General features: G+C 43.8%; 2 protein-coding genes across 3 annotated transcripts in view; both read right to left on the bottom strand.

Moving 5' to 3' along the window:
* The window catches only part of LOC143808105 (nuclear cap-binding protein subunit 2-like), an 8,127-nt gene extending 5,805 nt beyond the window's left edge, over positions 1-2,322 (bottom strand). The window contains exon 1 of one of the 2 annotated variants that reach the window (XM_077290406.1): positions 104-2,322. In XM_077290406.1, the coding sequence (XP_077146521.1) occupies positions 104-583 (480 nt within the window). In that variant the 5' untranslated portion in view covers positions 584-2,322. Of the gene's footprint in view, positions 38-103 lie in introns of those variants that run through there. The other variant, XM_077290407.1, reaches the window with a different exon arrangement.
* Positions 2,323-46,920: 44,598 nt separating this feature from the next.
* PIGZ (phosphatidylinositol glycan anchor biosynthesis class Z (Gwada blood group)) lies at positions 46,921-143,117 on the bottom strand. The gene is made up of 4 exons (XM_077290402.1): positions 142,909-143,117; positions 142,636-142,794; positions 82,447-82,566; positions 46,921-63,062 (listed from the first exon to the last, which is right to left on the bottom strand). Exons 3-4 carry the CDS (start codon positions 82,562-82,564, stop codon positions 61,495-61,497), a joined length of 1,686 nt encoding a protein of 561 aa, XP_077146517.1. The 5' UTR covers positions 82,565-82,566; positions 142,636-142,794; positions 142,909-143,117; the 3' UTR covers positions 46,921-61,494.
* Between the last annotated feature and the right edge of the window lie 1,062 nt (positions 143,118-144,179).

Below are 144,179 nucleotides of genomic sequence, written 5' to 3'. Positions count from 1 at the left end.
CCGTAAAGAAGCATTTCCGGGTGTTAGGCTGAACAACCGCCGCCATATTTGATGAGGGCGCACAGCTGATCGCGTGCTGACGAGGACATAGGTGAGTACGGACCGTGCTGTCATGGCGGCCGCGAACTGTGTGAGGAAGTAACCAGCTCTGTCTCTGTGCCTCAGGAGGTGTGGGCGGCGCCGTCCCGGCAGAGATGGTGCTCAGGAGGCTTCTGTTCTCCTTACTCAACAACCCCCAGCTGATAGAGAAACTCTCCGAGTCCCGGCCGATCCGCAGAGCCGCGCAGATCACCGCGTTCGCTGTCACAAAGGCGCAGCTGACCGGGAAGGACGCAGCACAGCGCATGCTCCGCTCCCACACGGTGCAGCAGCTGAAGCAGGAAGCGTCCGCGTCTCCCCGGGACCTGGGGGAAATGGGGCGCAAGATGGGGAGGATCCGGGACACGTTTGTGAGCGAGCTGAAGACTGGCATGGCGGAAGCTAAGGGGCGAATGAAGAAGCCAAGCGGCAAGTGATGCTGTGCGGAGACTGGTGGCCTGTGCTGGCCGTGCCCCCCCACTAATGGTGCCCCACATAGCCCCATACAGTCTGGTGCCCCCTTGTGGCTGAGCAGCGGGTCACAGCCTCCTGTACCGGGGTCTCCTGCAGGAATGAGAATCTACTGAATTGTACAGAAAAATAAAATTTTCTGCCGTTTTATATATTTGCTGCTATTTGCTACCAGGGAAAACCACAACGTGTTTATGATGAAGGTTTACAGGACGATCGGCCCAGACTGTGCCGTGTGGATGTCTGCTGTTGGACCTAGGCGCCTCGGCCCACCCTAATGTTACCTGGAAATACTTTGTCATTTAAGTCCTGTAGGATGAAATAATGTTTCTTATGTAATGGGAAGAACCGCACCTATTCTGTTTACCTTTTGATGTAGCAATTTGGGAATTATCTTACAGCACATATTTTACTGAATGTTTTTCATGGTGGGCATTGGAGCTTGGGGGGGGGGGGGGGTATTGCAAATCAAGTTATTTTTTTGTCTCATTAGAGGACATGATGCTGGAATCATTTGCTGCCTGGAAATACCGTTCTCACTGCCGCCAGTAGAGGCTTTCTAACTAGTGATGAGCGAATATACTTGTTACTGGAGATTTCCCGAGCATGCTCGGGGGTCTTCCGAGTATTTTTTAGTGCTCTGAGATTTAGTTTTTCTTGCCGTAGCTGATTGATTTACATGTGGGGGTTGCCTGGTTGCTAGGCAATCCCCACATGTACTCAGCCTAACAGATGTAAATCATTCAGCGGAGGCAAGAAAAACGAAATCTCCGAGCACTAAAAAATACTCGGAGGACCCCTGAGTGTGCTCGGGAAATCTCAAGTAACGAGTATATTTGCTCATCACTATTTCTAACCTCTTCATGGTCATGTGGGCGACATCACTAACTGTGCTGCAGTGCACATACTATCCTGAGCAGTGACAATCAAATATCAAGCAGCGTACGTAATTTTCCCTAGCAAGACGAGCACACATACCATAGTGTTGCACACTATACCTCATTAGCAGCGCCAAACAAATGCCACAGTGAAGCTCAGCAATACTGCCCCAGGGATTTGCTGACTGCTTGCAATTCTTAGTCTATAGGAACGTGGAAGTACAGAGACTTGCAGAGACCTGGAAAAGATTGGCCTGAGAGTGAAGTGGGACCAGTATTATTTCTTTCATTGTGCTGCGCTCAGCTGGTTTTCAGTACTCCCATAAGAATGAATGTAGTGGCAGTGCGCATGATCAACCACCACTTCATTCAAGAAGGGCTTTTCTGTTTCTCAAGATCACTGAGGGTCCAAGTGCTCTGATCCCCAGCGATTGGGAAGTTGTGACCTCTAATGGAGAATACCGTGAGCGCTTATTTTTAAATATTATTGTAACTCGTGAACAGTCCCTTGATCCCTCAGTGTTTTCCATGGTTGTCATTACCTTCACTTACTGTTCTTATTAGTGTCCTCAAAGATCTTCTTTTATTGTACAGGACCTTGGCCGTATGATGATGTTAGAAACGTCCTGGAACCATTTTTAGTTGCCATTTTTGGTTAATCCAATAATTGTGAAACGTATTCCAGTCTCAAATCTCCCACTCCATCAGCTCCCACAGAGTGTAGTCCGAAATGTTGGTCCAAATGTTGTTACTAGGAATGAGTGGACCCATGGAAGTTCGAGTTCTGGTACCTGACCCAAATTTTACTCCAATGTTCAGTTTGAATGAGAGAACTGTAGTTGAACTTGAACCTGGTCCTGCACGTCATTGAAAACAATAAGAACCAGAACTTTGGAGCTTGAAAACTTTGTGTGTGTATTTCTATCTCTTCCCGGACTTCCCAATGTACTGTGAACATAAACACGGACTTCTGGGAGAAGTTTGGATTCGCTCATCTCTAGTGCTAATGTTTTGGCAGAACATGCAACTTTTTACTTTAAAAAGTTGCAAAACAGGTTACAGACTAAAATAAAGAGCACCATTTATTTTGTGCAATATTAATAAACTATGTGCTTCGTTTTGAAGAATTTTGCACAAAAACAGCTCAACAAATACCTTTTATTAAAAAAATATATATATATTGACTTTAAAAAAATGCGAATTATGAATCCGTCGCTGGGACTCCACAAGACCTCTGAAGGTGTCCTTACATTCGTTTGGTCAGTATGTGTCTACATCCAGTTTAATTGTATAGGAAATTGTTGCAAACTGCAAAGAAACTCATACTAAGGCTGCCGTCACACTAGCAGTATTTGGTCAATATTTTACATCAGTATTTGTAAGCCAAAACCAGGAGTGGAACAATTAGAGGAAAAGTATAATAGAAACATATGCACCACTTCTGCATTTATCACCCACTCCTGGTTTTGGCTTACAAATACTGATGTAAAATACTGACCAAATACTGCTAGTGTGACGGCAGCCTAATACATATCTATATACAAAAAGTGAAACTCGTTTATAGTGTCATTACAAACAGAGTGATCTATTTCAAGTGTATATTTCTGTTCATGTTGATGATTATGGCTTACATCCAATGTAAACCCAAGAGACATTATCTCAGTAAACTGTAATAATTAACAAAAAACACCTGCAAAGGCTTCTTAAGCATTTAGAAAGGTACCTTAGTCTGTTTCAGTAGGCTTCACAATCATGGGGAAGATTGCTAACTTGACAGATGTCCAGAAGGCAGTGATTGACATACTCCACAAGGAGGGAAAGCCACAAAAGATAACTGCTAAAGAAGCTGGCTGTTCAGAGTGCTGTATCCAAGCATATTAATGGAAAGTTGAGTGGAAGGAAAAAGTGTGGTAGAAAAAGATGCAGAAGCAACCTGGAGAACCGCAGACTTGAAAGGATTTTTAAAAGGCCATTCAAAAATTTGAGGGAGATTCACCAGGAGTGGACTGCTGCTGGAGTCATTGCTTCAAGAGCCACCACACACAGATGTATCTAGGACATGGGCTATAAGTGTCGCATTCCTTGTGTCAAGCCACTCATGAGTAATAGACAACACCAGAAGCATCTTACCTGGGCCAAGGAGCAAAAGAACTGGACTGTTGCTCAGTGGTCCAAGGTGTTTTCAGATTTAAAGTAAATTTTGCATTTCATTTGGAAATCAAGATCCCAGAGTCTGGAGGAATAGTGAAGAGGCCACAATCCAAGCTGCTTGAGGTCTAGTGTGAAGTTTCCCCAATAAGTGATGGTTTGGAGAGCCATTTCAGATGCTGGTGTAGGTCCACTGTGTTTTATCAAGATCAAAGTCAGCACAGTAGTCTACCAGGAAATTTTAGAGCACTTCATGCTTCCATCTGCCGACAAGCTTTTTGGAGATGGAAATTTCATTCTCCAGCAGGACTTGGCACCTGTCCACACTGCCAAAAGTACCAATACCTGGTTTAAAAACAACAGTATCGCTGTTGATTGCCCAGCAATCTCGCCTGACCTTAACCCCATAGATAATCTATGGGGTAATTGTCAAGAGGAAGATGAGACACCAGATCAAACAATGCAGATGAGTTGAACGCTGATATCAAAGCAACCTGGGCTTCCATAACACCTCAGCAGTGCCACAAGCTGATCGCCTCCATGCCACGCTATATTGATGCAGTAGTTCATGCAGAAAAGGAGCCCCAACCAAGTATTGAGTTCAGTTACTGAACATACATTTCAGTAGGCCAACATTTTAGATTTTAAACTCATTTTTCAAGCTATTTAATGAGATAATGACTTTTGGTTTTCATTAGCTGTAAGTCATATTCATCAACATAAACACTTGAAATAGATCACTCTGTAATGACTCTTTTATAATAACTTCAAAATGGCCGCCATAGTCACCACCCATCTTGAAAAGTTTTCCCCCTCCCATATACTAATGTTCCACAAACAGGAAGTTGATATCAACAACCATTCCCTTGTCACTCCGGGACCAGGGGACTATGAATACAAGACTGGTCACACCTGGACCAGGGATACAGGTTCAGGACACTGGCCGCAAAGGAACCTCACAACTCACTAGTATTACACCTTAGCACTAGGCACCTTCCGGGAATTGCAGTGCACACACACAGACCAGGAAGCAGGAGCATGCCGGGGACCGCCCCGAGGACCAGGGCGGTGAGCAAGTCAATGTCCCTGCATGCAGGGAGAAGGGTACAGCATGCAGGGGCACCAGCAATAGCGCTACAGTACCACCCCTTTATGCCCCATTTTCTTCAAGCATCTGTCTGGAACTCTGCAGAGAAGTTGGAGACTGACATCTCTTCATGGACTCCCATGACTTCTCTTCGGAGCCACGACTTCTGTCCACTGGAAGAAATGACATCTCTCACTATCTTCATGACTAGGATCCTTCTCTCTGTCAAGCCATCCTGATAGGGTGAAGTGGGCGCAGCACCAGCAACTGGGTATTGGGAAGTCTCTCTGTGTACGTTAAGATCAGTTATCATCCCGGAGGATTCAACAACTGACTGACTGGAGTATCTCCACCTGGTTGGGGGATTGAAGAAACTTGACAGATTCCAGCACCTTGACATTCTCATCACCAGACCACCTTGAGACTGAAGATACCTCCTCTGGTCATGTCGCCAGCCTTGTCTCCAAGACAAAACGTCCACAAGGCAGGGAGGTTCCTGGAGGCAAGTGATTGGTATAATCGTCGAGTCTATGTGGGACATCGCCTCCGCTTCTCTTTCTTTGGAGACACAACACACAGCAACTCGGCGACTAGCAGACCTAGTGGACAAGATGGTGTTTGTGCTGGCTAACCTGGACATATAGGACCAGACACCTCTTGTGACTCGTCGGTCCCCAACGAAGCACCACACAGGGTCTCCAGACTAGAACGGGCACCTGAGTTCTCAGTTCTAGACCACCAATGGGAACACCAGACAGCACATGGAAGGTGCTCTTCTCTGTATATAGCACTGATCTGGAGCTTGAGTTGCTTAGATATTACTTTACTGTTTCTGCGTAGGGCTCTTCCGTCACTTGACAACACCCTCACAGGATTCTGGAGCTGTCGGACGGGAATCTGACCCTGACTTGCAGCATAAATTCTCTCGCGGAACTGAAGCCTCCGATTGCCACGGACACAGTCACAGTAATTTGTGGAGAGGCAATTCTCCCACCAAGGGCAGCCTCTCCCACTGACCCAAGGTTTTGGAGTTTTTTAGGCTTCACTGGACAAAGACCATTAGGATGTTCCACACAACCTCAGCGTTACCGTAATCCCTTCTCACAACTCAGTTCCGGCTTCTGCTTAGCTTGCCAAACACGGTCGACCTTCATGAATTCTGCATGGGTAGGTGCCTCAACAGGCTGGCGAATGAGTGGTCTTTGATAGGACAGGGCCAGATATGAGGGTCTCTTCACTCATCTGGTTTGCTCCTGCAACCTGGGAAGGGAAGTTTTTTCAGGAGATTCTGGGTTAGGCTCATCAAAGACCATTTGGAAGGCCACCTGGAAACCCTGCAGGTCTGAGGTGATAGGAGCTCCTTTCTCCCTTAGGGAATGAGCCGTGCCAGGGCATCTCCAGCTAGGTAGGACATTAAGAATCCCACCTTGGCTTGATCAGAGGAAAATTGCTGGATAAAAACTTGAAAGTGCCACATGAACTGCTCCAGGAACCCACGGCAGTGCTTTAGATCCCCATAGCATAGAGGTGGATCAAACAGGGCAGCTTCCGTTATGGAAGCAGGACAACTTCCATTATGGGAGCGCAAGTTTCAGATTATCCAGGGCTTCTAATAGGGCATCTAGAGTCATTAGATCAAACAAAAATGTTTTCTTTCTCTCTCACTGGTAATTTAGCTGCAGACACAGGTCAATCCGCAGAGAGGACTGGGAATAAGCAAGGCCTGTGCCCAAATAAACTGTTGCCGCCATAGCTGAGCAGATTGTTACACCCAAAGCTGGAACATGTACATTTCTGGACCCACTGTGTCACAGGGCCGGGCCTGCCCAGGAACGGACCGTAGCTGAGCAGCTACCTGGTGTTCACTGGAGCTCCTGATGTTGATGGCAGACTGAGCTGCATGTTACTGATATGCTTTTGCCTACACCCCTTCATGTCGCCTGGTAATTTAAAATACTCTGGTCTCTTTAGGGTCCGCCACAACCATATTTGGTTGTTCTGGCATAAATTTTTATGGCTTTTGGGTTTTTTAATTGTTTCTAAATGTATGTTTTTTGCTTGTATCTTGCTGTATCAATAAGATGTCATTTTTATGGTGATCCCTTTTGTATGCATACTTCTTGTTCTTGTTTCTGTAGTACAGGTTCAGGTATTGGCCGGAAGAAAACAAAGACAGAAACATAATTATTAAATACCCTGCAGTAAATAAATAGCTTAGTGCATGAAAATAATATACGGTACTTACTTAACATGTTTTTTGATCCAAAAAATACGAAAGCCATCCTGCCTTGTCAGTTCATACCTTTTCAGTTTTTTATTGGGCGCACCAGGACCAAGGGACTTCGGGAAGAGGACTGGCTGCTACGGGACCAGGGGACTGCATTTATAGGACTGGCCGGACTGGGACCAGGGATACAGGGTTCAGGACACTGGACCTGGGAACCTCACAACTCACTAGTAGTACACATTGCTTACTAATGACTCTACACGTTGCTTGGCGACTCCATAAGGGAGAGGTTGTGTTTTATACAAGATGCCTCCCAGTTATTGACTGAGACCCATCTTGCAGGTGCTCTGAATTATACTTAATGCCTCTCCGCTACAAGCTAAGGGCATTTACTATATTCGCACACAGACCAAGAAGTGGCAGTAATCAGGATCACGCTGGCGACCATGCAGAGGGCCGGGGCGGTGAGTAAACCGACGTCCCTGCATAGAGGGAGAAGGGGACACTGTTGTGAAATTGGATTTTGGGCTCCCCCGGTGGCCACTGGTGGAATTGAACTGGTGTGGATCATCCTCTCTGTTCACCTGTTTCCATCAGGATGTGGGAGTCGCTATTTAGCCTTGCTCCTCTGTCACTTCCATGCCGGTCAACATTGTAATCAGAAGCCTTTCTGTGCATGTTCCTGCTGCTAGACAACTCCCAGCTAAGTTGGACTTAGTCCTTGTTTGTTTTTGCATTTTGTTCCAGTTCACAGCTGTAGTTTCGTTTCTGTGTCTGGAAAGCTCTTGTGATCTGAAATTGCCACTCTGATGTTATGAGTTAATACTAGAGTCTTAAAGTAATTTCAGGATGGTATTTTGATAGGGTTTTCAGCTGACCATGAAAGTGCCCTTTCTGTCTTCCTGCTATCTAGTAAGCGGACCTCAATTTTGCTAAACCTATTTTCATACTACGTTTGTCATTTCATCTAAAATCACCGCCAATATTTGTGGGGGCCTCTGTCTGCCTTTCGGGGAAATTTCTCTAGAGGTGAGCCAGGACTATATTTTCCTCTGCCAGGATTAGTTAGTCCTCCGGCCGGCGCTGGGCGTCTAGGGATAAAACGCAGGCTACGCTACCCGGCTACTGTTAGTTGTGCGGCAGGTTTAGTTCATGGTCAGTTTAGTTTCCATCCTTCCAAGAGCTAGTTCGTATGTTTGCTGGGCTATGTTCTCTTGCCATTGAGAACCATAACAGGACACCATGCAGGGGTGCAATAGAGCTACAGTGTGATGGTGCCTGTTCAATTAAAAAAGAAACTTCAGCAGGCAATTCTATCCTACTGGCACAAACGGCCGTTATGCGTAGACAAAAAGATGAACCTCTCTGCGATAGTAAAAAATTCCCTGAACTGGTGGACTTCCCTGCAAAATCTTCAAAGAGGAAGTCCCTAGACTTTATCTCCCTGCGTCACAGTCACCAGCAATGCAGGTTACAGCCGTTGGGAAGCTCAGGTAGAGGATCAATAACTGCAGGGTACCTGGCCATCGGAGATCCATTTCAGATCCTTGAAATACAGAGAGCTGAGGGCACTATGGGAGACATCACAGGCACGTCAACATTCTGTCAACATCATGACAGTCTCATTTCTTTGGGAGGTCCGAGACATCCTCTTCACCAATCTTTGACCTCAAAGATATTCCTTTGGGCAGAAAGGACAGTTCTATCTATCTCAGCAGTGAACCTGAGAGCATCCCAGAATCAAGTGGCGGATTCCCTCAGCAGAGAGAGATTGTGATCTTTGAAGTGGGAGTTGAACATGGCAGTGTTCCAACACTTGACACAGTGTTGGAGTGTCCCTCAGGTAAATTTATTCACATCCAGGAAGAAAGTGAAGGTGTAGAATTTGTTCTCCCTGAATCCAGAAGACAATCCTGATAGGATTAACGCCTTATCCCAGAGTGGGTTTTATGCTAGAGTAGCAACTCACTCGGGGTAAATAGCTAAATCTAAAAAAAAACTTCAACTGACTCTGCCGGTTCCTGTACAACCTGGAGAGGATGACAGCTGGGACATGGAACTTTCATACTCCTTCCTGCCATTTCCTAAGATCCCAAAGGTGCTGAGGAAGATTCAACAGGACCAGGCAAGAGTAATTTTAGTAGTTCCCTTCTAGCCGAAGAGGAGTTGGTTTCCACTTCTGAACCAGATGGCTTTGAAAAATCCTGTCTTAATTCCAGAAAGTGAATTTATTGCACCTGTCAGCTTGCATCCTGAAAGGCAAACCTTGAGGACACAGGGCCTCTTAGATCAAGTAATCTGTACTATCAAGGTTAGTAGGAAACCAGTAGCCTCAGCCATATATGCCAAAATTTTGAAGAACTTCTGTCCTCAACTTGTAGAAGCCATCATAAAATCTTCCTTCCAAATGTTCCAAAGATCTTGGACTTCCATGAATCAGTCAATACATTTCGGGGTACAATTAGAATTGGTATTTAAACAGTCCTCCACATCATGCTGTTCACATTTTAACATCATGAGACCAAGACGACAACTAACAATTGATCAACAGTACCTTGCCAATGGAAGGCTTCAAGCAGGATGTTATCAGACAGAAGTGGCCACCGAGCTTAGAGTATCATACAGTGTCATCAGCAGGTTGCAGCGGGACTGGAATAGGCAAAGAAAGGCAGAGAAGTGGACGTCCTTTGGTCACATCCCACACTGATGACCGCTTCATTGTGAACAATGCCCTTTGGAAATGAATGATGAATGCCACACAACTGTAGGCACATTTATGGGAGGTGGGAGGCACCCAAGTGTCATATCTGACCATTCAAAACCATATACATCAGGATGGTCTGGATGCTAGATGGTCTGCAAGGGTACCTGACCACCCGCCATCAGCCATTGTTGTCACCAGATGAGATTTTGGTGGTGGTGGTGCTACAGAATGGGCAGGTGTCTCTAATCAATACAGAACTGCCCTACACTCTGTGAATGGTACAGTGACAAGCTCCTGCTACTTGGATAATATCATTAATCCATTCATTGTGCCTTTGCGTAAACATCACCGGTCTAATTTCATCTTCATGGATGACAATGCTCCAGGTCATCGAGGTTGCATCAATAAGGAAAGGCTGCTTGAGACTAGATTATCTCAAATGAAGTGGCTTGCACTTTCTCCAGACCTGAAACCTATTGGATCAGCCAAGTTGCCGTGTAGAGGTTGGTAATCCTGTACCCCAGAACCTCATTGGCCTGAGGGCCAACCTTCAAAAAGAGTGTGATGACGTGCCTCAGGAAACAATAACTTCACCTGTGAACATCATGAGATGTCGTCGTCAAGCTGTAATTGATACTCAAGGCCACATGACAAATTATTGAGACATTGACATTTTTGGGCGGTATACCCACCACTGTTGGCTTTTGTTTCATGACATTTTGGGATTGAGGAAATCACCATTGCATGCTTCTCCTTAAATGCCCTACTTTCATGATGAAATATCACTGAGCTTTTTACGTTTTCCATATATTCCGCACAAAAGCCAAATATCCCTAACTTATTGTGAGTAGTGTATGTGTTTATATATGTGAAAGGGTCCCTATAGTTGCTTCGGCATCCATTCTGACTGGCCGTTGTTGGATGTATACCTTCCGAGTGTATGTGCCCAACAATAATCATGAATGCAGTGTGGCCCCACACAGACAATAGCATCTCTATATGTCCTGTAAGTTGAGTTGGCACCTTCATAGATTTAACTTTTTTTCTCTAGTTAATTAAAGATGCTTGACTGAGATTTTGAGAATTTGAAGGCCAAGTCCACCACACAGAGGCGTAGCTAGGGTTTTGGTTCAGGGGGTACAAAACTTCTCAGTGGGCTCCTAACCAGGTAACCTTGATTATAACTGGGTGACGCACCCTAATAGTGAACGAGAACCTCAGCAGATGACCGCACTGTTGCTGAAAATAATCTATATAAAGACCAATATTGATATTACCGCCATATGGTCAGTGGTAGACACCAGTCCTACAGAACATATAAAAGATCACAGCACAGTTACAGATAATGACTTACCACTGATGTTCTTTCTGATGGAGTCTTTCACTTTTTACGTCTTTTCCATCTGGCCCAGACCGACATGGCAACTTCCAGCCAGGAGCCGGCTGCAGTGATAGCAACAAAGACACATTTCAATTCTTACATTTTCAGCACTGTCCCCAATGGGACTATTCCCAACCTGCACAAACTCCTCATCCTGCTTACACCCCAATGCTGAGCCGCTGCTGCCGTATGTGTCCCTATTACTGCACCTATTGTGTGGCACTAAATGCCATCTAAATTGTAAAGCAACCATCTTGAATATAGTAATGCCGGGGGCAAGTACCCTAGAATACAGTGGCCACATTTTGTCCCCTAAAAAGTATTATTGCTCTGTGTGTGCCCATTTGATGCCCTGTGTGTGCCTCTTTGACAGTCACAGTAACCTGATTTCCCCTATAACAATAAGTGCCCACTTTACATTTAATAATGTCCCAAGTCTTCCCCTATACACAGTACGATGCTCTCTTATACACAGTATAATGTCCCCTCACTGTATATATACTGACCTGTTAATATCCCCCAAACTGTTTAATGGCTCCAACACTATATGATAGCCCCATCACTGTAATCTCCACACTGTATGATGGCCCCCTAGATAGCCTCCATATAGCATAATACACCAGATTGTCTTCAATATAGTATAATGTACTCCCCATAGGCCTCCATATAGTATAACCCCTTTACCCCAAGGGTGGTTTGCACGTTAATGACCAGGCCAATTTTTACAATTCTGACCACTGTCCCTTTATGAGGTTATAACTCTGGAACGCTTCAACGGATCCCAGTGATTCTGACAATGTTTTCTCGAGACATATTGTACTTCATGATAGTGGTAAAATTTCTTTGATATTACCTGCCTTTATTTGTGAAAAAAATGGAAATTTGGCGAAAATCTTGAAAATTTCGCAATTTTCCAAATTTGAGTTTTTATGCAATTAAATCACAGAGATATGTCACACAAAATACTTAATAAGTAACATTTCTCACATGTCTACTTTACATCAGCACAATTTTCGAACCAAAATTTTTTTTTGTTAGGGAGTTATAAGTTGACCAGCAATTTCTCATTTTTACAACACCATTTTTTTTAGGGACCACATCTCATTTGAAGTCATTTTGAGGGGTGTATATGATAGAAAATAACCAAGTGTGACACCATTCTAAAAACTGCACCCGCCAAGGTGCTCAAAACGACATTCAAAATGTTTATTAACCCTTCAGGTGTTTCACAGGAATTTTTGGAATGTTTAAATAAAAATGAACATTTAACTTTTTTTCAGAAAAATGTTACTTCAACTCCAATTTGTTTTGTTTTACCAAGGGTAACAGGAGAAAATGGACCCCAAAAGTTGTACAATTTGTCCCGAGTACGCTGATACCCCATATGTGGGGGTAAACCACTGTTTGGGCGCATTGCAGAGCTCGGAAGGGAAGGAGCGCCATTTGACTTTTCAATGCAAAATTGACTGGAATTGAGATGGGACGCCATGTTGCGTTTGGAGAGCCAGTGATGTGCCTAAACATTGAAACCCCCCACAAGTGACACCATTTTGGAAAGTAGACCCCCTAAGGAACTCATCTAGATGTGTTGTGAGAGCTTTGAACCCCCAAGTGTTTCACTACAGTTTATAACGCAGAGCCGTGAAAATAAAAATTCTTTTTTTTTTCCCACAAAAATTATTTTTTAGCCCCCAGTTTTGTATTTTTCCAAGGGTAACAGGAGAAATTAGACCCCAAAAGTTGTTGTCCAATTTGTCCTGAGTACGCTGATACCTAATATGTGGGGGGGAACCACCGTTTGGGCGCATGGGAGAGCTCGGAAGGGAAGGAGCGCCATTTGGAATGCAGACTTAGATGGAATGGTCTGCAGGCCTCACATTGCGTTTGCAGAGCCCCTAATGTACCTAAGCAGTAGAAACCCCCCACAAGCGACCTCATATTGGAAACTAGACCCCCCCAAGGAACTTATCTAGATATGTTGTGAGAACTTTGAACCCCCAAGTATTTCACTACAGTTTATAACGCAGAGCCATGAAAATAAAAAATCTTTTTTTTCCACAAAAATTATTTTTTAGCCCCCAGTTTTGTATTTTTCCAAGGGTAACAGTTGAAATTGAACCCCAAAAGTTGTTGTCCAATTTGTCTTGAGTATGCTGATACCCCATATGTGGGGGGAACTACCGTTTGAGCGCATGGCAGAGCTCGGAAGGGAAGGAGCGTCCTTTGGAATGCAGACTTAGATGGATTGGTCTGCAGGCGTCACATTGCGTTTGCAGAGCCCCTAATGTACCTAAACAGTAGAAACAAGTGACCCCATATTGGAAACTAGACCCCCCAAGAAACTTATCTAGATGTGTTGTGAGAACTTTGAACCCCCAAGTGTTTCACTACAGTTTATAACGCAGCCGTGAAAATAAAAAATCCTTTTTTTTTCCACAAAAATTATTTTTTAGCCCCCAGTTTTGTATTTATTCAAGGGTAACAGGAAAAATTGGACCCCAAAAGTTGTTGTCCAATGTGTCCTGAGTATGCTGATACCCCATATGTTGGGGTAAACCCCTGTTTGGGCCCATGGGAGAGCTCGGAAGGGAAGGAGCACTGTTTTACTTTTTCAATGCAGAATTGGTTGGAATTGAGATCGGACGCCATGTCGTGTTTGAAGAGCCCCTGATGTGCCTAAACAGTGGAAATCCCCCAATTATAACTGAAACCCTAATTCAAACACATCCCTAACCCTAATCCCAACGGTAACCCTAACCACACCCGTAACCCTGACACACCCCTAACCGTAATCCCAACCCTATTCCCAACTGTAAATGTAATCCGAACCCTAACTGTAGCCCCAACCCTAAACCTAACTTTAGCCCCAACCCTAACTGTAGCCTTAACCCTAGCCCTAAACCTAGCCCTAACCCTAGCCCTAACCTTAATGGGAAAATGGAAATAAATACATTTTTTTAATTTTTCCCTAACTAAGGGGGTGATGAAGAGGGGTTTGATTTACTTTTATAGCGGGTTTTTTAGCTGATTTTTATGATTGGCAGCCGTCACACACTGAAAGACGCTTTTTATTGAAAAAATATTTTTTGCGTTACCACATTTTGAGAGCTATAATGTTTCCATATTTTGGTCCACAGAGTCATGTGAGGTCTTGTTTTTTGCGGGACGAGTGGCCTTTTTTATTGCTAACATTTTCGGGCACGTGACTTTTTTGATCGCTTTTTATTCCGATTTTTGTGAGTCAGAATGACCAAAAACCAGCTATTCATGAATTTCTTTTGGGGGAGGCGTTTATACTGTTCCACGTTTGGTAAAATGGATAGAGCAGTTTTATTTTTCGGGTCAGTACGATTACAGCGATACCTCATTTATATCTTTTTTTATGTTTTGGCGCTTTTATACAATAGAAACTATTTTATAGAAAAAAAAATTATTTTTGCATCGCTTTATTCTGAGGACTATAACTTTTTTATTTTTTTGCTGATGATGCTGTATGGCAGCTTTTGCGGGACAAGATGACGTTTTCAACGGTCCCATGGTTATTTATATCCGTCTTTTTGATCGCGTGTTATTCCACTTTTTGTTAGGCAGTATGATAATAAAGCGTTTTTTTTGCCTCTTTTTTTACGGTGTTCACTGAAGGGGTTAACTGGTGGGACAGTTTTATAGTTCGGGTCGTTACGGACGCGGCGATACTAAATATGCGTAGTTTTATTGTTTGTTTTATTTAGGTAAATGTATTTATAGGAACAATATATATATATATTTTTAGGAATTTTTATTTTTTGCACTATAACATTGCCCCGGGGGGGGCATCATGTTATAGTGTAAGATCGCTGATCTGACACTTTGCTGTGCACTGTGTCAGATCAGCGATCTGATGTGCACTCCTGCAGGCTTACCAGCGCTTGCTCTCACCAGGCGCTGGTAAGCCACCTCCCTGCAGGACCCGGAAGGCCCCCCGCAGCCATTTTGGATCCGGGCCTGCTGCAGGGAGGAGGAGGTAAGAGACCCTCAGAGCAACGCGATCACATCGCGTTGCTCCGGGGGTCTCAGGGAAGCACGCAGGGAGCCCCCTCCCTGAGTGATGCTTCCCTATACCGCCGGAATACTGCGATCATGTTTGATCGCAGTGTGCCGGGTGTTAATATGCCGGGGGCGGTCCGTGACCGCTCCTGGCACATAGTGCCGGATTTCAGCTGCGATAGCTGACACCCGGCCGCGATCGGCCACGCTCCCCCCATGAGTGCGGCCGATCGCATATGACATACTATCCCGTCGGTCATACAGGCCCACCCCACCTCGACGGGATAGTACGTCTAATGTCAGAAAGGGGATAATGCACTCCTCATAGGTCTCCATATAGTATAATGCACCCCCCATAGGCAGACTATATTGCATAATGCATTCTTCATAGGTAGACTCTATATAGTAAAATCCCCATAGGCTTTCATGTACAGTGGGTACAGAAAGTATTCAGACCCCTTTAAATTTTTCACTCTGTTTCATTGTAGCCATTTGGTAAATTCAAAAAAGTTAATTTTTTTCACATTAATGTACACTCTGCACCCCATCTTGACTGAAAAAAAAACAAATTTAGTAATTTTTGCAAATTTAATAAAAAAGAAAATCTGAAATATCACATGGTCATAAGTATTCAGACCTTTTGCTCAGACATTCATATGTAAGTCACATGCTGTCCATTTTCTTGTGATCCTCCTTGGGATTGTTCTACTCCTTCAATGGAATCCAGCTGTGTTTAATTAAACTGATAGGACTTGATTTGTAAAGGCGCACACCTGTCTATATAAGACCTCACAGTTCATGTCAGACCAAATGAGAATCATGAGGTCAAAGGAACTGGCCAAGGAGCTCAGAGACAGAATTGTGGCAAGGCACAGATCTGGCCAAGGTTACAACAGAATTTCTGCAGTACTCAAGATTCCTAAGAGCACAGTGGCCTCCATAATCCTTAAATGGAAGAAGTTTAGGACTACCAGAAGTCTTTCTAAACCTGGCCGTCCAGGCAAACTGAGCAATCGTGGGAGACGAGCCTTGGTGAGAGAGGTAAAGAAAATCTCCCAAGATCACTGTGGCTGAGCTCAAGATGCAGTAGGGAGATATGAGTAAGTTCCACAAAGTCAACTATCACTGCAGCCCTCCATCAGTCGGGCCTTTAATGGAAGCCTCTCCTCAGTGCAAGACATATGAAAGACCACATAGAGTTTGCTAAAGAAAAACACATGAATGACTCCCAGACTATGAGAAAGATTCTCTGGTCTGGTCTGATGAGATGAGGCTAGACATTTTTGGTGATAGTTCTAAGTGGTATGTGGACAAAACCAGTCACTGCTCATCACCTGCCCAATACAATCCCAACAGTGAAATATGGTGACAGCAGCATCATGCTATGGGGGTGTTTTTCAGCTGCAGGGATAAGACGACTGGTTGACATTGAAGGAAACGAATGCAGCCAAGTACAGAGATATCCTGGATGAAAACCTCTTCCAGAGTGCTCTGGACCTCAGACTTGGCCGAAAGGTTCACCTTCCAACAAGACAATGACCCTAAGCACACAGCTAAAATAACAAATGAGTGGCTTAAGAACAACTCTGTGACCATTCTTGACTGGCCCAGCCAGAGTCCTGACCTAAACCCAATTGAGCATCTCTGGAGGGACCTGAAAATGGCTGCTCACCAATGTTCACCATCCAACCAGACGGAACTGGAGAGGATCTACCTTCATTTTTCCAAACTAAATAACCCCAAGTGTAATAACCTGTCTTGGTATTGCAGACCCCACAATACTCTAATAACCTTGGTTGCGCTTCTCTGCACCCGCTCTAGTTCAGCTATGTCTTTCTTATTTACAGGAGACCAGAACTGTACACATTACTCTAAGTGTGGTCCACTAGTGACTAGTTACAGTAGCGTAGCTCTGGGTGGGCCCCTTCTGAGCGCAGTGTCCGGGGCGACCACCCCCTCTGCTTCCCCGGTAGCTACGCTACTGCCACCACACTTTGAAATCAATCTGTAATTTTATCTTACCATTCAGAACAATTTTCCGCAGTGTGGCAAGGAGCATTATTCTACAGAAAGATGCCACTTCTATTAGGGAAAACCATTGCCAAGAAGGTGTGTACGTGGCCTACTACAATGTTAAGACACGTTTTATGTGTCAAAGTAACAGCCGTATGAATATGAAGACCCAAGATTTCCCAGCTGATCACTGCCTAAAGCATCACACTGACCCCGCCAGCTAGCTTTTTTTCACCTATCTAATCCTGAGGACACTTCTTATTCATATGAACATGGCACCCGGCCACATTTTCCTATTGGTCCATGGTCTGGTTCTGATGCACATATGCCCTTTGTAGGTGCCTTTGGTGGCTAACAGGGCTCAGTATGGGCTCTCTAATCCATCTACAGCTATACAGCCTTATTTGCAGCAAGGTTTTCCTATATTTGCCAGCATTAAAGACCTTGTTTGCCTTTGCACAGAATGTTTAATGTTTTTTTCATTGTTCATTTGGTTGATAAATGGAAAGTAAATTTGCCATTCAGCTGCTGGAGAGTGTCTGTTTTCAAATAATTTTTATTAAACAGTATACATGACAAATGTCAAATATGAGAAAATTTTAATTCCAAAACTGTTTTCAAAAGCGAGATGAAATCATAACTAAATTTTGGATGAACAAATTCTCAGACATTACAGGCAGAAAATGGGGAAAAACCCGAGATCTTATTTAAGAGTTGGTACAACATAGTTAACAATAGGAAGGATATCCTGGAGAGAGAAAACCAACAAACATAGCAACCTCAGGTAAATTAGAGAACAAGTTAGGTTTGAGGATACAGAGCATTCCAATTGTCCCATTTTAAGCCATACCTGGATAGATTTCCATTTATAACTGCAAATCTGTGTTCCAGGGAATTGTGGAGGTAGAGTCTGTCGACAACGTCAGAGAGTCCCGGCACCATTTTCTTCTTCCAATAGAAGGCAATCAGGTTTTTTGTAACCAATAATATGTGTATAATCACATATCTCAAGGAAGGGTGAACACCATCCAAATCAATAGAGAGCAAGGCAGTTTGAGGGGAAAGGGAAATTTCTTTGTTGAGAATTTTATTGATGTAAATGGATATCTGTGCCCAAAGAGGCTTGATTTTTGGGCAGCTCCAAAATATGTGTAGCAAACTCCCAGGGTAACCACATTCCCTCCAACAAAGGGAGGACTGTGTATTATTAATGTGAGAAAGCCTTACTGGAGTTAGATACCATCTTGTCAAGATCTTAAAAAAAGATTCATGGAGGGTTAGAGATATATTGGAAGAATAAGAATTAATTATAGCCCTTTCCCAGAGCTCTACGTTGAGAGAAATTCTTAGATCTTTTTCCCAATGAGTTAAATAGGAATTTTTGGTAAAGGTAGTATCATTATTGAAATGATTATAAAGATACTTTGTACTCCAAAATATCTTGTGATTGGTGTTATTGAGGAGCAGAGATACTATTTCCGCCTTTGAATATGGTCCCTTTATGAATTTATTGATTTGTTCCTTCAGCATAACAAATGTCATGAAATCTGAAGGTTGTAGTTTGAATTTTTCTTTTAATTTTTCGAAAGTAGTAAAGTTGCCGTTATATAAATCTCTAACCGTTTTAATGCCCAATTCTGACCAATTCGTTGGTAGATGGGAGTTATAAAGATCTGTGAGTAGTGAAAGCGGAAAGTTGTATAATAATTCTGATTTATTGATGCCTCTTTTAGGTCTTGCGAGTTTAACCCATAAATAGCTCCTATAATGGGATGTAATGAATTAGGAGGTTTAGATTTAAAAATTTTATCGTATATACAGTTTTTTAGGGGACGGTAATTGTAGTAGGAAGTTTCCAACTCTACCCAGGCCGGATTTGTTGAGCAATTGAACCAATTAAGGCTTTGCCTTATGAGATTACTGAAGAAGTAGGCCTGAATGTTCGGAAGTCCTAGGCCACCTCTGGATTTATTTTTATAGAGGATATTGCTAGCCACCCTCGCTCTTTTATTACCCCATATAAAAGAATTAATCAACACTTGTAGTTTTTTTAAAAGGGAAGTAGGGATCAATAGTGGAAGTGACCTAAATAAGTAGAGAATTTTGGAGAGGACGATTGTTTTAACTGCAAGTACTTTACCTGCCCATGTGAGCCCTGATTTGATCCAAGTAAGAAAGTCCTGTGAAATAGTGTTCGATACTCTTTCAATATTACTTTTAACAGTGGATGAGAAGTTTTTAGTAAATGGTACTCCTAGATAAGAGATTTCAGTCTCTTCCCAGGTGAAACCCGTCCTCGTCCTCAAAAAAACTTCGGTTTGTTTGTCCAAGTTGAATTGAAGTAACTTGGATTTTTTGTTGTTTATTTTAAAGTAAGAGACCCTAGAGAAAGACTCCAGAATTTCCAGCAAATTTGTGGTTGAGGTTATTGGGTCCGAAAGGGAGAGCAACAGGTCATCTGCAAAGAGACTGATTTTATAGTGGCGATGAGAAGTGTTGATACCTTTGATTAGTTCACTGTTCCTAACTCGGATCACCAATGGTTCTATAGCCAGTGCGAATAAAAGGGGTGATAATGGACACCCCTGTCTGGTGCCATTGCTTATTGAGAAGAATTTAGACATTTGGTTGTTAATATAGATCCGCGCATTAGGAAAAGAATACAGAGCAAATATGGATGTGATTAATCCCTCACCAAAGCCAAAGCGAGTCAAGACAGCTCTGAGATATTCCCAGTTTACTCGGTCAAACGCTTTTTCAGCGTCCAGAGTAATTATTAATGAAGGGGTTTGAGGTATGTTTATTTTATTGATAATGTTGAGAAGCCTCCTACTCCCATCTGAGGTCTGTCTTCCCACGATGAAACCCATTTGATCATTATGGATCAGCTTCGGTAAAATGTTTTTCAATCTCTCAGCAAGAATTTTAGAGTAAATTTTTAGGTTACAGTTTATGAGAGAGATGGGTCTATAGTTTTGGACCTTGTCGGAGTCGCTTTGGCTCTTGGGAATCATGATTATTGTTGCTTCCAGCATTTCTTTTGGAAAGAAGCCACAAACAGATGCTCTGTTGAAGATCTGTTCCAGATGCGGGGATAAGGCGTCCGAGAAGGTTTTGTAGTATTCGCCAACAAAACCATCAGGTCCAGGTGATTTTTGTGGTTTTAGGTTATGAATTACATTTTTTATTTCTACAGTATGAAATGGCGAAGTCAGGAAATCTAAGTCCACTGGATCTATTTTAGGAAGATGTATATCTTTCAGAAATTCTTCTATAACTGCTTTATCTGGCTGTGGAGTATTGGAGTCTAGTTTTAGATTATAAAGGTTATGGTAAAATTCAGCAAAAGTGTCTGCGATTTCTTTTGGGTGGTATTTAGTCTCACCTTGTGAATTTTGAATCTTGGAGACTCTGTTTTTAATTCTCTCTTTTTTAGTTTATTCATCATGAATTTTGTTGGCTTGTTTAGAGAGGAGTAAACTTTAAATTTAGATGTTTTAATAGCTGAATCGTAGTCAGATTGAATGGCCGCTTTCAGTTTTTGCCTGAGTTTGAGAATATCAGTATGAATATCTGAAGAGGGCGAGGAGAGGCTATTTTGGGCTTCTTCTTTAATTTTGATTTGGGTTTGTAGATTTTCTATGTTTTCTCTTCTCTTTTTGTTATATCTGGACGAGATCTGCATGAGTTTGCCTCTCAGAACAGCTTTATGAGCATTCCACAGAGTGAACGGGTCAATTCCCTCCGTGGCATTTTTATTAAAATAATTTCCAATGGTTTCCTCCAATTCTGTTCTGAATTCGGGTATATTAAGATGAATAGGATTGCATTTCCATGTATAGGAGTTTTGGGACAGTGGACAAAGGCTAATTTCTATCAGCACTGGGGAATGATCTGAGAATGATTTATCAAGGATGGATACATTTTTGAATTTGGGCAGGGAGAAAATGTCCGTTAGAACTAGGTCAATCCTTGAAGATGTCCTATGGGCTGAGGAATAATGTGTATATTCCCGGGAAGAGGAATTGAGGCACCGAAAAACATCATAAAGCTCGTTGTCCCTAATCCAATTATTAATAGTTGGTGCTAGGTGGCGGGTGGCTGAGGAGGAATCAATACGTCCATCCGGAACAATATTGAAATCCCCTATCAGGAGTAAAACTCCCTTTTGGTGTGTCTTAATTTTGTTTAGGAGTTTGTTGAGAAAGTTTATTTGTCTATTGTTTGGGGCATAGATGTTGACGATGGTATGTGGGTTGTTGTTTATTAGGCAGACCAAAATATGGAACCTGCCTTGTGGATCCTTAATTTCCTCAGTCAGCTGGAAAGGGACTGAGTCCTTGACAATAGTGATTACTCCAGCTTTCTTTTTTTGTTGTAGTGAAGAGAAGATATGTGGGTAGTTTTTGTGTAAGAAGGAGGGGTGGTTACCTTCGATTAATTTAACCTCTTGAAGGCATATGATGTCTGCCCCTTGCTCTGCCTGATCTCCTTCCATACCGTAAATCTCTTCCAGGGGCTGTTGAGACCTCTGACGTTGTACGACAGACTCTGTAGGGACATTAGACACTATTGGCTTCTCTTCTGCAGGAAACAACGTAAAAGAGGGCAAATTAGTTATAAACAATATTAACAGTAAGAATATAAACCTTGAACAGTAAGGAGTGAGAACCCACTAAAATTCTCTTGAAGGATCTCACTCTCAGTGAGATCTCTTCTAATATGGGGGAAAAGTTTGTGTGGTAAGAGACTCCAGCTACACCCATGGTGGATGTTAGAGACCAATGAAATAACAGATTAAATTACTCAAGTTTTGAGAGGTGTTTTGTAAGGCTACCCATCAGAGAGAAAATTGAGGAAATCCCAGCCTTCGTCCGGACTTATCAGAGGGATAACCTTTCCCCTGTATGAGACCAAAAGTTTAGTAGGGAAGCCCCACTTGTATTGAATCCCCTTATCTCTCAATTTTGCGGTAATCTCTCTGAAAGACCTGCGAACGTCTATAGTGTGTTTTGAGAGGTCCGCATAAATTTTTATATATACACTGGAGAGTGTCTGTAAGTCGTGTATCTAGCTGAGTGGCTACCAAAAATGCTCCTTATTTCTGGCAGCTCTTTGCCCACCTCCCCAAATCCTCTCAGAGTTAGACCCCAACCATGTTTCACATGGATGTGCTACTACTTTTTTTGCACATAGAACATGTACCCATTGGAGTGAGACATGACTGAATTTGATCCAATTATCAGATCAAAATCACCCATTGAAAATCAATGGCCCATAAAAGCATAGAGTACATGCATGCCAATCATGTGCTCTGTTTTTCACTGTGTAATGGGTAGAAAAAGATTTTTTTGTATATAGAAAAATGGACAAAATGTTTTACCAGTGTGATCAGTTTACAATATCCAGTCTTTATCTACTACGATGAAAAATCAGATTTAATATGCTCAATTCTTTTGTTCATGGAGGACAGTGTTCCCTCAAACTGTTAGAAAGATGCAATTTTGGTGGTGCTCAGGAGGCACAAAGAAACTTTGTAGAAAAAAAGCTCACCGCAGTAGAGTCCACGGACCATGCATGGAAAGAAGTTCATGTTAGCTGCAAACGAGCAGAGGAAAGAGGGAAGGTATCCAGCAAACATCTTTGTGGACTTCAATATAGGTAACAATATTTGCTGAACATTTTACTTTATGCCACAACTGGGCAGCACACAGTCACCTTTGCCACCATTCTTCACGTTTAGAACCTCATTTGTTAACTCACTCATTCCCTGAGCGCGTTCTCTTCTGGTGCCATCTCCCAACTCTATAATGAAGCTAATCTACTATCCACTACCCCCTACTGTTCCTCCAGAGAGGAACTATGATTAAGTTTGGTTTGAAACTCGTAAGGCCATGAGTTTCCCGGGTTACTTGCCTTTTTTCGAAACTAATGATTTTACAACATAACTAGATAGAGGCCCGATGCTATCGGGAGGGTGGTGATGTCCTGATGGGGGCAGGCTTTGCAGCACTGAGAATCTCTTAAGTGTGAATCTTGAGGTTTAAGTCAAGGCCATAAAGCAAGGGGAAAGTAGTTGAGTCTAAACTTCCACCAATTCAGAGGCTGCTGGCATGCGCATCACAGCATCTGTCAAACTAATGACATGCTGTGACGCAGTTCATAAATAAACATGGATCAACTGCGCATGCGCTCCCTGTGTTTGCGCATGCGCAGTTAATGTGCCCGGCCACTGTCATCTGCCTCTACAAAGATAGCGGTCTGATTTACTGCGCCTGCACAGTGAATCATTTTCCTAAGGCTGCCCGGCGGGGAGGGTGCCCCAGTGGTCAGGATCGTACCGGCAGCCGGGAAACCAGCGGCAGTCTGGATCTTAGCAGCGGTCTGGATTCGAGCGGAGGTCGGGATCCCAACGGCGGCCTGGATCCCAGCAGTGGGGAGGGGTCCTTGCAGCATGGGGTTCTTGCGGCGTGGGAGTCCCAGCAGCGGGGGGTCTGGCGATGACCCGCTGGTGGTACTGTGCAAGGGCCTGGTACCATCAGAGGGTGCCATATTGGAATACCCATCACTTAGGTATTCCAGTATGGCGGTCAGTGTACTTCCGGTGCAGCGCGGTGGATTGTGGGATTTGAGGTCATCCAGATGGAAGTGGATGACAGACAATTTAAGGTAATTATAGAAATAGATTTTAACCATGGTATACATTAACAATTTTTGTTTTTAAATACCGTAATTAATCACCGATGGACCTGTTTGTGGATACCTTTTTTCTTTGATACTGCTCGGGAGGCACAGTAGGGGGTTGTGAATGGTAGATTAGCTTCACTATAGAGGTTGGAGATGGCACCAGGAGAGAATGCGCTCAGGGAATCAGCGAGTTAACAAATGATGTAGTAACGTGAAGGATGGCAGTAAATGTGGCTGTGCGCTGTCCAGTTGCAGCATAAAGTGCAATATTCAGCAAATAATGTTACCTATATTAAAGTCCACAAATTGACCGATCGCAAAACGGTTTCAGCTCCGGATAGGGACCCTCGTGATTGTGAGGTGATTTGCCATAACCTAACAAAGGCTCCTGCCGTTTACCCCAAACTGTGGCTCCAGCTGCTGCAAAACTATAACTCCCAAAATCACCTGACATCCAAAGACTGTCAGGGCATGATGGGAGTGGTCGTTTTGAAACTGCTAGAATGCCACAGGTTGGGGACCTCTAATCTAAGGCCTCTTTCACACTTCAGTCATTTTGTTTCAGTCAAAATCAGTCGTTTTGTGAAAAAAGCAGATCCAGCGAATTTGCCCGCTGGATCCGTCTTTTTCTCATAGACTTGTATTAGCTACGGATTACGACGGATGGCCTCACGTTTCGTCCATCGTGCTCTAGATCCGTTGGAATTTGTTTATCCGTCCTCTGGAGAGGACGGACAAAGTAACGTTGTTTGTCTGCGTCGAAAAGTCGGACAGCGACGGATCCAGCGGCATCCGTCATTGGCTAGAATGTAAGCCTATGGGTGCAGGATTCGTCGCTGTCCGTCAAATCCAGCAACGGATTCTGTTTTGTTACACTGAGCATACTCCAAATCTGTATTTAGTAGCCAATTGGCCAGACAGACCCAAATCTATATAAACCTGCCATGTGGCTTCATTCCTCAATGTGCCAGCAAGAAGCATACAAGCAGGAAGCCTGCCAGCAACCTGCCTGATGGATAGATGCATAGATGTTCACAATATTTGCTAGAACTCATTCCATTTCTGCCACTTGCTCTACAACCTCTCAAAGATGGGGTGTTAAAACACTCAATATATAGGTTTCCATTATTTTCCAGTAGCCAATCACGTTTGGTAGCCTCCCATTTGGAGATGTGAAAAAACGGATCCATCGAAAAAATGGAAGAAACAGATGGAAAAAACGGATGCAATGGATCCGTTGTTTGCGTTTTTCACTATTTTTGACGGATCCCTTGCGATGACGGATTTTGACTGACGACAGAAGACTGAAGTGTGAAAGAGGCCTAAGAGATAAGCTGCACTCTCTGGCAGTGTCACTACACCTTTTCCTTTGTTAAAATTTCCTTTGTTAAAATATATTCAAGTTTATTAAAAGCTTTCTATTTGCCAAAAATAGGGTGCACAGCTATTCTGATTCTAGCCACTATCTACTTCCATGAAGAAATTCAACCAGAAATGTTAACAGAGGCAGCATCTTGTCCTCATCTTATTTGGATAGCCCTGTAGATGTATAGTATATCTCTCAAAGTCTCTCTGCAACCACCAACTCCAAATAGTGTCCATTCTATATTTGAGGTAAAGCCAATGTCCCTGCATGTTAAAAAAGTAATAAATGTCATCATTATAATGTCACAACTCACCTGTCAGGTGACTCAGGACAAGGGGCTTCTTCTTGTAAAGTCTTGTCTAAAGTCCACTTTAAGGGAGGATATTAGCGAAGGGAATGAGGATGTCGAGTCCATATGGGTCGAAATTCATGGAGGGAAAAATGGTAACAAAATTCTCATTGGGGTCTGTTACAAACCCCCAAATATAACAGAAATAATGGAAAGTCTACTTCTAAAGCAGATAGATGAAGCTGCAACCCATAATGAGGTCCTGGTTATGGGGGACTTTAACTACCTGGATATTAACTGGGAAACAGAAACCTGTGAAACCCATAAAGGCAACAGGTTTCTGCTAATAACCAAGAAAAATTATCTTTCACAATTGGTGCAGAATCCAACCAGAGGAGCAGCACTTTTAGACCTAATACTATCTAATAGACCTGACAGAATAACAAATCTGCAGGTGGTCGGGCATCTAGGAAATAGCGACCACAATATTGTACAGTTTCACCTGTCTTTCACTAGGGGGACTTGTCAGGGAGTCACAAAAACACTGAACTTTAGGAAGGCAAAGTTTGACCAGCTTAGAGATGCCCTTAATCTGGTAGACTGGGACAATATCCTCAGAAATAAGAATACAGATAATAAATGGAAAATGTTTAAGAACATCCTAAATAGGCACTGTAAGCGGTTTATACCTTGTGGGAATAAAAGGACTAGAAATAGGAAAAACCCAATGTGGCTAAACAAAGAAGTAAGACAGGCAATTAACAGTAAAAAGAAAGCATTTGCACTACTAAATCAGGATGGCACCATTGAAGCTCTAAAAAACTATAGGGAGAAAAATACTTTATCTAAAAAACTAATTAAAGCTGCCAAAAAGGAAACAGAGAAGCACATTGCTAAGGAGAGTAAAACTAATCCTAAACTGTTCTTCAACTATATCAATAGTAAAAGAATAAAAACTGAAAGTGTAGGCCCCTTAAAAAATAGTGAGGAAAGAATGGTTGTAGATGACGAGGAAAAGGCTAACATATTAAACACCTTCTTCTCCACGGTATTCACGGTGGAAAATTAAATGCTAGGTGAAATCCCAAGAAACAATGAAAACCCTATATTAAGGGTCACCAATCTAACCCAAGAAGAGGTGCGAAACCGGCTAAATAAGATTAAAATAGATAAATCTCCGGGTCCGGATGGCATACACCCACGAGTACTAAGAGAACTAAGTAATGTAATAGATATACCATTATTTCTTATTTTTAGGGACTCTATAGCGACGGGGTCTGTTCCGCAGGACTGGCGCATAGCAAATGTGGTGCCAATATTCAAAAAGGGCTCTAAAAGTGAACCTGGAAATTATAGGCCAGTAAGTTTAACCTCTACTGTTGGTAAAATATTTGAAGGGTTTCTGAGGGATGTTATTCTGGAGTATCTCACTGAGAATAACTGTTTAACTCCATATCAGCATGGGTTTATGAGAAATCGCTCCTGTCAAACCAATCTAATCAGTTTTTATGAAGAGGTAAGCTATAGGCTGGACCACGGTGAGTCATTGGACGTGGTATATCTCGATTTTTCCAAAGCGTTTGATACCGTGCCGCACAAGAGGTTGGTACACAAAATGAGAATGCTTGGTCTGGGGGAAAATGTGTGTAAATGGGTTAGTAACTGGCTTAGTGATAGAAAGCAGCGGGTGGTTATAAATGGTATAGTCTCTAACTGGGTCGCTGTGACCAGTGGGGTACCGCAGGGGTCGGTATTGGGACCTGTTCTCTTCAACATATTCATTAATGATCTGGTAGAAGGTTTACACAGTAAAATATTGATTTTTGCAGATGATACAAAACTATGTAAAGCAGCTAATACAAGAGAAGATAGTATTCTGCTACAGATGGATCTGGATAAGTTGGAAACTTGGGCTGAAAGGTGGCAGATGAGGTTTAACAATGATAAATGTAAGGTTATACACATGGGAAGAAGGAATCAATATCACCATTACACACTGAACGGGAAACCACTGGGTAAATCTGACAGGGAGAAGGACTTGGGGATCCTAGTTAATGATAAACTTACCTGGAGCAGCCAGTGCCAGGCAGCAGCTGCCAAGGCAAACAGGATCATGGGGTGCATTAAAAGAGGTCTGGATACACATGATGAGAGCATTATACTGCCTCTGTACAAATCCCTAGTTAGACCGCACATGGAGTACTGTGTCCAGTTTTGGGCACCGGTGCTCAGGAAGGATATAATGGAACTAGAGAGAGTACAAAGGAGGGCAACAAAATTAATAAAGGGGATGGCAGAACTACAATACCCAGGTAGATTAGCGAAATTAGGATTATTTAGTCTAGAAAAAAGACGACTGAGGGGAGATCTAATAACCATGTATAAGTATATAAGGGGACAATACAAATATCTCGCTGAGGATCTGTTTATACCAAGGAAGGTGACGGGCACAAGGGGGCATTCTTTGCATCTGGAGGAGAGAAGGTTTTTCCACCATCATAGAAGAGGATTCTTTACTGTTAGGGCAGTGAGAATCTGGAATTGCTTGCCTGAGGAGGTGGTGATGGCGAACTCAGTCGAGGGGTTCAAGAGAGGCCTGGATGTCTTCCTGGAGCAGAACAATATTGTATCATACAATTATTAGGTTCTGTAGAAGGACGTAGATCTGGGGATTTATTATGATGGAACATAGGCTGAACTGGATGGACAAATGTCTTTTTTCGGCCTTACTAACTATGTTACTATGTTCTCTGTCCCTATCACTAGGGGCCACCCTAGCTTGCCCTATTCCCAGGGATACTTCTGAAGGTGAAGATGCCGGGGTCAACACCCTTGCTTTATGTTCTGAATCAGCCCTCCATCTGTTCCCTTCCCCCACCCAGGGAAGAGGGGAGCTGCCGTGCACCTCAGTACACCAACCCGACAAACAAAGCAACACGAACAAGGGGTACCTGAAAATACCAGGCATACAAATATTCACTCACATATATCAGAGGAATTCACCAGGGAGTGGAGGATGGGGAAGGAAATTATCACGCTTACAAACCCAAGCAACAGTCACAGATAACTTCTCCAAACTACTTCTCCAAACCTCCTCCAAGCCATGCAGCATACGCTAGCTCTGACATGTTTTTGAATCAGGACCCAGATTATATAGGGAATAGGAGTGGCTTACCATGCTCAGCTCAGATCCTAGACTCCCAGAGCTCTCAACAGAGCTCTCGGTGTATAAGAAAGACATAGCTGAACTGGAGCGGGTGCAGAGAAGAGCGACCAAGGTTATTAGAGGACTGGGGGGTCTGCAATACCAAGATAGGTTATTACACTTGGGGCTATTTAGTTTGGAAAAACGAAGACTAAGGGGTGATCTTATTTTAATGTATAAATATATGAGGGGACAGTACAAAGACCTTTCTGGTGATCTTTTTAATCATAGACCTGAGACAGGGACAAGGGGGCATCCTCTACGTCTGGAGGAAAGAAGGTTTAAGCATAATAACAGACGCGGATTCTTTACTGTAAGAGCAGTGAGACTATGGAACTCTCTGCCGTATGATGTTGTAATGAGTGATTCATTAATTAAATTTAAGAGGGGACTGGATACCTTTCTGGAAAAGTATAATGTTACAGGGTATATACACTAGATTCCTTGATAAGGCGTTGATCCAGGGAACTAGTCTGATTGCCGTATGTGGAGTCGGGAAGGAATTTTTTCCCCCATGGTGGAGTTACTCTTTGCCACATGGGGTTTTTTTGCCTTCCCCTGGATCAACATGTTAGGGCATGTTAGGTTAGGCTATGGGTTGAACTAGATGGACTTACAGTCTTCCTTCAACCTTAATAACTATGTAACTATGTAACATGAGCTATAAACCCCTTTTCTGCCAAAAGAAATAAACAACATTTAAAAAGAAGGTGAAGTGCTTCTTTTTAGTGCTGCGATCTTCCGGCTCCTCTCTGTTGGGGTAACCCTGTGACACATAAAGGGTATAGACAGATAGATAGGTACGTAGGTACAGTGGGGGATGTTAAATATGCTTATTTTGCACATTTATTTAATCAGGACTATTTACCAGCTGCGTTACTCTTAAAGAAAAATATGATATTTTCATTAAAAACGTAGTGGTTTATTGAATTGTCCACAGAAAAACCACATTGCAGCAAAACAAAAATAGATGAAATAGTTACGAACAGATTGTCCATTTGTAAATATCAGCGCTTGTTACTCATCGTTTCTGAGATGGAGTAGAAGTCATCTTTCTTTCATGGAGTAGAATCATGGCTACCAGCTGTTCATTCCTTGTGTGAGTTCCATGGAGAATGATGGTGAAGGCAGGAGGTGACAGCCCCCACGTGACAGCCCCCCTCCCTCCTAAGAGACATAATATATATATGTCCCACAGACCACGTGTCCTCTCTATATGGTGTTAACTTATACTCTGAGCTATATATACATAAATAGCTTTTGTAATGTCAGCGAGAGGCAATGTGTTCAGTACAGAATTGAGAATATGAATAATTCAATTAATAATTAATATGTGACAATTCCCCCTTTTGAGGGTGACAGACATTGATTGGAACCCTCAAACTAAACATATTAATAAGATCTTCTTTCTTCTTCTTTGGCAAAATAATTTAATGTTCATAATAATATAAATAATACGGTAATAATATTGTTATACGTACTCAATAACATAATGATATGTAAATTCATGTTATGGTAAGCTGTGACCAATATTCATATAAAATATATAATATATAATTAAAATATATAATTATACTTCCCTATATATATTTGAAGCATCTCGGGTCTGATGTCATCTGGTCTTCATCTTGATATCTTCTTCTTGGTTGTTTTAAAACAATCTTTATTATAATTATTTTGAAATAGATAATAGCATGTAGATATTGTAGAGACTGTATGTCATGTGTCAATCAAAGTCCATAAATTCAAATGTTGATAAGGAAACAAAGTCCATAGATGAAATGTAGCTTTAATATCTGTGCAGTGTCACCTTTAGAGACCTGGACTTACATTGGCTCGCCTTGGATCTGGAATCCTTCCATATCATCCCCACTGGTCTTGGAACAGGTGTGACGTCTTTGGTCAGCACAGCAAGGGTTAAATTGACTCTTCCTTGCTAAACATAGCACCATAACCAGTCCTTAGTGCACAGGACACATGTCAGGGCTGTAGCATCCTGACAATTACCTGATTGTTCACCAGCTTTCATGGAAGTCTTATAGGTGATAGGAAACCACTGAAACATGATAAAACGTAATAACACAGTTCATCTTAGCATCATAGGATCATCGTCCTTTCCAATTGTGGTTGTCAGTTTAGATACTGTACTCATAGTTGTCAGTGATGGATGCTGCAGTCGTGATTGTCAGTGGTGACATGAATTGCAATTGACATAGTCTGTTATTATTCAGAAATCATATAGCATTGTCACCTTGTAGAACTTCTGGATAGCGGCTTTTTTTTCTTACAATTTTTAAGAATCAATTGAATTTGGAAATATGAAAAGTCTTTATTAACGTAACTTCAGTATCTTGATTGAAGTCTTCATTCCCTATTCTTTACCTCACTTATAATATCACAGCGTACCGTAGCAATCAATAATATCCATATAATTATTATCAGAATATTAATATGGAATTTATATTTGGAAACATAAAATAATAATAAATGATAATACATTAGTAATCATATTCCTCATGTGATAGGACATTTTTATGTCATAGGTGTAATTTCTTTTTGAACCCATAGATGTCAGTGTGTCTTTTTATGTAACAAGTATTTCCATCTTTATTACTAAAACTTTATTAATAAACTATATTTATTAGACCAATAATATGTAAGAATGTATAGTCATGAACCAAAATCAGAATATATATGAATAAATGAATGAATGAGTGAAAGAATTGTTGAATTTAACTCAGAATTGAAACATTTCTCCTATAATGAAACCATATGATCACTATATTTAATGAAGCAATATTCTTGTACTAGACATTACTTTCTTAAATATTGTTTTTTTTTCTTGAGATAAAAAATAAAAATTAAGAATAAGAATGAAGTAAGAATAAAAATGAAAAATAACAATTAGAATAAAAATAAGGCCTTTATATGTTGATGATAAATGCAGAGGTTATGTCTCAGTAACACATTCCCTTTAATATTTTCATTGTCATAACCTTGTATTACCAAAATATTGAAATTATGCAACTTTGCATATAATACCCTTCATTAGAGTAAAAAAAATGACTTTTATAATACTTAATGTTATTATACCCAATAATACCTTATTAATATTTTTTATTAAAATGTGTGAAGAAGAGGTATTGATGAAATGTGATGATGTAATCAGGATCAAAAACACATTTCCCCCTTATTACCAAAAAATAATATTTTATGAAAAAATTCATTTGTAGAAACCAAAATTAAAAATAATTTTATAACTGTCACTTCAGCCTTGTGCCATATATTTGTTTGAAGATGTGTACCCATCTATGTAACTAAAAAAAAACAACACTAAATACCATAAAATTATCATTTGGAAAAATGTTCTAAATGAAGATTTTCTTGATAAACCATATTGATGTGTGATTGCACTTATTCACTATTAACTAAATCAAGAAATAATTACTAAAAAAATATAGAAATATATGTTGAGTAAATAATATTTCATAGAATACCATGAGGCCTCTCTCATACTTTACATACATATTCCATGTTATTCACTCTTACGTTAAGTGCACTCTTAGCATCGGCTCATACGCTCATCTGTCATCTGTCACTCAGACTGTGACACACATATAAGTTGAAACTACATATTTCACATACAGAGAATAAGAATACATGTATATTAACCCAAAATATTGTATCCTAATTATCAATGCGCATTGTAAACTATTAAATTTAACCCCTTCATGACCTTGGGATTTTCCGTTTTTCCGTGTTCGTTTTTCGCTCCCCTCCTTCCCAGAGCCATAACTTTTTTATTTTTCCGTTAATATGGCCATGTGAGGGCTTATTTTTTGCGGGACGAGTTGTACTTTTGAATGACATCATTGGTTTTACGTGTCGTGTACTAGAAATCGGGGAAAAAATTCCAAGTGCGGTGAAATTGCAAAAAAAAGTGCAATCCCACACTTGTTTTTTGCTTGGCTTTTTTGCTAGGTTTACTAAATGTTAAAACTGACCTGCCATTATGATTCTCCAGGTCATTACGAGTTCATAGACACCTAACATGACTAGGTTATTTTTTATCTAAGTGGTGAAAAAAAAATTCAAACTTTGCTAAAAAAAAATTAAAAAAAAATTGCGCCATTTTCCGATACCCGTAGCGTCTCCATTTTTCATGATCTGGGGTCAGGTGAGGGCTTATTTTTTGTGTGCCGAGCTGGCATTTTTAATGATACCATTTCGGTGCAGATACGTTCTTTTGATCACCCGTTTTTGCATTTTAATGCAATGTAATGGCGAGCAAAAAAACGTAATTCTGGCGTTTCGAATTTTTTTCTCGCTACGCCGTTTAGCGATCAGGTTAATCCTTTTTTTTATTGATAGATCGGGCGATTCTGAACGCGGCGATACCAAATATGTGTAGGTTTGATTTTTTTTTATTGATTTATTTTGAATGGGGCGAAAGGGGGGTGATTTAAACTTTTATATTTTTTTTATTTTTTTCACATTTTTTTTTACTTTTGCCATGCTTCAATAGCCTCCATGGGAGGCTAGAAGCTGGCACAACGCGATCGGCTCTGCTATATAGCAGCGATCATCAGATCGCTGCTATGCAGCAGAAATGCAGGTGTGCTGTGAGCGCCGACCACAGGGTGGTGCTGACAGCTACCGGGGATCAGTAACCATAGTCAGTAACCATAGAGGTCTCAAGGACCTCTATGGTTACACTGCAGAAGCATCGCTGACCCCCGATCATGTGACGGGGGTCGGCGATGCGCTCATTTCCAGCCGCTCTGCCAGAAGCGCCGGTTAAATGCCGCTGTCTGCGCTTGACAGCGTCATTTGACTAGTTAATAACGGCGGGTGAATCGCGATTTCACCCGCCACTATTGCGGGCACATGTCAGCTGTTCAAAACAGCTGACATGTCCCAGCTTTGATGCGGGCTCACCTCCGGAGCCCTGCATCAAAGTGGGGTTCTGACCTCGGATGTACTATCCCGTCCGAGATCAGAAAGGGGTTAATATTTTAATATTTCTTTGAATATTCCCCAAATACACATAACCTAACACTTTGTAAACTATTTTATAAATAGAAGGACTAATAAGAACTTAACCTTTGACTTGTAAAGGCTGAGGGGCTTCTAAAGTTTCTTTCTAAGGTTACATATTTTAAACTAAACAAGGGTACATGGTATCCTTATTTTTAACCCACAGTTGTCACATGTCATGCACCATGCAATGGAGAAAAAAACAAGTTTTAGATTGTTACAGGAAAAAATTACAGTACACAAATTTTAAATTGTTAGTTATGTATTATTTCTTTTAAGTGTTAAATATATAAAATCATGCAGTTATTAGAACTTCCTGTGTAAATAAAGACATAAATCCATGTAAGAGGTTTCTTGTTCAATTCCTGCTTTGAAATTAAAACTCTAAGGAAAAATAAAAGATAAAGGTTAATTTCATATTTATTTAAAAACAAAATAATTGAAATATCTTATACATATGTATATATTTAATAAATGTATTTAATGTAATTCTAAGTATTATTACTGGAGTAAATTTTAATTATTTCACTATACATATAAAAATACAGTTAATATAATCTCTACTTATACAAATATGCTACAGTATTTACTATATTAATATATATAACTGCAGAATTATATTGTATAAAATAATTACATATTAATAAATAATACATTGTATAACTCATTTACACATCATATAATATAATTACATTTTTAGCAAATTCCTAAACCAAAATTTCTATGTCAATAATTTGTTGATAACCTGTGCTGTGATAATGGAGTATTCAGTCTACCCCCTATGCTCACCTGTTTCTGTCTGTCAATTTCTGCCATCTTTACAGAGAGATCTGAACCTTCAGCTTTTAACCCTTTCAGAGCAACTTCTTTAGAGGACTCCTGAATTATTTGATAGGGCTTATAACAAATATGTAATTTTCTTCGTACTTCATAGATGTGATTTTGGGTCAGTTTTGGAGATTTTGATTTTGGCTTCTGATAAGATTTAATTCTGTCAAGATTCTCATGTTTTCTAGAAAAATCGGGATTGCGCACATTCAAATAAATAATCTTTTTGTGACGCAATAACACGAGATGCAGAATTTAGGAATCCAAATTTGTTTACAAAACAATTTATCATTGATTGTTTGTTGAAATTTGTATTGACAGTTTTGTACAACCTTTCAAATATGGACATGATTGTAAAAGTACATTCATTCCAGCCAATCCTTAATTTTAGAAGAATATCAATATCTGAATAATTTTCTTTTAATCCACAGAATATCAAAATTTTTAATCTTTCTACATCAGTCATTTCTTCATGGAACTCATCATTCTGCATTTTTAATGAGAACCTTCTGGAAAAAGGTTACTGGAAGCCACATTTTAAACAACTGATTTTTCTCCTCATTAGTCAAATCAAACTTATCAGCAAAACTCTCAAATATCTCTGAATTTCTGCACACATGGATTTTATCATCATATGCAGTAATGATTTTGCATAATTTTAACAAGAATTTCCTAGATTTAGTTTGGAGTTGGGCTTTTGAGTCGTCTTCTATTTTTAGTGGTCCTTGTACATCTGCTCATTGTACATCATCTTTGTCAGTTGTCATGTCTCCTACGTTTCCTCCATCTTGTTTTTCATCATGAGACACAAGGTCATTTTGAGTGGCCATTACAGACACGTGTGTCACATCTTGTTCACTCTCCACATTACAGTCAATCTTGGAAACATCATTAGTATCATCTGATACTATTTTTACACAGTCATTTTTGCATTTCTCTGAAATGAACTTGTGAAATACGTCAACCATATGTAAAATATTTTTCAATTTATCTTTTTCTCTGGATATTAGCTTAGAATCTATCTTTCAATTTGCTATCTTGCATTCTGCAAATAAAATCAGCCAGAACATTTCTAAGGTTTTAGACTTTTCACCTAGAGATAAAAATTCCAGAGAACTTGACTTAGAATACGTATTAATTAAATCCATTTTTCTTACCTTGAAATATCTCAGCTTGTAGTTTCTTAGCTGGACAACGCTGGGCTCTGATCATCAGCACGTCTATTTTCAGCACTTCTAATGCTAGTGCTTGTCAATCTGTCTTTCACCTGTTAGGCTCTGTGTGATTCTTGTGACGTGAAGTTTTGTAGTGGAATTCCAGAAAAAAAAAAAACTTGCACAATTGACGTTAATCGAAGCTCTTCTTTTCCCCTTTGTGCAAGGTGAAGGAAATTCACGCAAAAATAACACAAAAAATCAAATCTGGCTGGCTTGGCCAATGTTAAATATACTTATACCATAAAAGAGTTCAGTAGGCGGCACAATCTCTGCTGAGGTTCTATATAAGTAGGTATATCCCTGAGGGAGTACTTAATAATTAACTGTTGCAATGTTCACTGAACTAAACGTCGGGTGCTCCTCCAGAAAATGTGACTGTAATAGCAATCCAAAAACAGAAAAATAGAGGGCACTCACCGGTCTTCATGTTTCAGTCTTTATTAGCAATACATGTAAATAAAATTCATGGCCGGGAACGTCGGAGCCGAAGCTCGTGTGAGCAGGGAAGGAAGGAGACGACGGCCGTTTCGCGCTGTGCTTTGCGCTTCTACGGGTCACTCAGTGTGAGAGCAAAACAGCGGAAATATAGTGCCGGCCATGACACCCACCTCCACCTGTGAGCCCTCCCACCAAATTTAAAACACTCATTAAAAAGCACAATTAAAAACAACGTCATTTAAGCATGATTTCAGTATCAAATTCTTAAGTTACTAAATTACGATGCTGGCTTATAAATACACGAACGGAGATCAAATATAAATAATACCACAGTTATAAACACATGTATACTACCGAACCTCTAACATTAACCCTTGAATTAGCCATCCTTCATGATGCTTTTTATCTTTTAGAGGTGCCTACTGTTACCATCCTTTATCTACGAACTTTCCAGTCCTTTCAAAGAAATATTGAGAGATCCACTCTATCATTAAAGCCTAAAGGGCCCATCGCATTACTGCGCATAATCCATTTTGCCTCGGCCCTAAGCAGCAGATTATCTAAATCACCACCTCTGGTAGGTAAACTAATTTTTTCTATTCCCGCAAAACTTAAGCAGTCAGGGCAACCTCCATGCTTCTCCTTCACATGGGCAATTAATCTCGGTACCCCCTTACCTGTAATTATAGAACGGCAATGCTCACGGAACCGCACAAACATAGGTCTGATTGTTTTACCTATGTAATAATATCTGCATGGACAGAAAACCACGTACACAACGTGGTCCGTCCTGCACGTTATAAAGTCATTTACTATGTGCTTTATCGCTCCCATTTGCAATGTCCGTTCTGTTACATGCTGTTTGCACATAGGGCAGTGTCCACACTTATGGTTTCCTTTAGGCGCAGCAGTACTCAACCAATTTTGATTAGGCTTAGCAATCCTATTCCTCACCAGTTTATCCCGTAACCTGACACTTCTTCTGTTGGCTATCAAGGGACCTCGTGCTACAATAGCTGCCAATTCTTTATCTTGCCCCAAAATGTGCCAATTTCTCTTAATAGCCAACCTGATCTGCTGATCCATACTATTATATGGAAAACAAAAAGTGAATCTCTTTTCTTTTTTCGGCTTAAGTGTCACCAAACTACGATCGCCAGCCAACCCCCTTTCTTTCATCACTTTCTCCTTTTCTGATCTTATCAATTTTTCTGGGTAGCCTCTCTCTCTGAATCGTTGTGACATAAATAAATATACTTATTTTGCACATTTATTTAATCAGGACTATTTACTAGGTGCGTTACTCTTAAAGAAAAATGTCATGATATTTTCATTAAAAAAATGAAGTGGTTTATTGAATTGTCCACAGAAAAATCACATTGCAACAAAACATAAAAATAGATGAAATAGTTATGAACAGATTGTGCATTTGTACTTCATACTTAGGCTGTTAACTGGTTCATGCAGCTTTACATGAACACCCGAGCCTTACACTATGGCTGGTCCAAATAATTAAAGCAATTGTCACCATCCACCTCTCGTGTCTCCCCTTTTCCTCATAGTTTGTAAGCTTGCGAGCAGGGCCATCATTCCTCCTGGTATCTGTTTTGAACTGTGATTTCTGTTATGCTGTAATGTCTATTGTCTGTACAAGTCCCCTCTATAAGTTGTAAAGCGCTGCGGAATATGTTGGCGCTATATAAATAAAAATTATTATTATTATTATATTATTTGTAAATATCAGCGCTTGTTACTCATTGTTTCTGAGATGGAGTAGAAGTCATCTTTCTTTCATGGAGTAAAATCATGGCTACCAGCTGTTCATTCCTTGTGTGAGTTCCATGGAGAATGATGGTGAAGGCAGGAGGTGACAGCCCCCACGTGACAGCCCCCCTCCCTCCTAAGAGACATAATATATATGTCCCACAGACCACGTGTCCTCTCTATATGGTGTTAACTTATACTCTGAGCTATATATACATAAATAGCTTTTGTAATGTCAGCGAGAGGCAATGTGTTCGGTACAGAATTGAGAATATGAATAATTCAATTAATAATTAATATTTAACAGGGGAATAAGTATTTGATCCCTTGCTGATTTTGTAAGTTTGCCCACTGACAAAGACATGAACATTCTATAATTTTAATGGTAGGTAATTTTAACATTGAGAGATAGAATATTAAAAATAAAATCCAGAAAATCACATTGTATAAATTATATAAGTGTATTTGCATATTGCAGTGAGAAATAAGTATTGATCCCTCTGGCAAACAAGACTTAATACCAACCCTTGTTGGCAAGCAAAGCAGTCAGACGTTTTTTGTAGTTGATGATGAGGTTTGCACACATGTCAGGAGGAATTTTGTTCCACTCCTCTTTGCAGATCATCTCTAAATCATTAAGATTTTGAGGCTGTTGCTTGGCAACTTGGAGCTTCAACTGTTGTGAATTAGACTTTTTTGGCTCCCTCTTGTGGTCACTAGTGATATGACTCTGGGATTGTCTTTCCTCAGTTTGGCACCCACCTGGGTCGTTAGTCCAGGGGTGTTGCTATATAAACTTCCTGGATTCTCAGTCCAGTGCCTGGCATCGTTGTAATCAGATCCTTTCTGTTTGCTCCTGTCTGCTGGTCCTGGTTCTTGCAAAATTAAGCTAAGTCCTGCTTCCTTGTTTTTTGGTTATTGTATGGCTCTTATTTTCTGTCCAGCTTGTACTAAATGTGATTCCTGATTTTGCTGGAAGCTCTAAGGGGCTGGTATTCTCCCCCCGGGCCGTTAGACGGTTCGGGGGTTCTTGAATATCCAGCGTGGAAATTTTGATATGGTTTTTGCTGACCGTATAAGTCATCTTACTATATTCTGCTATTAGTCAGTGGGCTTCTCTTTGCTAAATATCTAGTTCACTCTTACGTTTGTCTTTTCTCCTTACCTCACCGTTATTATTTGTGGGGGGCTTGTATCCAACTTTTGGGGTCTTTTCTCTGGAGGCAAGAAAGGTCTATCTTTTCCCTTCTAGGGTTAGTTAGTTCTCCGGCTGGCGCGAGACGTCTAGGACCAACGTAGGCACGTTCCCCGGCTGCTGCTATTTGTGGTGCTAGGATTAGATATACGGTTAGCCCAGTTACCACTGCCCTATGAGCTGGTTTTTTATGTTTGCAGACTTGGTATGTACTTTTGAGACCCTCTGCCATTGGGGTCATAACAGTATGCCAGGCCAAAGTTGAATGTTTAATGCATTGCAGAAGTGGGATAATAAGAAAGGAAATTCTGAGTTTTTTTTTTTTTTTTTCTCCTCTCTTTGTTCCTCCCCTTTACCTCTGAGTGGCTTGTGCTTGCTGCAGACATGAATGTCCAGACCTTGATTACAAGTGTGGATCAGCTTGCTGCTCGTGTGCAGGGCATACAAGATTTTATTACCAGTAGTCCAATGTCTGAACCTAAAATACCTATTCCTGAACTGTTCTCTGGAGACCGATTCAAGTTTAGGAATTTCAGGAATAATTGTAAATTGTTTCTATCTCTGAGACCCCGTTCATCTGGAGACTCAGCTCAGCAAGTTAAAATTGTTATCTCTTTCTTACGGGGCGACCCTCAGGATTGGGCCTTCTCGCTAGCGCCAGGAGATCCGGCATTGGCAAATATTGATGCGTTTTTTCTGGCGCTCGGATTGCTTTACGAGGAACCCAATCTTGAAATTCAGGCAGAAAAAGCCTTGCTGGCTATTTCTCAGGGCCAGGATGAAGCTGAAGTGTATTGCCAAAAATTTCGGAAATGGTCCGTGCTTACTCAGTGGAATGAGTGTGCTCTGGCCGCAAATTTCAGAAATGGCCTTTCTGAAGCCATTAAGAATGTGATGGTGGGTTTCTCCATTCCTACAAGTCTGAATGATTCCATGGCTATTCAAATTGACCGGCGTTTGCGGGAGCGCAAAACTGCTAATCCTCTGGTGGTGTTGTCTGAACAAACACCTGATTTAATGCAATGTGATAGAATTCAGACTAGAAATGAACGGAAAAATCATAGACGTCAGAATGGGTTGTGTTTTTACTGTGGTGATTCTACACATGTTATATCAGCATGCTCTAAATGCCTAACAAGGGTTGTTAGCCCTGTCGCCATTGGTAATTTGCAGCCTAAATTTATTTTGTCTGTGACTTTAATTTGCTCATTGTCTTCCTACCCTGTTATGGCGTTTGTGGATTCAGGTGCTGCCCTGAGTCTTATGGATCTGTCATTTGCCAAGCGCTGTGGTTTTGTTCTTGAGCCTTTGGTAAATCCTATCCCTCTTAGAGGTATTGATGCTATGCCATTGGCGGAAAATAAACCGCAGTTTTGGACACAGGTAACCATGTGCATGACTCCTGAACATCGGGAGGTGATTCGTTTTCTTGTTCTGCATAAAATGCATGATTTGGTCGTTTTGGGTCTGCCATGGTTACAGACCCATAATCCAGTCTTGGATTGGAAGGCAATGTCTGTGTCAAGTTGGGGCTGTCAGGGAATTCATGATGATTCCCCGCCGGTGTCTATTGCTTCCTCTACTCCTTTGGAAGTTCCTGAGTATTTGTCTGATTATCAGGATGTATTCAGCGAGTCCAGGTCCAGTGCTCTGCCTCCTCATAGGGACTGTGACTGCGCCATAGATTTGATTCCAGGTAGTAAATTTCCTAAGGGAAGACTATTTAATCTGTCTGTACCTGAGCATACCGCAATGCGTTCGTATATCAAGGAGTCTCTGGAGAAGGGGCATATCCGTCCATCCTCTTCCCCTCTTGGTGCGGGATTCTTTTTTGTGGCCAAGAAGGACGGATCTTTGAGACCTTGTATTGACTATCGGCTTCTGAATAAAATCACTGTTAAATTTCAGTATCCTTTGCCTCTGTTGTCGGACTTGTTTGCCCGGATTAAAGGTGCCAAGTGGTTCACCAAGATAGATCTTCGTGGTGCGTGCAACCTTGTGCGCATTAAGCAGGGAGATGAATGGAAAACTGCATTTAATACGCCCGAAGGTCATTTTGAGTACTTGGTGATGCCTTTTGGGCTCTCTAATGCTCCTTCAGTGTTTCAGTCCTTTATGCATGATATTTTCCGGAAGTATCTGGATAAATTTATGATTGTTTATCTGGATGATATTCTGTTTTTTTCTGATGATTGGGACTCGCATGTAGAGCAGGTCAGGATGGTGTTTCAGGTTTTGCGTGAGCATGCTTTGTTTGTTAAGGGCTCAAAGTGTCTCTTTGGAGTACAGAAGGTTCCCTTTTTGGGTTTTATTTTTTCCCCTTCTGCTGTGGAGATGGACCCAGTCAAGGTCCGAGCTATTCATGATTGGACTCAGCCCACGTCAGTTAAAAGTCTTCAGAAGTTCTTGGGTTTTGCTAACTTCTACCGTCGTTTTATCGCTAATTTTTCTAGCGTTGTTAAACCTTTGACGGATATGACCAAGAAAGGTTCTGATGTTGCTAACTGAGCTCCTGCAGCCGTGGAAGCTTTCCAAGAGTTGAAGCGCCGGTTTACTTCGGCGCCTGTTTTGTGCCAGCCTGATGTCTCACTGCCCTTTCAGGTTGAAGTGGATGCTTCTGAGATTGGGGCAGGGTCCGTTTTGTCGCAGAGAGGCCCTGGTTGCTCTGTAATGAGACCATGTGCCTTTTTCTCTAGGAAGTTTTCGCCTGCTGAGCGGAATTATGATGTTGGCAATCGGGAGTTGTTGGCCATGAAGTGGGCATTTGAGGAGTGGCGTCATTGGCTCGAGGGTGCTAAGCATCGTGTGGTGGTCTTGACTGATCACAAAAATCTGATGTATCTCGAGTCTGCTAAACGCCTGAATCCTAGACAGGCCCGCTGGTCATTGTTTTTCTCCCGTTTTGACTTTGTGGTCTCGTATTTACCAGGTTCGAAGAATGTGAAGGCTGATGCTCTTTCAAGGAGCTTTGTGCCTGACTCTCCTGGAGTCGTAGAACCAGTTGGTATTCTTAAAGAGGGAGTTATCTTGTCAGCCATTTCTCCGGATTTGCGACGTGTGTTGCAGAGATTTCAGGCTGGTAGACCTGACTCTTGTCCACCTGACAGACTGTTTGTTCCTGATAAGTGGACCAGCAGAGTCATTTCCGAGGTTCATTCCTCGGTGTTGGCAGGGCATCCGGGAATTTTTGGCACCAGAGATCTGGTGGCTAGGTCCTTTTGGTGGCCTTCCTTGTCACGGGATGTGCGGTCATTTGTGCAGTCCTGTGGGACTTGTGCTCGAGCTAAGCCTTGCTGTTCTCGTGCCAGCGGGTTGCCCTTGCCTGTCCCGAAGAGGCCTTGGACACACATTTCCATGGATTTCATTTCAGATCTTCCGGTGTCTCAGGGCATGTCTGTCATCTGGGTGGTATGTGATCGCTTTTCCAAGATGGTCCATTTGGTATCTTTGCCTAAGCTGCTTTCCTCTTCCGATCTGGTTCCTTTGTTCTTTCAGAATGTGGTTCGTTTACACGGCATTCCTGAGAATATTGTGTCTGACAGAGGATCCCAGTTTGTTTCCAGGTTCTGGCGATCCTTTTGTGCTAAGATGGGCATTGATTTGTCGTTTTCGTCTGCCTTTTATCCTCAGACTAATGGACAAACGGAGCGAACTAATCAGACTTTGGAGGCTTATTTGAGGTGTTTTGTTTCTGCAGATCAGGATGATTGGGTGACCTTCTTGCCGTTGGCTGAGTTTGCCCTTAATAATCGGGCTAGTTCCGCTACTTTGGTTTTGCCATTTTTTTGCAACTCTGGTTTCCATCCCCGTTTTTCCTCGGGACATGTGGAGCCTTCTGACTGTCCTGGGGTAGATTCCGTGGTGGATAGGTTGCAGCAGATCTGGAATCATGTGGTGGACAACTTGAAGTTGTCACAGGAGAAGGCTCAGCTTTTTGCCAACCGCCGCCGCGGTGTGGGTCCCCGACTTCGTGTTGGGGATTTGGTATGGCTGTCTTCTCGATTTGTTCCTATGAAGGTCTCCTCTCCTAAATTTAAGCCTCGCTTCATCGGTCCTTACAAGATATTGGAAATCCTTAATCCTGTGTCCTTTCGCTTGGATCTTCCGGTGTCGTTTGCCATTCATAACGTGTTCCATAGGTCTTTGTTGCGGCGGTACGTTGTACCTGTGGTTCCTTCTGTTGAGCCTCCTGCTCCGGTGTTGGTTGAGGGCGAGTTGGAGTACGTGGTGGAGAAGATCTTGGATTCTCGTCTCTCCAGGCGGAGGCTTCAGTATCTGGTCAAGTGGAAGGGCTATGGTCAGGAGGATAATTCCTGGGTGGTTGCCTCTGATGTGCATGCGGCCGACTTAGTTCGTGCCTTTCACGCTGCTCATCCTGATCGCCCTGGTGGTCTTGGTGAGGGTTCGGTGACCCCTCCTTAAAGGGGGGGTACTGTTGTGAATTAGACTTTTTTGGCTCCCTCTTGTGGTCACTAGGGATATGACTCTGGGATTGTCTTTCCTCAGTTTGGCACCCACCTGGGTCGTTAGTCCAGGGGTGTTGCTATATAAACTTCCTGGATTCTCAGTCCAGTGCCTGGCATCGTTGTAATCAGATCCTTTCTGTTTGCTCCTGTCTGCTGGTCCTGGTTCTTGCAAAATTAAGCTAAGTCCTGCTTCCTTGTTTTTTGGTTATTGTATGGCTCTTATTTTCTGTCCAGCTTGTACTAAATGTGATTCCTGATTTTGCTGGAAGCTCTAGGGGGCTGGTATTCTCCCCCCGGGCCGTTAGACGGTTCGGGGGTTCTTGAATATCCAGCGTGGAAATTTTGATAGGGTTTTTGCTGACCGTATAAGTCATCTTACTATATTCTGCTATTAGTCAGTGGGCCTCTCTTTGCTAAATATCTAGTTCATTCTTACGTTTGTCTTTTCTCCTTACCTCACCGTTATTATTTGTGGGGGGCTTGTATCCAACTTTTGGGGTCTTTTCTCTGGAGGCAAGAAAGGTCTATCTTTTCCCTTCTAGGGTTAGTTAGTTCTCCGGCTGGCGCGAGACGTCTAGAACCAACGTAGGCACATTCCCCGGCTGCTGCTATTTGTGGTGCTAGGATTAGATATACGGTTAGCCCAGTTACCACTGCCCTATGAGCTGGTTTTTTATGTTTGCAGACTTGGTATGTACTTTTGAGACCCTCTGCCATTGGGGTCATAACATTCAACTCCCTCCATAAGTTTTCTCTGGGATTAAGGTCTGGTGACTAGCTAGGCCGCTCCATGACCATAATGTGCTTTTTGATTCACTCCTTTGTTGCCTTGGCTGTATGTTTTGGGTCATTGTCGTGCTGGAAGACCCAGCCATGACCCATTTTTAATGTCCTGGCGGAGCGAAGGAGGTTGTCACTTCGGATTTTACAGTACATGGCTCCATCCATTCTCCAATTGAAGCAGTCCTGTGCCCTCAGCCAAGAAATACGCCCAAAACATAATTGTTCCACCTCCATGCTTGACAGTGGGGACAGTGTTCTTTGGGTCATAGGCAGTATTTATCTTCCTCCAAACACAGCGAGTTGAGTTAATGCCAAATACCTCAATTTTTGTCTCATCTGACCACAGCACCTTCTCCCAATCACTCACAGAATCATCCAGGTGGCAAACTTCAGACGGGCCTGCACATGTGCATTCTTGAGCAGGGGGACCTTGTGAGCACTGCTGTATTTTAAACCTTTACGGCGTAATGTGTTACCAATGGTTTTCTTGGTGACTGTGGTCCCAGCTACCTTGAGATCATTAACAAGTTTCCCCGTGTAGTTTTAGGCTGATCTCTCACCTTCCTCATAATCAAGGATACTACACGAGGTGAGATTTTGCATGGTGCCCCAGATCGATGTCGATTGACAGTCATTTTGTATTTCTTCCATTTTCTTACTATTGCACCAACAGTTGTCTCCTTCTTATCCAGCATCTTATGGTTTTGTATCTCATTCCAGCTTTGTGCAGGTGTATGATCTTGTCCCTGACATCCATATAATGCTCTTTTGGTCTTGCCCATGTTGTAGAGGTTAGAGTCTGACTAATTAATTGAGTCTGTGGACATGAATCTTTTATAAAGGTGACTATGTAAGACAGCTGTCTTTAATGCAGAACTCTTAATGGTTGGTAGAGGATCAAATACTTATTTCTCACTGCAAAATGCATTAAATCTATATAATTTATACAATGTGATTTTCTGGATTTTATTTTTGATATTCTGTCTCTCAATGTTAAAATTAACCTACCCTTAAAATTATAGACTGTTCATGTCTTTGTCAGTGGGCAAACTTTCAAAATCAGCAAGGGATCAAATACTTATTTCCCCCACTGTGGATAGATAGATTTTGAAGTGTTCAGGTGACATCACGCTGCCTATATCTTCACAATATTACAGCTTTGCTTTATGAAATGAGCTATGCTTTATAAGAGCTACATTTGTTATCTAAAAATGATTCAATCTTAAAAAAACAAATAAAAGTCTTATTGAAGAATCAAATGTATCAAATAAGATATTTACTGGCAATTTACAGTTCTCTTATTGCTTTTATGTTTTTTATTTAGTATAAAACACCAGAGCAGCCACTGTTCAGTGGTCAACTCAATGAAGCCCAGCAATCAAGATAATTTTAAAATGTAACATTTATTAATCCATAAAAGATCCACATGACCACTAAGAATATTTGAACACAAACAATAACCCCAAGTCAGAGGGGAACATCCACCTACAAAATAGAGCATATCAAAAAAAGTCCAAAGATATAAATAATATCAATATCACGCCCCCAGAAGAAGCAGAGGGCGAAACACGCGTCGGGGCGCTGGAGGAATACATCCACTAGACGGGCATTCACTGGGTAAGGCATTGGCTTCATATCTTCACTAGCTCGGGCTCCCATCAGGTTCTCATCGTGGCACTCATTCTGGTTCTCATTAGCTTATGGTCGTTGAGATGCTGCTTGGCACTGGTTATAGCTATTTACTATGGGTATGCTATGGGTGTGATTAAGTGCTTGAAGGTGTATACTTCTATATAACCATACTATACAATAGGATGGAGCCGTAGTTTGTTCTAAGATGCAATTCTGCCTTGCCTGTTGATATTGATATTATTTATATCTTTGGACTTTTTTTGATATGCTCTATTTTGTAGGTGGATGTTCCCCTCTGACTTGGGGTTATTGTTTGTGTTCAAATATTCTTAGTGGTCATGTGGATCTTTTATGGATTATTAATAAATGTTAAATTTTAAAATTATCTTATGATTGGTGGGCTTCATTGAGTTGACCACTGAACAGTGGCTGCTCCGGTGTTATATGTTTAGCGAAGTACCAATTTTTTGGCAGCGTGGGACGTTTTTGTGATTTATGTTTTTTATTTAGTAGCCTGGACTGTATAGTATATTATATATTGCACTGAGCTTTCCAACTTCTTTGTATATGAAAGTGTAAGGGACTTCGCACACGTTGCAGATTTGTTGCTTTTTTTCTGCAGAGATATGTCACAAAACCTGTAGGGTTTCCTGATGCCAGCAAAGTGAATGAGAATCCTGAAATCTCGTACACACGTTGCTTATTTGTGACTTTAGTGCAGATTTAATTCTGCAGGATGTCAATACTTTTTTGCTGCAGATTTGACCCATACTAATGAGTGGGGAAAAATGTGCACCAAAAACATACATTTTTGCTGCTGCGTTTTTCTTGCCAAGAAATGCTGAAAGAGTGCAAAAATTTCTGCACCAAATACTTGATGGCTTTTATGTTTCAGTAGTAGATAGGGGTCTCACCACCTGTTTCTCACGAATCAAAACTTCTTCTATGTCCTTAACTTAGAAAACCGATACAACAAAAAATGTGCAAGGACAAGAGTAGCTGCAAATACTAATATTTTTATTATATAGATCAAAAAGCAAGTATATATCCAACATAACAGACGCAAACATAAATGGTCACAAGGAAATCCCCAAAGTATGGCGGCACCAATCAATATCCAATGACTATAAAGACCAATGTATGCAAAGAGTATATACAAATATGTATATGTAAATCATTCAAATAGCAAGTAAAAAAGTTTGTTCAAGCATTAAATTGATATCATGGTACAGATTGGAGTGCCCGCAAATATAATTCCCTTTAGATTAAGTCAAATAAGATGCAGATAGAGCATTAAATAATGTAGACATAATGAGGCTCACCCAGCATAGTTCACCTCTATCCACCTGCCTGTTCAGCCCAGCACTGATCTCTGCTGGCTCACACAAACTGCTCCTCACCATGATTCTGCTGTTTCATTTGACCTCATGTCTACAGAGCAGCTCTTACTCTTCTGGCCTGCTGTGTCGACAGGGCATCACTGCTGATGTCATATTGATTGACAGCTGGCTCCCTGCAATTAAGCAGGGGAAAGCCAGCTGTCAATCAGCATGACATCACCAAAGCATCCCATCAACAGAGCAGGACAAATAAGTAGAAGCTGCTCTCTTGACGTGATGTCACCAGAAGCCACAGAGTTTGCTGCAGGAATGGTCTGTGACCGCTCTGAGCTGGCTGAGATTGGCACCAGTCGGAACAGTCCGATGTCATGGCAACAGCGAGCCAGCTGTTAAACTTCAGGGAACCTGCTGTCAATCAGCACGACATCGGCAGTGACGGCTTGTCGACTGAGGACACCAGAAGATTAAGATCTGCTCTACTGACGTGAGGTTAAATGAAGTAGCAGATTTGCCAGCAGGAGAAGTCCTTGGACATTGTGATCCGGTAAAGATCAGTGCTTTGTAGAACAGGCCACTAGTTAGCAGCTACATGCCAGTAAGATCTTAGCTACATCATAAAAAAAAGGAAAGTCCCAGATAAATCTTTCAATCTCACGGAACTATTGCATACAAAATGATTGGGAACGAATCACCTACAATATATTTTATGCTTATTACTTTTATAGTGTGTGTGCATGTGTGTGTTCTTTCTGTGCGAGTCTGGGTTATAGGTAGGGCAAAATAGACGCTTGAGGATGCTAATATCTCAGAAGCCCTTTTCTAAAATTTGCATCACATTTATTTGTAACCTTGCATGTGATAATTACTGAAAAGTGATCTTTACAGAACAAGAAATGTCAGCTTATTATAAGGCTCAGTGGCCAGAGTGCAACTGCAGGATTTCAGAATTACAGCATACACCGCAAAACTTAAAAAAATAAATAAATTTTCTGATGATTTAACTTTTTCAAAACAATGTTGATTCAGCTCCAAATTTTACATTTTCACAAGAGTAACAGGAGAAAATGGACCATACAATTTGTTGTGCGATTTCTCCTGAGTACGCCGATACACCATATGTGGAGGAAAACTACTGTTTGGGTGCACGGCAGGGCTCAGAAAGTAAGGAGTGCCAATTGAATTCTGGAGCACAATTTTGGCTGGAATAGATTGCTGATGCAATGTCACATTTGAAGAGCCCCCGACATGGCAAAACAGCAGAAACCCTGACCCCATTTTGGAAATTACACCTCTTGAGGAATTCATCTAGGGGTGCAGTGAGCATTTTTAACCCTCAGGCGATTTATTAAATTGTATAACATTGGGCTCCCGGGGGGAGCGCAGCTGATGGCGGCCAGGTGTCAGCTGATTATCACAGCTGACATCCGGCACTATGTGCCAGGAGCAGTCACGGACCGCTCCCGGCACTTTAACCCCTGGAACACTGTGATCAAACATGATCACAGCATTCCGTTGGCATAGGGAAGCATCGCGCAGGGAAAGGGCTCCCTGCGTGTTTCACTGAGACCATCGGAACAACGTGATGTGATCACTTTGTTCCTCTTGTCTCCTCCTGTCTCCTCCCTGCAGGCTCCGGATCCTAGATGGCCGAGGGGGTCCTGCCGGTCCTGCAGGGTGGTGGCTTGCAAGCGCCTGCTGAGAACAGGCGCCGGCAAGCCTCTTGCAGTGCCTGTCAGATCGCTGATCTGACACAGTGCTTTTCAAAGTTCACTATACAGTTCACTATACAGTGATGTCGCACCCTGGGACAAAGTTAAAAAGGAAAAAAATATATATTAACATGTGTAAAAAAAAATCCTAAATAAAGAAAAAAAATATATATATTGCTCCAATAAATACTTTTCTTTATGTAAATAAAAAAAACAAACAATAAAAGTACACATATTTAGTATCGCCGCGTCCATAACAACCCGACCTATAAAACTATCCCACTAGTTAACCCTTTCAGTGAACACCGTAAAAAAAAAAACAGACAAAAAACAATGCTTTATCATCATACTGCCGAACAAAAACACGGATATAAATAAACATGGTACTGCTGAAAACGTCATCTTGACCCGCAAAAAATGAGCTGCCATACAGCATCATCAGCAAAAAAATAAAAAAGTTATAGCCCTCAGAATAATGCGATGCAAAACTAATTATTTTTTCTATAAAATAGTTTTTATTGTACAGAAGTGCCAAAACATTAAAAAATTATATAAATGAGGTGTCGCTGTAAGGCTACGTTCACATTTGCGTTGTTGGGCGCAGCGTCGGAGACGCGATACGACGCAACCAACAACGCATGTACACAACGCAGCGTTTTGCAACGCATGCGTTGTCATAAGATCCTACAGATCGGGACTTTCGGCATAGGGAAAACGCTACAAGTAGCGTCCCCTGTGCCCTGTCTTGTGCGTCTATATGACGCATGCGTCATAAAACGCAGTACAACGCATACCGGCGCATGTCCATGCACCCCCCATGTTAAAGATAGGGGCGCATGACGCATGCGTCGGTATGCGTCGACGACGCTGCGCCCAACAACGCAAATGTGAACGTAGCCTAATCGTACTGACCCAAAGAATAAAAATGCTTTATCAATTTTACAAAATGCAGAACGGTATAAACGCCCCCAAAAGAAATTCATGAATTGCTAATTTTTGTTCATTCTGCCTAACCAAAATCGGAATAAAAAGTGATCAAATCATGTGCCCGAAAATGGTACTAATAAAAACGTCAATTCGTCCTGCAAAAAACAAGACCTCACATGACTCTGTGGACCAAAATATGGAAAAATTATAGCTCTCAAAATGTGGCAACGCAAAACTATTTTTTGCAATAAAAAGCGTCTTTTAGTGTGTGACAGCTGCCAAACATAAAAACCCACTATAAAACCCCACTATAAATAGTAAATAAAACTCGCCTTTATCACCGCCTTAGTTAGGGAAAAATAATAAAATAAAAAAATGTATTTATTTCCATTTTCCCATTAGGGTTAGGGTTGGGGCTAAAGTTAGGGTTGGGGCTAAAGTTAGGGTTAGGGTTGGGGCTAAAGTTAGGGTTAGGGTTGGGGCTAAAGTTAGGGTTGGGGCTAGAGTTCGGGTTAGGGTTTGGATTATGTTTATGGTTGGGTTAGGGGCGTGTCAGGGTTAGGTGTGTGGTTTTGGTTATGGTTAGAGTTAGGATTAAGGTTAGGGGTGTGTTGGGGTTACGGGTGGGTTGAGATTAGGGTTAGGGGTGTGTTCGGGTTATGGGTGTGTTGGGGTTAGGGGTGTGGTTAGGGTTGGGATTAGGCTTAGGGGTATGTTGGGGTAAGGGTTGTAGTTAAAAGTGGGGGGTTTCCACTGTTTAGGCACATCAGGGGCTTTGCAAACGCAACATGACGGATGATCTCAATTTCATCCAATTCTGCGTTGAAAAAGTAAAACGGTGCTCCTTCCCTTCCGAGCTCTGCCCTGCAGCCAAACAGTGGTTTACCCCCACATATGGGGTATCAGCGTACTCAGGATAAATTGGACAACTTTTGTGGTCCAATTTCTCCTGTTACCCTTGGGAAAATAAAAATTTGGGGGCTAAAAAATAATTTTTGTGGGAAAAAATGATTTTTTATTTTCATGGCTCTGCGTTATAAACTTTAGTGAAACACTTGGGGGTTCAAAGTTCTCACAACACATCTAGATAAGCTCCTTGTGGGGTCTAGTTTCCAATATGGGGTAACTTGTGGGGGGTTTATACTGTTTAAGTACATCAGAGGCACTGCAAACGCAACGTGATGCCTGCAGACCATTCCATCAAAGTCTGTATTCTAAACTGCCACTTCTTCCCTTCCGAGCCCCGACGTGTGCCCAAACAGTAGTTTTCTCCCACATATGGAGTATCAGCATACTCAGGACAAATTGGACAACAACTTTTGGGGTCCAATTTCTCCTGTTACCCTTGGGAAAATACAAAACTGGGGCTAAAAAAATCATTTTTGTGGAAAAAAAAGGATTTTTTATTTTCACGGCTCTGCGTTATAAACTTTAGTGAAGCACTTGGGGGTTCAAAGTTCTCACAACACATCTAGATAAGTTCCTTTGGGGGTCTAGTTTCCAATATGGGGTCACTTACGGGGGTTTTAGCATACTCGGGACAAATTGCACAACAACTTTTGGGGTCCAATTTCTCCAGATACCCTTGGAAAAATACAAAATTGGGGGCTAAAAGATAATTTTTATGAAAACAATATGATTTTTTATTTTTATGGCTTTACATTTAAAACTTTAGTGAAACAATTGGGAGTTCAAAGTGCTCACCACACATCTAGATAAGTTCCTTAGGTGGTCTACTTTCCAAAATGGGGTCTCTTGTGGGGGTTTCCACTGTTTAGGCATATCAGGGGCTCTCCAAATGCGACATGGCGTCTGATCTCAATTCCAGCCAATTCTGCGTTGAAAAAGTCAAATGGTGCTCCTTCCCTTCCAAGCTCTGCCTTGCGCCCAAACAGTGGTTTACCCCCACATATGGGGTATCAGCATACTCAGGGCAAATTGTACAACAACTTTTGGGGTCCAATTTCTATTACCCTTGGTAAAATAAAACAAATTAATCTGAATTAATTTTTTTGTGAAAAAAAGTTAAATGTTCATTTTTTTTAAACATTCCACAAATTCCTGTGAAGCACCTGAAGGGTTAATAAACTTCTTAAATGTGATTTTGAGCACCTTGAGGATGCAGTTTTTAGAATGGTGTAACTTTTTGGTATTTTCTATCATATAGACCCCTCTGTAAGATCTTTTGGAACACCTGGAGTGGACCCGCAGATCCACGACAATGAACCTCCTAAGGGTGAGCTGACCAGGTAGACCATCCCCTATACAGGGAGCGTTACGGGCAGACCCAAGGGAGACTATTGCCGCAGAAGCTGGAACCCGGAGACAGGTAGTAGGAGGTACAAAATAGGGAAGCTGGGCGTAGGACGGACAGAGCGGGGTAAGATGAAGTACAGTTTGGGAAGAGCTGAATACAGGCGAGACCAAAGGAGCACTGGGAAGGGGAAGACACAAAGGAAGCAGGACAGGACAGAGACACCAGACTAACAGAGTACGGAGCGGACACTGGGAAGGCTGGACTGGATGAGGAGACAAGGAAGCCTGGGAAAGGCAGAGAAGCTGAACTGGCTGGACAGAGCGGAGACTCAGAACAAGCAGAGCAAAGACAAAGGTGGACCTGAGTCACAGAAGCACAAATGACAGACAGGCAAGGAGCAGAGGAAGGAATCGCCTTAAATACATGGAGTGCTGAAGGGCTTCCGGGTCACGGTCCTCCAGGATCACAGAGAGGAGATACAGAGAGCCTGTAAATCAGAAAGAGGAAGTGCTGGAGTGGGAGGTGCCCACGCGCACCCGACGAGAACCAGGGAGTGGAGAAGAATGAAGGAGAGGACGTGCGCCTGCAGAAGGAGCGCACCACAGCGGGTAAGTATGAGCAGGGAGAGCGGCGGTGATCACCGGCAGCAGGCACGGCCACAGAAGGAGTGGCCATGACAGTACCCCTCCCCTTACTCCCCTCCTTTCTAAGACCAGACAGAAACCTGGATAAAATCTGAGGAGCTTGTATGTTCTCACGGGGCTCCCAAGACCTCTCTTCGTGACCAAAACCCTTCCAATCAACCAAAAAGAGTGTTTTACCTCGAGACTTTTTCATGGGAAGAATGTCCTTAACCTCAAAGACATCTGGGTCGGAGACATGTAAAGGAGTTTGAGCAGGAGAAACATGGAACTGATTGAAGATGACTGGTTTCAAAAGGGAAACGTGAAAAGAGTTAGGTATGCGAAGAGAAGCGGGCAATTTCAGTTTGTAAGCAACATCATTTATATGAGACAAAACCTCGAAAGGACCTACATACTGTGGACCCAATTTATATGAGGGGATCTTTAAACGAATAAACCTGGAGGACAGCCACACCTTATCACCTGGCTGGTATAAGGGAGGATCCAGACGTCTCTTATCGGCATGTCTCTTAATCCTGGCCTGTGCCCAAACCAAGGCAATTTTGGTCTCCTGCCAGACCCTGGAGAACTCCTCGGACAGAAGATCAGTTGCTGGCACACCCCAGACAGGAAGCACCGGTAGAGGGATACCAGGATGTTGCCCATAGACGATGAAGAAGGGAGATTTGGAAGAAGACTCATTGATGTGGTTATTTTACGTGAACTCAGCCCACGGAAGCAAATCAGACCAGTCATTTTGATGACCGTTGGAAAAATGACGGAGATAAGTCATCAGTATTTGGTTTGTGCGCTCAGCTTGTCCATTGGTCTGAGGATGATAAGCTGTAGAGAAATCCAAGGTAACATTCATCAGTTTGCATAGAGCTCGCCAAAAACGAGAGGTGAACTGGACTCCTCTATCAGAGACTATGTGCAACAGAAAACTGTGAATCCGGAAGATATGAGCAATGAAGATTCTCGCCAATTCAGGAGCGGAAGGCAATTCTGGCAAAGGGACAAAATGAGCCAACTTGGAGAATCGATCCACGACTACAAAAATGACCGTATGACCAGAAGACCGAGGAAGGTCGGTAATAAAATCCATAGCGATATGCTGCCAGGGAGCCGAAGGAACTGGAAGCGGATGTAGGAGACCGGAGGGCAGATGTCTGGGGATCTTGTTTAATGCACAGGAAGGACATGAGGCGACAAAACTTCAAACACCCGGAAGAAGAGACAGCCACTAATAGTGGCGCGTGATGAGAGCGAGTGTCTTCTTGTATCCTACATGGCCTGCTACTTTTGAGGCATGGCCCCAACGTAGGACTCGAGACCTTTCGTTCACCTGGACAAAGGTTTTACCTGGTGGTAAAGAAGACATGCTGACCGGAGCCACAAGAATAATTTTGCTGGGATCCACGATGTGTGCGGGCTTCTCCTCAACATCGGATGTGAGAAATGACCTGGACAAAGCATCGGCTTTGAAGTTCTTGTTTCCAGGACGAAAATGTAATTCGAAGTCAAAACGGGCAAAGAACAACGACCATCTGGCTTGTCGAGGATTCAATCTTTGCGCCGAGCGGATATATTCCAGATTCTTATGATCTGTGAAGATCTTGAAAGGGTGAACAGCTCTCTCCAACAGATAACACCAATCCTCCAGCGCCAATTTTATGGCCAATAGTTCCTTGTCACCGATGGTGTAATTCCTCACCGAGGCGGAGAAGATTTTGGAAAAGAAAACACAAGTAGCCAGATGTCCGGAAGAGGATCTTTGGGAAAGTACCACACCAGCACCAATGGCAGAAGTGTCTACCTCAAGAATAAAGGGCTTGCTGACCTCAGGCCAACGGAGTACATGAGCCAAAGCAAAGGCTTGTTTCAGAGAGCGAAAAGCATCTTCAGCTTCAGAAGGCCAGATGTGGGGGTTGGATCCCTTGCGAGTCAAAGCAGAAATTGAGGCGACCAGATTGGAGAAATGTGGGATAAACTGCCGGTAGTAATTTGGGAACCCGAGGAAGTGTTTGGTAGCTTTTACTCCCTGAGGACGTGGCCAGTTAAGCACAGCAGACACTTTTTCCGGGTCAAGCCAGAGTCAGAAATGATATAGCCAAGAAATGGTAGCGAAGACTGCTCAAAAACGCACTTCACGAGTTTGGCAAAAAGACTTTTCTCTCTAAGACGAGACAGCACTTGGCGGACATCCCTTCTGTGGGAAGCAAGATCTGAGGAGAACACCAAAATGTCGCCTAAATATACCACCACACAGGAGTAGGGTAGATCACGGAAAACATAATTTACAAACTCCTGGAACACCGCTGGAGCGTTACACAAGCCGAAAGGCATGACTAAATACTCATAGTGGCCATCTCAAGTGTTAAAAGCGGTTTTCCATTTGTCTCCTGAACGAATACGGATTAGATTGTAAGCTCCGTGAAGATCCAATTTCGTGAAAATTCAGGCTCCCCTCAGGCGATCAAACAACTCAGGAATGAGAGGTAGCGGGTACTTGTTCTTGATCGTGAGATTGTTGAGACCATGGTAGTCAATACAAGGACGAAGGGACCCGTCCTTCTTAATGAAGAAGAAACCCGCACCTGCAGGGGAGGAGGATTTGCAAATAAAACCTTTGGATAAATTCTCCCGGACGTATTCAGTCATGGCTTGAGTCTCGGTAGGAGACAACGGGTAGATTCGACCTCGGGGAGGAGTAGAGCCCGGAACAAGATCAATTAGGCAGTCGTAGGGTCGATGCGGAGGTAAAGTCTCTGCCTCTTTCTTATTGAAGACATCCAGGAAAGACAAATACGAAGAATGTAAATTTGAAGACACCGAAATTGGTTGAGAAGGTTTTTTATTGGCAAAACAGGAAGCAGACAGTTACTCTGGCAGAAGAGTCCCCAACACAGGATTTCGCCAGACCGCCAGTCAATACAAGGCTCGTGAGTCCTCAACCAAGGAAGTCAGTCCAAGAAGAAACGTGTGGGATAAAGAAGGCAGCACATAGAAGACGATCTTCTCACGATGCAGGATTCCAAATTGAAGTTCCAATTATTCGGTTACCAACGTAACGGACTCCCGCAGAGGTTGGCCATCGACTGACGCAATCTGTTGAGGAGTCTCCAGGGATCTGACCGGAATCTGCAATCTCCTAACTGCCTCGAGTTGAATAAAGTTCCCGGCCACCCCGGAATCTATATAAGCAGAGTCAGAGAAACGTTTATCACCCAGATGTAAAAGAACAGAAAGAGAGAAGGGTTGAGAGGATTCTGGGATACCTAGGGAGACCTCTCTTACCAGTCCTAGGTGGAGGCGTTTCCCAGCCTCAAAGGACAGGAACGCAAGAGATGCACTACCACAATAGAAACAGAGACCTTGAGTTAGTCTCTCTTTCCGACGTTGCTCCACAGGCTTAAGACGATCCACCTGCATGGGTTCTGGGGCAGAATTAGCAGAAGAAGACTCAGACCGAGGATGGGAAGAGCTAGGAGAAACAGGAGGAAGTCGAGGAAATCTCTCGCTAGCGGATTCTCGAGAACGTTCTTGAAAATGTAAGTCAATGCAGGTTGCCAATGAGATGAGATCCTCCAAGGAATTCGGAGTATCACGACCCACCAACTCATCCTTAATTCGAGGAGAAAGCCCCCGCCAGAAGGCTCCCACCAAAGCCTCATTATTCCATCCTAATTTGGATGAAAGGGTGCGAAACTGGATAGCGAATTGGCCCACCGAAAGCATACCTTGTTGAAGGTGGAACAGAGACTCGATGGTAGAGGCCAAACGACCCGGTTGATCAAACACTTTGCGAAAAGTATCAAAGAAGGTGGAGAGTTGAGAAACAAGGGGATCATCCCACTCCCAGAGAGGATTAACCCACACCAAAGCCTCACCCTCTAAGTGAGAGATTACAAAAGCCACTTTTGAATGGTCAGTGGGATACTGCATGGGAAGTAGCTCAAAATGAAGCTGGCATTGATTTAAAAACCTTCTACACAATTTTGGATCCCCACTATAGTGAGGAAGTTTAGCCAGACAGGGAGGTGGGTGAGGAGCCGAGGCCAGAGAAGAGACGGGAGCCGAAGACTGGAGGGCGCGAAGACCATCATCCACAGAGTGGCGGTGGTCCCAGCAGCAGGCACGGCCGCAGAAGGAGTGGCCGTGACACCCTCAAAGTGACTTCAAATGTGATGTGGTCCTTAAAAAAAAAATGGTGCTATAAAAATGAGAAATCGCTGGTCAGCTTTTAACCCTTATAACTCCCTAACAAAAATTCCAAAATTGTGCTGATGTAAAGTAGACATGTGGGAAATGTTATTTATTAAGTATTTTGTGTAACATATCTCTGTGATTTAAGGGCATAAAAATTCAAAGTTGGAAAAATGGGTATTGTACCTACCGATAATTCGGTTTCCAGGAGTCCATCCTGACAGCACGCTGGAGGACGTCCTCCTCCTCCTTGCTGGGACAGGAAACAACACGAGAGGTTAAAAGGTCCCACTCCGCCCCCTTTCCTTTAGTGTTTTGACAAGTACCACACCATGGATAGATACCATTTGAATTTATTTAACCAAATCATATTTACAGCATATAACATAGTATACATAGGGGGGGAAGTAACGGTGCTGTCAGGATGGACTCCTGGAAACCGAATTATCGGTAGGTATAATACCCATTTTCCAGGACGTCCCCCTGACAGCACGCTGGAGAATACCAAAGAAACTCCTTTAGGGTGGGACAACTGCCTGGAGAACCTTTCTCCCGAAAGACATTTGTTGGTTTGCTAACACATCTAGTTTGTAGTGTTTACAGAATGTGTTCACACTGGCCCAAGTTGCAGCTTTACAGATTTGTTCTAATGATGCCCCTGCCCGTTCGGCCCATGACGCTGAAATGGCCCGAGTTGAATGGGCTTTTATTCCCACAGGACAATCTACCCCTTCTAACGCATAGGCTTTAGAGATTACTGTAGTGATCCATCTAGCTATAGATGTTTTGGATGCTTTTTTACCCCTATTTTTACCTCCAAAAAGGACAAAAAGATTGGGATCTTTTCTCCAAGTACTAGAGGCCTCTAAATAATCTAGTACTGCCTGTCTGACATCAAGAGAATGTAAAGATTGTTCTTTTGTATTAGAGGGTTTATTGCAAAAGGAGGGTAGAATTATTTCCTGATTTCTGTTTTGTACTGAAGCTACTTTGGGAATAAATGATGGATCTAGTTTTAAGATTATATGATCCTCACGAACCTGGAGGTACGGGTCCCTAATTGACAGGGCTTGTATTTTTTTCACAAATAAACGCAAGTAATATCAAAGAAATTTTACCACTATATGTCACGAGAAAAAATGTCAGAATCATCGGGATCCTTTGAAGCATTCCAGAGTTATAACCTCATAAAGAGACAGTTGGCCATAGCGTCCTCCACGTGGGTCGCTTCCTGGTCTTTTTCCCGCTCTCTCCTTCGTGGGCGGTGTCGTTTTCTCGGTCTCCGCCCTCCATTAAGGATCAGGAGGCGGATCTCCGCTGCTGACGGACACGTCCTCACAGTGCAGAAATATTTAGACTGGGCGGCCATTGTCTTTCGCGCTCTTCAGCTTGTTCACGCCCACTTCACGCCCCTCTTCTTCTCCTGCGCTCTCCTCAGCGCTGTAATGGCGGCGGATTTTGGTGGTAAATGGCGCAGCACAGTCTTTGCAATAAATCACAGTCCAAATATAATAAATCACAGTTCTAAGGCACACATGACCTGATTCTTCAGGCTTAAGTAGATCCTGTTCCTGACGCCAAGTTGTAGCGCCCCCACTGCCGCAGGGCCGAGGGGTACCCGGTACCGGGCCTCTGAGTCTCTGCTCTGGGGTTGTCACGGTGGCTAGACCCGGTCCGTGACCCTGCTGAGGGGCGTACAGTGATAGATGTAGATAGTGGTGGTGGTGCGGTGCAGTAAATAATGAGGACACCAGGTTGCAGTCTCTTTACCTCTTTACTGAAGATCTCTGGGTCCTCAATCCGGAATACGGTTAACCAGGCTGCGCAAGTCCGGCCGGTCCAATGGCACCTCCAGAGTTCTCTTTGCAGGTGGAAATCTGTGCCTTCCTGCTAGCGCTGTGTTGTGGTCCTCCCCTGCTGTGCTTACGGAAAGTCCCCACAACTGTTGTGTCTGTTTCCTAAGTTCCCTCACAACTCGATTAGATGATGTTCTGCTAATCTTCCGTCCCTCCCTGATGTTTCGTTTAGGACGGCACCCGTATGACGGGTAGGCTCGGAGCTCTTCCGAGACCCTAGAGTCGCCCCTCTCCACAAGTTGCCCCCTATGTCTTCGTAGGTGATTTAGGTGAGACAGCCTGCCTATGACTGACTGTCCTGCCGTTGGTTTGAAGTATTGCTTGGAGCTAGTTGTATGAATACTTCCTCGGCGTTCCGGCCGCCGGTTGTGCGCCTCAGTAGAATGTTGCCTCGGTCTCACAGCACGACTCCTACTGGTATTCTCCTTGTTGCTTTGATCTCGTTTCTCACTCAGCACAATCTATCTCACTTCTAATCCTTCCTTGGGCACCGCCGCTATGCTGAGCAGGCACGGTCCCGTGACGTTCTCTCAAGTTGCCAGGCCTCTATCAGGATCCCACCCCTGACAGGGGCCCTACCGAATCTTCCCCCACAACACCCTCTGCCACAAGGTGTTGCCTGGTTCCAACCCAGTCGGCTTTCTCCCTAACTTCCTGCCTGACCCCCAGTTTTACCAGTATGTGAGGAGTGGCCTAATGAATAGAACCCTTAGCTCCCCCTGGAGGCCCAGCTGTGAAATGTATTGGTGTCTGTGATACCTGGTCAGATGAACTCCTTCAGTGCCATCAGACGTACCATAGCTCCCCTTAGTGGCGGAGCCACAGTACTGCAATGACCAGGACTCTGGGGCGCTGCATATATGTCCATCATATATGGAACATTTTATAAGGGGCCCATTATGCACTGGAGCATCATATATGGGGCTGATTATATATGGAGCATTATATGGGCCAATCATACAATGGAGCATCATATATAAGGCTGATTATATATGGAGTATTATATGAAGCTCATCATAGAGCATCATATGAGGCCCATTATATATGGAGCATGGGGACTATTTTGTATGGAGCATTTTATAGGGCCCATTCGGTATGGAGCAATACATGGGGCCCATCATATACTGTATGGAGCATTATATGGGACTCATTATACTGTATGGAGCAATATATGGGGCTCATTATACTCTATGGGGCCCATTCTATACAGCAGTGTTCCCCAACTCCGGTCCTCAAGAGCCACCAACAGGTCATGTCATGCCTGTTCAGATGAGGCAATTATCACCTGTGTAATACTAAGGAAATACTGAAAACATGACCTGTTGGTGGCTCTTGAGGACCGGACTTGGGGAACACTGCTATACAGTATGGAACATTATATGGAACCAATTATGAATGGAACAATATATGGGGCTCATTATTCTTTATGGAGCATTATGTTGCCCATTATACAGTATGGAGCAATATATGGGTCTGTATGGAGCACTATGTGGTGCCCATAATACTGTATGGAGCAATATATGTCACTCATTCTGTATGGAGGACTATGTTGTGCCCATAATACTGTTTGGAGCAATGTATGGGGTTCATTACACTGTATGGAGGACTATGTGGTGTCGACAATACTGTATGGAGCAATATATGGGGCTTATTATTCTGTATGGAGCACTATGTGGTGCCCAACATACTGTTTGGAGGACTGATCTGTTCAGTTTCTGAGCTATTGATGTCACTCATGTAATGTTAGAAGTGAAATCTTTGGCATTGTACTATACCTATATTTCTCTGCCGAATCCATGCATCATAAATCGTGGTATGTGTGAAAGGGGCCCACTAAGACTCTTTTGCCCAGGGCCCATGAAAACCTGGAGCCGGCCCTGCCAGTAGAAAACCTAGCAATAACTGGCAACTCCCAGAAATTTGCTGGGTGTTTTAGCAGGTACTGACTCTTTGGTCCCAGCAGCGACAGTCACCTATTGAGTGGTTGAAAAACAAGCACTCATTATGCCTGGCTATTCAGTACCACAGATCCCAGCCACAGCAGTATCTTTGGCTTGGCAGTGCTTCTGCCACCAAGCGATATTGGTCATGATATTGATAACTTATACTTAGGAGTCTTTAGGATAACATCCTAGGATAGTCATTAGGATAGGTCAGCAGTATCAGATGGTCGTGGGTTCAACACCCCACCAATTAACTCTATTGGTTTGCAGCTCTATTGGTGTCTGAATGTAAACAGTGTACAGAATCAGAACATAACTGCTTAGTTCTCTATGTAGTAGCTGCCCTCATGTAAAAGGGCCAGATCAGCCGGAGTATTCGAGAACAGCCGCTACTCATTGGTCAGAACCGTGTTGTTCCAGCTGTGTTCACTCTCTACATCCAACTGCCTTGTAACAGCAAGCACCTGGTCGGTGGGTGTGCCAGGTGTCAGACCACTGCAATTCTGATATTGACGATCTATCACAGGGATAGGTCATCTGTGTCTTAAGCCTGGAAAATCCCTTTAATAGAATACTCTGGTGATTTGATTACCAAATACCAACCACTGCCAGAAAAAGAGATTTCATTTGAAATCATTCTAGAGTCGGATTGGACGGTTTCTATAAAATCATTCTTTTTAATCATGGGGGCAAGTGCAAAACTTTGCTCAATGCTACCTCCTTGTTGTCCCCACATCTACCTCAATTATGTGCAGGGATAAGTAACTTTTTAAGCTGCCTGTGAACAAATGAGACATTTTGAGTGGATCCTCCATAGTGAGATGTGGTGTGAACAAGACTTCATCTTTAAAAGCTAGACCGCAACTCTCCACAACTGGTTGAATAGTGCCAGGGAACACGGCTATCAAATGGTGCATTGTTTTCCCCAGCTCTTGTGCATTTCTGACTGAAAGTTCTACTTGTAAGTCTCTAAATGTTTGGCACATGATATCTTCCGTGCAGCCAGCAAGGTCAATAATATTCACCGCTGTTTGTCCTTTCTTTAGGTTCAGTAAGTACAGCGGGGGCATGTATGTGTGTGTGAAGAGGACAGTGTAGCGGTATGACATGTTGCCAGAGGCGGAATTAGACTGCACAATTTGTTGGATGCAGAACAAGCCGGGAATTATTCCAGCTTGATGGAAACTGCCAAAGAAAAAGGCTCCAGTGATATTAAACAAGATGATAACACATTTTGTTTTCATGGTGCTATTATAATTGGAAACTAATAATACCAATGGTACTAACAGGGGGATTAGGAAGCGAGGTTCCTGGTGGCTAAAAAATGAGAGAAACATGAGCGGTACAAAGTAAAACATTAACAGTAAGTTAGTTTGCTGGGGAGAAGGCTTTTCATTGGGACTTTTATCAGAGTTACTCCATATCTTGTTTTTTAATATGGTCACACCAGCGCACACAGCGAACAGATGAAGCAGTCCAAAAAGCATAAAACCATTTACTGCCACGTGAGTTACTCGGGGGTGAATCCCATGCTGAGCAAGATTTTCAGGGTTCATGTTGTATTGCAGGAAATTAATAGGTGTTAGAATTGTGTTTTTCACTAGCTGCTCAATGAAACCTTCCTTGCCATTCATAGAAAGCGGCCAATGTCCAGTGTAGTATATGGTGTCTGCAGCTATAAATAAGACTGTGCAGAGGATGACACTTGGCATGGTCTTCAATACAGCCAGAATAATGGATGTCGGGGAGAAATAGGACTTATGACTGCCACTTTTGTCAGCCCAGTATAATATTGGCACAAAAGCGAAACAAAGAAAAGTGGGTCTGTTAAAAAAGCCAACTGTCAAGACCAGGCCAATAAAATTATAAGATTTTGTTTTACCAGAATTCAATACAGGGCTTCTTTCACCAGGTGATATAAGTAGCAGGAGAATAGCAAACAGTACACCCTCAACAGCATTGCTGATTGTTCTAGTGTAGAAAACGAGCGTCACTGGAGACATTGCCAGGAGCACCAATGCCTTCCATGGGTTGGAGCCCCAGGAAAATGCTACCTGATATACTGTATAGTCCAATAGGAAGGAAAGGATTGTTATGATGAAACGAGGAAGAACTAGAAGAAAGTAACTGTAATTCGAAGCCATCTCAGTCCCAAATCTATGAAAGACGTTCATAATCCAGAAGGCTGTGCCAGATGTTAGAAGGGGAACAAGCACTGTTCTACAGGGGGAGACTGGTTGAAATTCCCAAGGACGATTGATTTCCAGATCCAATATGTCACCTAGAAAATATATATACATTTAGTAAGACTTTAAAATTGGACTGTTAAGGTTGGCCACATACGAGATGCAATTATAGCAAAATTCAACTTGTGATTGGATTGTATTATGTGTATAGGCCAAAAATTTACAGTGAGGTTTTTATTAAGCTATATCAAACATTTCTTTGACCAGAGTTTAGAAATGGGTGTACCCCTAAATGTTCGGGTCCAGTTAAATAAAGTTTGAGTTCGGGTACCAGAACAGTACCCCAACCCAAACCCAAACCTGGACCCCATTAACGTGAATGGGGGGGCCTGAACATCCAATGTTTGCCATGCTATCATGTGCATTACAGAGCAGCAAACACTGCCTCTGATTGGTGGTAAAATCATTACCGCCGGTCAGACAAATGCGGTTCACACGATGTCAAATGACAGTGTGAGCCTGGCAGCTGTCTTTGGTGATAAAAAGTTTACCTCCAGTCACTGGTGTCGGGTGATGGGACTACTGCTCCCATCAGCCTATGCATGCTGCCGCTAATAGCAGTGAGAGCAGGTGGCAGCTAATGGGAGTTCTCATCAGCTGGCGCCTGGGCTCTAAATAAATAATTTTAAAAAATGGGGTAGCTTCCCCTATATTTTTGGATAACCAGCCAGGCAAAACTGATGGCTGCAGGCTGCAACCCCCAGCTGTCAGATTTAGGAAGGTTGTTTATCAAGAGTAGAGGGGTCTTCACGTCATTTTTTTTAAATGATGTGAGTAAATAATTTTAAAAAATGGTGTTGGGTCCCCCCATTTTTGATAACCAGCCTTGCTAAAGTAGACAACTGGGGGCTGGTATTCTCAGGCTGGTAAGGGGCCATGGATATTGCCCCCCGCCCAAAAATAGCAGCCTGCAGATACTCAGAAAAGGTGCATCTATTAGATGCGCCAACTCTGGCACTTTGCCTGGCTCTTCCCAGTTGCCCTGTGGAAGTGGCAAGTGGGGTTCATATTTGTGGGGTTGATGTCACCTTTGTATTGTCCAGTGACATCAAGCCCATAGCTGTGGCACGTTCCCTTGCTGTTGTATGGGACCCGGTGAGCAGAAGTAAAAAGGGGCCCCCCTCTAGTGCTTCTGCTCACTGGGCCCCAGGGTATAATGAAGCACTGTGTACCGGTGAACCGTTATAGGAGGTGCAATCTTGTCCCAGTGAGCCTAGCTGAAGCTTCACGGAACATCCATGCAGCTCCAAGGGAGTCCCTCCGCCTCTTCTGTGATGCACTGGTGATGGCGCGAACGCCATGATGTCATCACGTACGCGTGGCATTTATGCGCGCCACTCGCCAGGATACCAGAAGTGGAGCTGCAGGGGATTGTATGAGAGGTAAGTATATCATTTTTTTTTTATAAAAATGAATTAAATGGGCTTGAGGGAAGCAAATGATGATGAATTGAGAGTGTGGGACGAGAGACAGTGAATGATGTAATGAGATGGGGGAGCACAAATAATAATGAATTGTGGGTGGGGAAAACAGCAAATGATGAATTGAGGGTGGGGGACGAGGGACATCAAATGATGAATTGAGGCTGGGGACAGCAGACAGCAAATGATAATTTGAAGGTGGGGTGTGAGGAGAGCTAATGATGATTTGAGGGTGGGAGTGGGTAGAGCAAATAATGATGAATTGAGGGTGGGGTATAGTAAATGATAATGAATTGAGAGTGGGGGGAGCAAATGAGGATGAATTGAAACTGGAGGATGGGGACAGCAAATGAAAATGAACTGAGGATGGGGTGTCATGTTCTCAATGGCAAGAGAACATAGCATCAGCATATATAGGAACTAGCTCTTGGAAGATGGGAACTGAGCTGACCATGAACTAAACCTAACACACAACTAGCAGTGGCCGGGTAGCATGCCTACGTTGATTCTAGATGCCCAGCACCAGCCGGAGGACTAAATAATGCTAGCAGAGGAAAATATTAGTCCTAGCTCACCTCTAGAGAAATACCCCAAAAGGAGACAGAGGCCCCCCACATGTATTGGCGGTGAATTAAGATGAAATAACAAACGTAGTATGAAAATAGGTTTAGCAAATTTGAGGTCCACTTACTACATAGCAGAAGACAGAAAGGACACTTTCATGGTCAGCTGAAAACCCTATCAAAACACCATCCAGGAATTACTTTAAAACTCTGGCATTAACTCATAACACCAGAGTGGCAATTCCTGTTCACAAGAGCTTTCCAGACACAGTAACGAAACTACAGCTGTGAACTGGAACAAAAATGCAAAAACAAACATGGACAAGAGTCCAACTTATCTAGTAGTTGTCTAGGAGCAGGAACAAGCACAGAGAGGCTTCTGATAACATTGTTGACCGGCAAGCAACTAACAGAGCAGCAAGGTTATATAGCGACTCCCACATCTTGATGGGAACAGGTGAACAGAGAAGATGAAAACACCAGTTCAATTCCACCAGTAGCCACCGGGGGAGCCCAGAATCCAAATTCACGACAGTACCCCCCCCTCAAGGAGGGAGCACCGAACCCTCACCAGAACCACCAGGGCGATCAGGATGGGCCCTATGAAAGGCACGAACCAGATCAGAGGCATGAACATCAGATGCATTCACCCAAGAATTATCCTCCTGGCCGTATCCCTTCCACTTGACCAGATACTGGAGTCTCCGTCTGGAAACACGAGAGTCTAAGATTTTCTCCACAACGTACTCCAACTCACCCTCAACCAACACCGGAGCAGGAGGCTCAACGGAAGGCACAACCGGTACCTCATACCTGCGCAATAATGACCGATGAAAAACGTTATGAATAGAGAAGGATGCAGGGAGGTCCAAACGGAAGGAAACAGGGTTAAGAATCTCCAATATCTTATACGGGCCGATGAACCGAGGCTTAAACTTAGGAGAAGAGACCCTCATAGGGACAAAACGAGAAGACAACCACACCAAATCCCCAACACAAAGCCGAGGACCAACACGACGGTGGCGGTTGGCAAAAAGCTGAGTCTTCTCCTGGGACAACCTCAAATTGTCCACCACCTGCCCCCAGATCTGATGCAATCTCTCCACCACAGCATCCACTCCAGGACAATCCGAAGATTCCACCTGACCAGAGGAAAATCGAGGATGAAACCCCGAATTACAGAAAAACGGGGACACCAAAGTGGCAGAGCTGGCCCGATTATTGAGAGCGAACTCTGCCAATGGCAAAAAAGCAACCCAATCATCCTGGTCAGCAGACACAAAACACCTCAGATATGTCTCCAGGGTCTGATTAGTCCGCTCGGTCTGGCCATTCGTCTGAGGATGGAAAGCGGACGAAAAAGATAAATCTATGCCCATCCTAGCACAGAATGCCCGCCAAAATCTAGACACGAATTGGGTCCCTCTGTCAGAAATGATATTCTCAGGAATACCATGCAAACGAACAACATTTTGAAAAAACAGAGGAACCAACTCGGAAGAAGAAGGCAACTTGGGCAGAGGAACCAAATGGACCATCTTAGAGAAACGGTCACACACCACCCAGATGACAGACATCTTCTGAGAAACAGGCAGATCTGAAATAAAATCCATCGAGATGTGCGTCCAAGGTCTCTTAGGAATGGGCAAGGGCAACAATAATCCACTAGCCCGAGAGCAACAAGGCTTGGCCCGAGCACAAACGTCACAAGACTGCACAAAGCCTCGCACATCTCGTGACAGGGAAGGCCACCAGAAGGACCTTGCCACCAAATCCCTGGTACCAAAAATGCCAGGATGACCTGCCAACGCAGAAGAATGAACCTCAGAGATGACTCTACTGGTCCAATCATCAGGAACAAACAGTTTATCAGGTGGGCAACGATCCGGTCTATCCGCCTGAAACTCCTGCAAGGCCCGCCGCAGGTCTGGAGAAACGGCTGACAATACCACTCCATCCTTAAGGATACCTGTGGGCTCAGAGTTACTAGGCGAGTCAGGCTCAAAACTCCTAGAAAGGGCATCCGCCTTAACATTCTTAGAACCCGGTAGGTATGACACCACAAAATTAAACCGAGAGAAAAATAATGACCAGCGCGCCTGTCTAGGATTCAGGCGCCTGGCGGTCTCAAGATAAATCAAGTTTTTGTGGTCAGTCAATACCACCACCTGATGTCTGGCCCCCTCAAGCCAATGACGCCACTCCTCAAAAGCCCACTTCATGGCCAAAAGCTCCCGATTCCCAACATCATAATTCCGCTCAGCGGGCGAAAATTTACGGGAAAAGAAGGCACAAGGCCTCATCACGGAGCAGTCAGAACTTTTCTGCGACAACACTGCCCCAGCTCCGATCTCAGAAGCGTCGACCTCAACCTGAAAAGGTAGAGCAACATCAGGCTGACGCAACACAGGGGCAGAGGAAAAACGGCGCTTAAGCTCCCGAAAGGCCTCCACAGCGTCAGGGGACCAATCAGCAACATCAGCACCCTTCTTAGTCAAATCGGTCAATGGCTTAGCAATATCCGAAAAACCAGCAATAAATCGACGATAAAAGTTAGCAAAGCCCAAAAATTTCTGAAGACTCTTAAGAGAAGAGGGCTGCGTCCAATCACAAATAGCTTGAACCTTGACAGGATCCATTTCAATGGAAGAGGGAGAAAAAATATATCCCAAAAAGGAAATCCTCTGTACCCCAAAAACACACTTAGAACCCTTCACACACAAAGAATTAGACCGCAAAACCTGGAAAACCCTCCTGACTTGCTGGACATGAGAGTCCCAGTCATCCGAAAAAATCAGAATATCATCCAGATACACAATCATAAATTTATCCAAATAATCGCGAAAAATATCATGCATAAAGGACTGGAAAACTGACGGAGCATTTGAAAGACCAAAAGGCATCACTAAATACTCAAAGTGGCCCTCGGGCGTATTAAATGCGGTTTTCCACTCATCCCCCTGCCTGATTCGCACCAAATTATACGCCCCACGAAGGTCAATCTTAGAGAACCACTTGGCCCCCTTTATGCGAGCAAACAAATCAGTCAGCAACGGCAATGGGTATTGATATTTTACAGTGATTTTATTCAAAAGCCGATAATCGATACATGGTCTCAAAGAGCCGTCTTTTTTTGACACAAAGAAAAAACCGGCTCCTAAGGGAGATGACGATGGACGAATATGTCCCTTTTCCAAGGACTCCTTTATATATTCTCGCATAGCAGCATGTTCAGGCACAGACAGATTAAATAAACGACCCTTTGGGTATTTACTACCCGGGATTAAATCTATGGCACAATCGCACTCTCGGTGCGGAGGTAACGAACCAAGCTTGGATTCTTCAAAGACGTCACGATAGTCAGACAGGAACTCAGGAATTTCAGAGGGAATAGATGATGAAATGGAAACCACAGGTACATCCCCATGAGCCCCCTTACATCCCCAGCTCAACACAGACATAGCTCTCCAGTCGAGGACTGGGTTGTGAGATTGCAGCCAAGGCAATCCTAGCACCAAATCATCATGTAGATTATACAGCACCAGAAAGCGAATAATCTCCTGGTGATCCGGATTAATACGCATAGTTACTTGTGTCCAGTATTGTGGTTTATTATTAGCCAATGGGGTGGAGTCAATCCCCTTCAGAGGAATAAGAGTCTCCAAAGGCTCTAAATCATACCCACAGCGTTTGGCAAAGGACCAATCCATAAGACTCAAAGCGGCGCCAGAGTCGACATAGGCGTCCGTGGTAATAGATGACAAAGAGCAAATCAAGGTCACAGATAGAATAAACTTAGACGGTAAGGTGCAAATGGAAACAGATTTATCAAGCTTTTTAGTGCGCTTAGAGCATGCTGATATAACATGAGTAGAATCACCACAATAGAAACACAACCCATTTTTCCATCTAAAATTCTGCCGCTCGCTTCGGGACAGAATTCTATCACACTGCATACTCTCTGGCGACTTCTCAGTGGACACCGCCAGATGGTGCACTGGTTTGCGCTCCCGCAAACGCCTATCGATCTGAATAGCCATTGTCATGGACTCATTCAGACCCGCAGGCACAGGGAACCCCACCATAACATCCTTAATGGCATCAGAGAGACCCTCTCTGAAAGTCGCTGCCAGGGCGCACTCATTCCACTGAGTAAGCACAGACCATTTACGGAATCTTTGACAGTAAATTTCCGCTTCATCTTGCCCCTGAGATAGGGACATCAAAGTTTTTTCTGCCTGAAGCTCCAAATGAGGTTCGTCATAAAGCAACCCCAAGGCCAGAAAAAACGCATCCACATTGAGCAACGCAGGATCCCCTGGTGTCAATGAAAAAGCCCAGTCTTGAGGGTCGCCCCGGAGCAAGGAAATCACAATCCTGACCTGCTGTGCAGGGTCTCCGGCAGAGCGAAATTTCAGGGACAAAAATAATTTGCAATTATTTCGAAAATTCTGAAACCCAGATCTATTCCCCGAGAAAAATTCCGGCCAAGGAATTCTCGGCTCAGATACAGGTGCATGAAAAACAAAGTCTTGCAAATTTTGTACCTTCGTGGCGAGATTATTCAAACCTGCAGTTACACTCTGAAGATCCATTACAAACAGGTGGACACAGAGCCATACAAGGGTTAAGAGGAGGTAAGAAGCAGCTAGACAGCAATTAAGGGCTAGGCAGCAAAACTCTGAGGGGAAAAAAAAAAAAAAAAAAATTCCCTTAAACACTTCTTTTTCTCCTGCTTCAGCCCAAACAATTAACACTTTGTGGGCCGGTCAAACTGTCATGTTCTCAATGGCAAGAGAACATAGCATCAGCATATATAGGAACTAGCTCTTGGAAGATGGGAACTGAGCTGACCATGAACTAAACCTAACACACAACTAGCAGTGGCCGGGTAGCATGCCTACGTTGATTCTAGATGCCCAGCACCAGCCGGAGGACTAAATAATGCTAGCAGAGGAAAATATTAGTCCTAGCTCACCTCTAGAGAAATACCCCAAAAGGAGACAGAGGCCCCCCACATGTATTGGCGGTGAATTAAGATGAAATAACAAACGTAGTATGAAAATAGGTTTAGCAAATTTGAGGTCCACTTACTACATAGCAGAAGACAGAAAGGACACTTTCATGGTCAGCTGAAAACCCTATCAAAACACCATCCAGGAATTACTTTAAAACTCTGGCATTAACTCATAACACCAGAGTGGCAATTCCTGTTCACAAGAGCTTTCCAGACACAGTAACGAAACTACAGCTGTGAACTGGAACAAAAATGCAAAAACAAACATGGACAAGAGTCCAACTTATCTAGTAGTTGTCTAGGAGCAGGAACAAGCACAGAGAGGCTTCTGATAACATTGTTGACCGGCAAGCAACTAACAGAGCAGCAAGGTTATATAGCGACTCCCACATCTTGATGGGAACAGGTGAACAGAGAAGATGAAAACACCAGTTCAATTCCACCAGTAGCCACCGGGGGAGCCCAGAATCCAAATTCACGACATGGGGAGAGTAAAGGATGATGTATTGAAACTGCGGGATGGGAACAACAAATTATGCTGAATTGGGAGTGGGGTAATGTAAATGATGAATTGAGTGTTGGGGAGAGGAAATGATGCTGTATTGAGGATGGGAAGACCAAATGAGAGGATGAATTGAGGGTTGGGGTGGGAGAGAGAGGGCATTGCATAATGAATTGGGGTGGAGGGGGGGCATGTAAGTATAATGAATCGGGGAGCAGAATGTACAGAGTGGGGCGCATTGGGGATACAGGTGTGTGAATGGTAATGAATTGGGGGAAAGAGTACAGGTTCTAATTAATTTATATATTTATTGGGTATGAAAAGTGGCTATTTGTAGTTACTGGATGCACAGTGATGGATTACAATTTATATTTGGAATGGTGGGTTGCATAACTAATTATATATTAATGGTGAGTGCACGTCTGTATTCAGCTGCATAGTGTAGAAGGTGGGGAAAAAATGGGGAATGTGCTCTGAAAGCGGTGCTCTAGATTACTGTGTGTTATTTTATGTAGAGACTAGTGATGAGCGAATATACTCATTGCTCGGGTTTTTTTGAGCATGCTTGGGTGGTCTCTGAGTATTTGTGAATGCTCGGAGATTTAGTTTTCGTTGCCGCAGCTGCATGATTTGCGGCTGCTAGACAGCTTGAGTACATGTGGTGATTCCTTAGCAACCAGGCAACCCCCACATGTACTCAGGCTGGCTAGCAGCCGTAAATCATGCAGCTGCCTCAACAAAAACTAAATCTCCGAGCACTCACAAATACTCGAAGACCTGAGCGTGCTCGGGAAAACCCGAGCAACGAGTATACTCGCTCATCACTAGTAGAGACGACTCCTGGAAGAATTGATGGCTGTCTGTGTTGGATGAAGAAGAAAGCAAAGATGAAGGACTTCAACTAGAGACGTCACTGGTGAGTCCGTGTATTACCTGTACACTTACACTACACATTGTATACTATATACAGAGCTCCTGTGTATAAAATCACGAGTGATCACTTTATTTTCTGTACACTGACACTATATACAGAGCTCCTATGTACAATGTCACTGGTGATCCCTGTATTGCCTGTACCTTATACACCATTTGCAAAGCTCTTATGTATAATGTCACTGGTGATTCCTGTATTAACTGTGCAATATTCACTATATACAGAGCTCCTGTGTATAATGTCACCGGTGATCCCTGTATTACCTGTACACTATACACTATATACAGAGCTCCTATGTATAATGTCACTGGTGATCACTGTATTACCTGTACACTTAAACTATTCACAGTATACTATTTATACAGAAGGTTTAATGTTTGCCTTTAATTTGCCTTTTGCCTTTAATTACCTGAATTGTTAGATTTTGTTCTCATGATGCAGTAGAGGAGACCTCTTCAAGGAGACTATACTTCTTAGCATATATGTTCTCAATAGTCAGCCACAACATGTTCTGGGTACATGGTAAATAGCGTATGACCCTGGGTAACGGTGGGGGCTACATGAGTTACATTGAGTTACATTTGTTGTAAATGGTATAAAGTGTTGCCTTGTGTTTCAGTATATCAGATAAAAGTGACTTGCTCACAAAAGTGTGTGCGGTTTCCCTTTTCTCCAAGCGCTTGTCAATTAAGGGCGTAATTTCACAATTTGGCCTCACTTGTGATCTGGCTATCTGACTCTGGGTCAGAGCGAAAACAGCTATGACACTATGTACAGAGCACCTGTGTGCTGGTAATATGCTGTCTTGTCATGATGTGGCGGTATTTGTTCCTTGTATGTGGTATTATTCGGTTACTATGTGGTGGTAATATGTGGTCTAGTAAATGGTGAGGTGGTATTTGCTCCTTGTATGTAGCATTATTCTGTCACTATTTGGTGGTAATATGCATCTGGTCATAGTGTGACAGTATTTATCCCTTGTACATGGTATTATTCAGTCACTACGTGGTGGTAATTTGTGGTTTGGTCATGGTGTGGCAGTATTTGTCCCTTGCATGTGATATTATTGGTCATTTAAAAAAATGTATTTGACACATTCCCAGCCAAAAGAGTCTACCTTGTCATGGTGGTGGCTTAAAAATTTTTTTTAGGTCGAAACAAAAACTGATGGCTATGTATGTGGGATATGGTGTTTGATGAGAACTGTTAATTTGTGATTGGTGAGGACGCGGTGCAGAAGTGGAGTCTTTCCAAGAGTGGGCTGTAGGACTATGGAAAGTTCAAGGGGTGGACGCAGTGCTGGAGTGGAGTCTGGGTGGAGTCTCAAGGTGGTGGGCAAACGCTGATAATACACACCGATAGCTTCTGTTACATGCTTCTAAAGCTGGCCAAAATTATGGCTGTCACTCGACTCTCCCATACAAAGGTGGGTTCATTCGGCCAAGCACTTTTGTCTTCTTTATGAGAAAGCCACCAGCTGACACATCAGCACTGGCTTATCTCTGGGAGAAAAATACAATTGGCAGTCTAAAATCGGATATGCCTATTCAACATTTGTCTCAACCATCAGTCAGCTGGCTACAACCCTCTACAAGCATAATGTTATATTGATTTTATTCATTTTAACCCCCTCCAATCATCAGAATCCAGCATAATGGCAGCTGATTGGAATCTCTAGAATCTATAGTTTTGGAGAAATTCTGTTGTGAATTCTGCTCTTGGGCTCCCTCCGGTGGTTGTTAGTGGTAGTGCAGTTGTCTTGGGGTTGTAATCCAGGGCAGGTGTTTCTGCTGATGGCAGCTCTACTAGGTATTTAGGTGTGCAGGATCCATTACTCCTGGCCAGTTGTCCATTGTTCGTGGAGGGATTGCATCTCTCTCTGGTTCCTCATGCTCTGCTGCCAATTCAGCTAAGATAAGTGTCTGGTTTTTTGTCTCTGTGCACACATGCAGTGTGCTTTGTAATTCAGTGCAATTGCAATTCATTGTGTTTTTGTCCAGCTTAGGCTACGTTCACATTTGCGGCCAGCGCCGCAGCGTCGGGCGCCGCAGCGGCGCCGCATGCGTCATGTGCCCCTATATTTAACATGGGGGCGCATGGACATGCGGCGCACTTGCGTTTTGCGCCGCATGCGTCGCTGCGGCGCCCGCGTCCAGGCGCAGAGGACGCAGCAAGTTGCATTTTTGCTGCGTCCAAATTCAATGAAAAAAACGACGCATGCGGCGCAAAACGCAGCGTTGTGCATGCGTTTTGCTGCGTTTTTGTTTGCGTTGTGCGCTGCGGCGCCGACGCTGCGGCGCACAACGCAAATGTGAACGTAGCCTAAGACTTTGTTTGGATTTTTCAGTCATGCTGGATTCTCAGGAGTTGCAGATATACTTGCTATGTCTTTAGTTAGATGTAGTATATTTGTATTTTCTGCTGTGGATATTTTTAGGATTTTAATACTGACCGCTTAGGCTGCTTTCACACTTGCGTTTTTGTCTGCAGCGTTTTTTGCACAAAAAACGCATGCGTTTTTTTTTCCTATATTTAACATTGAAAACGCATGCGTTTTTTTGCACATGCGTTTGGTCGCGTTTTCAAACGCATGCGTTTTTTGACTGCATGCGTTCATTTTCAAAAATGCTACCTGCAGTATTTTCTTGCGCGTTTTTTTGCCGCGAAAAAACGCATGCGTTTTTTCGCGGCAAAAAAATGCATTGCTGTCTATGTAAACGCATGCGTTTTTAAGCACATGCGTTTGTTTGCGCTAAAAACGCATGCGTTTTTATAGAAAAAACCAGAAAACACACTAAAAAGTCACCCACCACCATCAAGGTGATAAAGGGATCCAAACCCTAACCCTAACTCTACCCCTAACCTCACCCCTAACCGTTTAATGAACATTTTCTGACAGTCATATTGCCACGTATTTAAGTGCCACGTATCACGTATTTAAGTGCCACGTATGCCACGTGCCACGTATTTAAGTGCCACGTGCCACATATATAAGTGCCACGTGCCACATATATAAGTGCCACGTGCCACATATTAAAGTGCCACGTGCCACGTATTTAAGTGCCACGTGCCACATATATAAGTGCCACGTGCCACATATTAAAGTGCCACGTGCCACGTATTTAAGTGCCACGTATTTAAGTGCCACGTGCCACGTATTTAAGTGCCACGTGCCACGTATTTAAGTGCCACGTGCCACGTATTAAAGTGCCACGTGCCACGTATTTAAGTGCCACGTGCCACGTATTTAAGTGCCACGTGCCACGTATTTAAGTGCCACGTGCCACGTATTTAAGTGCCACGTGCCACGTATTTCAGTGCCACGTATGCCACGTGCCACGTATTTAAGTGCCACGTGCCACATATATAAGTGCCACGTGCCACATATATAAGTGCCACGTGCCACATATATAAGTGCCACGTGCCACGTATTTAAGTGCCACGTGCCACGTATTAAAGTGCCACGTGCCACGTATTTAAGTGCCACGTGCCACGTATTTAAGTGCCACGTGCCACGTATTAAAGTGCCACGTATTTAAGTACCACGTATTTCAGTTGCACGTATTTCAGTGCCACGTATTTCAGTCACGTTTAGGGTTAGGGTTAGGGGTAGGGTTAGGGTTAGGGTTTTCTTGTTTTTTCTTGTTTTTTCTTGTGTTTTCTTGTGTTTTCTTGTGTTTTTCTATAAAAACGCATGCGTCTAAAAAACGCATGCGTTTTACCGCGTTTACATGCGTTTTTCACACATGCGTTTTTTTTAAAAACGCATGCAGACAAAAACGCAAGTGTGAAACTAGCCTTAGAACTCTGTCCTATCCTTTTCTATTTAGCTAGAAGTGCCTCTTTTGCTAAATTCTGTTTTTCTGCCTGCGTGTGTCTTTCCTCTTATACTCACAGTCAATATTTGTGGGGGGCTGCCTATCCTTTGGGGTTCTGCTCTGAGGCAAGATAGAATTCCCATTTCCACCTATAGGGGTATTTAGTCCTCCGGCTGTGTCGAGGCGTCTAGGACGGTTTAGGCACACCCCACGGCTACTTCTAGTTGCGGTGTCAGTTTAGGGTTTGCGGTCAGTACAGATACCACTTACTCCTGAGAAAGTCTCTCATGCGGCTCCTAGGTCACCGGATCATAACAGTACAACTGGCCAACAATGAGTTAAATGCATCTCAGAAGAAGGGAAGAAAGGTGTTGAGCCATTTTTTTCTGTAGCCTGTTTTTTCTTTCCTTCCCTCTTTTCCTCTGGGTGACTGAGGAGACTTGTGCTAGCATGGATGTTCAGGGATTAGTTTCTCGTGTAGACCAGCTTGCTGCTAGGGTACAGGGTATTTCGGATTATATTGTTCAGACCCCGCTTTTAGAGCCTAGGATTCCTACTCCTGATTTGTTTTTTGGGGACAGGTCCAAATTTTTGAGTTTTAAAAACACCTGTTAACTGTTTTTTGCTCTGAAACCTTGTTCCTCTGGTGATCCCATTCAGCAGGTTAAAATTGTCATCTCCCTGTTGCGTGGCGACCCTCAGGATTGGGCATTTTCACTGGAATCTGGGAATCCGGCCTTGCTTAATGTAGACGCCTTTTTTCAGGCTCTAGGATTATTATATGATGAACCAAATTCTGTGGATCAAGCGGAGAAGACCTTGTTGGCCCTGTCTCAGGGTTAAGAAGCGGCAGAATTGTATTGTCAGAAATTTAGAAAATGGTCTGTGCTGACTAAATGGAATGATGATGCTTTGGCTGCAATTTTCAGAAAGGGTCTTTCTGAATCTGTTAAAGATGTTATGGTGGGGTTTCCCACGCCTGTTGGTCTGAGTGATTCTATGTCTCTGGCCATTCAGATTGATCGGCGCTTGCGGGAGCGCAGAACTGTGCGCGCTGTGGCGTTGTCCTCAGAGCCGATGCCTGAGCCTATGCAGTGTGATAGGATTCTGTCTAGAACGGAACAACAAGGATTCAGACGTCAGAATGGGTTGTGTTTTTATTGTGGCGATGCTTCTCATGTCATTTCAGTCTGCCCTAAGCGTACAAAGAGAATCGCTAGTTCAGTTACCATCAGTACTGTACAACCTAAATTTCTGTTATCTGTGACCTTGATCTGCTCATTGTCGTCATTTTCTGTCATGGCGTTTGTGGATTCAGGCGCCGCTTTGAATTTAATGGACTTTGAATTTGCCAGGCGTTGTGGTTTCCCCTTGCAGTCTTTGCAGAACCCTATTCCTTTAAGGGGCATTGATGCTACACCTTTGGCTAAAAATAAACCCCAGTTTTGGACACAGGTGACCATGTGCATGGCGCCAGCCCATCAGGAAGATTGTCGTTTTCTGGTGTTGCATAATTTGCATGATGCTATTGTGCTGGGTTTTCCATGGTTGCAGATACATAATCCTGTGTTGGATTGGAAATCTATGTCTGTGACTAGTTGGGGTTGTCAGGGGGTTCATAGTGACGTTCCTTTGATGTCAATCTCCTCTTCCACCTCTTCTGAGGTTCCAGAGTTTTTGTCTGATTTTCAGGATGTATTCGATGAGCCCAAGTCCAGTTCCCTTCCACCGCATAGGGACTGTGATTGTGCTATTGACTTGATTCCAGGCTGTAAGTTTCCCAAGGGCCGACTTTTCAACCTGTCTGTGCCGGAACATACCGCCATGCGGAGTTATGTTAAGGAGTCTTTGGAGAAGGGGCATATTCGGCCATCTTCTTCACCGTTGGGAGCGGGATTTTTTTTGTTGCTAAGAAGGATGGCTCCTTGAGACCCTGTATTGATTATCGCCTCTTGAATAAGATCACGGTCAAGTTTCAGCACCCTTTGCCTTAGCTTTCCGATTTGTTTGCCAGGATTAAGGGGGCAAGTTGGTTTACTAAGATTGACCTTCGGGGGGCATATAATCTTGTTCGTATTAAGCAGGGTGATGAATGGAAAACTGCGTTTAATACGCCCGAAGGCCATTTTGAATACCTTGTGATGCCATTCGGACTCTCTAATGCTCCATCTGTTTTTCAGTCCTTCATGCATGATATCTTTGGGAATTATCTTGATAAATTCATGATTGTATATTTTGATGATATCTTGATTTTTTCCGATGATTGGGAGTCTCATGTGAAATATCTCACAGAACATCAATAAACGTGTCCTACTTATATCTGCTCACCGTATATGACACTATAACAAATGCTATAAATAACACCGATAAAACTTAACATTTATTGATTTAGATAATAATAAAATTTACAACATACACGACCTAAAAACATATATGACTGCTATCAAAGATACAAGGTGCACACGTTCCCTATGGGACCAACTATCTGTTTCCTACCTTGCAGCGGAGGTTGGCACCCTATAAGACCTGCGCATTGGCACCCCCGCTCACCGTCGACTAACCCCAACTGACCCTGTTGGGCCCTATCGTGAGGAAAATACACTATCAGCAGACCTTACAGACAGACAAGACAAAACATAAATAGAAAAGTCACTTAGGGGAATATTGCACTCAATAAAGAGATACTATTGCACTTATGGTTCAGTGCAAAGGACGTGCAACGAGTACTGACTCGTATATCGTATTGCACAATCTGAGCCTAGGCTGCACCTATATATTCACCCTACCTGCCTGCGGGGGTTGGCACCCTACAATCCTGCGCAAATGGCGCCCCCGCTCTAGTCGTCTTTCCCTATTAAACCCTCAAATAGGTATTGGATTGTCATATAATGGCAGGCGGGATAAAGTGTAATAACACAGTGCAGGCAAAATAAAAGTGCAAAAAATGTTGCTGAGCAAAGCATACTCAAGGCTATAAGCTAGGCATAATTTAATGCTCTTACATACTTGGTCATACTTTAAGTCACGGGGTTAACGGCAATTGCTGCACTTTATATGCACTATTTTTTGCACTTTTATTTTGCCTGCACTGTGTTATTACACTTTATCCCGCCTGCCATTATATGACAATCCAATACCTATTTGAGGGTTTAATAGGGAAAGACGACTAGAGCGGGGGCGCCATTTGCGCAGGATTGTAGGGTGCCAACCCCCGCAGGCAGGTAGGGTGAATATATAGGTGCAGCCTAGGCTCAGATTGTGCAATACGATATACGAGTCAGTACTCGTTGCACGTCCTTTGCACTGAACCATAAGTGCAATAGTATCTCTTTATTGAGTGCAATATTCCCCTAAGTGACTTTTCTATTTATGTTTTGTCTTGTCTGTCTGTAAGGTCTGCTGATAGTGTATTTTCCTCACGATAGGGCCCAACAGGGTCAGTTGGGGTTAGTCGACGGTGAGCGGGGGCGCCAATGCGCAGGTCTTATAGGGTGCCAACCTCCGCTGCAAGGTAGGAAACAGATAGTTGGTCCCATAGGGAACGTGTGCACCTTGTATCTTTGATAGCAGTCATATATGTTTTTAGGTCGTGTATGTTGTAAATTTTATTATTATCTAAATCAATAAATGTTAAGTTTTATCGGTGTTATTTATAGCATTTGTTATAGTGTCATATACGGTGAGCAGAGTCTCATGTGAAACTGGTCAGGATGGTATTTCAGATCCTTCGTGATAATGCTTTGTTTGTGAAGGGGTCTAAGTGTCTCTTTGGAGTGCAGAAGGTTTCTTTTTTGGGCTTCATTTTTTCTCCCTCATCTATAGAGATGGATCCGGTTAAGGTTCAGGCCATTCATGATTGGATTCAGCCCACATCCGTGAAGAGCCTTCAGAAATTTTTGGGCTTTGCTAATTTTTATCGCCGTTTCATTGCTAACTTCTCCAGTGTGGTTAAACCCCTGACCGATTTGACGAAGAAAAGCGCTGATGTGGCGAATTGGTCCTCTGTGGCTGTCTCTGCCTTTCAGGAGCTTAGACGCCGATTTACTTCTGCCCCGGTGTTGCGTCAGCCGGATGTTTCTCTTCCGTTTCAGGTTGAGGTTGACGCTTCTGAGATTGGGACAGGGGCCGTTTTGTCTCAGAGGAATTCTGTTGGTTCCTTGATGAAACCGTGTGCCTTCTTTTCTCGTAAGTTTTCGCCTGCTGAACGCAATTATGATGTCAGCAATCGGGAGTTGTTGGCTATGAAGTGGGCGTTTGAGGAATGGCGACACTGGCTTGAGGGAGCCAAGCACCGTATTGTGGTCTTGACCGATCATAAAAATCTGATTTACCTCGAGTCTGCCAAACGGCTGAATCCTAGACAGGCTCGATGGTCCTTGTTTTTCTCCCGTTTTGATTTCGTGGTCTCGTATCTTCCGGGTTCTAAGAATATTAAGGCTGATGCCCTCTCTAGGAGTTTTTTGCCTGATTCTCCTGAGGTACTGGAACCGGTCGGCATTCTGAAGGAAGGGGTGGTCCTTTCGGCCATTTCCCCTGATTTGCGACGGGTTCTGCAGGAATTTCAGGCTGACAAACCTGACCGCTGTCCAGTGGGCAAACTGTTTGTTCCTGACAGATGGACTAGTAGAGTGATTTCTGAGGTTCATTGTTCTGTGTTGGCAGGCCATCCTGGTATTTTTGGTACCAGAGATTTGGTTGGTAGGTCCTTTTGGTGGCCTTCTTTGTCGCGTGATGTGCGTTCTTTTGTGCAGTCCTGTGGGACTTGTGCGCGGGCCAAGCCTTGTTGTTCCCGTGCTAGCGGGTTGCTTTTGCCTTTGCCGGTCCCTGAGAGGCCCTGGACGCATATTTCTATGGATTTTATTTCAGATCTTCCGGTTTCCCACAGGATGTCGGTTATCTGGGTGGTTTGTGACCGGTTCTCTAAGATGGTTCATTTGGTGCCTTTGCCTAAATTGCCTTCCTCTTCTGATTTGGTTCCGTTGTTTTTCCAGCATGTGGTTCGTTTGCATGGTATTCCGGAGAATATTGGGTCCGACAGAGGTTCCCAGTTTGTTTCTAGGTTTTGGCGGGCCTTTTGTGCTAGGCTGGGCATTGATTTGTCTTTTTCTTCCGCATTTCATCCGCAGACAAATGGCCAGACCAAGCGAACTAATCAGACTTTGGAAACTTATTTGAGATGCTTTGTGTCTGCTGATCAGGATGATTGGGTGGCTTTCTTGCCATTGGCCGAGTTCGCCCTTAATAATCGGGCTAGTTCGGCTACCTTGGTTTCGCCCTTCTTTTGTAATTTTGGTTTTCATCCTCGTTTTTCTTCGGGGCTGGTTGAGCCTTCTGATTGTCCTGGTGTGGATTCTGTGGTTGACAGGTTGCAGCAGATTTGGGCTCATGTGGTGGACAACTTGGTGTTGTCTCAGGAGGAGGCTCAGCGTTTTGCTAACCGTCGTCGGTGTGTTGGTTCCCGTCTTCGGGTTGGGGATTTGGTCTGGTTGTCTTCCCGTCATGTTCCTATGAAGGTTTCTTCCCCTAAGTTTAAGCCTCGGTTTATTGGTCCTTATAGGATTTCTGAGATCATCAATCCGGTGTCTTTTCGTTTGGCCCTTCCGGCCTCTTTTGCCATCCATAATGTTTTCCATAGATCTTTATTGCGGAAATATGTGGTGCCCGTTGTTCCCTCTGTTGATCCTCCTGCTCCTGTGTTGGTTGATGGGGAGTTGGAGTATGTGGTTGAGAAGATTTTGGATTCTCGCCTTTTGAGGCGGAGGCTTCAGTACCTTGTCAAATGGAAGGGTTATGGCCAGGAGGATAATTCTTGGGTTTTTGCCTCTGATGTCCATGCTGCTGATTTGGTCCGTGCCTTTCATCTGGCTCATCCTGATCGGCCTGGGGGCTCTGGTGAGGGTTCGGTGACCCCTCTTCAAGGGGGGGTACTGTTGTGAATTCTGCTCTTGGGCTCCCTCCGGTGGTTGTTAGTGGTAGTGCAGTTGTCTTGGGGTTGTAATCCAGGGCAGGTGTTTCTGCTGATGGCAGCTCTACTAGGTATTTAGGTGTGCAGGATCCATTACTCCTGGCCAGTTGTCCATTGTTCTTGGAGGGATTGCATCTCTCTCTGGTTCCTCATGCTCTGCTGCCAATTCAGCTAAGATAAGTGTCTGGTTTTTTGTCTCTGTGCACACATGCAGTGTGCTTTGTAATTCAGTGCAATTCATTGTGTTTTTGTCCAGCTTAGACTTTGTTTGGATTTTTCAGTCATGCTGGATTCTCTGGAGTTGCAGATATACTTGCTATGTCTTTAGTTAGATGTAGTATATTTGTATTTTCTGCTGTGGATATTTTTAGGATTTTAATACTGACCGCTTAGAACTCTGTCCTATCCTTTTCTATTTAGCTAGAAGTGCCTCTTTTGCTAAATTCTGTTTTTCTGCCTGCGTGTGTCTTTCCTCTTATACTCACAGTCAATATTTGTGGGGGGCTGCCTATCCTTTGGGGTTCTGCTCTGAGGCAAGATAGAATTCCCATTTCCACCTATAGGGGTATTTAGTCCTCCGGCTGTGTCGAGGTGTCTAGGACGGGTTAGGCACACCCCACGGCTACTTCTAGTTGCGGTGTCAGTTTTGGGTTTGCGGTCAGTACAGATATCACTTACTCCTTAGAAAGTCTCTCATGCGGCTCCTAGGTCACCGGATCATAACAAAATTCATAGTAAATTCAATTCTATTACAATCAATGTTCTCATCTCAACAGATCAATCAAATAAATCATGATTATGTAGATTAGCATAAAAATCTATTTGTATAAGCCAAACATAAGCTCTAGGCAGTGTTGGGAAAATACTGACCAGCTTCTGTTGCATGCTTCTAATGTTGTTCATAAAGATAGCTGTCAGACAACTCTCCCATACACAGGAGGGCTCGTTCGGCCAAGCACTACTGTGTTGTCTATGAAAAAGCCTCCGGCTGACACAAGAAATTAGTGGCAACTTATCTCCAGGAGAACAATGCAATCCGCAGTGTTTCACAACCATCAGTTGGCCAGCACCTCCATAAACATTAGACATACGTCCGCATCCATGAATATCGTCAGGTCTGGACAGCATTAGTCTAATGTGTATGGTGACCTTTAGTTATAAGTGAGAAGAGAGCTTGAAAGTTTGCAGGCAATACATACCTGCCATTACTTCAGGAGACTGGAAGAATTCATCAGGATGCAGGTAGCCATTCTGCGGAGCAAGGCACCACATGACACGTAGAGCACTCAAGGCTCCCCAAAGCATTTTTTCTTTCATTTCTGAAGCAAAATAAAGTTAAACCATCAAGAAAAATCAATCAATGCTGAAGTTCTCAATATATCTATATCTATATATAAATGGTGCAGGTTTCTGCTAGCAGTGCAGGGGTTAAATCTGTTCAGTTGAGAGTCTCTGAAGTTTTCCTGCTTTGATGATCTCAGTTGTTCAGTGTTGGCCACTCCCCTCTGCTATTCATACTCATCTCTGCCATTCAAATTACCAGTGTTAATTTTATACTGCCTGGTGTGGAGTTGTAGGTTTTGTTAAGGAGGCGTTTGGAGTGTTTATCTAAAGACAGTTGCTTGGTTATTTTTCTGTGTGCATATCCTCATCCTCTCCTATTTGGTTGTTCCTTCACATTATGTACTTGCCTGTGTTACACTCTGTTGTTTGTGAGTGCATATTTAAATGATTGGAATTTTCATTTATCCCTGTACGTCTTCCCTTGGTAGTACGGTTTGTGTATTCTTATATACATCTACTCCACACTTCCATGGGTGGGGAAGGGGACAGATAAGGACTTACTTAGGAGCTCAGCAAGGTATGTGGCCCAGTTCCTGCTATGTGTGGACTATTTTTGTTACTGGATTACTTTGTACCTATTTTATGTTGCTATCATCATGTGTTACATATTATTGTACATACAGTAGTTATTATTATTCATTTTTATAGCGTCATTTATTCCATGGCGCTTTACATGTGAAAAGGGGCATACAAAGACAAGTACAACAAACATGAGCAATACATGGCACACACTCATACAAAAGGAGAGAGGACCCTGCCCGCGAAGGCTCACAGTCTACAGGGGATGGGTAAGGATACACTAGGAGAGTTCATGACATAGCTACTTAGCATTTTATTAAACTGTTGCATGTATAAGCCAGTGTTGTTATATGTTGTTGCCATTTCAATAATTTTTATTGTAGACATTAAAATACAATTTACCTTCCCATAGGGGCCCACAGGAATGGGTCCAAATAAATTAATATCTAATACAGGATACAAATAATTTCTAATGGTGGTCTCACATAAAGTGACATTTTGAGTTAAAAAAAAATTAATTAAATTCAATCTAAGGATTTATTGCAAGCGTAGATGAGCAAGTCAATTTGATGTCAATTTAACATGTTTCTTTTTTTAAGAATTTGCTAGCAAGCATTTTACACAATGCAGAATACTGTATCTGTCATGATTCCCCAATGGCATGGGAACATCAGAAACACAAAAATAACAGACTAGCTCTCGGGTGATGGAAACTCAAGCTGACCGTGACCTAAATCTACCACACAACTAACAGTAGCCAGGAAGCATTCCTACGGCTGCCTAGATGCCATGCGCCAGCCGGAGAACTAACTACGCCTGGAAGAGGAAGGAACAGACCTGGCTTACCTCTAGAGAAATTCCCCAAAGATGATAGTAGCCCCCACGTATATTAACGGTGAGTTCAGAGGAAAAGACATACACAGTATGAAGGTAGATTTAGCAAAGCGAGGTCCACTTACTAGATAGAGGAAGGATACAAAAGAGGACTTCACGGTCAGCTGAAAAACCCTTTCAAAAAACCCATCCTGAAATTACTTTAAGACTCCTGTGTCAACTCATGACACAGGAGTGGCAATTTCAGTCCACAAGAGCTTCCGGTAACAGGAAATGACAAAACTGTAAACTGGACAAGAAAAACAAAACAATAAGGACAAGAGTCCACTTAGCTGATCAGCAGACTAGTAGCAGGAACATGCAACTGAATGACTCAGGTTACAATGATGACCGGCAAGGAAGTGACTGGAGAGCAAGGCTAAATAGGGAACTCCCAAAACTGATGGAAGCCGGTGAGCTGAGGCAGAAAAGCACACACAAGTCTCCAGTACCACCAGCCACCACCAGGGGAGCCAAAAAGCGGATCACAACAGTACCCCCCCCTTAAGGAGGGGGCACCGAACCCTCACAAGAACCGCCAGGGCGACCTGGATGAGCCCTATGAAAGGCACGAACCAAATCCGAGGCATGAACATCAGAGGCAGTTACCCAAGAATTATCTTCCTGACCATAGCCCTTCCATTTAACCAGGTACTGGAGTCTCCGCCTGGAAATACGGGAGTCCAAGATCTTCTCTATAACGTACTCCAATTCACCCTCAACCAGCACAGGAGCAGGAGGCCCAGCAGAAGGAACCACCGGCACCTCGTATCTCCGCAACAACGACCGATGGAACACATTATGGATAGCGAAAGATGACGGAAGGTCCAAACGAAAGGAAACAGGGTTAATAATCTCCAAAATCCTATAGGGACCGATGAACCGAGGCTTAAATTTAGGAGAAGAAACCCTCATTGGGACAAAACGGGAAGACAACCACACCAAGTCCCCAACACGAAGGCGAGGACCAACCCGACGCTGGCGGTTAGCAAACCGCTGAGTCCTCTCCTGGGACAAATTCAAATTGTCCACCACTTGTTCCCAAATCCGATACAACCGATCCACCACAGCATCTACTCCAGGACAATCCGAAGACTCCACCTGACCAGAAGAAAAACGGGGATGAAACCCCGAATTGCAAAAGAAAGGGGAAACCAAAGTGGCAGAACTGGCCCGATTATTAAGAGCAAACTCCGCCAACGGCAAAAAGGCAACCCAATCATCCTGATCCGCAGACACAAAACACCTCAAATACGTCTCCAAAGTTTGATTAGTTCGCTCCGTCTGGCCATTAGTCTGAGGATGGAAGGCAAACGAAAAAGACAAATCAATGCCCAACCTGGCACAGAATGCCCGCCAAAATCTAGAAACGAACTGGGTACCCCTATCAGAAACGATATTTTCAGGAATACCATGCAAGCGAACCACATTTTGAAAAAACAAAGGAACCAACTCAGACGAGGAAGGCAACTTCGGCAATGGCACCAAATGAACCATCTTAGAAAAACGGTCACACACCACCCAGATAACAGACATCCTCTGAGAGACAGGAAGATCAGAAATAAAGTCCATCGAGATGTGCGTCCAAGGCCTCTTCGGAATAGGCAAGGGCAACAACAACCCGCTAGCCCTAGAACAACAAGGCTTGGCCCGAGCACACACATCACAAGACTGCACAAAAACACGCACATCACGAGACAGAGATGGCCACCAGAAGGATCTAGCCACCAAATCCCTGGTACCAAAAATTCCAGGATGACCCGCCAGCGTAGAAGAATGAACCTCCGAGATGACTCTACTGGTCCAATCATCAGGAACAAACAGTCTACCAGGTGGACAGCGATCAGGTCTATCCGCCTGAAACTCTTGCAAAGCACGTCGTAGATCTGGGGAAATAGCGGATAATATCACCCCATCCTTAAGGATACCTGTAGGTTCCGAATCACCAGGGGAATCAGGCTCAAAACTCCTAGAAAGGGCATCCGCCTTCACATTCTTAGAACCTGGTAGATATGAGACCACAAAATTAAACCGAGAGAAAAACAACGACCAGCGCGCCTGTCTAGGATTCAGGCGCCTGGCAGACTCAAGATGAATCAGATTCTTGTGATCAGTCAAAACCACCACCTGATGTCTAGCACCCTCAAGCCAATGACGCCACTCCTCAAATGCCCACTTCATGGCCAAAAGCTCCCGATTACCGACATCATAATTTCTTTCGGCGGCAGAAAATTTTCGAGAAAAGAACGCACAAGGTCTCATCACTGAGCAATCGGAACTTTTCTGCGACAAAACCGCCCCCGCTCCGATCTCGGAAGCATCGACCTCAACCTGAAAGGGGAGAGAGACATCGGGCTGGCGCAACACAGGGGCAGACGAAAAGCGGCGCTTAAGTTCCCGAAAGGCCTCCACAGCGGCAGAGGACCAATTGGCAACATCAGCACCCTTCTTAGTCAAATCCGTAAGAGGCTTAGCAACACCAGAAAAACCAGTTATAAATCGACGATAAAAATTAGCAAAGCCCAAGAACTTCTGAAGACCCTTTAGAGAAGTAGGCTGCGTCCAGTCACAAATAGCCCGAACCTTGACAGGGTCCATCTCAACAGAAGAAGGGGAAAAAATGTACCCCAAAAAGGAAATCTTTTGAACCCCAAAAACACACTTAGAACCCTTTACACACAGAGAATTCTCCCGCAAGACCTGAAAAACCCTCCTGACCTGCTGAACATGAGACTCCCAGTCCTCAGAAAAAATCAAAATATCGTCCAAATACACAATCATAAATTTATCCAGATATTCACGGAAAATATCATGCATAAAGGACTGAAAAACTGAAGGCGCATTAGAAAGGCCGAAAGGCATTACTAAATACTCAAAGTGGCCCTCAGGCGTATTAAATGCGGTTTTCCACTCATCCCCTTGCTTAATTCGCACCAAATTATACGCCCCACGGAGATCAATCTTGGAGAACCACTTAGCCCCCCTTATGCGAGCAAACAAATCAGTAAGCAGCGGCAACGGATACTGATATTTGACAGTAATTTTATTCAGGAGTCGATAATCAATACAAGGCCTCAGCGAGCCATCCTTTTTAGAGACAAAGAAAAACCCAGCTCCTAAAGGTGATGAAGAAGGACGAATATGTCCCTTTTCCAGGGACTCCTTAACATATTCTCGCATGGCAGCATGCGCAGGTACAGATAGGTTAAACAAACGACCCTTTGGAAATTTACTGCCTGGAATCAGATCTATGGCGCAATCACACTCTCTGTGGGGAGGGAGAGAACCAATTTTAGGCTCTTCAAAAATATCCCCAAAATCCGACAAAAATGCAGGAATCTCAGAGGGAATAGATGACGAGATAGGAACCAAAGGTATGTCCCCATGAGCCCCCCGACATCCCCAGCTTAACACAGACATAGTTTTCCAGTCCAGTACTGGGTTATGAGATTGTAACCATGGTAATCCAAGCACTAAAACATCATGTAAATTATACAACCCGAGGAAGCGAATCATCTCCTGATGGTCTGGAGTCATACACATAGTCACTTGCGTCCAGAACTGTGGTCTATTACAAGCCAGAGGTGTAGAATCAATACCCTTCAGAGGTATAGGAACTTCCAGAGGCTCCAAATCAAACCCACAGCGCCTGGCGAAGGACCAATCCATGAGACTCAGAGCGGCGCCAGAGTCCACATAGGCATCCACGGTAATAACTGATAATGAACAAATCAGAGTTACAGACAGAAGAAATTTAGACTGTAAAGTGCCAATAGAAACAGACTTGTCAACCTTCCTAGTACGTTTAGAGCATGCTGATATAACATGCGCGGAATCACCACAGTAGAAGCACAAGCCATTTTTGCGCCTATAATTCTGCCGCTCGCTTCTTGACAGAATTCTGTCACATTGCATTTTCTCTGGCGTCCCTTCAGAAGATACCGCCAAATGGTGCACGGGTTTGCGCTCCCGCAAACGCCGATCAATCTGAATCGCCATTGTCATGGACTCATTCAGACCTGTGGGCGTAGGAAACCCCACCATGACATCCTTAACGGCATCAGAAAGGCCCTCTCTGAAATTTGCCGCTAGGGCACACTCATTCCACTGAGTAAGCACAGACCATTTACGAAATTTTTGGCAGTATATCTCAGCTTCATCTTGCCCTTGAGACAGGGCTATTACAGCTTTTTCAGCTTGAATCTCCAAATTAGGTTCCTCATACAGCAACCCTAAAGCCAGAAAAAAACGCATCCACATTGAGCAACGCAGGATCCCCTGGTGTCAATGAAAATGCCCAATTCTGAGGGTCACCTCGCAGCAAAGAAATCACAATCTTAACCTGCTGAACAGGATCTCCAGAGGAGTGAGGTCTGAGAGAAAGGAATAATTTACAATTACATTTGAAATTCAGAAACCGAGATCTATCTCCGGAAAATACCTCTGGTGTAGGAATCTTAGGTTCAGAAATAGGAGTACGTATAACATAATCTTGTAAATTCTGAACCTTCGTAGCAAGATTATTTAAACCTGCAGCCAAACTCTAAGGGTCCATCCTTAAACCGGAGAGATCAGAGCCATTCAAGGATTAGAAGGAGAGAAAGGCAAGGCTGTAAATAGAGCAGAAATACAACTGAGCCAACTAAGTAGCAAACATGAGAGGAAAAAAAAATAAAAAATCTACAGACTTCTTTTACTCTCCTTTCTTCTGCCAATTACTTTAACAGCGGCCGGTCATACTGTCATGATTCCCCAATGGCATGGGAACATCAGAAACACAAAAATAACAGACTAGCTCTCGGGTGATGGAAACTCAAGCTGACCGTGACCTAAATCTACCACACAACTAACAGTAGCCAGGAAGCATTCCTACGGCTGCCTAGATGCCATGCGCCAGCCGGAGAACTAACTACGCCTGGAAGAGGAAGGAACAGACCTGGCTTACCTCTAGAGAAATTCCCCAAAGATGATAGTAGCCCCCACGTATATTAACGGTGAGTTCAGAGGAAAAGACATACACAGTATGAAGGTAGATTTAGCAAAGCGAGGTCCACTTACTAGATAGAGGAAGGATACAAAAGAGGACTTCACGGTCAGCTGAAAAACCCTTTCAAAAAACCCATCCTGAAATTACTTTAAGACTCCTGTGTCAACTCATGACACAGGAGTGGCAATTTCAGTCCACAAGAGCTTCCAGTAACAGGAAATGACAAAACTGTAAACTGGACAAGAAAAACAAAACAATAAGGACAAGAGTCCACTTAGCTGATCAGCAGACTAGTAGCAGGAACATGCAACTGAATGACTCAGGTTACAATGATGACCGGCAAGGAAGTGACTGGAGAGCAAGGCTAAATAGGGAACTCCCAAAACTGATGGAAGCAGGTGAGCTGAGGCAGAAAAGCACACACAAGTCTCCAGTACCACCAGCCACCACCAGGGGAGCCAAAAAGCGGATCACAACATGTATCACCTTGACAAGGCTCACATGACCTCAGGTGCAACTGGGCAGCTATGACATCACATGGTACAGCACAGCCAGTCAGAAAAACTCCCATAGTCTGTACAAAAACTAAGGCAGGAAATTAAACATCCATTTAGCAGTGAATCTGGATAGTGAAAGAATGCCATATTGCTTTGCTTAGCCATAGAGATAGGGAAAGACAGCCATAAACTAGTGAACAAATTCTACAATTAGTGTGTGTTGTGGCACAGCTGTGATGAGGATTAGTGTATAATGTGAGAAGAAACATGAATAATAAAGAGATTCAATTGATAGTGAGTGAGATTGGAGACTGGCAGTAATTCATCATATTTGTTATAGTGCTGCTGCAGTTTGTAAAAGGAACAGGGTTTTCCTCCACAAAATATTAAACCTCATGGTTATCAAAGAGGGGAACTCTCCTTACACCTCTATTGAGGTCCGATATCAACTATTAACGTCAAAATTGACTACTAATAATTAATATCCACTTAATACCACAACGTTATCTTTACCTTATACTATATACTAACTGAGACACAACAGTGTAACAATAAAGGGTATTTATTACACACGCACAAGTCTACAGTCTATAACATACATATATATTTATACCCAAGCTGGCGACTATAAATATATATATACAAATATACAGATCACAACTCTGATATAGTAATATCACTACAGTATACAGTGATATCCCAACAGTATCACACAGTAATAACCCACAATAACCAGTAATATCACAACAATATCACACAATATAAAAAAAACAATTAACTGCACGATTACCCAAATCACACATATAATATCAGCCCTTTGGCTAGCTAACCCTAATAAATAGTACTGGGCATATTAAGAAAAGGGGATACAGAGTATAATTAAGCCATGTGGGTCCATCATCATTCCAGGCAATGCAGGCACAGCAAAAGAGACAGAGCACATGTGTCTTGTGCCTTTTATGTCCAGCTAGAAGAGGTGTATCCAGCCCCAGGTGTGTGGGGATGAGGTCACAAATCTATTGTCCGCTGGCCTAAGTCCTAAATGAAACCTGATATACCAGCTCATGGCAGTTTTGTTTTACAGCAGGCTGGAGGGGGGGGCTTTGCTCCATGTGGTATACAAGTGGAGGATATACCCAAAACATGCACTAAACACATCTGTATGTAAAGATATACATTTTGGGTGCACTCCCTTCTACACAGTTCAATTATACATTTTTTTAATTCTTCACCCAGAAATGTAAACTGAAAGAAAATCACTCTGTGACTACCCCATAATCCCAACCAGGTGAATTCCGCCAGTAGGCCCCTGCATCAGAAATTTGGGTTATTCTCCTACATGAAGCAACAGAACTGTCTGTCTGATCACAAAAGAGATAAATTGTTACTATTTTATAAATTTAAAAAGCATAAAAATTTGTCAGTGCAACATATTATTACACTGGCTGTTACCACCTGTGCCTGGTTTGCCATAGTCATACATGATAAGGTTGGTCAAACACTTTGACGTTACTAAGGCTGTGTTTATGTTAAGGTGCTTGAAAACTGTTGTGGACAGTCCTATGAGATCTTATGGTGTCATACACACTCTTTCAGGGCAGTTGGAGGCTTTGGAGTAGTGTTAAAGGGAATCTGTCACCTCATTTTGGCCCTATAAACTGCGGCCATCGCCATCAGGGGCTTATCTACAGCATTCTGGAATGCTGTAGATAAGCCCCCGATGTATCCTGAAAGATAAGAAAAGCAAGTTAGATTATACTCACCCAGGGGCGATCCTGCTGCGGTCCGATGGGCGTCGCAGGTCCGGGTCCAGTGCCTCCCATCTTCATACGATGTCGTCATCTTCTTTGCTTCCTGTCACAGCTCCTGCGCAGGTGTACTTTATCTGCCCTGTTGAGGGCAGAGCAAAGTACTGCAGTGCGCAGGCGCAGGGCCTCTCTGACCTTTCCTGGCGTCTGTGCACTGCAGTACTTTGCTGTGCCCTCAACAGGACAGATAAAGTACACCTGCGCAGGAGCCGCGACAAGTAGCAAAGAAGAGGACGACATCGTAAGAAGATAGGAGGCGCCAGACCCGGACTTGCGACGCCCATCGGACTGGACCGCACCGGGACCGCCCCTGGGTGAGTATAATCTAACTTGTTATCTTTCAGGTTACAGCATTACAGAATGCTGTAGATAAGCCCCTGATGGCTGTGGCCGCAGTTTATAGGGCCAAAATAGGTGACAGATTCCCTTTAATTAAATTTTTTTGAAAATGTTTCGAGATGCTGGTAAATGTTAATTTCAAATTATTTACTCATCTCAAATGGCAAGCATGTCTTATGAAGGAACATTGTTATTTATATCATGAGTAAGAAGAATCGCCTGAAGGTCACTTTGGTTTACAAGTGAGGGTCATCACTGATGAATAAATGAGGACACTTTGTCACAAATGTTCAGGAGGACACAGTTCTGATTCTTCTGTAGCAGACATCATCATGTTTTCCTTCCTATAATAGTTTGGTAATGCAGATATGTAAGTGAATGCACCCAAAGCTAAAAACACGACTGTTTCCATGTGTCAGGAGCAATTGCATTGTATTAACTAAGATATTCAATGCCTTAAAATGTAAATATTTGCATGCCATAATTTCCACCAGATGTACTGACATTATTCTATTTTTACCTTCAACGATGAGCAGAGACTTGTAAAATATATGGCTAACTATGCAACTAAAAGCATTTAGGCAACAAGTTGTAATGGTAATGGCATGATTTCTGTTTAGCGAGATCCATTACAAAGTGTCCAACAGAGTATTAATGAATTAGTATTGAATGACTTTAAGTGACAGTACTTAATATACGTTTTTTTGGAAATAGCAGGTCAAGTAGGACTAGATAATATATCAGCATAGTCCATAATTTAGAATTTAAGCTGCTAGCCGTAAAATAATCTATCAACAAGTCGAACCTCTCTAAACTGTTTATATGCTCATGTAGATCAATGAAAGCTAAATGCATTGATACATTTCTATTTACTGTCCGTTACATTATTACACAAAAATTGATGATTTTATGAATATGCAAATGAAGTGTTAGGTGCTTCATCCTGCCCAAAGCACTTAATGAAAGTTTGCCTCTTCCAGTCATTTACATCGAAAGTGCTTACCTCTCTTTTGATTGATACTCAGATACAGTACATGCTACGAAGAATCATTCCCAGGTGACTTGTCTTTTAATTTGATTTCACTATAAATTCATTCTCAAGGTTTTGATGCTCAGAAATTTCCTCCTCTGCATCTCTTTTATTTTGCTTTAAACTGCACTTTTCTAAGCTGATACATTTTCTCAGTCTTTACATTCCAAATTATGCAGTATTCATACCAAGTATAACAGCACTGCTATAGCATATTGACTCATCTTGGCTTTACCTATGGAACCTTCTACGGATGTACTATGGGTCTGCATGAGAATTAGTCCCATTAAGTAGGGCTAATCTCTGTCTTTCGCATGTAGAATCAGTGAAACTAATGAACATGCTTATTAATGACGTGGACTTTGGAGCGCATGAATGGGGTTTCAATGGAGCAATTATTTTTTACTTAAATGCATTCATATTTGGCTAAACTAAAATAGTGCTAAGAATGTCACTAGGGGTCCTGATAAACGGCCAATCACTAGGGCCGGTCAACGGACCAACCAACAGATGGGTTTAGTGGATTGTTTCTGTTTGATTTGCTGTTTAATCACTGAATGGTTTGATTGAACAGCTGGACCATTTAATGACTATTTTTTTTTTAATCTCTTTGACTTTAGCTTCATTACCTCTTGACTACATTTTTGACACTTAACTCATTCCACCATTCAGCAGAAATTCCATGAACACAACAAAGGGGCCAGAGCAGTGAAGCCCAGAACCCTGTATATGGGTGAAAGTGTCATCACCAAGGGGATCTTGAGAACTGCTTGCACAATCTTTGCTTCTGGATGCCAATTTTAAGTTGATGGGTATCCTGACAGTTGAGTTTAATCTGACAATAGGATTTGTAACCCTTATCAGTCCACAATTTTAAATAAAAACCTGTCTCACAAATTTTTAAAGGGAACCTGTCACCTGAATTTGGCGGGACCTGTTTTGGGTCATATGGGCGGGGTTTTTGGGTGTTTGTTTCACCCTTTCCTTACCCGCTGGCTGCATGCTGGCCGCAATATTGGATTGAAGTTCATTCTCTGTCCTCTGGAGTACACGCCAGCGCAAGGGAATATTGCCTTGCGCTGGCGTGTACTCCGGAGAACAGAGAATGAACTTCAATCCAATATTACGGCCAGCATGCAGCCAGCGGGTAAGGAAAGGGTGAATCAAACACCCGAAAACCCTGCCCATATGACCCAAAACAGGTCCCGCCAAATTCAGGTGACAGGTTCCCTTTAAGCCAAAAATACTATACATGCATTTAAATAGCAAAACACGTAAATCTACCACCAAAGGGGTCCAAAGCCTTTGTTAGCCAATTAAATTGTTTAGATGACCAGTCAGCGCAGTTAACAAAGTCATGTACATATACACTTGTATGCTTTTGAGTAACTCTAGTGTTGGCTATCTTTGGCTTGCTTACAGCTGGGACGAATGTATCTTATGACTTACTTTTCAGACAATAAAACTGCAGCATATCCTTTAGGTCATTGTTGAATTGTAATGAGGTCATATGCAGTATATTAACCACATTGATATTCATGAGGAAAAAAGCAAATCATGAAATGAGGAAAAAAGCAAATCAGTGAGATCATCATTTCTTAGTAATATTACTGTATGTTCACTTTAGCGCTATATTGCACTTGCTCTTGTATACCTAAGGTATTTTGTTTCTGTTTCAAATCCATTTCTGTTGCACTAAAATAAAAAACAAAACATACAAGATGGCTAAATAGGAAAGTATATGAGCACTACCTGTGCTTAATTTTTAATAAAGAACATGTAAAAACTTGGGGCATCAGTACATACTTATTCTTAATCTACACAATACATGTGTAGATTGTACACATAGACAAATCTAAAAAGGCCTACACACCCCTGTTAAAAAGGCAGGTTTTGTCATTCTAATTATACCTAGAAGAATCACTTCAGAACTTTTTCCATCTTCAATGTCACCCATAATCTGTACAACAATTAGATCCATTTGCTGTGTTGTAAACTGTTTATAGATTACTTATTTTGCTGTAAAACATAACTAAGAAATGCCAGGAAAATCGTAGAACAGCTAAACATATATGGGGTTAATCAGAATCATTTTACATTTTGGCAGCTGCGTACTGACTATTATTTGTCATGAGTTTAAATGTGATTGAGTAATTCTGAACACAACCACAGCCCCAAATACAGTGGGGAAAAAGTATTTAGTCAGCCACCAATTGTGCAAGTTCTACCACTTAAAAATATGAGAGAGGCCTGTAATTGACATCATAGGTAGACCACAACTATGTGAGTCAAAATGAGAAAAAAAATCCAGAAAATCACCTTGTCTGATTTGGCATATTATGGTGGAAACTAAGTATTTGGTCACCTAAAAACATGCAAGATTTATGTCTCTCACAGACCTGTAAATTCTTCTTTAAGAGGCTCCTCTGTCCCCCACTCATTACCTGTAGTAATGGCACCTGTTTGAACTTGTTATCAGTATAAAAGACACCTGTCCACAACCTCAAACAGTCACACTCCAAACTCCACTATGGTGAAGACCAAAGAGCTGTCGAAGGAAGCCAGAAACAAAATTGTAGCCCTGCAGCAGGCTGGGAAGACTGAATCTGCAATAGGTAAACAGCTTGGTGTGATGAAATCAACTGTGAGAGCAATAATAAGAAAATAGGAGACATACAAGACCACTGATAATCTCCATGGGTTCAAAATGATCACAAGAACGGTGAGCAAAAATGCCAGAACCACATGGGGGGACCTAGTGAATGACCTGCATAGAGCTGGGACCACTGTAACAAAGGCTACCATCAGTAACACATTACGCCACCAGGGACTCACATCCTGCAGTACCAGAAGTGTCCCCCTGCTTAAGCTAGTACATGTCCAAGCCTATCTGAGGTTTGCTAGAGAGCATTTGGATTATCCAGAAGAGTATTGGGAGAGTGTCATATGGTCTGATGAAACCAAAGTAGAACTGTTTGGTAGAAACAAAACTCATCGTGTTTGAAGGAGACAGTTGCATCCAAAGAAGACCATACCTACTGTGAAGCATGGGGGTGGCAACATCATGCTTTGGGCTGTTTCTCTGCAAAGGGACCAGGACAATTGATCCGTGTACATGAAACAATGAATGGGGCCATGTATCGTGAGATTTTGAGTGCAAACCTCCTTCCATCAGCAAGGGCATTGTAATAATTATAGGGGATAACTCAGGAGACTCTTTGCGTGGAACAAGACAGCTACAGGACACAGTTTTATAAGTGGTAAAGTCTATATTATCACACGGTGATTCAAACAAGTGCAGAGAGAAACTCAAGTCCACAACACTTGGTGTAAATATTAAACGCAGCTTAGCAGTCTATAGGGAACTTCAGAGGAAAATGCAATCACGCAGAAAGTCTATGAAGCACAGTTATTCTTGAGGATACTTGACACGAATAAATCCTTGTTTTAGTCCAAACACAGATAGATATGCTTATAAGGCAGTTCAAATAATATCTTAGCACAACCAGGGAGGCCTGGGTAATAGTCTCAGGTTTTTGCAGAGCAGCAACAGCTTACATGTCCAGCAAATGCAGATGGAAGTAACACGAGCAGCAGATGAAGGAGGATTACTGGAACTGGTGTATGCAGCAGGAGCTCAGAGCAGAGTAGCAGGATCATCACACAGGTTTACAGGAGCAGATATATAGCCAGGGAGTCACCTGAGTCAGGAGCTGGATGCAAGGCAGAATACTCTAGCACAGACTGAAGGCTGGGGTGGAGTTTTATAGCAGGAAGACACAGTGCACATGAGACCAAAGACGCCATCTTGGAAAAGGGCAGTAATGCACAAAAGGTAATAAAAAATGTTCAGAGTCCTGACAGGCATTGAAGATGAAACGTGGATGGGTCTTTCAGCATAATAATGATCCCAAGCACACCGCCAGGGCAAAAAAGCAGTGGCTTCATAAGAAGCATATGAAGGTCCTGGAGTGGCCTAGCCAGTCTCCAGATCTCAACCCCATAGAAAACCTTTGGAGGGAGTTGAAAGTTCGTGTTGTCCAGTGACAGGCCCAAAACATCACTGCTCTAAAGGAGATCTGCATGGAGGAATGGGCCAACATATCACCAACAGTGTGTGCCAACCTTGCGAAGACTTACAGAAAACGTTTGACCACTTTCATTGCCAACAAAGGATGTATAACAAAATATTGAGATGAACTTTTGTTAATGACCAAATACTTATTTTCCATCATATTTTGCTAAATAAATCTTGCCAAATCATATGATGTGTTTTTTTCTGGATTTGTTTTCTCATTTTGACTCTCAAAGTTGGGGTCTACCTATGATGTCAATTACAGGACTCTGTCACTGGGAGACTAGGTAAGCTAAGGCTGGTTACCTGGGCCCCTGCGATATCCCTCAGACTAGGGAAAACCCTGTCTGTCCCTTTCCCAGAATTTACACTAATGGTGTGCTTGTCTGGGCCACCAGGCCTGGCCCTGACTCCTGTTTCAGCCCTATGCTGAAACCACCACCCGACACCCAGTGAAAAGACCTCACACCAACCCCCACAGAAAGCACAGACAGGGAAAACTAAAAAACGCACCACGCCGCAGACACACAGGAAAACACAATAATGTACCCAGGGCAAAACAAATACAAATATAGGAAGGAGAAATATAACAAAGGATAAAACACCACCAGATACGATATTACTTCTCCAAGACCACCACTCCAGACCGGAATCACTAGGCAAGAGGCACAAGCTATAATCGGCGACGCCCAAAGTCCAGCAAAACTATTTAAAGGCCGTGGGCGTGACCCAGCCTCCAACCCGAGTACCAGCTAGATTAACCCTGGGCAACCTGGATAAAGATCTAGCCGGCGCCACTGAGCGTATAGTGGACGAATGTGGAATTACCGCTGTCTGTCGAACGCCCTAGTGTGAATAGCGTCCGACATGACAGCCTCTCTCATCTTTGTAAGTGGGAGAACTTGCACAATTGGTGGCTGACTAAATACTTTTTTTCCCCACTGTATAAGAGGGTGTTCAGACTTGTTCAATCACATTCTTTTGGTTTTATTTTTTCATTTTCCACCTCAAAGTGATTTCAGTTTGTTTCTCAATGGATTTGTACAGATTATGGGTGACATTAAAGGTGGAAAAAGTTCTGAAATGATTGTTCTTGGTATGATTTTTACATGGCAAAAACCTTGCACTTTAAAAGGTGTTTGTAGATGTTTTATATTCACTGTAAATGTAAACCTATTTTTTTTACTAAGGTAGAGGGGGAAATAGCTCACCGTATTCCAGGCACCTGATAAGGAATGAAGTCCACACTTGGAGCAACCCTGGTCTTGGGTGTTTCTTGAAAAAGAAATGGAAGAAGGAAATCTCCAGCACTGAAGGAAAGGTAAAACTTCACATTTATTGTGTACTTGTTAAAAGAAAGACTATCTAGTCAAAACGCGTTGGTATTGTACCTCCTGCAATATTAATTGGTGTACCCAACATGTCTTTCTTTTAACAAGTACAGAATAAATGTTAAGTTTTACCATTCCTTCTGCGCTGGAGAATTCCTTCTTCCATTTCTGCTCCTATTTTTTTACTAACAGCCACTTTTGAAGTAGAGGAGAAAATGTGCTTACTGTATATTCTTTTCCACAAGTATAAAGCAGTACACTCAATGTTTAGTTGTGACCCAATCTAGGACAAACATACCCAAAAGGCAGCAGGTAACATAGCCTAACATATAATACAGGCTAGGGGTACCCGGTACCGGGCCTCTCTGTCTCAGTTCTGGGAGTGTCACGGTGGCTAGACCCGGCCCGTGACCCTGCTGAGGGGCGTCCAATGAAGGTGGAGAGTGATGCTGTTGTGGTGTGGTGCCGGTCGCAGTAAATAACAAGGACACCAGGTAGCAGTCTCTTTACCTTTTTACTGAAGGTTTGGAGGTACCCAATCCAGAGCACTGTTAACAGGGCTGGCTGAGACCGGCCGGTCCAACGGCACATCCGGAGTTCCCTTTGCAGGTGGGAATCAGTGTCTACCTTCTAGCGCCTGTGTGTTGTAGTCCTTCCCTGCTGAGCACCCCAGGATAGTCCTCACAACTGATTCTGTCTGTCTCTGACATTCGTTCTCTCCGTCCCCCAGATGATATGGTTAGGACGCACCCGTATGACGGGGTAGGCCTGGAGTTCTTCCGGGACCCTAGAGTCGCCCCTCTCCCACAGCTGCCTCCGTTGTCTGCTTAGGTGCTTTAGTGAGACAGCCAACCTATAATTGGCTGTCCTGCCGTGGTTTGAAGTAATGCTTAAAGTCTCTTACTTTCTCGGCGTTCCGGCCACCGACTGTTTGCGCCTCAGAAGGATGTTGCCTCGATCTTACAGCACGACTCCTTCTGGTCCTATCGCCTCTTTGCTGTATTCCCGTTTCCTCACTTTTTGTCCTTTCTTAGGAATCTGTCAGGATCCCATCCCTGACAGGTCCTCTCTCTAGCTCTTCCCAGTTACTTCTCCCTGTCTTCCTGTCCATCCCCCAGTTTTACCAGAGTGTGAGGAGTGGCCTACTAGATAGAACCACTCCCCCTGGTGGCCGGAGTGTGAAGTGTAGTGTGAGTGTTACCTGGTCAGGTGAACTCCTTTAGTGCAATCAGACATAACATCACTCCCCTTAGTGGCAGAGCGACATTACTGCAACGACCAGGACTCTGGGGCGCTGCACTCCCCCCGGTTAAATCAAGTACTCCCGGACTGGGAAAATAAGAACAACAATACATGTTAACAGAAAACACAAAATTTTGAAATATAAACAATTAAACATAACAGTGCTTCCCTTTATGGGAGGTGAGGACTCTTGAACGTTGCGAAAGTTAGGTCATGCACAGTTTATGACTCTCAGTTCAGTGGTTGAAACAGCGGGGACCCCGGGTAAACAAAGGGGTCCCCTTTTAGAAGTTTTTGGAGCAATTCACTGTCCATTACTCCGTTGTCCATTTTAAAACCTGTAACAAAAGATATGCACACAAACATTTTCAACTAAATAGCAGCCCTCACTAATACCTCCAAGTTTTGTAGCGGAGGGGAGTTTGATTCTGAGTGCTGCGTGTGGACCTTTGCAGCGCAGGGGTTGCTATTGGCCTAACAGGGCCCGCTATGCTTGCTACCGCTGGAGTAGTGCACTGTCTTCTAGCTACACTTCTAGTGAGTCTGGGTAGCACTGGCAGGCTGGAGCTCTCAGAGCTGCTGTTACCAGCAGTGGGTATGGCAGGTTCGCCAATAGCAGAGGGAGGACTTGCGGGTTCAACGATTGGCATGGCTTCCTCGGGCGGGATCTGCTGAGGTTGCGGGTCTGGACGATCTGGCACCACCGTTAGTTCTGGTGGGTCCAGCTGGCGGAACGTTAGAACAGGTATCACGATGGCCTGATTTATCTGAGTCCAGGACTGGGGAAAATCGCCAAGAACCGTGTGTATCATCTTCTCCTTTTCTACAGGTGGGGAGGTTCCTGAATCCGTTTCCCTCTCTCTCAACTTATCAGGGCAGACTTTAAGGTGGTCCCTGGATATCGCCATCGAGGTCTCCCCTCCATCCTTGCTGATGAGACAAACCTTCGTGTTGTTGAAATCGGATGGCAGGACGGTATACGGTTCCGCTTCCCATTGGTCGTCGAGTTTGTGTAGCCTCCTCTTTCGTTTGAGTACGTGCTCACCGGGTGACAAGGGAATCGCAGGAGCATGCTGGTTGTAGTCTCTTTCTTGTTTTTGTCTAGCCTGGGCGAGACTTCTTTCCACGCATTCCTGTACTTTGCGGTACTTTTGCTGTCTTTCTGCATCCCAATCTGCATCTGGCGAGGTATCTTCGAGGACTAGGACCCCCATGTCCAGGTCAACGGGTAACTTGCTGGATCTTGCTCGCATCAGGTACGCTGGAGTCCAGTTGGTGGAATTTACTGGGATATGATTGTATATGTCCACCAAGTCAGGCAACTTTGTTGGCCACAGGTTCCGCTCCTCTACGGGTAAGGTCTTCAGTAAGTCGATCACCACTTGGTTCATCTTTTCGCACATCCCGTTGGTTTGGGGATGGTACGGTGTGGTTCTGATCTTCTTACACCCGTACAGATGACAGAACTCTTGGAACACCTCTGCTTCGAATGCTGGTCCCTGATCGGTCAGTACCTTCTCCGGGTACCCATGGGGCCTACAAAAGTACTGCTGGAAGGCCTTGGCAGTAGTGTTGAGCGATACCGTCCGATACTTGAAAGTATCGGTATCGGAAAGTATCGGCCGATACCGGCAAAGTATCGGATCTAATCCCATACCGATACCCGATACCAATACAAGTCAATGGGACACCAAGTATCGGACGGTATCCTGTATGGTTCCCAGGGTCTGAAGGAGAGGAAACTCTCCTTCAGGCCCTGGGATCCATATCAATGTGTAAAAGAAAGAAATAAAATAAAAAATAGGGATATACTCACCCTCCGACGCAGCCTGGACTTTACCGCCGTAACTGGGAGCCGTTGTACCTAAGAATGCGCGCTTGAAGGGCCTTAGATGAGGTCACTGCACTCTGATTGGTCCGTAGCGGTCGCGTGACCACTACGCGACCAATCACAAAGCAGTGACGTCACCTAAGGTCTTTCAAGCGCTTGAAATACCTTAGAAGACGTCCGCAGCTTCTGATTGGTCGCGTAGCGGTCACGTGACCGCTACGCGACCAATCACAAAGCAGTGACGTCTTCTAAGGTATTTCAAGCGCTTGAAAGACCTTAGGTGACGTTACTGCTTTGTGATTGGTCGCATAGCGGTCATTCGACCGCTACGGACCAATCAGAGCGCAGTGACCTCATCTAAGGCCCTTCAAGCGCGCATTCTTAGGTACAACGGCTCCCGGTTACGGCGGTAAAGTCCAGGAGCCGCCGGAGAGGTGAGTATATCCCTATTTTTTATTTTAATTCTTTATTTTACACATTGATATTAATCCCGATACCGATTCCCGATACCACAAAAGTACCGGATCTCGGTATCGGAATTCCGATACCCGCAAGTATCGGCCGATACCCGATACTTGCGGTATCGGAATGCTCAACACTACTTGGCAGCCGTCCTGGCCGTTAGATCCTTGACAGGTACAACCACCAAAAATCTGGAGTAGTGATCTACGATGGTAAGAGCGTAGATATAGCCTGACCGGCTAGGTGTCAGCTTCACATGATCCAGCGCGAACAGTTCGAGCGGCCGTTTGGTGATGATGGGCTGCAAGGGAGCCCGTTGGCTGTCACGGTCCTTCCTGCGTAGGCTACATGGACCGCACTCCCGACACTACTTCTCAATGGCTCCCTTCATCTCAATCCAATAGAACCTCCCTCGGAGTAGCCTCTCCAGCTTCTTCCATCCGAAGTGTCCGGCTCCATCGTGGTAGGCTCCCAGAACCATGGGCGCATCTCGCCTCGGCACCACTATCTGCCATACCAATTCATGAGTACGGGGGTCGATACTCCTCCGGCACAGCTTGCCATCATGGATAAACAGTTGGCTTCTCCCCTTCCACAGCTGTCGTGTTTCCTGTGGATCATCTGGGCTGGGATGCAACCCTGCCTGCGTCAGGAGCTCTTTCACCCGACGGACCGCGGGGTCACCATCCTGGGTCTCCGCCCATCCGTGATGGGGCAGGGGATTCAGCGTGACATCCTGTTGGTTCTTGTACCGGTTCTTCACATGATGGGAGTGCTGAGCGGCTTTGGGGCGATGGAACACAGGCAACTCTACCTCTTCAAGTGCCTCCAGGTCCTCCCCCGTTTCTGGCAAATTGGGCATCTGGGACAAGGCATCGGCGTTCGCATTCTTGCGTCCTGCCCGGTACTTGATGGTGAAGTCGTAGTTGGACAGCCGGGCCATCCACCGCTGTTCCAAGGCCCCGAGTTTGGCTGTATCCAAGTGCGTCAGCGGGTTATTATCTGTGAAGACGGTGAATTTCGCCAAGGCCAGGTAGTGTTTGAACCTCTCTGTCACTGCCCAGACGATGGCAAGGAACTCCAGTTTAAAGGAACTGTAGTTGTCAGGGTTCCTTTCCATGGGATGGAGCTTCCTGCTGGCGTAAGCGATCACCCTCTCCTTGCCCTTCTGGACCTGGGATAGCACAGCTCCCAATCCCACATTGCTGGCATCCGTGTACAGCACAAACGGTTGGTCGTATTCGGGGTAGGCCAGCACCTCTTCTCCCATCAGTGCCGACTTCAAACAAGTGAAGGATCCTTCCAGCCCCTCGTTCCAGTCAAATGGGGCGTTCTTCCCCTTGGTCTTCTTTGATTGGCCCATCAACAGGTCTTGCAAGGGCGCGGCCTTCTTGGTGAAGTCCTTGATGAACCTTCGGTAATAGCCGACCAGCACGAGGAACTGCCGGACTTCGTGGAGGTTGCTGGGCTTCAGCCAGTCCTGGATCACCGTGACCTTGTCGGGGTCTGGGGCCACTCCCTCAGCGCTCACCACATGGCCCAGGTACTGCATTTGGGATTCAGCAGATGACATTTGGATGGTTTCACCTTTAAGCCAAAGTTGGACAGGGCTTCAAACACCTCAGCCAGGTGTTTCAGATGGTCTTCGTAGGTCTTAGAAAAGACAATGACATCATCCAAATACAACAGTACGGTTTCAAAGTTCTTGTGGCCCAGACAGCACTCCATCATCCTCTGGAATGTCCCCGGGGCATTGCACAATCCGAAGGGCATGTAGTTGAATTCACAGAGACCCATCGGTGTCATGAAGGCCGTCTTCTCTTTGTCCACCTCCGCCACGGGAACCTGCCAGTACCCACTGGTGAGATCTAAGGTAGAGAAGTAGTTAGCAGATTTTAAGGCAGCCAGAGACTCCTCTATCCTGGGCAGTGGGTATGCATCCTTAGGTGTAATGCGATTCAACTGCCTGTAATCAACGCACATCCTCATTGTGCCATCTTTCTTTTTAACAAGGACTAATGGAGCTGCCCAGGGGCTACAACTGTCTCTCACCACCCCAGCCTCCTTCATTTCTCGCAACATGTCCTTGGCACACTGGTAATGGCTGGGGGCACAGGGCGGTATCTCTCTTTTATGGGCCGGTGATCTCCCGTGGGGATATGATGTTGGATCCCTTTCACCTGTCCAAAATCTAAGGGGTGTTTGCTAAATACCCGCTCGTACTCGTGAACCACCCTATAGGCTGTCATGGTTCCCAATGGCAAGGGAACGTCAGAGAACTTAAACTACAGACTAGCTCCTGGGTGATGGAATCTCGAGCTGACCGTGAGCTAAACCTACCACACAACTAGCAGTGGCCGGGTGGCGTACCTACGTTTTATCCCTAGACGCCTAGCGCCAGCCGGAGGACTAACTAACCCTAATAGAGGAAAAGACAGACCTGGCTTACCTCTAGGGAAATTCCCCCAAAAAGGAGACAGAAGCCCCCCACATATATTGACGGTGAGTTCAGAGGAAAAGACATACGCAGGATGAAGGTAGGTTCAGCAAAGCGAGGTCCGCTTACTAGATAGCAAGAAGATACAATAGGGAACTTCACGGTCAGCTGAAAACCCTATTAAAATACCATCCCGAAATTACTTTAAGACTCATGTGTCAACTCATGACACCGGAGTGGCAATTTCGGCCCACAAGAGCTTACAGCTACAGAAAAATAACATTACTGTGAACTGGAACAAAAATGCAAAACAAACTTAGGACTAAGAGTCCAACTTAGCTGATAGTAGTCTAGAAGCAGGAACATGCAACAGAAAGGCTCTGGTTACATTGATGGCCGGCACTAGAATAACTGAGCAGCAAGGCTAAATAGGATACACCCATATCCTGATGGAAACAGGTGAACAGAGAAAGTGAAGCACACAAGTCCAGTACCACCAGTGACCACCGGGGGAGCCCAAAAACCAAATTCACAACAGTACCCCCCCCTCAAGGAGGGGGCACCGAACCCTCACAAGAACCACCAGGGCGATCAGGATGAGCCCTATGAAAGGCACGGACCAAATCAGAGGCATGAACATCAGAGGCTGTCACCCAAGAATTATCCTCCTGACCGTAGCCCTTCCACTTGACCAGATACTGAAGTTTCCGTCTGGAAACACGGGAGTCCAAGATCTTCTCCACAACGTACTCCAATTCACCCTCAACCAACACCGGAGCGGGAGGCTCAACGGAAGGCACAACCGGTACCTCATACCTGCGCAATAATGACCGATGGAAGACATTATGGATAGAAAAAGATGCTGGGAGGTCCAATCGAAAGGACACGGGGTTAAGAATCTCCAAAATCTTATACGGGCCGATGAACCGAGGCTTAAACTTAGGAGAAGAAACCCTCATAGGGACAAAACGAGAAGACAACCACACCAAGTCCCCAACACGAAGACGAGGACCAACACGACGACGGCGGTTAGCAAAATGCCGAGTCTTCTCCTGGGACAACTCCAAATTGTCCACCACCTGTCCCCAAATCCGATGCAACCTATCCACCACAGTATCCACTCCAGGACAATCCGAAGTCTCCACCTGACCGGAAGAAAAACGAGGATGAAACCCCGAATTGCAAAAGAAAGGAGAAACCAAAGTGGCAGAACTAGCCCGATTATTGAGGGCAAACTCCGCCAACGGCAAAAAGGCAACCCAGTCATCCTGATCCGCAGACACAAAACACCTCAAATAAGTCTCCAAGGTCTGATTAGTTCGCTCAGTCTGGCCATTAGTCTGAGGATGGAACGCAGACGAAAAAGACAAATCAATGCCCATCCTAGCACAAAACGCCCGCCAAAATCTAGACACGAACTGGGTCCCCCTGTCAGAAACGATATTCTCCGGAATACCATGCAAGCGAACCACATTTTGAAAAAACAGAGGAACCAACTCGGATGAGGAAGGCAACTTAGGCAAGGGCACCAAATGGACCATCTTTGAAAAACGGTCACACACCACCCAGATGACAGACATTTTCTGAGAAACAGGGAGATCAGAAATAAAATCCATAGAGATGTGAGTCCAAGGCCTCTTCGGAATAGGCAAAGATAACAACAATCCGCTGGCCCGAGAACAACAAGGTTTGGCCCGAGCACAAACATCACAAGACTGCACAAAAACTCGTACATCTCGAGACAGGGAAGGCCACCAGAAGGACCTAGCCACCAAATCCCTGGTACCAAAGATCCCGGGATGACTTGCCAACACAGAAGAATGAACCTCCGAGATGACTCTACTGGTCCAATCATCAGGAACAAACAGTCTACCAGGCGGGCAACGATCAGGTCTATCCGCCTGAAACTCCTGCAAAGCCCGTCGCAGGTCTGGGGAAACAGCAGATAATATCACCCCATCCTTAAGGATACCTGTAGGTTCAGAATCACCAGGGGAATCAGGCTCAAAACTCCTAGAAAGGGCATCCGCCTTCACATTTTTAGAACCTGGTAAGTATGAGACCACAAAATTAAACCGAGAGAAAAACAACGACCAGCGCGCCTGTCTAGGATTCAGGCGCCTGGCAGACTCAAGATAAATCAAATTCTTGTGATCGGTCAATACCACCACCTGATGTCTAGCCCCTTCAAGCAAATGACGCCACTCCTCAAAAGCCCACTTCATAGCCAAAAGCTCCCGATTACCAATATCATAATTTAGCTCGGCGGGCGAAAATTTTCGAGAAAAGAACGCACAAGGTCTCATCACGGAGCAGTCGGAACTTTTCTGCGACAAGACCGCCCCAGCTCCGATCTCGGAAGCATCGACCTCAACCTGAAAAGGAAGAGTAACATCAGGCTGACGCAACACAGGGGCGGAAGAAAAGCGGCGCTTAAGCTCCCGAAAGGCCTCCACAGCAGCAGGGGACCAATCAGCAACATCAGCACCCTTTTTGGTCAAATCAGTCAAAGGTTTAGCAACATCAGAAAAACCAGTTATAAATCGACGATAAAAATTAGCAAAGCCCAAAAATTTCTGAAGGCTCTTAAGAGAAGAAGGTTGCGTCCAATCACAAATAGCCCGAACCTTGACAGGATCCATCTCAATGGAAGAGGGGGAAAAAATGTACCCCAAAAAAGAAATCTTTTGAACCCCAAAAATACACTTAGAACCCTTCACACACAAGGAATTAGCCCGCAAAACCTGAAAAACCCTCCTGACCTGTTGGACATGAGAATCCCAGTCATCCGAAAAAATCAAAATATCATCCAGATACACGATCATAAATTTATCCAAATATTCACGGAAAATGTCATGCATAAAGGACTGAAAGACTGAAGGGGCATTTGAAAGACCAAAAGGCATTACTAAATACTCAAAATGGCCCTCGGGCGTATTAAATGCGGTTTTCCACTCATCCCCCTGCTTAATTCGCACCAAATTATACGCCCCATGGAGATCAATCTTAGAGAACCACTTAGCCCCCTTTATTCGAGCAAACAAATCAGTCAGCAGTGGCAGAGGATACTGATATTTGACTGTAATTTTATTCAAGAGTCGATAATCAATACACAGCCTCAAAGAGCCATCTTTTTTAGATACAAAGAAAAAACCGGCTCCTAAGGGAGATGAAGAAGGACGAATATGTCCCTTTTCCAGGGACTCCTTAATATATTCTCGCATAGCAGCATGTTCAGGTACAGATAGATTAAATAAACGACCCTTTGGAAATTTACTGCCCGGAATCAAATCTATGGTACAATCGCAATCTCTGTGAGGAGGTAGTGAACCAAGCTTAGGCTCCTCAAAAACATCACGATAATCAGACAAAAATTCCGGAATCTCAGAGGGAATAGATGACGAAATGGAAACCAAAGGTACGTCCCCATGAGCCCCCTGACATCCCCAGCTTAACACAGACATAGCTTTCCAGTCAAGGACTGGGTTATGAGATTGTAACCATGGTAATCCGAGCACCAAAACGTCATGTAGATTGTACAGCACAAGGAAGCGAATCATCTCCTGATGGTCTGGATTCATACGCATAGTCACTTGTGTCCAGTATTGTGGTTTATTACTAGCCAATGGTGTAGAGTCAATACCCTTCAGGGGTATAGGAACTTCCAGAGGCTCTAGATCAAACCCACAGCGCCTGGCAAAGGACCAATCCATTAGACTCAAAGCGGCGCCAGAGTCGACATAGGCATCCGCGGTAATTGACGATAATGAACAAATCAAGGTCACAGACAGAATAAACTTAGACTGTAAAGTGCCAATTGAAATAGACTTATCAACCTTTTTTGTACGTTTAGAGCATGCTGATATAACATGAGTTGAATCACCACAATAGAAGCACAACCCATTCTTTCGCCTAAAATTCTGCCGTTCGCTTCTGGACAGAATTCTATCACATTGCATATTTTCTGGAGCCTTCTCAGAAGACACCGCCAAATGGTGCACAGGTTTGCGCTCCCGCAAACGCCGATCAATCTGAATAGCCATTGTCATGGACTCATTCAGACCTGTAGGTGCAGGGAACCCCACCATAACATCTTTAATGGCATCAGAGAGACCCTCTCTGAAATTCGCCGCCAGGGCGCACTCATTCCACTGAGTAAGCACAGACCATTTACGAAATTTTTGGCAGTATATTTCAGCTTCATCTTGCCCTTGAGATAGGGCCATCAAGGCTTTTTCAGCCTGAATCTCTAAGTTAGGTTCCTCATAAAGCAACCCCAAAGCCAGAAAAAACGCATCCACATTGAGCAACGCAGGATCCCCGGGTGCCAATGCAAATGCCCAGTTTTGAGGGTCACCCCGCAGCAAGGAAATTACTATCTTAACCTGCTGTGCGGGATCTCCAGCGGAGCTAGATCTCAGGGAAAGAAATAATTTACAATTATTTTTGAAATTCAGGAAACGAGATCTATCCCCGGAGAAAAATTCTGGTATAGGAATTCTAGGTTCAGATATAGGAGCATGAATAACAAAATCCTGTAAATTTTGAACCTTGATAGCAAGATTATTCAAACCTGTAGCCAAAATCTGAGGATCCATTTTAATCAGGTGAGATCAGAGCCATTCAAGGATTAGAAGGAGAGAGAGAGAGAAAGGCTGCAATTAGAGCAGAAATGCAACTGAGTCAACTAAAAAGCAAGCTCAGAAGAAAAAAAAAAAATCTGCAGACTTCTTTTTCTCTCCTTTCTTCTGCCAACGGTTTTAACCCTTGGCCGGCCATACTGTCCGGTTCCCAATGGCAAGGGAACGTCAGAGAACTTAAACTACAGACTAGCTCCTGGGTGATGGAATCTCGAGCTGACCGTGAGCTAAACCTACCACACAACTAGCAGTGGCCGGGTGGCGTACCTACGTTTTATCCCTAGACGCCTAGCGCCAGCCGGAGGACTAACTAACCCTAATAGAGGAAAAGACAGACCTGGCTTACCTCTAGGGAAATTCCCCCAAAAAGGAGACAGAAGCCCCCCACATATATTGACGGTGAGTTCAGAGGAAAAGACATACGCAGTATGAAGGTAGGTTCAGCAAAGCGAGGTCCGCTTACTAGATAGCAAGAAGATACAATAGGGAACTTCACGGTCAGCTGAAAACCCTATTAAAATACCATCCCGAAATTACTTTAAGACTCATGTGTCAACTCATGACACCGGAGTGGCAATTTCAGCCCACAAGAGCTTCCAGCTACAGAAAAATAACATTACTGTGAACTGGAACAAAAATGCAAAACAGACTTAGGACTAAGAGTCCAACTTAGCTGATATTAGTCTAGAAGCAGGAACATGCAACAGAAAGGCTCTGGTTACATTGATGGCTGGCACTAGAATAACTGAGCAGCAAGGCTAAATAGGATACACCCATATCCTGATGGAAACAGGTGAACAGAGAAAGTGAAGCACACAAGTCCAGTACCACCAGTGACCACCGGGGGAGCCCAAAAACCAAATTCACAACAATAGGCCCCCTGTTTCTGATGGGATGGGGTGGAGTCAGTGCCCACATGCAATTCCCGACACCAATCTTTCGAGTGCCCCGCAGAACTGTTGTCCTCTGCCAGGTTAGACGGGGCCAAGGGTCCAGGTGTCTGTATCACACTATTATTGACAGCGAACAGTTTGGCAAGCGTGGCATACTTGGTGAGGTGGACCTCTTCCTCCCCACAATTAAGGACACGTACGGGCACCCTCCCCTGGCGGACGTCGACCACCCCCCTAGCTGTCAGGAGAGTAGGCCTATTGTCTGAATACACGGGTTCTACCAGGGCCTGGTAGTCCTTTCCCCGGAGGCCTATGGCTGCCCGACACCATATTAACACCTCACTCCTGGGGGGTATCGCAATAGGGTTTGAATCACTCACAGTGACACGACCAATTTCACCACCAGTCAGCTCTACCTGCTGTCTCTGCATCAGAGCTCTGATTTCTTTTTGCAGGGCGCGTTGTTCACTGTAGCCAGCAGTTTCTGCTACCTGTTGTAACAAGACAATAACTTCTGCAAGACAATTTTCTATAACATTGGTACCGATGGTCATCATGGGATTACATTCATGGCGGTCAATATCAACAATTACAATCCCTTGGGCCTTCAATTCCACCCGCCCCACCTTGATGGTGACCTCTTTATATCCCACTTGTGGCAACGGCTGACCATTACTGGCTACGATGGTGAAATCATCATCGGGGCCACGAATAATATCAGCGTCCTCCCAATACCGTTTATAAAGCACGTAAGGCATAGTCGTCACCTGAGAACCGGTGTCCAGCAGAGCGTTCATGGGGATACCGTCGATCACAACAGGAAGAACTGGTCGCCCTTTAACGTATTTGGCTCTCCAATGCTGCGGGCCTGATCGTCCTACTCCTGGGCGTTGGCCCTTTGCCCCAGGGGTTGCTCATTTAAAGGACAGTACCTTGCAAGATGGCCCACCTGGTGACAGCGGCGGCAGATGGGTCGTCCGTCCCGATGAAAGCGATCGTCGTCCCGGCCTCTGGTCGGCTGAGTCCTCCTCTGTCGCATCCAGGGGACATCTTCTGGTCTGGAGGCCAGCTGGATCTTCTCCTTGGGGGCCTCCTGTAGGGACTGCACCATCTGGGCTAGGGCAGCAACGCTCTTGGTCAGCTCCTGCATCTGGAGGCGGAGTCCTGCAGGGGAGTCGTCCTCTAGGCTCTGGGCGTTGGCCACGGCGGCGACTGGGGCATCCGACGCCACCTCCTGGTGGTATGTGAGAGCGGGACGCCTGGGTGGTATTGCGCGGCTGGGTTGTCGCTCCTGCAGCACCTGGATAGCTTTATCCTTGAATTGCGTAAAAGTCAAGTCTGGATTCTGCATGGCCAGGAAGTGTAATTGGCCCCTTTGGTGACTGCACAGGAGCCCCTCAATGAACCGCTCTTTCAGGAGTTTATCCTCATCTTGCATGCTGCCGGGGTCACTCTGCTTAATGGCCCGCAGCGCCTCCTGGAGATTAAGGGCATAGTCCCGTAAGCTATCCTGCGGTCTCTGTTTGCATCCATAGAAAGTCAATTTAATTTCTGTAGCAGTACGGGTATCGAAGGTGGCTTTAAGCTTTGCAAAAACCTGCTGTGCCGTTCCCTTATCCGCGGCGGGCCAGGACTTCACTTCTCTCAGAGCCGCCCCAAAGAGTTGGCCAATTATCATATGAACCTTCTGAGGCTCTGTCAGGGGATAGAACTCGAGCAGGCTGCAGATCCCTTCTTTGAAGTCAGTGAATGTATGCAACTCCCCGGAGTACCATGGGAGCCAGGCCGCTCCGGGCAGGTACAGCATAGAGAAGGGCATTATGGCCTTTGTGGTAGCGGCAGCATCCGACTGGCCGATGGGGGCAGCGGGTTCTGCGTCAACCGGTGGTGGTATTAGGGCCGCAGCTACGTCCGCTGCGGGGACCGAAGCTGCCCCTGCGTCCACGGCTGCGACCGCCGCCTCCGCTCCTCCCGACTCGGACATGGCTGTCCCTTCCTCCCACTAACCTGCTGGAGGTTGGAGTTCCTCTTCCGGAGTTGGCACTTTACCGCACTTTCTTGTCCCGCGCTTCTTTTGACCGATTCCGCCCACGAAGCTAAGGCTCCTCCCTCCGTGCGCGGCAATGGCAAATTGTGGCGGGAGTTCTTGGCGGCAATCAGCAATGCGCAGTCTTTGCAATCAGTCACAGTCCAAGCACAACAAATCACAATTCCAAGGCACACATGACCTGATTCTTCAGGCTTAAGTAGATCCTGTTCGTGACACCAAATTGGAGCGCCCCCAATGCCGCAGGGCCGAGGGGTACCCGGTACCGGGCCTCTCTGTCTCAGTTCTGGGAGTGTCACGGTGGCTAGACCCGGCCCGTGACCCTGCTGAGGGGCGTCCAATGAAGGTGGAGAGTGATGCTGTTGTGGTGTGGTGCCGGTCGCAGTAAATAACAAGGACACCAGGTTGCAGTCTCTTTACCTTTTTACTGAAGGTTTGGAGGTACCCAATCCAGAGCACTGTTAACAGGGCTGGCTGAGACCGGCCGGTCCAACGGCACATCCGGAGTTCCCTTTGCAGGTGGGAATCAGTGTCTACCTTCTAGCGCCTGTGTGTTGTAGTCCTTCCCTGCTGAGCACCCCAGGATAGTCCTCACAACTGATTCTGTCTGTCTCTGATGTTCGTTCTCTCCATCCCCCAGATGATATGGTAAGGACGCACCCGTATGACGGGGTAGGCCTGGAGTTCTTCCGGGACCCTAGAGTCGCCCCTCTCCCACAGCTGCCTCCGTTGTCTGCTTAGGTGCTTTAGTGAGACAGCCAAGCTATAATTGGCTGTCCTGCCGTGGTTTGAAGTAATGCTTAAAGTCTCTTACTTTCTCGGCGTTCCGGCCACCGACTGTTTGCGCCTCAGAAGGATGTTGCCTCGATCTTACAGCACGACTCCTTCTGGTCCTATCGCCTCTTTGCTGTATTCCCGTTTCCTCACTTTTTGTCCTTTCTTAGGAATCTGTCAGGATCCCATCCCTGACAGGTCCTCTCTCTAGCTCTTTCCAGTTACTTCTCCCTGTCTTCCTGTCCAACCCCCAGTTTTACCAGAGTGTGAGGAGTGGCCTACTAGATAGAACCACTCCCCCTGGTGGCCGGAGTGTGAAGTGTAGTGTGAGTGTTACCTGGTCAGGTGAACTCCTTTAGTGCAATCAGACGTAACATCACTCCCCTTAGTGGCAGAGCGACATTACTGCAACGACCAGGACTCTGGGGCGCTGCAGATACATGCTGCCTTCTATTCAAGGTAAGAAGCATTTAATTTGAGTTATTTCTCTTCCTCTATATGCGCGCACAACAACACTTTTGGGATGTCAGCACAATCTACTGATGTCTACATTGGAGAATGAAATCAAAGTAGAAAAAAATGTGAAAAAATGTCCTTTATTGTATTCTCAAAGGTACATGTTTAAACTCATGTGGCAGTATAGTACAAGTATCAATATTTCCTCAATTCTGTCCATGAGTATGTTGTGAATCTTTTACAGTAAGCCAAAATGCTTTCAAAATATGATCTAGATAAGACCAATAACCTTATTGAATTTTAAATATTTCAGCATCTAGGTGTGATCTGTGGTAGAGACATACTCCAAAAGACTTGCTGCGGTAAGTGCAGCAAACAGAAATTCTACAAAGCACTGACTAGGGGGTGAGGGGGCTGAATGCAAATGCACGTCACATTTTCAGATTTATATCTTTAAAATAATTAAAAGCCATGTATAATTTTCTTTACACCACAAATACTTGTTACAATTCCCAAAAATACATTTAAGTTTGTGGGTGCAATATGAAAAAATGTGGAAAAGGTCGCTGGGTTTGAATATTTTTGACAAGGCACTGTATTGATAAGCATCCCCTAAAACAAGGTCTCCTTTCTGTAGGGTCATTGCTGCTGACATGAACATTTTCCAGTTTAGATTTTTTTTTAGGGTAGTTGTTAAGGCGAACCTGTCAGCAGGATTTTGCTCAGTAAACTACAGACACTGTCAGGTTGGCACTGCTATACTGATTACAATGATACATTGGTTGATGAAATCCATCTTAAGGTTGTTGTTTAACTTTTATTTGCAGTTTTTAGTTAATGAGATTCTGGTGCTTCGGGGCTGGCCCTATGGCGGTGTAAGGAGGTAGCGAGTTTCCTGTGCCTTTGTAGCTTACACATCCCCAAAAGTTCAGCAATCCACCTCCTTGCTTTACAGAAGGAATGGTGTTCCTTTCATCATAGGCCTTGTTGACCGCTCTCCAAATGTAACATTTATGGTTGTGGCCAAAAAGTTCAATTTTGGTCTCATTTCTCCAAATTACCTTGTTTCAGAAGTTTTTAGGCTTGTCTCTGTGCTGTTTAGCATATTGTAGACAAGATACTTTGTGGCATTTGCGCAGTAATGACTTTCTCCTGGTGACTTGACCATGCAGCCCATTTTTCTTCAAGTGCCTCCTTATTGTGCATCTTGAAACAGCCACACCGCTAGTTTTCAGAGAGTCCAGCATTTCAGCTGATGTTATTTGTGGGTTTTTCTTTGTGGAGCGGCCCCCAAACGCAGGGCAGCGGGGTACTCGGTACCGGGTCTCTCTCGGTTCTGGGGATGTCACGGTGGCCTGACCCGGTCCGTGGCCCTGCTAAGGGGCGCCCAATTAAAGATGGAGATTACAGTGTAGGTCGCAGTAAATAATGAGGACACAGGGTTGCAGTCTCTTTACCTCTTTACTGAAGGCTTCGGCATCCACAATCCAGAGCACTGCTATCAGGGCTGGCTGAGACCGGCCGGTCCAAAGGCACATCCACCTTTGCAGGTGGAAATCAGTAGCCTACCTACTAGCGCCTGGGTGTTGTAGTACTTCCCTGCTGAGCACCACGGGATAGTCCTCACAACTGTCGTGTATGTTTCTGTTCTTTCTCTCTCCGTCCCCCAGATGATATGGATAGGATGCACCCGTATGACGGGGTAGGCCTGGAGTTATTTTATAAGGACCCTAGAGACGCCCCTCTCCCACAATTGCCTCCGTTGTCTTCATTAGGTGAAAAAGGTGAGACAGCCAACCTAAAGTTAACTGTCCTGCCGTTGGTTTAAAGTAATGCGTAGAGTCTGTTACTTTCTCGGCGTTCCGGCCACCGGCTACGCGCCTCAGTAGGATGTTGCCGATCTCGGGGCACGACTCCTACTGGTTCTATCGCCTTTGTGCTGTGATCTCGTTTCTCACTTCTCCACAATATACTTCGCTTCGTGTCCTTTCTTAAGATGCAGCCGCAATGAGGGGCAGGCACGGCTCTGTAACTATCTGTCCTTTCGCTAGGCCACTGTCAGGATCCCACCCCTGACAGGGATCCCCCTGAATCTTCCCAAATAATGCTCTCCTCTCACTAGATGTTACCTGGGCAAACCTCAGTCAGCTTCTCCCTAACTTCCTATCCAACCCCCAGTTTTACCAGAGTGTGAGGAGTGGCCTAATACATAGAACCCTTTGCTCCCCCTGGTGGCCAGAGTGTGAAGTGTAATGTGTGACTGTGATACCTGGTCAGGTGAACTCTTTTAGTGCAATCAGACGTAACATCGCTCCCCTTAGTGGCAGAGCGACATTACTGCAACGACCAGGACTCTGGGGCGCTGCACTCCCCCCCGGTTAAATCTAGTACTCTCGGACTGGGAAAGAAGAACAACAATACATGTTAGCAAAAGACATACAAAATTTTGAAATGCAATAAACAAGTAAATTTAACAGTGCTTCCCTTTATGGGAGGTGAGGACACTTGAACGTTACAAACAAAAACATATTTACATAGTGCTTGAGATTTTAAATAACATTTATTAAATAACTGACTATAAATAACCATTATTACCCAGCCGGGCATACTATCTACTAAGTGCAAATTCTGAACAATAATTTAACTTTCTCCTTTAAGGGCGTAAGCGCAGGTACCCACTAAAGGCATACTACAAGACTAAAAGTGCAAATCAACATTTTCCTGAGCTCTCTTTCTCCTATGCAGGACTCTCTTGTCTACCCACACGGGCCTACTGCATCTTTCCTTGGCTCTCTATCATTAGTTCTGATAATCACTTTAACTTCAATTTTATTCACATATCATTATCAAGATTTCTATTCCTTATCGCTATCTTTCTATCTACATACTACTACTATGTAAAACATTATTACCATTTAACTTTCTTAAGGCGACATTATATTTCGGTTAATTGCAACAGTGAACATTCCCTTTAAGAGGGACATCTCAAGTCTCTTTGAGGTAGTGCAAACTATCAATTTGCAAGTCTGCGGTAAACAAGAACTTCTGCGCTGTATCCAGGAACAGTCTCTTCAAAAAGCTCTTTTCTTTGTAAAACCAATAGGGGGCACCTTTAAGAAGGTGCAAACTATATACAACAACAGTTTGTGAATCATTCACCGTCCATGATTCGGCAGTCTTTTAAAACAGTGATGAACGTTGTGCAAAACATAAAACGATAGGGATCCCGGGTAAACGAAGGGATCCCTTTAAGAACTAACCCTGGTCGGGTTTTAGCAGCAAAAACAGAAAAAAAAACAGTTTTAAAGAACTATTTACAGTTGTTCTGATTCTGGGGTTTACTCTCACAGTAAGTTGCAAGACACCAGCCGGTAGCGAACACTTCCTGACCGGGGAAGCTCCGGTTCCCTGTTCTCGGCTGATGCGGTGTCAGTATCAGTGGTTCGTTTCTCAGACGTGATCAGGTCACCCGGTGTCTGGATTCGAATGTCAGCTTTGGTTGCAAGTTCAGTAGCAGTAACAATGCACACAGTGGTGATGGTAGCAGAATTTCTCAGGTCCGAGTTAGTCGTAGTCAGGGCAGCAGGTGGCGCCACTGCAGGCTCGCATCGTTGGATGTTCCGAGCGCACCATCCTTGCGCACTCCGATGGCGAGTGTAGGTCACCTGGTCCCCTTTACATAGAAGTTGATTGTCACATCTGTTGCGGGATGGGGTTTTCACATTGTAACTGGTAAAGAAGACTTCAGTCGGCAGTCCCGGTTCCTGTATAGAGCCCCAACCCCGTTTCGGGTGAAAGGCTAGTACAGTCCCCTGTTTTACCAAGTTCTTCTTACCGTGTGTAGTCTTTGGGTTTTGTACTTTCGGTGGGTCACTTTGTTCTGTCTCTTTTCGGTTTTTCCAGTGTGAAATTAAGCATTGTTTATATTGTTCCCAGGTGAGCACAGCAATGCTGAGGCCCTCCTGCCTGGCCCCATCTGGCCTAATCCTCGGGGTATCCCATTGGAAGATCACCCCCTCCAAGCTCACATCTAGCGGTTCTCCCATAGTTGTCGGTAACGGAGGCACCAGCTTCTCCATAGTATCGGGGGTTACCACTACCAGCTCAGGGGAGAGGAATCGGTCATTGTCGGGATGGGGAGCGATCATGGGAGCAGGATCGGTCGGGAGAGCAGGGGGCTTTCCATACCTGCGTCTGATGTGGTTCCACCGATGCCGGTCTGCTCCACTGATGAGAACACTGGAGTCGGCAGCGGCTCGGACCGCGGTTCTTCTGGTGCGACCCCCTGGGACAGCTCCGACCTCCATGGCTTCACATCTGCTGGCTCCGTGTCCGGGATAGGTTGACTCGGCTCCCCCGCCTGCGGCTCCAAGAAGTTCGGATCCTCCAGCTGCGGTGGGTTCGGATCTGCCTCTGGTCAATGGGGATAGTCCGGGATCACTTTGTCATTGTTCAGGTACTCGCTGGTCACCCTCGCTGTTTCGCAGTCAGCCGCTGCACACACACATGGTTCCGCCATCTTCCCAGGGTGGGGCTCCTTCTTGTCTTGGTTCCCGCCGTTGCAATTCAGGGGGCGGTTCTCCTCTGCTTCTGGGCAGGTCGTCATCTTGCAGCAATAGTCGGAGGGGGCGGTCGCCACTTTTGGCGCCGTTTTGATAGTCTCCTCCCATGGCACGCCCTTCTTCTTTCTCTGCGCTCCTCGTGGCGCTGTAATGGCGGCGGTTTTGGCGGGAATTTTTGGCGGCAAATAGCAATACACAGCCTTTGCAATAAATCACGATTCAAGCACAATTCAATCACAGTTCCAAGGCACACATGACCTGATTTTCAGGCTTAAGTAGATCCTGTTCGTGACGCCAAGTTGGAGCGGCCCCCAAACGCAGGACAGCGGGGTACTCGGTACCGGGTCTCTCTCGGTTCTGGGGATGTCACGGTGGCCTGACCCGGTCCGTGGCCCTGCTAAGGGGCGCCCAATTAAAGATGTAGATGACGGTGTAGGTCGCAGTAAATAACGAGGACACAGGGTTGCAGTCTCTTTACCTCTTTACTGAAGGCTTTGGCATCCACAATCCAGAGCACTGCTATCAGGGCTGGCTGAGACCGGCCGGTCCGAAGGCACATCCAGAGTTCCCTTTGCAGGTGGAAATCAGTAGCCTACCTACTAGCGCCTGGGTGTTGTAGTACTTCCCTGCTGAGCACCACGGGATAGTCCTCACAACTGTCGTGTATGTTTCTGTTCTTTCTCTCTCCGTCCCCCAGATGATATGGATAGGACGCACCCGTATGACGGGGTAGGCCTGGAGTTATTTTATAGGGACCCTAGAGACGCCCCTCTCCCACAATTGCCTCCATTGTCTTCATTAGGTGAAAAAGGTGAGACAGCCAACCTAAAGTTAACTGTCCTGCCGTTGGTTTAAAGTAATGCGTAGAGTCTGTTACTTTCTCGGCGTTCCAGCCACCGGCTACGCGCCTCAGTAGGATGTTGCCGATCTCGGGGCACGACTCCTACTGGTTCTATCGCCTTTGTGCTGTGATCTCGTTTCTCACATCTCCACAATATACTTCACTTCGTGTCCTTTCTTAAGATGCCGCCGCAATGAGGTGCAGGCACAGCTCCATAACAATCTGTCCTTTCGCTAGGCCACTGTCAGGATCCCACCCCTGACAGGGACCCCCCTGAATCTTCTCAAGTAACGCTCTCCTCTCACTAGATGTTACCTGGGCAAAACCCAGTCAGCTTCTCCCTAACTTCCTATCCAACCCCCAGTTTTACCAGAGTGTGAGGAGTGGCCTAATACATAGAACCCTTTGCTCCCCCTGGTGGCCGGAGTGTGAAGTGTAATGTGTGACTGTGATACCTGGTCAGGTGAACTCTTTTAGTGCAATCAGACGTAACATCACTCCCCTTAGTGGCAGAGCGACATTACTGCAACGACCAGGACTCTGGGGCGTTGCACTTGCATCCCGAACAATTTTCCTGGCAGTTGTGGACAACATTTTTGTTGGTCTACCTGACCTTCATTTTGTTTTTACTGAGCCCCTAATTTTCCATTTGTTAATCACAGTTTGAACTCTGCTTCCTGTTTTAACAAGTTCAACTACCTTTTTACCATAGATCCGTTGACAATTCTTTTGCTTCCCCCATGACTCTCAATCCATAAATGTCAGAGGCTGGATGAAAGATGCAAGAATTTGTCTGGATCCCAGAAACTCACTCAGTTTTTATACACACACTGATTATAAGCAAACAGGTCACAGGTGAGGATTTTACCTTTAGTAGCAATTCAAACCCATATGTGTCAACTTCTGTGCATGTTATCAGGCCACAATCACCAGGGTATGTGAACTTTTGCTCAGGGTCATTTGGATGTTTTGGGTTGTCACTATGATTTAAAAAGAGAAAACACAGTAGTTTGACAATAAATGGCTTCACCCAACCACTAACCATGAGTGGAGAGAAAGTTGTGGTGTTATCATTCATATTCTCTGAAAAAAGGCCAAGAAAGCAAAAATTCTGCCGGGGTATGTAAACTTTTGAGCACAACTGTACCTAGATTACAGAATTATGTGGAAAGAGCTATGATCCCACGAGAACTAATTGTATCTCAAGAAGAAATAGCTGTTGTGATGGAAATATATATATCATATAGATCTCACTTGCATATATACTCCTATATAATCATATATACTCATGTATACTCATATAAACGCAAATATGTACGCACAGCTAATATACACATTATAATAAATTGCTTAAAATGGCTGACATAAACTGATATAAGCCAGACAGACTGTTTGGGGATTTCCAGCCAAAAGCGGAACAGCACCAGATGTACTAAGTGATGATCGGATGTCTCAACTTTGTCCTAGATGCAGACAGCTACATTTTAGTTGCTTAATCAGCATTCATATGTTCATTAATCACAATATTCCATATATATTTAGATAGCCAATAACAGAGGAGCTCGACAATATGGTAATTAACTAACCACCCCCTTTCTATATGAAATTCTAAAACCATGTATGTACAATAAACAGTCAGTATTGGTGGAATGTTATTGTCACAATGGTGTAAAGTCTCATTCTTGATGAGCGCTCAAAAATAATAGACCGGATTATTGTACAACTAGGTCTATACTAAAAAGAAAAGACAGGAAAATATAACAACAAAAAATTTATATGAGTTACTTTCACTTCTTTTGAAAGTGATTCCTTGAAATCCATTTTGCAACTGTCAGAAAATTATGTTGTTAATCTACACAATAAATCATATGAAATATTTCTTGACTTAGATATAAATGATACAAAAATAACTACCAAAAGTAAGTCAGTATACAAAAATGCATCAGTAGGTCTGGGTCAAAACACCGCAAGAGATGCACACAATCCACCCAGGAGATGGAAATAAACCTAATTTAAGTTGTTAACCTGTCAGCAGGGCCGTATTTAGAGTTTATGCTGCCCTAGGCACTTTTAGTGCTGCCTTCCCCAATGGTGAGTATTAGTGATGAGCGAATATCCTCGTTACTCGAGATTTCTCCAGCACGCTCGGGTGTCCTCCGAGTATTTTTTAGTGCTCGGAGATTTAGTTTTTATTGCCGCAGCTGAATGATTTACATCTGTTAACCAACATAAGTACATGTGGGGGTTGCCTGGTTGCTAGGGAATCCCCACATGTACTTATGCTGGCGAACAGATGTAAATCATTCAGCTGCTGCAATAAAAACTAAATCTCTGAGCACTAAAAATACTTGGAGGACACCAGAGCGTGCTCGGGAAATCTCAAGTAATGAGTATATTTGCTCATCACTAGTGAGTATGACTAATGGAGACACTGTCGGCAGTGACTTAGGCTACTTTCACATTAGCGATTTTTGCCGATCACGGCAGATATTAACCCCTTCATGACCCAGCCTATTTTGGCCTTAATGACCTTGCCGTTTTTTGCAATTCTGACCAGTGTCCCTTTATGAGGTAATAACTCCGGAACGCTTCAACGGATCCTAGCGATTCTGAGATTGTTTTTTCGTGACATATTGGGCTTCATGTTAGTGGTAAATTTAGGTCGATAATTTCTGAGTTTATTTGTTTACATTTTGAATTTTTATTCTGTTAAACCAGAGAGTTATGTGACACAAAATAGTTAATAAATAACATTTCCCACATGTCTACTTTACATCAGCACAATATTGGAAACAAATTTTTTTTTTGCTAGGAAGTTATAAGGGTTAAAATTTGACCAGTGATTTCTCATTTTTACAACAAAATTTACAAAACCATTTTTTTTAGGGACCACCTCACATTTGAAGTCAGTTTGAGGGTTCTATATGGCTGAAAATACCAAAAAGTGACACCATTCTAAAAACTGCACCCCTCAAGGTGCTCAAAACCACATTCAAGAAGTTTATTAACCCTTCAGGTGTTTCACAGCAGCAGATGCAACATGGAAGTAAAAAATGAACATTTAACTTTTTAGTCACAAAAATGATCTTTTAGCAACAATTTTTTATTTTCCCAAGGGTAAAAGGAGAAACTGGACCACGGACGTTGTTGTCCAATTTGTCCTGAGTACGCTGATACCTCATATGTGGGGGTAAACCACTGTTTGGGCGCACGGCAGGGCTCGGAAGGGAAGGAGCGCCATTTGACTTTTTCAATGAATGCCTCACATCATGCCCCATTGCCTCACATCCTGCCCCATTGCCTCACATCCTGCCCCCGTGCCTCACATCCTGCCATGTGCCTCACATCCTGCCTCATGTCTCCTATCCTGACCCCGTGTCTCCCATCCTGCCCACATGTCTCACATCCTGCCCTGTGTCTCCTATCCTGCCCCTGTGTCTCCCATCCTGCCCCCCATGCCTCACATCCTGCCCCCGTGCCTTCCATCCTGCCCCATGTGTCATATCCTGCCCTCGTACCTCCCATCATGCTCCCCGTGCCTCACATCCTGCCCCCGTGTCGCTCATCCTGCCTCCGTGTCTCACATCCTGTCCCCGTGTCTGCCATCCTGCCCTGTGCCTCACATTCTGCCCCTGTGCCTCACATTCTGCCCCCGTGCCTCACAAACTGCCCCATGTCTCCCATCCTGCACCCGTGTCTCCCATCCTGCCCCAGTGTCTCCCATCCTGTCCCCGTGTCTTCTATCCTGCCCCCATACCTCATATCCTACCCCCATGTCTCTCATCCTGCCCCGTGCCTCACATCCTACCCCCCGTGTCTCCATTCTCCATCGAGCCATACAGCAGCAGCAAGGGCAGGCGGGAGATGTTTACTTACTGCTCTGCGAGTCCCAGTAATGTGTGTCCTAGGGAGTTGGGGCACCATCGCTGTGCCTCAGCCCCGGTAACAGTCACCTTCCGGGCACAACAGGGATTACAGGGAAAGTCGGCACCACATTATCGGAATGCAGGGGTCGGGCGCCGTTGCAGCGCTACCGGCGCCTGAGGTAAAGTGCTCAACTTGCCTCATGATCCCCTGGTCCTCACTCCTCTTCAGCAGTTCCTGTGCCTCGCCCTCCACAGCGTTGACAGTGGGATCCGAGACCCCCGCAGCAGCCAGAAGACTGAGGTTGATGGACAGGCCGATCCCGGACTTAAAAAAAAACCAAACACTTGCTCAGGTGCCCCCCCTGCATCCTGGCACCCTAGGCACATGTCCTCAAGTGCCTAGTGGCAAATACGGCCCTGCCTCTGTGCCTATTTATTGTTACTACACTACAAGTACCAGCACTGCTCAATAACCTCTAACTTGTTAGTAAATACTGCTAAAGACTGTCTTGCTGCAGCTGCTTGTATTTGTGCGTGAAGCCAAGAACTGTGATCCTTGTGTTTCTCATGGCTGGATGGTGCCTGCCTGTTTGGAACACATTGCAACCGACTTCTGCAACAGCTTATCTCCTCCTTATTTTATACAGATAAGTGCAAATTCTCATTTCCAGCAGTGCTATATTCAAGAGGGGGAGCCTTCCATTTCACAAACTGTGTTGCTGTATAATTGTGCATTGCTTAAAGCTACAGTGTCGTCCTTATTCTTAAAGAGACAGTACCAGTATTAACACCAAAATGTCTGACCCTTATCATAATGACCAGGCAGAGACCACTAACTCTGCACCATCATCATCATCAGCTAGTGTTCCAGTTTCCCTGGCTAATGGCGACAACCCGGTTCCAGCCCCTGGCATGGCCACTGGCAAGCCATTCTCCATAGGAACCTCTAGTCTCCTGATCTACAGAGGAGATCCCCATACACTTGCTGGGTTCAAAGAAAAGCTAATGTACACCTTTGATCAGTGGGTACAACTTCTCCTGGGCTAGTTTGAAGGTCCAGCGGCTGAAGAAGTCCATTCCTGGCCATCTACTGAGAAGACCAGCGTAGAACAGATCCTCACCCGCCTGAGAAAAGAATTTGAGCACCAGTCGCCAACCGAAGTTTGTCAAAAATTTTACAACCGACGTCAGGAGCCAGGTGAGACTTCACATTAGCCCTTCAATCTGCATACAGGGCTTTACAGCAAATAGACAATCAAGATCCTGCTGCTACAGAAAACATATTCACTGACAGATTCATAGAAGGTGTGGATTCCAGACTCATACAAAGTCAACTCCGCATGCTAGCACCACAAAACACCAACATGACTTTCTTAGACTTTAAAGCTCTAGCCTTGCAGTTAGTGGGTAATGACTCACCTTGTCCCCACTATGCTCCTGCTCCTTGTTCCCTAGACCTGGCTACCGGAATATCCACCGTATCTCCACTTTCACCTGCTGCACGTATGCAGGCTACACAGTCCGTGCCAGACCCTACTCTCGGTCATACTCCTATAATCACAGATGCACTTGTCTAAGTCCTTGACTCTGTATGCCAAGCCTTGAAGGAACTAAAAAGCCAATCCCCTGCACCACGCGAGTCATCCGTAAGTCGGGCAATGTCCCCAGAACCACGTTCTAGTCACCCAGGTGCTGGAGGGCTTCCATCTGGAGATTGTGTCTACTGTACTTACTGTGAGCGTCCTGAGCACTATAAGTATCAATGCTATAAGTTAAATGGGCCACCCCTGAGGCCAAGGGCCACCCCTCGGGAGGTGAATCCAAAGGCCCAGAAGGACCGTCACAATGGGTCTCCTGGTTCATCTCCAAATGCCCGTATATTACCATATGGATTGATGGTGTACCCTTGGAAGCTTTATTAGACACTCGTTCACAAGTCATCACCATTGACCGCCGATCCTTTGATTAGAATTGGGACTATGATATTCTAAATCCAGTGGGCAAAGCGAAGTTACGTGTGATTGCAAGTAATGGTCAATCTGTTTTCCAGCTAGGCTACTGGGAACCCTGTTATGGTTCTCAATGGCAAGAGAACATAGCCCAGCAAACATGAGTACTAGCTCTTGGAAGGATGGAAACTAAACTGACCATGAACTAAACCTGCCGCACAACTAACAGTAGCCGGGTAGCGTTGCCTACGTTTTTATCCCTAGATGCCCAGCGCCGGCCGGAGGACTAACTAATCCTGGCAGAGGAAAATATAGTCCTGGCTCACCTCTAGAGAAATTTCCCCGATAGGCAGACAGAGGCCCCCACATATATTGGCGGTGATTTTAGATGAAATGACAAACGTAGTATGAAAATAGGTTTAGCAAAATTGAGGTCCGCTTACTAGATAGCAGGAAGACAGAAAGGGCACTTTAATGGTCAGCTGAAAACCCTATCAAAATACCATCCTGAAATTACTTTAAGACTCTAGTATTAACTCATAACATCAGAGTGGCAATTTCAGATCACAAGAGCTTTCCAGACACAGAAATGAAACTACAGCTGTGAACTGGAACAAAATGCAAAAACAAACGAGGACTAAAGTCCAACTTAGCTGGGAGTTGTCTAGCAGCAGGAACATGCACAGAAAGGCTTCTGATTACAATGTTGACCGGCATGGAAGTGACAGAGGAGCAAGGTTAAATAGCGACTCCCACATCCTGATGGAAACAGGTGAACAGAGGGGATGATGCACACCAGTTCAATTCCACCAGTGGCCACCGGGGGAGCCCAAAATCCAATTTCACAACAGTACCCCCCCCTCAAGGAGGGGGCACCGAACCCTCACCAGAACCACCAGGGCGATCAGGATGAGCCCTATGAAAGGCACGGACCAGATCGGAGGCATGAACATCAGAGGCAGTCACCCAAGAATTATCCTCCTGACCGTATCCCTTCCATTTGACCAGATACTGGAGTTTCCGTCTGGAAACACGGGAGTCCAAGATTTTTTCCACAACGTACTCCAACTCGCCCTCAACCAACACCGGAGCAGGAGGCTCAACGGAAGGCACAACCGGTACCTCATACCTGCGCAACAATGACCGATGAAAAACATTATGAATAGAAAAAGATGCAGGGAGGTCCAAACGGAAGGACACAGGGTTAAGAATCTCCAATATCTTGTACGGGCCGATGAACCGAGGCTTAAACTTAGGAGAAGAAACCCTCATAGGGACAAAACGAGAAGACAACCACACCAAGTCCCCAACACAAAGCCGAGGACCAACCCGACGCCGGCGGTTGGCAAAAAGCTGAGTCTTCTCCTGGGACAACTTCAAATTGTCCACTACCTGCCCCCAAATCTGATGCAACCTCTCCACCACAGCATCCACTCCAGGACAATCCGAAGATTCCACCTGACCAGAAGAAAATCGAGGATGAAACCCCGAATTACAGAAAAAAGGAGACACCAAGGTGGCAGAGCTGGCCCGATTATTGAGGGCAAACTCCGCCAAAGGCAAAAAAGCAACCCAATCATCCTGATCTGCAGACACAAAACACCTCAAATATGTCTCCAAGGTCTGATTCGTCCGCTCGGTCTGGCCATTTGTCTGAGGATGGAAAGCAGACGAGAAAGACAAATCTATGCCCATCCTAGCACAGAATGCTCGCCAAAATCTAGACACGAATTGGGTTCCTCTGTCAGAAACGATATTCTCCGGAATACCATGCAAACGGACCACATTTTGAAAAAACAGAGGAACCAACTCGGAAGAAGAAGGCAACTTAGGCAGGGGAACCAAATGGACCATCTTAGAGAAACGGTCACACACCACCCAGATGACAGACATCTTCTGAGAAACAGGAAGATCCGAAATAAAATCCATCGAGATGTGCGTCCAGGGCCTCTTCGGGATAGGCAAGGGCAACAACAATCCACTAGCCCGAGAACAACAAGGCTTGGCCCGAGCACAAACGTCACAAGACTGCACAAAGCCTCGCACATCTCAAGACAGGGAAGGCCACCAGAAGGACCTTGCCACCAAATCCCTGGTACCAAAGATTCCAGGATGACCTGTCAACGCAGAAGAATGAACCTCAGAAATGACTTTACTGGTCCAATCATCAGGAACAAACAGTCTACCAGGTGGGCAACGATCAGGTCTATCCGCCTGAAACTCCTGCAAGGCCCGCCGCAGGTCTGGAGAAACGGCAGACAATATCACTCCATCCTTAAGGATACCTGTAGGTTCAGAGTTACCAGGGGAGTCAGGCTCAAAACTCCTAGAAAGGGCATCCGCCTTAACATTCTTAGAACCCGGCAGGTAGGACACCACAAAATTAAACCGAGAGAAAAACAACGACCAGCGCGCCTGTCTAGGATTCAGGCGTCTGGCGGACTCAAGATAAATTAGATTTTTGTGGTCAGTCAATACCACCACCTGATGTCTAGCCCCCTCAAGCCAATGACGCCACTCCTCAAAAGCCCACTTCATGGCCAAAAGCTCCCGATTCCCAACATCATAATTCCGCTCGGCGGGCGAAAATTTACGCGAGAAAAAGGCACAAGGTCTCATCACGGAACAATCGGAACTTCTCTGCGACAAAACTGCCCCAGCTCCGATTTCAGAAGCGTCGACCTCAACCTGAAAAGGAAGAGCAACATCAGGCTGACGCAACACAGGGGCGGAAGAAAAGCGGCGCTTAAGCTCCCGAAAGGCCTCCACAGCAGCAGGGGACCAATCAGCAACATCAGCACCCTTCTTAGTCAAATCAGTCAATGGTTTAACAACATCAGAAAAACCAGCAATAAATCGACGATAAAAGTTAGCAAAGCCCAAAAATTTCTGAAGACTCTTAAGAGAAGAGGGTTGCGTCCAATCACAAATAGCCTGAACCTTGACAGGATCCATCTCGATGGAAGAGGGGGAAAAAATATATCCCAAAAAGGAAATCTTTTGAACCCCAAAAACGCACTTAGAACCCTTCACACACAAGGAATTAGACCGCAAAACCTGAAAAACCCTCCTGACCTGCTGGACATGAGAGTCCCAGTCATCCGAAAAAATCAAAATATCATCCAGATACACAATCATAAATTTATCCAAATAATCACGGAAAATGTCATGCATAAAGGACTGAAAGACTGAAGGGGCATTTGAAAGACCAAAAGGCATCACCAAATACTCAAAGTGGCCCTCGGGCGTATTAAATGCGGTCTTCCACTCATCCCCCTGCTTAATTCGCACCAAATTATACGCCCCACGGAGATCTATCTTAGAGAACCACTTGGCCCCCTTTATGCGAGCAAACAAATCAGTCAGCAGTGGCAACGGATATTGATATTTAACCGTGATTTTATTCAAAAGCCGATAATCAATACACGGTCTCAAAGAGCCATCTTTCTTAGCCACAAAGAAAAAAACGGCTCCTAAGGGAGATGACGAAGGACGAATATGTCCCTTTTCCAAGGACTCCTTTATATATTCTCGCATAGCAGCATGTTCAGGCACAGACAGATTAAATAAACGACCCTTAGGGTATTTACTACCCGGAATCAAATCTATGGCACAATCGCACTCCCGGTGCGGAGGTAATGAACCAAGCTTAGGCTCCTCAAAAACGTCACGATATTCAGTCAAGAATTCAGGAATCTCAGAGGGAATAGATGATGAAATGGAAACCACAGGTACGTCCCCATGCGTCCCCCTACATCCCCAGCTTAACACAGACATAGCTTTCCAGTCAAGGACTGGGTTATGAGATTGCAGCCATGGCAATCCAAGCACCAACACATCATGTAGGTTATACAGCACAAGAAAGCGAATAATCTCCTGATGATCCGGACTAATCCGCATAGTTACTTGTGTCCAGTATTGTGGTTTATTACTAGCCAATGGGGTGGAGTCAATCCCCTTCAGGGGTATAGGAGTTTCAAGAGGCTCCAAATCATACCCACAGCGTTTGGCAAAGGACCAATCCATAAGACTCAAAGCGGCGCCAGAGTCGACATAGGCATCCGCGGTAATAGATGATAAAGAACAAATCAGGGTCACAGATAGAATAAACTTAGACTGTAAAGTGCCAATTGGAACAGACTTATCAAGCTTCTTAGTACGCTTAGAGCATGCTGATATAACATGAGTTGAATCACCGCAATAGAAGCACAACCCATTTTTTCGTCTTAAATTCTGCCGTTCACTTCTGGACAGAATTCTATCACATTGCATATTCTCTGGCGTCTTCTCAGTAGACACCGCCAAATGGTGCACAGGTTTGCGCTCCCGCAGACGCCTATCGATCTGGATAGCCATTGTCATGGACTCATTCAGACCCGCAGGCACAGGGAACCCCACCATAACATCCTTAATGGCATCAGAGAGACCCTCTCTGAAATTCGCCGCCAGGGCGCACTCATTCCACTGAGTAAGCACAGCCCATTTACGGAATTTCTGGCAGTATATTTCAGCTTCATCTTGCCCCTGAGATAGGGACATCAAGGCCTTTTCCGCCTGAAGCTCTAACTGAGGTTCCTCATAAAGCAACCCCAAGGCCAGAAAAAACGCATCCACATTGAGCAACGCAGGATCCCCTGGAGCCAATGCAAAAGCCCAATCCTGAGGGTCGCCCCGGAGCAAGGAAATCACAATCCTGACCTGCTGAGCAGGATCTCCAGCAGAGCGAGATTTCAGGGACAAAAACAACTTGCAATTATTTTTGAAATTTTGAAAGCAAGATCTATTCCCCGAGAAAAATTCAGGTAAAGGAATTCTAGGTTCAGATATAGGAACATGAACAACAAAATCTTGTAAATTTTGAACTTTCGTGGTGAGATTATTCAAACCTGCAGCTAAACTCTGAATATCCATTTTAAACAGGTGAACACAGAGCCATTCCAGGATTAGAAGGAGAGAGAGAGAGAGAAAGGCTGCAATATAGGCAGACTTGCAAGAGATTAAATTACAAGCACACTCAGAACTGAAGGGAAGGAAAAAAAAAAAAAAAAAAAAAAATCTTCAGCAGACTTCTCTTTTCTCTCCTTTCTCTGTCAATTAATTTAACCCTTTTTGGGCCGGTCAAACTGTTATGGTTCTCAATGGCAAGAGAACATAGCCCAGCAAACATGAGTACTAGCTCTTGGAAGGATGGAAACTAAACTGACCATGAACTAAACCTGCCGCACAACTAACAGTAGCCGGGTAGCGTTGCCTACGTTTTTATCCCTAGACGCCCAGCGCCGGCCGGAGGACTAACTAATCCTGGCAGAGGAAAATATAGTCCTGGCTCACCTCTAGAGAAATTTCCCCGATAGGCAGACAGAGGCCCCCACATATATTGGCGGTGATTTTAGATGAAATGACAAACGTAGTATGAAAATAGGTTTAGCAAAATTGAGGTCCGCTTACTAGATAGCAGGAAGACAGAAAGGGCACTTTAATGGTCAGCTGAAAACCCTATCAAAATACCATCCTGAAATTACTTTAAGACTCTAGTATTAACTCATAACATCAGAGTGGCAATTTCAGATCACAAGAGCTTTCCAGACACAGAAACGAAACTACAGCTGTGAACTGGAACAAAATGCAAAAACAAACGAGGACTAAAGTCCAACTTAGCTGGGAGTTGTCTAGCAGCAGGAACATGCACAGAAAGGCTTCTGATTACAATGTTGACCGGCATGGAAGTGACAGAGGAGCAAGGTTAAATAGCGACTCCCACATCCTGATGGAAACAGGTGAACAGAGGGGATGATGCACACCAGTTCAATTCCACCAGTGGCCACCGGGGGAGCCCAAAATCCAATTTCACAACAGAACCCGTCATCCAAATTGGGGATTGTAAGTTACCAGGCCAAGGTATAATTGTTACTGAGGCTAAGGGAGATACAAGAGCAGTAGTGCTAGGCATGAATGTTATGCGACATGTGTTTCCTGAATTGCCTGCTGCCTTGCATACTTCTCTCCCTTTTGCTTGTTTCCTTTACAGGAAAGCTGTTCAACAGACCATCAAAGTGCTCTGGCCCAACAGAACTTTGCCAACTGTAAAGGTGAGATCTGCCATGTGCCTATCACCGACGCACGGCCTGTTGCCCTGTCGGCCAACAGCGAGACTTTAGTCTGGTGCCAAGCCAGACCATGAATTAACAATGAAGACTATGAAGCACTTCTTGACTCCATCCTAATTAAAGGACATCCCCTGGTAAAAGCTGCCAGAAGTATCATCGTTGTCTCAAATGGTAGAGTACCAGTACGGCTAATCAATCTGAGTGATGGACCCATCGAGCTATACAAGTTTAATTCAGTCGCTCAACTGTACAGCCTTGATCCTGAAGACATCCTAGATGACAAGACACTCGCTCATCAAAAGTCGATGAAAGCCGCTCCCAAAGGCACTAATACACGCATTACCTGCTGGTGGAATTAACCTAATGTCAGAGATGCTAACACTCCCATCGAACACATCCAGGGTGTCACCAAAGTTGCTAAACGACACAGCCAAGCTTTCAGCAAGCACCAAATTGACTTTGGCTGGACTTCCATGATACAACACAGAATCAAAACAGGTGATCATCCTCCTATCAAGGAAAGACACCGTTCAGTACCTTTTGCTAAATATCAGCAAGTAAAGACGCTGTTAAAGGAGATGAAAGATTCTAAAGTCATTCGAGAAAGTCAAACCCTGTGGGCTGCACTAATTGTCCTGGTGAAGAAGAAGGATGGCAACATAGGGTTTTGTGTCTACTACAGAAAGCTGAACAATGCTATGCACAAAGACGCCTATCCTCTTCCACAGATTGAAGAATCCTTCATGGCTCTTGGCTCAGGTGCATATTTCTCCACTCTTGACCAGCGGCTATTGGCAGGTACCCATGGCTCCTGAAGATAGAGAGAAGAACAGCCTTCACCACCCCAATGGGACTCTATGAGTTTGATGGTATGCCGTTTGGGTTATCCACTGCCCCTGCTATATTTCAGCGACTCATGGAGAGTCACCTCAAGTTCCAAAGCATTCTGTTATATCTCAATGATGTGATTGTGTATTCCCGTACTTATAACAGCACTTATGCCATCTTGCAGAAGTATTCCAGGTACTCATTGAACATTGCCTCAAACTAAAACCATCAAAGTGCCATTGCTTAAGCCGAAGGTCAAATACCTGGTTCATGTTGTGCCAAAGGTATCCAGCCTGATCCTGACAAAATCTCTGCTGTGACGACTGGGATACTCCAAGAACTGTGAAAGAACTGTGAAAAAAGTCAAGTGTTTCCTAGGTTTTGCGAGCTACTACCGCCACTTCATCCCTCATTTTGCGCAGATACCAGAACCCCTTACAGATCTGCTACGAGGTTGCCCTAGAGAATAGTACGACAGAAGTCTTCCAATTGATTGGTCTGAATGACAAGAAACTGCCTTTTAGATGCTGAAAAGCTTACTAACTTCCCCACCTTTCCGTCTATACACGGATGCCAGCTATCAAGGCCTCGGGGTGGTATTATCACAAGTCCAGAATGGCAAAGAGAGAGTCATTGCCTATGCCAGCCGAAGCTTGAGAGGCGCCAAGAGGAACGATAACAATTACAGCTCATTCAAGTTAGAGCTGCTAGCTCTTGTATGGGCCGTCACCAAGAAGTTCAAAGATTACCTCACGGCTACCCCCTTCACTGTTTACACAGACAATAATCCTCTCGCTCACCTTAATATTGCACTGCTAGGTGCTCTGGAACAGAGATGGGCTTCAAGATTGGCGAGTTTCTGCTTTGACATTAAGTATCGCAGTGGCAAGATCAACATCAATGCCAATGTGTTATCTTGTTTGCCCATAGAAGAAGAGCCTCCAGAGGAAGATCTGTGGGAGGATGTCGAGATGCCTCCCTTCTATCAAAGATTTGCTACACAGAACACCATTGCTGATACACAAACTGATGAAGCCTCTCAATCGAAACCGGATTTGTCCCAAGATCCATTGAGATGGCAAACCCTTCAAAATGAGTCTCGTGTCCTAGGAGAGATCTATAAATACCTGACTACTAGTAGAATACCTGCCCGACGACGAAGACGATTTCCTGATGTTGAGCTTAATCGTCTATGGAGACAGCGCAAAAGACTTCATTCAAAAGGACTTGATCTTGCGCAATTCCATGGACCCTGTTTCAGGTGAAAGATTATATCAGATAGTCTATATGTATATTTGCGCTGCGGGTGTCATACAACTCCCCCCTAAAGTTCCAAATAAAAACAATAATTAAAAATTGCACAAACGTTTATACCAGGAGGTGCCGTATATTATTGCTCATACACACCGTTACCTTTCTTAGTGTGGTTCCAGTAATCTTCATAGAGCGTTGTCAAAGGTCCTTGTAGCTCATAGATGACTGTAGCAAAATGTCCAAAATATAACTCCTAGATCGATCCACAATACTTCCAGAGCATAGGGAATAGGGTGTTATCCTGTCCCGGCCGGTGACAGTCACCCCTGTTACCCTATGGATAATTGCTCACTCCTTTAGCAGTGACACACGCTTACAAAAGCAACTTGCCGGCGAGGTGCAGTGAAGCTGCAGGACCTCGCGTGACGTCACAAGCATGTGATGCCTCACGTGATCGGCTCTCAGAATTGTACAGAACGCACCATAGACCAAAATTCATCCGACGCGTTTCGGGGTCAGCAGACTCCTTCCTCAGGGATGGTATGGTGCGTAACAAAAGGTGCTTATATAGTATTGCAGAATAAAAGCGCTGTGTTCACTGATTAAAAGCAAAAAGTTCAATTTCGCTATTAAGGCCATTCGGAATAAGCGTGTTCATTTCAAATATCCATCTGCTTTCCTCTCTTGACATTTGATGTATAAAATTTCCTTTTCGCCAGTTTTTCTTTACTACTTTAATACCCGTGACAATAGTGTCTTTTATTGATCCCCCATGATGTTTCTCAAAGTGTTGTGAAAGAGGATGACCTTCAAATTTCTTATTAATGTTCCGCAAATGTTCTCCAATGCGCACACTCATTGATCTTATGGTCCGCCCTATATACCATTTACCACACGGACACTTAATGCCATATATTAGTCCTTGAGTAGAACAACTTATGAAGTCCTTAATTATTATTGCTTCTCCATCTTGATTGATAATACTCAGCTGTTTTTTTATATTTAATTTTTTGCACAGTAAGCATTTCCCACATGGAAAAAAAACAGACAAAGTATTTAGTCCGTACGCCAATCTTGGAGATAGGGGTTTGCGGATTGTGGGAGCTATAATATTCCCCAGGTTATTTGCTCTTTTGTAAACAAATCTGGGATGTTCCGCTAATAATTCTCCAATTATTTTGTCCTCCCTCAATATGTTCCAATATTTCTTCACAATTTTTTTCAAATTGTGACTATTAGAATTATATGGGGTTATAATAGGAATATCCTCTATTTCCATGCTTTTATTTTTTTTTCCTTTTCTGTTCAAGTAGTTTTGTCCTTGGTTTCCTTCCAACCTGCTCTTTGGTATATGCTAGGACTTCTTTATCATATCCTTTTTGGCTAAATTTTTCTATTAGGATATCCGTCTCCTTATCATAATCCTCTTGTTGGGAACAATTTCTATGGGTTCTTATGAACTGACTTTTGGGGACGTTTAAAAGCCAGCTAGGTAAATGGCAACTATTCAGTGCAATATAGTTGTTGGAATCTGTGGGTTTATGGTATAGACTAGTTTGAATACTATTATTTTCTATAAAAATTCTTAAATCTAAAAAATTTACTTCTTTATTACTTGTGTTGGCCGTGAATTTTAAAAAATAACTATTTTTATTTAACTCCTCAATAAAATCAATTAATAAAATTGGGCCACCAGACCATATAAAAACAATATCATCGATAAAACGCTGCCATAGGACCAGGCCCGCCCGCAGTAGTCCATCCGTATAGATATAGTCTTCCTCCCACTTACCAACATAGAGGTTGGCATAACTGGGGGCGAACCTGGTACCCATGGCAGTGCCCCACTGCTGGGAGTAGTAGTCCCTGCCAAAACGAAAATAGTTGTGTGTAAATATAAAATGTATACAATCTGTAATAAAAGAAATTTGATCACCTGGTATCATTCCATCTTTAGATAAAAAGTATTTAGCTGCTTCACATCCTTTCTGGTGTTGAATAACGGTGTACAAGGAAGTGATGTCAAGAGTGCCTATTATGTAGTGCTCCTGCCACTGAATAGTTTGCAATTTTCATAAAATATGTGAACTATCCTTCAAGTAAGACGGGAGTTGGGGACATAATTTTTGTAAGTGGCAGTCCACATATCTAGACAAATTAGTTGTGAGGCCGCCTACCACTGAGATTATAGGCCTCCCTGGTGGGTGTGTCAAATCTTTATGCACCTTAGGTAGGTAGTAAAAATGTGGGACTCTAGGATATTTTATATTAATAAAATCATGTTCGTTTTTACTAAGAAAACCTTTTGAGAGTCCCCTTTTTATCAAATTCTGCATTTTTACAGTATACCTTTCTGTTGGGTCCATCTTGAGTACTTTATATGTACATGTATCTCCTAGTAACCGTAAGGACTCTGCGTTATAATCTTTTGTGTTCAGAATCACTATTCCATCCCCATTGTCAGCAGGTCTTATTGTGATTTCTTTGTTATCTTGAAGTTGTCTAATTGCCCTCCGTTCATCATTTGACAAATTATACTGTTTTTATTTGGAACTTTAGGGGGGAGTTGTATGACACCCGCAGTGCAAATATACATATACACTATCTATTTTGGCTTACTTGAAGGATAGTTCACATATTTTACGAAAATTGCAAACTATTCAGTGGCAGGAGCACTACATAATAGGCACTCTTGACATCACTTCCTTGTACACCGTTATTCAACACCAGAAAGGATGTGAAGCAGCTAAATACTTTTTATCTAAAGATGGAATGATACCAGGTGATCAAATTTCTTTTATTACAGATTGTATACATTTTATACTTACACACAACTATTTTCGTTTTGGCAGGGACTACTACTCCCAGCAGTGGGGCACTGCCATGGGTACCAGGTTCGCCCCCAGTTATGTCAACCTCTATGTTGGTAAGTGGGAGGAAGACCATATCTATACGGATGGACTACTGCGGGCGGGCCTGGTCCTATGGCAGCGTTTTATCGATGATATTGTTTTTATATGGTCTGGTGGCCCAATTTTATTAATTGATTTTATTGAGGAGTTAAATAAAAATAGTTATTTTTTAAAATTCATGGCCAACACAAGTAATAAAGAAGTAAATTTTTTAGATTTAAGAATTTTTATAGAAAATAATAGTATTCAAACTAGTCTATACCATAAACCCACAGATTCCAACAACTATATTGCACTGAATAGTTGCCATTTACCTAGCTGGCTTTTAAACGTCCCCAAAAGTCAGTTCATAAGAACCCATAGAAATTGTTCCAAACAAGAGGATTATGATAAGGAGACGGATATCCTAATAGAAAAATTTAGCCAAAAAGGATATGATAAAGAAGTCCTAGCATATACCAAAGAGCAGGTTGGAAGGAAACCAAGGACAAAACTACTTGAACAGAAAAGGAAAAAAAATAAAAGCATGGAAATAGAGGATATTCCTATTATAACCCCATATAATTCTAATAGTCACATTTTGAAAAAAATTGTGAAGAAATATTGGAACATATTGAGGGAGGACAAAATAATTGGAGAATTATTAGCGGAACATCCCAGATTTGTTTACAAAAGAGCAAATAACCTGGGGAATATTATAGCTCCCACAATCCGCAAACCCCTATCTCCAAGATTGGCGTACGGACTAAATACTTTAAAAAATAAAATATAACAATATAGGTATTTCGCACTGGTATATACTATCACCTACACTGGTAAGTTAGGTGTATAGTTAATTAGTTGTATAACTTACCAGTGTAGGTGATAGTATATACCAGCGCGAAATACCTATATTGTTATATTTTATTTTTTATTTATTTCTACAGTCCTGTGTGGTGACTGTTAGTATTTTGCTGCAGGTAGCGCTTATTTTACACCTAAACCAGCTCTTTTTAATTGGACTAAATACTTTGTCTGGTTTTTTTCCATGTGGGAAATGCTTACCGTGCAAAAAATTAAATATAAAAAAACAGCTGAGTATTATCAATCAAGATGGAGAAGCAATAATAATTAAGGACTTCATAAGTTGTTCTACTCAAGGAGTAATATATGGCATTAAGTGTCCATGTGGTAAATGGTATATAGGGCGGATCATAAGATCAATGAGTGTGCGCATTGGAGAACATTTGCGGAACATTAATAAGAAATTTGAAGGTCATCCTCTTTCACAACACTTTGAGAAACATCATGGGGGATCAATAAAAGACACTATTGTCACGGGTATTAAAGTAGTAAAGAAAAACTGGCGAAAAGGAAATTTTATACATCAAATGTCAAGAGAGGAAAGCAGATGGATATTTGAAATGAACACGCTTATTCCGAATGGCCTTAATAGCGAAATTGAACTTTTTGCTTTTAATCAGTGAACACAGCGCTTTTATTCTGCAATACTATATAAGCACCTTTTGTTACGCACCATACCATCCCTGAGGAAGGAGTCTGCTGACCCCGAAACGCGTCGGATGAATTTTGGTCTATGGTGCGTTCTGTACAATTCTGACAGCCGATCACGTGAGGCATCACGTGCTTGTGACGTCACGCGAGGTCCTGCAGCTTCACTGCACCTCGCCGGCAAGTTGCTTTTGTAAGCGTGTGTCACTGCTAAAGGAGTGAGCAATTATCCATAGGGTAACAGGGGTGACTGTCACCGGCCGGGACAGGATAACACCCTATTCCCTATGCTCTGGAAGTATTGTGGATCGATCTAGGAGTTATATTTTGGACATTTTGCTACAGTCATCTATGAGCTACAAGGACCTTTGACAACGCTCTATGAAGATTACAGGAACCACACTAAGAAAGGTAACGGTGTGTATGAGCAATAATATACGGCACCTCCTGGTATAAACGTTTGTGCAATTTTTAATTATTGTTTTTATTTGGAACTTTAGGGGGGAGTTGTATGACACCCGCAGCGCAAATATACATATAGACTATCTATTTTGGCTTTTTTGCTTATCACTGGACAATTTGGTAGTTGTGTCCTAATATTTGCTGCAGCAGGTTTAGTCAGGATACTGGTATGCAGCGCCCTTAATTGTTGTTTATCTAAAGATTATATCAGAGTCTAATTCCACGGCAATATGCCAGAATTGTTCTCGATGCCTACCACGACCAGTCTGGGCACTTTGGTGTACACAAAACTGAAGCCACTATACTCCAACTCTTCTATTGGATTGGGATGCATTCAGACATAGAGAATTGGTGTAGCGCATGTTCAGCTTGCAACCTCACTAAATCTGGTAAGAAAGATGCCAGAGCTCCTCTTCATCCAATCCATTCTCAGAAACCGAACAAACTAGTTGCTCTTGATCACGTGAAGCTTGATTCACGTATTAAGCTGTATTTAATCATGACATGATATAATTATACCATGTTATGAAGATGAAAGTGAATTCTACACAATAATTTTTTTTTGTGAAAAAATTCTTTTTATTGTATATATAAAAAATGTGTACCTCTGGTCCTCAATCATTATTGAAATTTTTATAATTCCTTATTTCAACATTATTAAGAAAGATTATAAAGTGAAAACATAATACATGCATTTATAAATAAATATGAATGCCTCCCATAAAATGGAAAACATTCTTACAAGGCAACATGATCAAGGAACTTTTAATGCACTAGCCACCAAAAGCAAAACTTGCTGAAGTACCTTATGCAATAAATGTATCATACACTGCTCAAAAAAATAAAGGGAACACTAAAATATCACATCCTAGATATCACTGAATGAAATATTTCAGTTGCAAATCTTTATTCATTACATAGTGGAACGTGTTGAGAACAATAAAACATAAAAATGATCAATGTAAATCAAACTTAATATCCCATGGAGGTCTGGATTTGGAATGATACTCAAAATCAAAGTGGAAAATCAAATTACAGGCTGGTCCGATTTCAGTGGAAATGCCTCAAGACAAGGAAATTATGTTCTGTTGTGTGTGTGTGGCCTCCATGTGCCTGTACGACCTCCCTACAATGCCTGGGCATTCTCCTGACGAGGCGGCGGATGGTCTCCTAAGGGATCTCCTCCCAGACCTGGACTGAAGCATCCACCAACTCCTGAAAGTCTGTGGTGTAACGTGACATTGGTGGATGGTGCGAGACATGATGTTCCAGATATGTTCAATAGGATTCAGATCTGGGGAACGGGCAGGCCAGTCCATAGCTTCAATGCCTTCATCTTGCAGGAACTGCTGACACAATGCAGCCACAAGGTCTGGTATTGTCCTGCATTAGGAGGAACCCAGGGCCAACCGCACCAGCATATGGTCTCACAAGGGGTCTGAGGATCTCATCTACCTAATGGCAGTCAAGCTACCTCTGGCGAGCACATGGAGGGCTGTGCGGCCCTCCAAAGAAATGCCACCCCATACCATTACTGACCCACTGCCAAACCAGTCATGCTGAAGGATGTTGCAGGCAGCAGATCGCTCTCCACGGCGTCTCCAGACTCTGTCACGTCTGTCACATGTGTTCAGTGTGAACCTGCTTTCAGGGCGCAAGTGGCAAATTTGCCAATTCTGGTGTTCTGTGGCAAATGCCAAGCGTCCTGCATGGTATTGGGCAGTGAGCACAACCCCCTATCTGTGGATGTTGGGCACTCAGACCATCCTCATGGAGTCAGTTTCTAACCGTTTGTGCAGACACTTGCACATTTTTGGCCTTCTGGAGGTCATTTTGCAGGGCTCTGGCAGTGCTCCTCCTGTTCCTCCTTGCACAAAGGCTGAGGTAGCCGTCCTGCTGCTGGGTTGTTGCCCTCCACATCTAATGGTGTACTGGCCTGTCTCCTGGTAGCGCCTCCAGCCTCTCGACACTACGCTGACAGACACAGCAAACCTTCTTGCCACAACTCGCATTGATGTGCCATTCTGGATGAGCTGCACTACCTGAGCCACTTGTGTGAGTTGTAGAGTCCATCTCATGCTACCACGAGTGTGAAAGCACAACCAACATTCAAAAGTGACCAAAACATCAGCCAGAAAGCATTGGTACTGAGATGTGGTCTGTGGTCGCCACCTGCAGAACCACTCCTTTATTGAGGGTGTCTTGATAATTGCCAATAATTTCCATCTGTTGTCTATTCCATTTGCACAACAGCAATTGATTGTCAAACAGTGTTGCTTCCTAAGTGGACAGTTTGATCTCACAGAAGTTTGATTTACTTCGAGTTATATTCTGTTGTTTAAGTGTTCCCTTTATTTTTTTGAGCATATGCTATTGAAACATACAAAGTTGACACTATGCTTTTCAATATTGTTAAATTACACAAATGTAACATAACATACATATAATACTGCTCTTAACACAGTTTAGAAATTATTCACGTTGCTCTGAAAAAGCTTCATTATTGCATACTCGACTTCAGACGTGGCTTGAAAAAGGTTACAACATCTCATTTACTATGCTGTTCCAGTGGCTTTTTAAAGAGGATTGTTTCTACACAGAAAAAAAGAAGAGAAAAAAAAATTCCTGTCTCATATGAGACCATGGTGAGTAAGGCTACTTTCACACTAGCGTCGGACGACGCACGACGAATTGCGTCGTTGCGACGTACCGACGCTAGCAGTGAATGCGCCGCAAAACGGGGGCAGCGGATGCTGTTTTTCAACGCATCCGCTGCCCCATTGTGAGGTGCGGGGAGGCGGGGGCAGAGTTCCGGTCGCGCATGCGCGGTCGGAAAAGACGGGAACGACGTTACAAGCAACGTTTTTTGGCGGCGACGGTCCGACGCAACACGACGCAACCGTCGCACAATGGTTGCAACGTGTGGCAATGCGTCGCACTGCGTCGCTAATGCAAGTCAATGGAGAAAAAACGCATCCTGCAAGCACTTTTGCAGGATGCGTTTTTTCTGCAAAACGACACATAGCAACGTGCAGTGCACGACGCTAGTGTGAAAATAGCCTTAGTTACAAGGTATAACAAACTAGCAAACAGCTGCACATTTTCACAGATAAAACAGTAGCTGTTAATTGATACATACTCATAAAAAAATGTGTATTCTGTCTTTCATGCATTTCTTATCCAACTTTAGGAGGAGTTAAGGTTAATAAGTGATAAATTAGTGTAAGTGTTACAAATTAATCTGATACATAATTGCATCATAAATAATTAAATTACATAACATTATCTTAAACGAAAATTGTGCATCGTGTATCAGTGAAACATTAATGCCATATGTGCTATCCAAAAAAATGAAGAAAAAAAGTTTTTTCCCCCCTTTTTTTCCTCTCAATTGTGGAATATAATATCCTTTCATAAATTGAATCCCTTAGGGTACCGTCTCACAGTGGCACTTTGGTCGCTACGATGGCACTATCCGTGACGTTCCAGCGATATAGTTGCAAACCACCCTGGGGGGTGAAGGGGTTAATTTAAGTATTTTATGATTTGGGGTTTAGGGTGTGATTTTATTTTATAACATATAGGGTATGTGCATTTAAAATGTGGAAGGCACACTTGTTTTATGTTTTAAGTGGTATACACACATATAAGTATGCGACTGTATCTAAATACAAACAGTGGACTAGGTCACAAATAGGCCTCATTCTGATGGGAATATTTTTCATGTGCTCAAAAAACAATACAGGTGTGTCATCAGTGATTTGGATCCGAGTGTCATCGGTGTTTGGTTAGTATGTAATCAGTATTTTTCACATGTGCATAAATAAATGAATTACAAAGCTTCTCCTACCCTTTGCAATGTTAAACAAGGACTGCATATGGATGACTCATTGACTTGCCTCTGAGTTTTGCTCAGACACACAATCCGTGAAAAACATATGGACATGTGAATATCAGCACAGATCACAATGGGTACATGTTCTATCTGGGAAACCTACGGATAGAACCTGTACGTGAAAAATGTATGTCTGAATGAGGCCGTGTAAACACATTCACCTTCCCTTTACAGTAGAATCGGCCGATTTCACATGATCCGACTTTTGAGAAGGTCGGGTTTCACAAAACCCAACTCGATCCTAAAAAAGCAAAAGTCGCTCAACCCTAGTAAAGATGAAACAGGCAGGGACCCCCAAGATTATAGGTGCAAATAATTCACAAACCACCTTGATATGTTTTGGTGTTGGAAACATCCAAGTTTTCGATAATGATTAAATAATTTTATAGAAGTTAAAGAGCTGGTCCACTACAATGTATAATGCTCCTATTGATTTAAACCTTTTAAATAAGTATTTTTCTAAATACGTTATGTTGCCATATTTGCCTGTGATGGGCGCTATCGCTGCTTGCTCAGTCCTGTTCATGTGACCCCCCGGCTGCAGCCACCACTGACATCCACAAATGTCATGTCAACTTCTGGAATCCCATGTATCACCGAGGCATTTAGCCAGTCGCACGCAGTCCCCCTGATTGACTGGGCTGTGGGTGGTGTTTCACCGCACGTCACAACCCAGTAGCCAGCGGGCGCTTTCCCCCTCTGCTCTGCTCTCATTGGCTGCAAACAAGCTGACATCAGCGGATGTCGGCAGCGGCTGCAGCAGGGGGTCATGTAACTTATTTAAAAGGTTTAAATCAATGACACATTATACATTGCAGCGGATCATCTCTTTAAGAAAACAGCTCAGTTATTTCTATCATTCCCCAATGCTTTCAAACGAGATGATGGAATTGCTAGTCCGCTCCAATTTTAAAAAGAAATGAGGAACATGGGACCTCGGATCCAATCATCAAAATGGTTATTGTGGAAAAATACAACTTCAGGGTGGTTACACACACAGCATGTTTTACATGTAGCTTTTTGAGCCAAAAGAAGTATATATTTTTTATTTTTAGCTCCCATTCCTTTTGTATCCGCTTTTGGGTCTAAATGCATCAAAAATTGCAAACCAAAAAAATAATGTGTGTAAAACCGCCCCAAAGAATTTTCTCTGGAGTTAATTATCGAGCATAATCATCTTAGCAGCCATATGTCCTTCTATAAATCAGGTCTCAAAGTCGCAGCTTCTGATTTATAATATAATTAAAACAGAATTGTTAGTACAGTATCAATTATTTGTACAATAATGTCATTATATTCTATCCATCTATTATCTATCTATCTTCGCTGTAACAGGCAATAAACATAAAATAGTTAGTATTAGTGGGGGTGTTAGAGGATAACAAGATTAAATCAGATTATACTTCATTTTGACCACTAGAGGTTGCTGAAAATCCCACAGGAGATACAGATGGAAGGTTTTAACCACATTTATGCTGGGTCTTCTAGCAATCGTACTATGCATTTGATGCGGTGTGATGTAAATCAAACAATACCATTCACATAAATCTATCCCTAAATATACATGATTTGTTCATGTGTACAACTGTACATAGGAATATATTTTATGTGTCTCCTTCAAAATCTATTTGCCTACCTCCTCCAGTGTGTTAATGGACGTGGGAACAGTCCATTATCTCCATTTCAGTAATACCGTCCGTGCTCTGCCTTTAAGCTTTGTCCTTGAATTAAGTGCATTTCATTATTCTACATTTCCATTCATGACTTCCATGCCAGAGGACTACCAACAACAAGGCTGTGGAGAAAAGGGATGATCCTATGAATGAGTGCAGAATAGTAATATAAAACCTACATATACATTGTGATGCTGAAGACCAGGGAGAGCCTTAGAGGATGACAATCCACTCACGTTTATCCCCATCCTAGTCTGCATCAGCAGCAAAGACAATCCAATAGAGCAGCCGAGGCACAGATTGTCCCTGTTCTTTACTGACGCAATCAAAAACACATCGGTGATAAATGAATTATTTACGCGATACTATATGAAAGGCCAGGAGGCAGCGTTTTGTGACAGGATTGAATAGAAAAGCGGAACCTTCTTGTAGCCAGAATGGAGAAGCTCCCTCTGCTGACTGCTAAATGTTACACTGTGAAGTAGCCAGAGGGAATAGCCAACATAAAAAATAAATGATTTCCTGCATGAAAGACAAGGAGGTGCATTAGTAGAACAGTTATTTGTGCATAAATTGGTATATGTATATATATATATATATATATATATATATATATATATATATACAGTATATATACAGACAATGACCTCAAACACACCTCCAGGTTCTGTAAGGGCTATTTGACCAAGATGGAGAGTGATGGGGTGCTATGCCAGATGACCTGGCCTTCACAGTCACCAGTCCTGAACCCAATCGAGATGGTTTGGGGTGAGCTGGACCACAGAGTGCAAAAGGGCCAACAAGTGCTGAGCATCTCTGAGAACTCCTTCAAAGATTGTTGGAAGACCATTTCCGGTGACTACCTCTTGAAGCTCATCAAGAGAATGCCAAGAGTGTGCAAAGCAGTCATCAAAGCAAAAGGTGGCTACTTTGAAGAACCTAGAATAGAAGACATATTTTCAGTTGTTTCACACTTTTTTGTTAAGTATATAATTCCACATGTGTTAATTCACAGTTTTGATGCCTTCAGTGGGAATTTACAATTTTCATAGTCATGAAAAATCTTTAAATGAGAAGGTGTGTCCAAACTTTTGCTCTGTACTGTATGTATATATATATATATATATATATATATATATATATATATATATATATATATATACACACACACATGCACACACACACACACACAGTGGGGGAAATAAGTATTTGATCCCTTGCTGATTTTGTAAGCTTGCCCACTGACAAAGACATGAACAGTTTATAATTTTCAGAGCAGGTTCATTTTAACATTGAGAGATAGAAAATCAAAAATAAAATTCAGAAAACCAAGTTGTATAAATTGTATAAATTTATTTGCATTTTGCAGTGAGAACTAAGTATTTTATTCCCTACCAAACATTAAGAGTTCTTGCTCCTATAGACCAGTTAGACGCTCCTAATCAGCTTGTTACCTGCATTAAAGACAGCTGTCTTGCATAGTCACCTTTATAAAAGACTCCTGTAC

Source organism: Ranitomeya variabilis, chromosome 2, assembly GCF_051348905.1.
Source record: "Ranitomeya variabilis isolate aRanVar5 chromosome 2, aRanVar5.hap1, whole genome shotgun sequence".
In the NCBI taxonomy this organism is placed as follows: domain Eukaryota; kingdom Metazoa; phylum Chordata; class Amphibia; order Anura; family Dendrobatidae; genus Ranitomeya; species Ranitomeya variabilis.
This window is presented reverse-complemented; position numbering and strand designations above follow the sequence as displayed.

Bases quoted from the DNA above. Each gene is read 5' to 3' on its own strand.
- PIGZ (XM_077290402.1), bottom strand. From the start codon at position 82,564: ATGAAAGAAAAAATGCTTTGGGGAGCCTTGAGTGCTCTACGTGTCATG. The intron at 63,063-82,446 runs GTATGTATTGCC...TATATTTTCTAG, and splicing joins GTCTCCTGAAGTAATGGCAG to GTGACATATTGGATCTGGAA.